Source organism: Oncorhynchus mykiss, chromosome 29 (assembly GCF_057628025.1).
Source record: "Oncorhynchus mykiss isolate SJ-2025 chromosome 29, ASM5762802v1, whole genome shotgun sequence".
Classification (NCBI taxonomy): domain Eukaryota; kingdom Metazoa; phylum Chordata; class Actinopteri; order Salmoniformes; family Salmonidae; genus Oncorhynchus; species Oncorhynchus mykiss.
This window is the reverse complement of record NC_143050.1, coordinates 28,942,809-29,067,901: the sequence shown is the minus strand read 5'-3', so window position 1 is coordinate 29,067,901 and position 125,093 is coordinate 28,942,809. Positions and strand designations below refer to the sequence as shown.

At 41.6% G+C, this 125,093-nt stretch overlaps 4 protein-coding genes across 5 annotated transcripts; 3 read left to right on the top strand and 1 right to left on the bottom strand.

Moving 5' to 3' along the window:
- The first annotated feature begins 49,009 nt into the window (after window positions 1–49,009).
- Window positions 49,010–50,783, top strand: LOC110509753 (uncharacterized). The gene is made up of 2 exons (XM_021590837.3): window positions 49,010–49,390; window positions 49,599–50,783. Exon 2 carries the CDS (start codon window positions 49,713–49,715, stop codon window positions 50,466–50,468), a length of 756 nt encoding a protein of 251 aa, XP_021446512.1. The 5' UTR covers window positions 49,010–49,390; window positions 49,599–49,712; the 3' UTR covers window positions 50,469–50,783.
- Window positions 50,784–64,614: 13,831 nt separating this feature from the next.
- LOC110509754 (5-hydroxytryptamine receptor 1A-beta-like) lies at window positions 64,615–66,720 on the bottom strand. The gene has a single exon (XM_021590838.3). It carries the CDS (start codon window positions 66,163–66,165, stop codon window positions 64,933–64,935), a length of 1,233 nt encoding a protein of 410 aa, XP_021446513.1. The 5' UTR covers window positions 66,166–66,720; the 3' UTR covers window positions 64,615–64,932.
- Window positions 66,721–80,815: 14,095 nt separating this feature from the next.
- LOC149970412 (regulator of G protein signaling 7-binding protein B-like) lies at window positions 80,816–91,111 on the top strand. Its single transcript, XM_090226963.1, has 6 exons — window positions 80,816–81,449; window positions 82,059–82,231; window positions 87,114–87,244; window positions 87,517–87,661; window positions 88,976–89,046; window positions 90,289–91,111. Exons 1-6 carry the CDS (start codon window positions 81,300–81,302, stop codon window positions 90,378–90,380), a joined length of 762 nt encoding a protein of 253 aa, XP_090083089.1. The 5' UTR covers window positions 80,816–81,299; the 3' UTR covers window positions 90,381–91,111.
- A 4,597-nt stretch (window positions 91,112–95,708) lies between these two features.
- On the top strand, window positions 95,709–116,324 carry c6.2 (complement C6, tandem duplicate 2). Of its 2 annotated transcripts, none has more exons than XM_090226197.1 (18): window positions 95,709–96,069; window positions 98,879–99,079; window positions 107,903–108,059; window positions 108,155–108,296; window positions 108,400–108,541; window positions 108,738–108,882; window positions 108,975–109,184; window positions 109,449–109,689; window positions 109,799–109,921; window positions 110,087–110,253; window positions 110,455–110,680; window positions 110,929–111,097; window positions 113,576–113,690; window positions 114,323–114,455; window positions 114,646–114,840; window positions 115,011–115,098; window positions 115,315–115,556; window positions 115,762–116,324. In XM_090226197.1, exons 2-18 carry the CDS (start codon window positions 98,934–98,936, stop codon window positions 115,944–115,946), a joined length of 2,826 nt encoding a protein of 941 aa, XP_090082323.1. In that variant the 5' UTR covers window positions 95,709–96,069; window positions 98,879–98,933; the 3' UTR covers window positions 115,947–116,324.
- The last annotated feature ends 8,769 nt before the right edge of the window (window positions 116,325–125,093 follow it).

Sequence of the window (125,093 nt, the reverse complement as noted above, 5' to 3'; positions counted from 1 at the left end):
TCATCTCATTGTTTGTATCATCTCATGGGTTTCTTATCTAATTGATTCCAAGTCTGACAGTAATTACTTAAAACATGCAGTTAAAAAGAGGCAGGTACTGTGGGGATACAGACCTAGAGGCTGTTGTGTGGGCAATGAGCACACACATAAATTGTGTATTTTTCAGTGTTTTAAATGCATTATTATCTCCACAGACCTGTAAAATGATTTAGGATTGCTAGTGAGTGTATAAAATTCCTCGAACACCCCTTAATTTCCATATCCCAAGCAGAGGAGAACTGTCAAGTGACTTGGGTGACTTTGAAAGGGAAGCGTGGAGAAAATGTCCTGTCCAAATGTATCTGGAGTACCCCCAAAAATCAGAATTAGACACACTGAATGTAAAAAGTACTAGATTCAAAGAAAGTTGGCCATTGTCCCCTCATCCTAGCAGTTGCCTGTCAGACAGACTCTGTCTACCACTGACCTTGGGTTTGGTTGACGCTTGACTGTACAGTTCCCAATGTCCCCATTCACTCTGCCTTGAGCCTGCTATATCTCTCTTTGTGTATCTCCATTCACTGAGTTAAGTGATTGTCTGTACTCTTTTCCTATCCTCATAGGCTGTATTAATTGCTTACATATCGAATGCGACTCAAATCCATTTGCAGTAATTAGTTAGGATATCACTATTGTTAAGTGCTCCATGATTGCTGACATATTTCAAGAAGGCAATTTCAACAGTATCTGCAGTATTCAACAGTATCAATACAACCCATTTGTGAGAGATTTCATTAGACTTTTAATATGGTCAATATTAGGAGCTGATGTTTCAAGGTGTCTGTCAGTCCAAGTCAAGGTGATCGACAATCTGCCTGGTGAGAACATTGGTCTGGGTGTTTGAACAGGTTCAGTCTGTTTTGACCACTACCACTGGGAAAGGAATATGAAAAGAGAATGCATTGTTTATAGATGTGTAAACCTGAGTATGATTAAGCAATGAGGCACAGGGGGGTGTGGTATATATACCACAAATCCCAGAGGTGCCTTATTGCTATAATAAACTGGTTACCAACATAATTAGAGCAGTAAAAATACTTTTTTTGTCATACCCGTGGTATGGTCATTTTATACCATGGCTGTCAGCCAATCAGCATCCAGGGCTCGAACCACCCAGTTCATAACAACAAACATTAGGAACACCTTCCTAATATTGAATGGTAACCCCTTTGCCGTCAGAATAGCCTCAGTTCGTCGGGACATGGACTCTACAATGTGTCAAAGGCGTTCCACAGGGATACTGGCCCATGTTGACTCCAGTGCATCCCACAGTTGTGTCAAGTTGGCTGGATGTCCTTTGGTTGGTGGACCATTCTTGATACACACGGGAAACTGTTTGAGAGTGAAAAACCCACCAGTGTTGCAGTTCTTGACACAAACAGCTGTGCCTGGAACCTGCTACCATACCCCGTTCAAACACACAATATTTGGTCTTGCCCATTTACTCTCTCAATGGCACACATACACAATCCATGTCTCAATTGTCTCAAGGCTTAAAAAAACTTATTTAACCTGTATCCTCCCCTTCATCTACACAGATTGAAGTGGATTTAACAAGTGAAATCAATAAGGGATCATAGCTTTCACCTGGATTCACCTGGTCAGTCTGTCATGGAAAGAGCAGGTGTTCTTAATGTTTTGTACACTCAGTGTATACTGTATATACCGATAGTTGCTTAGCAAAGCCACATTTTATTTTTTTATTTTAGTTTTCATTATGCACTCTGCTAACGATTGTAATATAATGCCGATCAAGTCTCTTCACATGTCAGATGAACATTTAACAGTGTCGAAGCTTTGCTAGTGCTTATGATCTTCTCCATGTTGACACCTCCTGATGCCAGAGACGTTTCTCACAATCTGCTCCGCTGCCAAGGGCATGTCACAACTTGTGTACACCATGATCCACTTTCAGTCAGCAGGCAAAGAGAATATTTTCCCAGCTCTACAGTGCCTTTCTAAAATAGAACAATGAGTCTGCATGCTTCCCCGTCTCTCTGTCTCTCACTTTCACAGAGATGAGAGTGGTGTGGACAAATAAAAACTCATTATTGGGTGAAAATGGAGCATGATGTTTTACACACTGATTTAATTGAGCTGACAGATTGGGGGTGTTATGTCCATTTACTCAATGATGAAGCTGTGAGGGATTGTTTTAAAATTTTATGAGTTTACAAAGCACACTCCCACCCCCCACCCCCCACCACTTTCTCTTACTCTTACACACACACACACTCACACACATTATCTCAGAACACTATCATTTCAGTATCTTCCAAGTAGACTCAATCAGTGTTGGCGAGCAGTAAATGGCCATAGCCAACACAACAATCAGTCTCTTCAGTCTCCTCTTCCTCCTTCTCCTGATTACAGCTATCATGCTGTGTGGTGTGTGGGTGAGCTCCCCGACTCTTATCTCCCAAATGAGCATTTACCTGGGTGTATCTGCTAAACGGAAACAGCTTTGCTCCTGTGTTTTGTTATAACATATCTGAAGATAAAAGCAATGAGAACAAGAATTAGACTGAACTTGTCCAAGTTTATGGTAGTAAAGTGTACAGAAAAGATAGTTGTCCGGAGAAGTCAGCGCTGGTTCAGTAGGGTTTTCAGGAGGGTTTTCAGTAGGGTTTTGAAGATGATGGCTGGCATGTGTCAGTGAGATGGACAGCCTGGGGGTGAGAGTTTAGTCTGAGGACAAAGGTGCTTTTGACAGTATCTCTTTGGTGGAGGAAGAGGAGGAAGAGTATACGGTGGAAGTGTGTGTGTTACAAGTGAACGCCTGCAGCTGCCAGCTGTGTTTTTGCAAAGTCACTGTGACTGTATACTACTGGGATATGTAGTGTTCATCATTTTAGAGAGATTAATAAAAGGCACAGCCTGATTCATGCAAATGTAATTTTTATGTTTTAAGAAAAAACTAATTTGAGGTGTGTGTGTGTGTGTAGATACAGGCGTTATGATTGTCAGTCTCAGATCAGTGACAGGAGCTGTCGGTTGTGATGGCAGCCTAATTATCAGGCAGTGTAATGATAAGAGTAGGTGAGTGCCTGTGGATGTTCCACCAGAAAAGCACTGCAATCAGATTCACGAGAATCACCAGTGGTCACTGTCCATTGTGGCTATCGCAGTCAACTGGCAGCCATTGCAGTCTGGCAGAGCTCACTGAAGCTTCAACAATTTGTATTACACCACAGTGAACGAGATATAAGTCATCATTCTCTTGTTGCTTTCTAAACTCAGCGAAAATGAGTTTCCCTTTCCTCACCAGGACACAGACAGCCTTTCACAATGATATCACTTTGTCTTTTTCAGCCACTTACAGAATATCACTCACTCAAAGTCATTCATGTTTTATTGTTTTTCTTTGGTCTGGGACATTTTCAGGTAGCTTATGGTAGTTAGGGGCATTTTGAAGTAGTTTGTGGTATTCTGTAGTGTTTTAGGGTATTTTTGGGGGTGTTTGGACTAATATCAAAAATTACCCCCATACTTGAGCTTGGAGTGTTAATTATACCAGCGCTAGAGGTGGTGAGATGGTATATCTCTGTCTTTCAGAAACATCTGCTGAATCTTCCCAGTCAAGACAAAGGAACAAAATGTTCCACCCTGTCATCTCCCAACATTAAGAAATATTATCTAGAAAACCACAAAATACACATGAGCCTCTGAATCCTGACTTTCAATGGAAAGTCTCTGTGGTATTACCAGGTATATACCAGTTTCAGTTAACATTTTCGTTGTACACTCTCCTTCCTCTATCATTTACAAAGAAAGATAGATCAATTGACAATATGGGGCCATACATTTTTGTTGTGCTGTCAATCCATCCTATAACAACGTGTTGATTTCATTGTATTGTTTTACGGAGTACTTTATGCTTTGCTCTGTGCTCTCCATAGCAATCGTTCTTCTGTCCTGATGATGAGACATTCATCTAGCCTTTCTTAATAAGGTGTCAAACCACCCTCTTGATTCCTCATAATCAACCTTCCTTTTTTATTTATTGAATTCATTTTTTTACCATCGTAATTTGCCTGTCTGTCGATTTGAAGGGTTCCAACAATTGATATGGTTTGAAGATAGTTTCAAACAAAACTACAGAGACTTGAATCCAAGTTCAGAATATTTTAAGGTCCAATGGAGCCATTTAACTCAACATCAAATCATTTCTGGGTAACAATTAAGTACCTTACTGTGATTGTTTTCAATTAAAATTGTTAAAAATAAACAAAAATTGCACCTTAGCAAAGAACGGTTTCTCAAAAAAAAAATTCTAAGGACTGTCTGGTAGTGGACTGAGTGTGGAGTGGAAAACACTGCACTCAGAGGTTTGGAACTCTCGTTCGTATTGGTTTATTAGGCAGGCCAAAACTCCATCCCTCCAAAACAGGCTGAAATTCCAGGTTGCCTTTTCAAACAGCTCTTACACTAAAAGGGCGTTATCATCATTTTCCCAATTTCCCAGTTTTACTCCAACCTCCATAGTGTGGGAATATATATACGTTGTTGACTGGGCCTTTAATAATGACCTGTCGTGGAAAAGAGCATTTACAAGCACAAGTTCAACTAGCCTTTGTCAGTACATTGTCTTAATATTTGTAGGATAGGCTCTCCCTCTTTGTCTAAACAGGAGCATAAATCACCCCAATATATACATTTACCAGACATTCCTTGTCTTATGTGTGGGGGGGGGGGGTATTGGACTAACAGGCTCCAATGGCAAAAAGGCCCCTCGCTTCCAGCGGGCCGACTGGAGTGCTTCCAAAAAACTGGACAACGCACAAGGACAGAAAGGCACAGAGGGTGCAATCTATATGGTAGACTATATGGTTAACATTCTACAGGGTTAAAACATACTATTTGCTTATAGCCCTACACAATGCATACTGATTTTCCTCTCTCCTTGCAGCCCAATATTCACGAGGAAAGCTAACTGAGGTCGTTAGATGAACGTACTACACTGAGAGATGTATAGTACAATGTGAGTGCTGTCTGTGGTGCTGAAGATTTACAGGTTAATTTGTAGGTTCTCTCCGTTACTCTCCTCATGGTTCACTAATTTACAGTGATCATTAACTGTGTGAATATTCTCCTGGTTGTCAGTAAATGTATGTCATCTAGTCTGCTCCAAGCCCACAGTGAATGCTGTGGGGCAGGATCCATCTTCCATCTCTAGGGGTTTTTCCAGCTGTTGCTCTTTACATCGCAGGGCACAATTGAATGCATCACACTCACTTGCACCGGATCCTTTTCTCCAGTGCTCTTGCTTCTCATAGTCTCCTTTCCATGTGAGACCACGGTACTTTACCTTGTTGTCACGGTAGCTATGGTAGCTCAGTACTGTGTTTATGTCTTCAGGCTGACTGTCTGGTCTTTTCATATTCATAACCACCTACAGCCCATCCTACGGTTAAATGCTCTTAAATGGCCTAATGACATTTCCAACATACTAGGGCGTTGGGGCCACCATGAGCCAGAACAGCTTCAATGCATCTTGGCATAGATTCTACAAGTGTCTGGATCTCTATTGGAGGGATGCAACACCATTCTTCCACGAGAAATTCCATCAATTGGTGTTTTGTTGATAGTGTTGGATAACGCTCACAGGCGCCACTGCAGAAACTGCCATAAGTGCTCAATTGGGTTGAGATCTGGTGACTGAGAAGGCCATGGCGTATGGTTTACATTGTGTTCTTGCTCATCAAACCATTCAGTGACCACTCGTGCCCTGTGGATGAGAGAATTGTCATCCTATGGGGGATAGCCATGGTAGCCAAAATAATGGCCTGCCCAGCATTTTATACATTTCCCTAAGCATGATGGGATGGTAATTGCTTAATTAACTCAGAAAGCACACCTGTGTGAAAGCACCTGCTTTCAATACACTTTGCATCCCTCATTTCCTCAAGTGTTTCCATTATTTTGTCAGTTACCTGTATGTTTACTTAGAACTACATATTACATATTACTGTATGTTTACTTAGAACTACATAGGGGCGGCAGGGTAGCCTAGTGGTTAGAGTGTTGGACTAGTAACCGGAAGGTTGCGAGTTCAAACCCCCGAGCTGACAAGGTACAAATCTGTCGTTCTGCCCCTGAACAGGCAGTTAACCCACTGTTCCCAGGCCGTCATTGAAAATAAGAATTTGTTCTTAACTGACTTGCCTGGTTAAATAAAGGTAAAATAAAAATAAAACATGTAATCTCATCCCAGTATTACTCTCTTCTCTCCCACTTAGCCTAGATTCTGAACGTTGCTTTTCATGTCTTTTAAGGACACATGTACCCTCCCTCCATTGTTTCCATGGTTACTCAAAGCCTATTTCACCCTGTCAGAAAATGTTCTGAATTTGCATGTCCAGGTTCTCACAGGGATGTGGCGGTGTTTAAGAATGAAAAGGATGTCAGGATGCAAATGTTAACGCTTCATTACCTGGGGTTTAAAGGCTAATCTGTTCCACTGAATACTGAGTACTAGCACTGCCAGGAGTTTTCCCATGTTGTGTGGGAAAGAGGGATCTGTCTTTATGAAATATGTAGTAATAATAATAATAATACATGGGACTTACTGAATATAGTGCTTTTCAAGGACCCAAAGGGGGTTAATAGCTGGTATCAGGTAAATAGTGCTGAGCTGTTAGTGCTTTTTGAGGTAGGTTCGGTTTCAGTTAGATTATTTAAAAAATGCCATTTCGGTTTCGCAAAACAAATAAACAATTGAATGCACTATGCATTATGTGGGTTGAATGCTGTAACAACACATAAGACAACCATTTAAAATGTCCCATGAAGGTATTGACTGCCATTACTGCTTCTCACTTATTAACCATAATTTATTCACATTATTCACAATAAATATTTCAGTTGTGTATATTACATTTGTTTTATTTGATGACTTTATTATTTCATTCCAAGTCATCATCTCATCTCTAAAGAGCTGCTGCCTATGCTGTCTGACAAAATCACTATTTTAGTAGTTCTTCAAAGTAAATAAGATATACTTTTATGACTGATGAATACCAACTATGAATCACTTAGATCATGTATTTTCAGGTAGAGATACCTCACGAAGCAACTGCTCTCTATCCCTCTCGCCCGCACATTCGGCTCTCTTTTACGTAGCAAGCGTAAAAGAAACACAGACCGGATGTGTAGGCACGCAATGGATTATGGTCATTGTAGTTAATTACCACGTTTTCTGTGCTCAACTATATAGAGTATTGACCTGTTGGAAACTACAACTCTAGTACATTGTACAGTTCGGGATTGATCTGATCTATCTCTTGAGAGAAACTGTGCAATGTGTGTATTGAGCTCAAAAAAAAAAAATACATTTCAGTTAATCACTCAGCACTACAGGTAAGTTATGTATATAACTTCATGCTCACTTGCTGTTTACAGAAGGCTACATAATAACGTTCAATTATCTAAGCATTTTCCTGCCACCCACCTCATTAGATATGGAAAAGATGAAATCCATACAGACAAACCTGCTCTAGCTGAATGAACCGGTTGTTTATCATTTGCAGCAATCCTCTGACAGACTAATAGGGTAAACTGGCATGTAAGCATGGATAATCTGGATAGCTCTTGCGTCTCCCGGGTATACTAGCGAGAGTTTGATCTTTTTAAGTTCTTGTTGGAATAGTCATGAGACTCGTGAATGTGGTGCTTCAAGGTCTGTTGCATGATTGTGTATGTGAAGTTAACAGCTGTTGACTATGACAGTGAGTACTGTATGTCATGGATCAGCTTAACGGTGATACCCTATAGAGAAGCATATGGACCAAACTGGCTGAACAGTTTCCTTCTGTTTTGGCTCGTCAGTAGATTGCCTGTCTCTCGTACTCCACACAGTCACTATGTCCAGATTTAGAGTTGCATGAATAGCTGCTGCTCATCTCTGCTACACTTCCTCACAGAGCCAGAGTTAAGCCATGAGGGGTGGTGACACATCCAATTTTACAGCCCGCCATTCTCCCAAATGCCGTTTTAAATCCATTCACCTTGTCAACTTAGAGAAGATCTTTCCCTGCTGCACAGATGCAGGTCTCTGTAAGCCATAAGATTAGTGTGTTCTGTGGCTGAAGCAGCCAGAAACCACTTTGTAAGGTAAAAGATGAGAGGTGTGTGTGGAAATGCTGTATTGTCTGGGAGATTTTCACAGAATAGCATGTGGTGAATTGATATCTTTGTTCCTCGTGTTGAAAATGTGGGTTGAGCTCCAGATGAATGTTTCACACCTGTCAACAGCTTCAGCCTCAGCCAATACCTCTCCCTGCAGAGGATGCCGTCACATCTTAGTCCATGAGTCAAATGTGGATAGAAGCTTGTGTTTTTTTCTCTTGAGCCAAAATGGCATCCAGGTTATGGAATGCACAATTAGCTTGTGTCCTTGAGGGATCATGTCTGTCAACTGCTTAGACTGCAAACATTGTTTGGCTTGACAGACAGACAGAAAACCTATAATACACAGCACACAACACAGACATGATATCTGAATACAAAAATAAACGGTGAGTTAATATAAAAATATAAGTGAAATAACAAATAATGAGTTATTCGTCATATGGTAGTGGTTGCATTGAGATAGAGGGCTATATTTTCAGCTGGCGGTAAGGAAGTGCTAGTGTCAAATGCACATTAGTTTGCATTTTCTTCATGTAAAAACTGGGGTACTGGCATTTTCAAGCCATAACGGCAGGTTCGGCAATGTACCTGATGAGGTAGAGGTGGCAATATTTGAATACAAGCACAAACGTCACAATTTTGTGCAGCACAACTAGGGATATTTAAAGATGTCTTTAGTACATACAAAATAGGAACCAGTTTTGGTTCAAGAGTGCATCTTTAAGATGGACCAAAAGCAGGCCTTAGTGGTAATACAGTGGTTCTGGCAAATTGACAAACCATTTTCACAGGCTACCTGCATTTATTGGCTTCTTAGATCATGATAAAGATCTAGCCAATGCCTATTTTGATCTTGCATGTAGGATGACTAGTCTATGGAGGTATGATTTCACTCTGCCTGCTGAACCATAATTAGGCGCTTGCTGTAACGAGTTAATTAACTCAGAATTTTAAGGTCAGCTGGAGGAGGGGTGTCAGCAACATTCCTTGCGACAGCCTGCTGACCCACAGATCCATGAACTAAAGCAGGTAAGCTGTGATGCTCCTCTTCATAAGTGATTAATTTTCTTTATTAGCCTACTCTAGGCCTGTACTGTTTTTCAAATAAATAATTAAATTGACTAAAAAGTACACCCTTACCTCTACAGCACAATGGAGTATGTGGAGACTGTGTTATACCCTCTGTCCTCTCTGAAGGGGTTAGTGTGGGGACTCTAGCCTGCTGCTTCCGATGCTGCTCCCTCTGATGAATAACGTCCCAAAAAACAGGACTCACACATTTTGAATGTGTGTGTCAGTTGTTTTATATTGCCCTACTCATAATACTGATTAAAGTGTGTTTTTTTTGCGAGCGATAAGAGTGTGTTGACTGTTCTATGAAGTTGATGTGTTCTCAGATGTTTGATTTAATCTTGTTCCCAGACACTTCCGCCCAATGTGAGGAGGCTGGTTGGGCCAACGCTTCAAACTGTGATCAGAAGGAGCTGGGGTTTCAGACGGCTGATGGCAGACTGTGAGAGTGGAAGTGGTGGAGGTGTTTGGGGGTCAGAGGACAGTTGACTCCGTGGAGGACATCCCAGACACTTGGCAGTGCTGGCACTGCTACTTCCTACCTGACGTGTAAAGTGGACATCACTTATACAATCATTCAATCAAGCAAAATTATATATGGCCTTTTTTTTTTTTTTTTTACATCAGCAGTTGTCACAAAGTGCTTTTACGGTAACCCGGCCTAGACCAGGGGAACCCGGGACATACAGGGGACCACTGCTCCTGCCATCTTTCTCCCTGTGTGATGTCATATTGTCACGGCCTGACCTTAGAGAGCCTTTTTATGTCTCTATTTGGTTTGGTCAGGGTGTGATTTGGGGTGGGCATTCAATTTTCTGTTTTCTAGGTTTGTGTATTTCTATGTTTTGGCCGGGTATGGTTCTCAATCAGGGACAGCTGTCTATTGTTGTCTCTGATTGGGAATCATACTTAGGCAGCCTTTTTTCCCTTGTATCATTGTGGGTAGTTGCCTTTGTTTGGGGTACTATAGCCCTTGTAAGCTTCACGGTCGTTTTTGTTATTTATTGTTTTGTTGGCGACATTTTACAAAATAAAAGAAAATCTCTCACCACGGTGCACCTTGGTTTTCCTTTAATGACGGCCTTGACACATCCTGTTTTGTGATAGTTTTTACTGTTTTATTTGTTTGAGATGCACTGAAACAAATTCCAATCAACTCCTTTGATATGGAAATCACAAGAGTTACATTGATGCCAGTAGGTGTGAATAAAATCTATTTCATGTATTATATATTTTCCATGCTTTTTTTGTGAAGAACTTTATCCCCGAGTGTGAAAGTCCTCGCGAAGACGTCACTCGGCTTTCGTAGTAACTCTCACAAAAAAACAACTTTTATGAGTAGGGCAGACTAAAACAACTGACACACACACACACAGGTTAGCGCCTTCAGATACATTTCAGCGTCATCCGTGTTAGGGTTTGGTAGGCCGTCATTGTATATAATAATTTGTTCTTAACTGACTTGCCAAGTAAAATAAAGGTTAAATAAATAAATTCTAACAGGGAAACACTCACTCTGCCTCCTTACCCCTTATACATACCACACAGACACATGCACAAATAGAGTGTAGTTTAAGGGCTATAGTACTGTACATACAAAGCCACTTGAACAATCCATCTTAAGTTCTTTCATCTCTCACATTATTAGGTGGAGGGAATGACCACTTATAGCTAGCTACCTACACCATGTAGACAATTGTTGATAATAAATGCATACTCACCTTATGGCAGAGAGAAGTTGATGGTCAAAACTTAGTACGTCAAGCCGTGTTAGCTGGGGCTGGACAGTCTTGAACAATCCTTTTACAGTGTACAGACAGACACACACACATCTGTTTGGGATGATTGCTAGCTAGCTTTAGCCGTACTAAGTTTTGACCATCAACTTCTCTCTGCCATAAGGTGAGTATGCATTTATTATCAACAATTGTCTACATGGTGTAGGTAGCTAGCTATAGGTGGTCATTCTCTCCACCTAATAATGTGAGAGATTAAAGAAATTAAGATGGATTGTTCAATTGTTCAATCAGTAAATTATTCTCAGTGACAATTGGTGAGTATAGGTGAGTATATCTGTAGAGAAATAGGTGGGAATACTGAGTATGTCTGTGTATGGCCATCACTACACCTGCATCACTGGGTGAGATTGAAGCTGGCAGTGTTGACAGTGGTACTACACTTCTGCCATTTCCTGCCTTACATGGTATGGCTTTGTATGTACAATACTATAGCCCTTAAACTACACTCTAGACCTCAAAGCCAGTTCCTCTGCATTTCTTCCTTGTTCCCATCTAATCAGGGACTCATTTAGGTGGGTGCAATTCATTTCCAGCAGGCTCCAGACCTAGTAGGGTAGGAGTTCAATACCCCTGTACTAGTGTATAATGACATAATTCTCTCTGTTTTTCTACAGGGACGGGGACCGTGTTTAATGTGCAATTAACTAAATTGACTTTATATTTGACTCTGTGTGTATACTCTTCATTCTCCATAGAGACACTGGATGCAGACTTACAGTCCTTACAATCCCTCACATCCTACAGAAAATCCATAGACATGGAGCTTCTGCAGCAGCTAGAACACTTCCTACATGTTACACACACACACAGGAATGGATGAGCACACACAGACACACTCATCATTTCTGTCATGTATTGTCATGTTGTGTCTTTCTGTCCTTTCCTTTCACCCTGTCTCCCTCTGCTGGTCGTATTAGGTTACCTTTTCTCCCCCGCTTTCCCCCAGCTGTTCCTTGTCTCCTCCTAACTACCCATTCACCCCGTTTCCCACCTGTTCCCTTTTTCCCTCTGATTAGGTCCCTATATCTCTCTCTGTTTTTGTTCCTGTCCTTGTCGGATTCTTGTTTGTTGTGTTTCATGCCTGAACCAGACTATCGTCATGTTTGCTGTAACCTTGTCCTGTCCTGTCGGAATCTGCCGGTCTGTCTGAACCTACCTATGTTTGGTTATTAAAGAAGCTCTGTTAAGTTAATTCGCTTTTGGGTCCTCATTCACTCACCGTGACAGAAGAATCCGACCAAGAATGGACCCAGCGACTTCGGATCCTCTCCACTCAGCCGTCGAGATCCAGGGAGCGATGCTAGGCAGACACGAGCAGGAATTGTCTGCTGCTCGACATGCCGTTGCAACCCTGGCCACCCAAGTCTCCAACCTCACAGAACAGGTTCACCATCTCCGCCTCGATCCACCGGCCACTTCCAGGGCTTTCGAATCTCCGGAGCCCAGAATCAATAACCCGCCGTGTTACTCTGGGGAGCCCACTGAATGCCGCTCGTTCCTCACCCAGTGTGATATTGTGTTTTCTCTCCAGCCCAACACTTACGCCAGGAGCACTGCTCGTGTCGCCTACGTCATATCTCTCCTTACTGGACGGGCTCGTGAGTGGGGCACGGCAATCTGGGAGGCAAGGGCTGAGTGTACTAACCAGTATCAGGACTTTAAGGAGGAGATGATACGGGTTTTTGATCGATCTGTTTTTGGGGAGGAGGCTTCCAGGGCCCTGTCTTCCCTATGTCAAGGCAATCGATCCATAACTGACTACTCTATTGAGTTTCGCACTCTTGCTGCCTCCAGTGGCTGGAACGAGCCGGCCTTGCTCGCTCGTCTTCTGGAGGGTCTCCGCGCAGAGGTAAAGGATGAGATTCTCTCCCGGGAGGTTCCTTCCAGCGTGGATTCCTTGATTGAACTCGCTATTCGCATTGAGCGACGGGTTGATCTTCGTCACCGAGCTCGTGGAAAGGAGCTCGCGCTCTCCGTTGCCCCCCTCTCCCTGTCACTACCATCTTCCTCTGCCGGCTCGGGAGCTGAGCCTATGCAGCTGGGAGGTATCCGCATCTCGACTAAGGAGAGGGAACGGAGAATCACCAACCGCCTCTGTCTCTATTGCGGTTCTGCTGGTCATTTTGTCACTTCATGTCCAGTAAAAGCCAGAGCTCATCAGTAAGCGGAGGGCTACTGGTGAGCGCTACTACTCCTGTCTCTCCTTCAAGATCCTGCACTACCTTGTCGGTCCATCTACGCTGGACCGGTTCGTCAGCTTCCTGCAGTGCCTTAATAGACTCTGGGGCGGAGGGCTGTTTTATGGACGAGACCTGGGCTCGGGAACATGACATTCCTCTCAGACAGTTAAGGGAGTCCACGGCCTTGTTCGCCCTGGATGGTAGTCCTCTCCCCAGGATTCAGCGTGAGACGCTACCTTTAACCCTCACTGTTTCTGGTAATCATAGCGAAACCATTTCTTTTTTAATTTTTCGTTCACCTTTTACACCTGTTGTTTTGGGCCATCCCTGGCTAGTTTGTCATAATCCTTCCATTAATTGGTCTAGTAATTCTATCCTCTCCTGGAACGTCTCTTGTCATGTGAAATGTTTAATGTCTGCTATCCCTCCTGTTTCCTCTGTCTCTTCTTCACAGGAGGAGCCTGGTGATTTGACAGGGGTGCCGGAGGAATATCACGATCTGCGCACGGTGTTCAGTCGGTCCAGGGCCACCTCTCTTCCTCCACACCGGTCGTATGATTGTAGTATTGATCTCCTTCCGGGAACCACTCCCCCCCGGGGTAGACTATACTCTCTGTCGGCTCCCGAACGTAAGGCTCTCAAGGATTATTTGTCTGTAGCTCTTGACGCCGGTACCATAGTCCCCTCCTCCTCTCCCGCCGGAGCGGGGGGTTTTTTTGTCAAGAAGGAGGACGGGTCTCTGCGCCCCTGCATAGATTATCGAGGGCTGAATGACATAACAGTGAAGAATCGTTATCCGCTTCCTCTTATGTCTTCAGCCTTCGAGATCCTGCAGGGAGCCAGGTTTTTCACTAAGTTGGACCTTCGTAACGCTTACCATCTCGTGCGCATCAGGGAGGGGGACGAGTGGAAGACGGCGTTTAACACTCCGTTAGGGCACTTTGAATACCGGGTTCTTCCTTTCGGCCTCGCTAACGCTCCAGCTGTCTTTCAGGCATTAGTCAATGATGTCCTGAGAGACATGCTGAACATCTTTGTTTTCGTTTACCTTGACGATATCCTGATTTTTTCACCGTCACTCCAGATTCATGTTCAGCACGTTCGACGTGTCCTCCAGCGCCTTTTAGAGAATTGTCTTTTTGTGAAGGCTGAGAAGTGCACTTTTCATGCCTCCTCCGTCACATTTCTCGGTTCTGTTATTTCCGCTGAAGGCATTAAGATGGATCCCGCTAAGGTCCAAGCTGTCATTGATTGGCCCGCCCCTAAGTCACGCATCGAGCTGCAGCGCTTTCTCGGCTTCGCGAACTTCTATCGTCGTTTCATCCGTAATTTCGGTCAGGTGGCAGCTCCTCTCACAGCCCTTACTTCTGTCAAGACGTGCTTTAAGTGGTCCGTTTCCGCCCAGGGAGCTTTTGATCTCCTCAAGAATCGTTTTACATCCGTTCCGTATTTCTCGGGTCATTAATCCTGTCGCAGTTCGACTTCTTCTTCCGCGATACCTTCGTCGCGTCCACCCGGTCTTCCATGTCTCCTGTATCAAGCCCGTTCTTCGCGCCCCCGCTCGTCTTCCCCCCCCCCCCATCCTTGTCGAGGGCGCACCCATCTACAGGGTCCGCAGGATTTTGGACATGCGTCCTCGGGGCCGTGGTCACCAGTACCTCGTAGATTGGGAGGGGTACGGTCCTGAGGAGAGGAGTTGGGTTCCCTCTCGGGACGTGCTGGACCGTGCGCTGATCGAGGATTTCCTCCGTTGCCGCCAGGTTTCCTCCTCGAGTGCGCCAGGAGGCGCTCGGTGAGTGGGGGGGTACTGTCATGTATTGTCATGTTGTGTCTTTCTGTCCTTTCCTTTCACCCTGTCTCCCTCTGCTGGTCGTATTAGGTTACCTTTTCTCCCCCGCTTTCCCCCAGCTGTTCCTTGTCTCCTCCTAACTACCCATTCACCCCGTTTCCCACCTGTTCCCTTTTTCCCTCTGATTAGGTCCCTATATCTCTCTCTGTTTTTGTTCCTGTCCTTGTCGGATTCTTGTTTGTTGTGTTTCATGCCTGAACCAGACTATCGTCATGTTTGCTGTAACCTTGTCCTGTCCTGTCGGAATCTGCCGGTCTGTCTGAACCTACCTATGTTTGGTTATTAAAGAAGCTCTGTTAAGTTAATTCGCTTTTGGGTCCTCATTCACTCACCGTGACAATTTCCACATAGAAAGGCTTGAAGTCCACACCAAGAATCTTATGAGATTTTTTTGCAACGCTCGCGCATGCGACGCGAGCGTTGTGGTCAGACTATTAGTTGTTGAAGAACGGATATTGATTGAACAAACCGTACACGGATCCCTAGGGTTTCAAGCTTTGGTTGATGTCGAATTTAATCTTCAAGTTATGTTGGTTCTCCATTTCAACCAAGTTGAAGTTTAAGATAAAGAATAGGACTAAATCAAATCACACTTTATTTAGAGTCCATTGAAAATTTTATTTGATTTAGTCTTATTCTTTAACTTTGAATTTTGGTTGAGATCGGTATGTTAATCCAACATATCAATTATTAATTTGTAGACAAACTGGAACTAAAGTCAGACTAAGTCAATGGCACAAAATAATGTATGCATCTCCTTCAAATTTTGATATTTGGTTACGTTGACAACCAAACCCAATCAATACCACTTTTGCAATACATTAAATAGCCTATTAACTTGTCGACAAGTTAACAAATTATATGTTGGATTCACGTCTCCTTTAAATGTGGATATTTGGTTGTGTTGTAAACCTTGCCCAATTCAATATAGCTTTTGTAATACAGTCCAATGTTCACGCTATTTATAATTATTTCAATTTTTGTACCTTTATTTAACTTGGCAAGTCAGTTAAGAAGACATTCTTATTTACAATGACGGCCTACCGGGGAACAGCAGGTTGAAACTTCTTGCGGATCAGTGGGACGCTACTGTCCCACCTGGCCAATATCTGGTGAAATTACAGAGCGCCAAATTCAAATCAAATTACTATAAATATTAAACTTTCATGAAATCACAAGTGCAATACATCAAAATAAAGCTTAACTTGTTGTTAATCCAGCCGCCATGTCAGATTTCAAAAAGGCTTTACGACAAAAGCAAACCATGCGATTATCTGAGGACAGCGCCCAGCACACAAATGCAGAACAAGTCATTTTCAAACAGGGAGTTGCGACACAAAAGTCAGAAATAGCGATATACTATATGCCTTACCTTTGAAGAGCTTCTTCTGTTGGCACTCGGTGCCAAAAGGTCCCAGTTACATTACAAATGGTCCTTTTGTTCGATAAACTCCTTCTTTATATCCATAAAAACTCAGTTTAGCTGGCGCGCTTCAGTCAATAATCCACTAGTTTTCCCTCCTTCAAAATGCACACAAAATGAATCCCAAACGTTACCAATTACTAATCCAAACAAGTCAATCAACTGTTATAATCTAACCTTAGGTACCCTAATACGCAAATAAATTATACAATTTAAGACGGGGAATCGTTATTGTCTTTACCGGAGAAAAATACCAAAGAACAAACTCTCATTCACTACAGCCAAAATGGGAGCCACCTAGAAAAACTACAATTTCTGTCTCTTTTTTCCAAAAACCAGGCTGAAACTCTTTCTAAAGACTGTTGACATCTACTGGAAGCCCTAGGAACTGCAATCGGGCACGATTTCGCCCTATTATAAAAGTGCCAGCCATTGAAATCAGTGGTAGGATGATTTATTTTTTGGGGGGAGGTTGTTTGTCATGGGGTTTCGCCTGGCATTTAAGTTATGTTATACTCACAGACATTATTTTGACAGTTTTAGAAACTTTAGAGTATTTTCTATCCAAATCTACCAATTATATGCATATCCTAGCTTCTGGGCCTGAGTAGAAGGCAGTTTACTTTGGGCTCGCTTTTCATCCGGATGTCAAAATACCACCCCCTATCCCAAAGAAGTTATTAACAGCGTTGTTTAGGGGCAGAACGACAGATTTTTTTTCAGTTACTGGCCCAACGCTCTAACAACCAGGCTACCTGCTGCCCCGCTATATTACAAACAAATGTAGCAGTTTTTATTCAAAGTAGGCCTAACACATCCGTGTCCACATTTCGGGTTACTGTAACTACAAAAGTCACATTATCTAATCATAGAAGCGTGCATGTTCAAGATACGGTAGCATGCAAAGGTTGCAGGTCTGTGGAGAAGTTCACAATATAAATATCTGTGCAGAATCTCAAACTACATTGATCACTTGCACTATGTACTTTTAATGTAATCTCTACTACATTCCAGATTATTTGGTTGTGCTATTAGATGAAGCAAAGTGAAAACACATTAAGTTGTCGTATAAATACAAAATATTTGACATTGCATTCCTATTTGAACTTTGCTGTGCTTTTGAATGGTTGATAGTTCAGTGATAACACATTTAGATGACAAAACCAAAAGTTTTCCATTGGAATTTGGTTGTGCTTTAAATGGTTGAAGGCATAGGAATAACATATTGGGAATTCAAGAGACTTCTGGTTGCCTTTTTAACATGGGTGAATAGAGGTTGAAATATCACTGATCAACATCTCAACCAAAAAGTACCCACATTTCCACATTGAACAAGATTGCTGCACCGGCGCAAGATGCCGCTACCGTAGGCCGCACTTCAGGACCTCAGACACCATTACATATCATAAGGCTTCACACAGTGGCCTGAAACTCATAGTTTACAGGCAACACCAGGCCTGCAAGTAGGGTTGCAAAATTCCACAAACTTTCCCCCAAAATGCTCCAGTAATCTTCCAACCAGGATATTTCGAAAAAGTACCAGAATTTTGCAACCCTAACTGTAAATCACATTATGCTGGCTTGTAACAGTTGACATTTGTATTCACCTGCAACCTGCATTCCTAATGACTGCCAGGGTAAAGAACAGTGGGAGGAAACTACCTAAGCCATTTAAACTGGAACAACCATTTCAGTAACGGGTGCAAAAATGTAATGACTGGATTGGTGTCCACATCAGCAACAAACCTGCATGGTCCAAACACACCAAGACAGTCGTGAAGAGGGCACGACAAAACCTATTCCCCCTCAGGAGACTGAAAATATTTGGCATGGGTCCTCAAAAGGTTCTACAGCTGCACCATCGAGAGCAACCTGACTGGTTGCATCACTGCCTGGTATGGCAACTGCTCGGCCTCTGACCGCAAGGCACTACAGAGGGTAGTGCGTATGGCCCATTACATCACTGGGGCCAAACTTCCTGTCAAACTTCCACCTCTATACCAGGCGGTGTCAGAGGAAGGCCCTAAAAATTGTCAGACTTCAGCCACCAACTGTCAGAGGACAAATCAACTGTTTTAGGAGCCTTGCACTATTGTTTTCACCATAAATTTTACCTCTTGGTGATGAAAAATAATGTTAACTTTTACTGCTATGCGGACAACACGCAGCTTTACATTTCGATGAAACATGGTTAAGCCCCAAAATTGCCCTCACTGGAAGCCTGTGTTTCAGACATAAGGAAGTGGATGGCAGCAAATGTTTTTCTTTTAAACTCGGACAAAACAGAGATGCTAGTTCTAGGTCCCAAGAAACTTACTCCTACCCTTCTTTCCGATTTGGCCCTTCCATACATACCTACACGTACGCTATGGTCACAAGACGCAGGCCTCCTTACTGTCCCTAGAATTTCAAAGCAAACAGCTGGAGGCAGGGCTTTCTCCTATAGAGCTCCATTTTTATGGAATGGCCTGCCTATCGATTTGAGAGACGCAGACTCGATCTCGACCTTTAAGTCTTTATTGAAGACTCATCTCTTCAGTAGGTCCTATGATTGAGTGTAGTCTGGCCCAGTAGTGTGAAGGTGCACGGAAAGTCACTGCAGCAACGAACCGCCCTTGCTGTCTCTGTCTGGCCAGTTCCCTTCTCTCCACTAGTATTCTCTGCCTCAAACCCTATTACAGGGCTGAGTCACTGGCTTACTGGTGCTCTTCCATGCCGTCCCTAGGAGGGGTGCGCCACTTGAGTGGGTTGAGTCACTTACGTGATCTTCCTGTCTGGGTTGGCGCACTCCCTTGGGTTTGTGCCAATTTTTCAGTTTTTGATTTGTTAAAAAACTTTGAAATATCCAATAAATGTCGTTCCACTTCATGATTGTGTCCCACTTGATGTGGATTCTTCACAAAAAAATACAGTTTTATATCTTTATGTTTGAAGCCTGAAATGTGGCAAAAGGTCGCAAAGTTCAAGGGGGCCAAATACTTTCGCAAGGCACTGTATGTAAATACTTTTTTTATTTTTTTATTTGTAAAATAAATATTAAATTAATTTCTGCTTTTTTATGATGGGATTGAGAGGGGGTCAATTTAATCAATTTTAGAATAAGGCTGTAATATAATGAAATTTGGAAAATGTCAAGGGGTCTGAATACTCATAAAGTATTGCTACATTTCATTTGCTCTGTTAAATCTACCCTTTGGAATTCGATAGCAACAATGAAGATGTGTAGTTATTAAAAGGTCTCAATAATCATTCTAACTAATCAAAGCACGTTTTATTTGTCACATGCACAAAATACAACTGGTGTAGACTTTATCATGAGGAATAAAATAAAATTCACAAGAATGGAGCTATATACTGTAAGTACTGGTACCAGATCAATGTGCAGTGGTATGAGGTGTTTGAGGTAGATGTGTACATTTGAAGTCGGAAGTTTACATACACTTAGGTTTGAGTCATTAAAACGTTCAACCACTCCACAAATTTCTTGTTAACAAACTAGAGTTTTGGCAAGTCAGTTAGGTCATCTACTTCATCATTTTTTCAATAATTGTTTACAGACAGATTAATTCACTTATAACTCACTGTATCACAATTCCAGTGGGTCAGAAGTTTACATACACTAAGTTGACTGTGCCTTTAAACAGCTTGGAAAATTCCAGAAAATTATGTCATGGCTTTAGAAGCTTCTGATAGGCTAATTGACATCATTTGAGTCAATTGGAGGTATACCTGTGAATGTATTTCAAGGCCTACCTTCAAACTCAGTGCCTCTTTGCTTGACATCATGGGAAACTCAAAAGAAATCAGCCAAGACCTCCACAAGTCTGGTTCATCCTTGGGAGCAATTTCCAAACGCCTGAAGGTACCACGGTCATCTGTACAAATAATAGTACGCAAGTATAAACACCATGGGACCACGCAGCCGTCAAACCGCTCAGGAAGGAGTCAGGAAGGAGTCTCCTAGAGATGAACGTACTTTGGTACGAAAAGGGCAAATCAATCCCAGAACAACAGCAAAGGACCCTGTGAAGATGCTGGAGGAAACAGGTACAAAAGTATCTATATCCACAGTAAAACAAGTCCTATGTCGACATAACCTGAAACGCCGCTCAGCAAGGAAGAAGCCACTGCTCCAAAACTACCATAAGAACGCCAGACTACAGTTTGGAACTGCACATGTGGACAAAGATCATACCTTGTGGAGAAATGTCCTCTGGTCTGATGAAACAAAAATAGAATTGTTTGGCCATAATGTCCATCGTTATGTTTGGAGGAAAAAGGGGGAGGCTTGCAAGCCGAAAAACATAATCCCAACCGTGAAGCGTGGGGGTGCTTTGCTGCAGGAGGGACTGGTGCACTCATAAAATAGATGGCATCATGAGGAAAGAAAATTATGTGGATTTATTGAAGCAACATCTCAAGACATCAGTCAGGAAGTTAAAGCTTGGTCACAAATGGGTCTTCCAAATGGACAATGACTTAAGGACAACAAAGTCAAGGTATTGGAGTGGCCATCACAAAGCCCTGACCTCAATCCTATAGAACATTTGTGGGCAGAACTGAAAAAACGTGTGCGAGCAAGGAGGCCTACAAACCTGACTCAGTTACACCAGCTCTGTCATGAGGAATGGGACAAAATTCACCCAACTTATTGTGGGAAGCTTGTGGAAGGCTGAAATAAATAATTCTCTCTATTATTATTCTGACATTTCACATTCTTAAAATAAAGTGGTGATCCTAACTGACCTAAAACATGGAATTTTTACTAGGATTAAATGTCAGGAATTGTGAAAAACTGAGTTTAAATGTATTTGGCTAAGGTGTTTGTAAACTTCCGACTTCAACTGTATGTATATGTGTTTGTGTTGTGTCGGTCTGTGTGTGTGTGTGTGTGTGTGTGTGTGTGTGTCATTTGTGTCATTTGTATGTGTGTTTATGTACTGTATGTGAATGTGTGTAGGTGTGTCAATGTACTGTGTATGAGTGAGTGTGCATATATTTGTTACTGTATATATAGTCTAATGATTATGTGTAGGGTCAGTGCAAGATAGAGTCATTGCAGATGGTTTGGGTAGATGGTAGCAGAGTGAACAGTCTATGGCTTGGATGGCTGGAGTTTTTGGCAATTTTTCGGGCCTTCCTCTTACACCGCCTGATATACAGACCCTGAATGGCAGAAAACTTGGCCCCTGTGATTTACTGGACTTTCCGCTCCACCCTCTGTAGCGCTTTGCGGTCAAGGCTGGTGTATTTGCCATACCAAGCGGTGATGCAGCCAGTCAAGATGCTCTTGATGGTGCAGCTGTATATCTTTTTAAAGCTTAAAAGTGCACATGCCAAATCTTTTCAGCCTGAGGGGGATGAGGCACTGACGTGTCCTCTTCCCGACTGTGCGGTATGTGGCCATGTTAGGTCCTTAATGATTTGGATGCAAAGAAACTTGAAGGACTCAAACCTCTCCACAACAGCCCCATCGATGTGGATGGGGGCATGCTCTCCTCTCTTTTGCCTATAGTCCACAATCAGCTCCTTGATCTTACTGACATTGAGGGAGAGGTTGTTGTCCTGGCACCACACTGCAAAGTCTCTGACCTCCTCCTTGTAGGCTGACTTATTGCCATCGGTGAGCAGGTCTATCAACATCGTGTCGTCGCAAACTTGATGATAGTGTTGGAGTCGTGTGTAGCCACGCAGTCGTGAGTGAACAGGGAGTACAGAAGGGGCTAAGCACGCACCCCTGAAGGGCCCACATGTTGAGGGTCAGCATGGCGGATGTTTTGTTGCCTACCCTCACCACCTAGGGCGCACCGTCAGAAAGTTCAGTGTCCATTTGCAGAGGGAGGTGTTTAATCCCGGTGTCCTTAGTTTAGTGGTGAGCTTTGAAGGCACTATGGTGTTGAACAGTGAGCTGTAGTCAATGAACAGCATTCTCACATACAATAGGTGTTCCTTTTGTCCAGGTGGGAAAGGACAGTGTGGAGTACAATAGAGATTGCATCATCTGTGGATCTGTTGGGGCAGTATGCGTATTGGAGTGGGTCCAGTGTGTCTGGGATGATGCTGTTGATGTGAGCCATGACCAGCCTTTCAAAGCATTTCATGGTTAAAGATGTGAGTCGGGCGATAGTCATTTAGACAGGTCACCATGGCGTTCTTGGGCATGGGGATTATGGTGGTTTGCTTGAAACATGTAGGTATTACAGACTGGGTCAGGGAGAGGTTGAACATGTCACTGTAGACACTTGCTAGCTGGTATGCTCTGAGTGTATGCTCTGAGTACTCATTCTGGTAATCCATCTGGCCCTGCAGCCTTGAGAATGTTAACCTGTTTAAAGGTCTTACTCACGTTGGCCACGGTGAGTATGATCACACAGTCATTTGAAACAGCTGGTGCTCTCATGCATGGTTCAGTGTTACTTGCCTTTTAGCGAGCACATAGAAGTCATCTCTTCTGTTAGGTTCTGGGAAGCTCGCAGCTGAGTTTCCCTTTTTTAATCCGTGATATTTTTCAAGCCCCGCCACATACGACGAGAGTCGGAGCCGGTGTAATAGGATTCCACCTTCCTCCTATACTGTCCTTTCAATTTGATGTCTCATCAGATGTGGTAGCGGGCTTTCTTACATGCGTCCATGTCCTTTTCCCATGTCCCTTTCCTTGTCAGCACAAACTCAACTGCTGACCTCCGTCTCAGCATCATGGATATTTATATCTTCTCCCATTTAGGAAGTTTATTAAATGGTTGCATGGCGGGTGTGGGGCAACTATTAGGCATTTCATTAGGGACTAATGAAAGGCTTTTGCCGACACCTCATCCTCATTCTCGGGCTTAACCCAACGCTGCCTCACACCGACTCTGACATGAAAAAAAATCCTCGCTCTAGCCTCCTAGGATTTCATATTCCAGTGTTTTCTTCTCTTTTAATGAATGCCTAGTTATACTGTATGGTTTAACTCTGACTCATTAGTGGAGAGAGCTTCACTATAGGTGCAGTATAGGAAATGTCCCCAAGGATATTAACTTCAGGATGTGGTGGAAACATAATGACTAGTTGAAAAGATGCTGAGATGATGTATGCTGTCTGGAGGGAGCTGTGTTTTAAGTAAGAGACTATTAGGAGAATATGCAATTGAATAAATTCCTTATTTCCTCTTGGAGGTATCGAATCTGATAATGTACGCACAGGCACGCACGCACGCACACAAAGACAGCTATGACTGAATTTTGCGGACTGTAACTACGGTGAGAGGGTACCCTTTCTCACTGATGAGATTCATGTGTGTGAGGGTGAGGAGGAGGAGGAGGAGAGGAGGAAGGGAGGAGAGTCAGCGAAGACAAGTCTCTGTGGACCCACTCCTCGACAAACACCCAGCCGTGCTGATGTCACAGGCATCATCTACGTGTGTGTGTGTGTGTGTGTGTGTGTGTGTGTGTGTGTGTGTGTGTGTGTGTGTGTGTGTGTGTGTGTAACTGAGAACTTGGTGGACTGTATATTCTTCAGGTTAGGTTTTATTTTATGAGTTCACTCCGTGTACAGAAGATTACAGGCGATTACAGGCGAGGTGGTTTAATGACACTGAAGGTTCACATTACGGGCACGGAACAACACAGTGTATGTAGTATGGATGGGCTAAGGCACTTAGTGGTATGGCATCTTGCCTCAACCAAACTTTGTTTGGTTCTGAAAAGGGAGGAAATAAAATTACAATAGTGAATGACATATACATCATACAATCTCCAATTCACATCTTTTATAAACAATATGCACGTCTAACATCTTATGCTATACATGACAATACAGTGCTAGGCTATACAAAGTCACTCCACTAATAAAGGATGAAAGGGGTCCCGTCGTGTACTACAAAGCTTTGCACCGCCATCTTCAGTACAGGGCTACAACTGCACAATGAACTTGAAATACCTCTACAAGGTTCACAATGAAATACACACATATTATCTATACAGTTATACAATTACAGGGCATGTAAAAAAGCACTGGGTGACAGGACACAATACGAATCCTAGGCTAAATGTCCAAAATAATTTGACAGGAGAGGCGGAGCTAGCAGGCTTAGCTAAAGTTGCTAGCTCGTGGTCGCTCGCGGTAGAAATGCCTAATTAGCATATCCATAAAATATGACAATATTGTCACCGAGTGCGTCTTTAAACATAAGCACCTGAAGGATATGAAATCTGTAGTTACATACTGTATCAACAAGGACGCACGCTGGCCTGGCTAACACAATGAAAAGCTAACTGGTGGAAAAACACAGGATGGCTGGAACTTTCTCTCACATGACTTCTCGCGAGCTGATCTTCTTCCATGAGCTGGAGATTGCCCAGCATGCTCTGCTCCACTTCACCAGTGGGTATATTCTACTATGATACCTACTATATCTCCACAGCCTTTTGTACAGTGTGAGTGCGTGCGAAGGTGGTACCATGAGTGCGTGAGTGTGTCTGCGTCTGCGTCTGCCTGTGTTCATTGGGCTCTAAAGTGCTCATCAGTCTTAGCTGATTGCCTCTAAATGTCTCAAATTGCACTCTCTTGTGTTCCTCTTGACTGTCAAGTGTCTATTCAATATTCTCTCCCTCCAGTGTCTGCCTCCATACTAGAATCAAAAGCTGATTATTCATTGAAGGTTTATCTCCACAGCTGAAATGACCTCCGTGGCTTCTCACCGCAGCCACCCTACCATGTTTATTTACAAATGTTTGAATACAGCTTTTTATGCTTGATTTCAAGCAGAGTTGGTCCACTCTGGAAAGTCACATGTTGTACAAGCTTTTGTAAAAGCCATTTTAATCTAGCTTCAATTGTCTTTTTTCATGACTGTGTTCTTGACTGAGTGTTACTGTTTAAAGCATGTCTGTCTGGATGGTTGCCCTCTTGTTTAGAGTTGTCAGGGATTGGGGGTTGGTGGGTGGTTTGCAGTGGATGGGTTGGTGGGGTGGCTAATATTATGGGGTGCGTGCCCTCGGCCAGTGAGCAGTCGATGACTGTGTGAGGATGTCTCCAGACAGCTGGGAGGCTGCGGGGCAGCCGTGGACATGGGCACTCCTCTTATGACCTTGCTGTCCAGGCTGTCTGTTCGCTGTCTGTCCGCTGTCTATAAAGCTGATCTGACAGCACTCTGCTTTGAGCACTGGGCCTACGTGTGAATGCACAGCCAGCAGGTCACAGACAGACAGACAGACAGACAGACAGACAGACAAGACAAGACGCTCCATTCACTCTTATGGTGTTCTGAGGATGATGACACTTGTCCTTCAGGATCAGTGTGAGATGTCACAATTTCAAGTAGATTTAAAAAATGTAATCTAGACAATAAGATCCAATAGGATCCAGGCTACTGAATGTGTGGGATATAGCATGCATGCACATGTAGCTGCCTTACCAGGCGATTAATGCTTCTAGACATTACCTGACTGTTAACCAAGGAAGTGATATTGTGAGAAATATTTACATTTTCACTTTAACCCCAAAAGCTCCAACAGAGGGAAATGTTGACCCAAATGGGTGGAAAGGTCATAATTTCAAAATCCTTTTTTTATCCTTCTGAAAATGTGGGACTTTGTCAAGCCACTAGTTGCAGACAAAAAAAACCTGCACGATTTACGATGATGTATGTGTTACTATGGAGGAATTAAAATCTCTCTGTTGTACTGTACACTAGTAGTGCATGGCTAATCTGGAAATGTTGACTCAATAGTGCACCAAATTTGGCACAGAGGTAGATTTATGTACCCGCCTTCAGAAAATATTCATACCCCTTGACTTAATCCACATTTTGTTGTGTTACAGCCTGAATTCAAAACGTGTAAAAATATATTTTTTTCTCACCCATCTACACACAATGCTCCATTATGACAAACTGAAAACAGGTTTTTAGAAATGTTTGCAAATGTATTGAAAATGCAATAGAGAAATATCTAATTGACATAAGTATTCACACCCCTGATTCAATACTTTCTTGAAGCACCTTTGGCAGCGTTTACAGCTGTGTATCTTTCTGGGTAAGCTCTTTCCAACATTTGCCTATTATTCTTTAAAATAATTCTTCACGCTTCTTTAAAAAATTCTTAAACCTCTGTCAAACTAGTTGTTGATCATTGGTAGACTACTACTTTCATGGCTTGCCATAGATTTTCAAGTATACTGAACAAAAATATAAACACAGCATGCAAACATGTCAACGATTTTACTGATTTACACTTCATATATGGAACTCAGTCAATCTAAATAAATTCCTTAGGCCCTAATCTATGGATTTCACATAACTGGGCAGGGGCACAGCCATGGTTGGGCTTGGGAGGGCATAGGCCCACCCACTTGGGAGCCAGGCCCACCCACTGGGAAACCAGGCCCAGCCAATCAAAGTTTTTTTTTTTTTCCACCACCGGTGGAAAAATAACCCAATTTTCATATCTGAGTAAAAGTAAAGATACCTTAAAAGAAAACAACTAAAGTAAAAGTCACCCAGTAAAATACTACTTGAGTAAAAGTCTAAAAGTAGTTGGTTTGAAAGTAAAAGTGTAAATTAGACAATTTTCCTGTCCTGCTAAGCATTCAAAATGTAACGAGTACTTTTGGGTGTCAGGGAAAATGTAAGGAGTAAAAAGTACATTATTTTCTTTAGGAATGTAGTGGAGTAAAATTAAAAGTTGTCAAAAATATAAATAGTAAAGTTAAGTACAGATACTCCCCAAAAATGACTTAAGTAGTACTTTACAGTATTTTTACTTAAGTACTTTACACCACTGTTTATTACAGACATAAATACTCCTCAGTTTATTCAGCTGTTCAGGTGAATGTCAGGTGAAGAAGCTGGATGTGGAGGTCCTGGGCTGGCGTGTGGTCATGTGGTCTGCGGTTGTGAGGCCGGTTGGACGTACTGCCAAATTCTCTAAAACGACATTGGAGGCGGCTTATGGTAGAGAAATTAACATTAAATTATCTGTCTACAGCTCTGGGGGACATACCTGCAGTCAGTATGCCAATTGCACGCTCCCTTAAAACTTGAGACATCTGTGGCATTGTGTTGTGTGATAAAACGGCACATTTTACTGGCCTTTTATTTTCCACGGCACAAGATGCACCTCTGTAATAATCATGCTGTTTAATCAGCTTCTTGATATGCCATACCTGTCAGGCGGATAGATTATCTTGGCAAAGGAGAGATGCTCACTAACAGGGATGTAAAGAGAGAAATAAGGTTAATGTGCATATGGAACATTTCTGGGATTTTTTATTTCATCTCATGAAACATGGGACCAACACTTTACATGTTGCGTTTTTATTTTTGTTCAGTATAGATTTAAGTCAAATCTGCAACTCGGTCACGCAGGAAATGGTGAAAAGCAGACTGTACCATGTTTTCCTCTAGGATTTTGCTAAACTCCATTCTGTTTATTTTTTTATTCTGAAAAACTTAACGAATTTAAGCATACCCAGAACATGATGCAGCCACCACTAAGCTTGAAAATATGGAGTTGTACTCAATGATATATTGTATTAGATTTGCCCCAAACATAACAGTTTGTATTGAGGACAAAAAGCTAATTGCTTTGCCACATTTTCTGCAGTATTACTAGTGCCTTTGCAAACAGGATGCACGTTTTGTAATATTTGTATTCTGTACAGGCTTCCTTCTTTTCCATTTGTTAATTAGATTGGTATAGTGGAGTAACTACTATGTTGTTGATCCATCCACAGCCATTAAAGTCTGTAACTGTTTTAAAGTCACGATTGGCCTCAGGGTGAAATCCCTGATCAGTTTTCTCCCTCTCTGGCAAATGTATCTTTGTACTGCCTAGGTGTGTTGATACGCCATCCACAGTGTAATTAATAACTTCATCATGCTGTAAGCAAAATTTGATGTCTGCTTTTTAAAATGTTTTACCCATCTCCCAATTGGTGCCCTTCTTTGCGATGCATCTCCCTGATCTTTTTGTTTGAATCTGTGTTTATTCAGTTCTCGACTGAGGGGCCTTATAGATAATTGTATCTGTGGGGTACAGAGATGAGATAGTCATTAGAAAATCATGTTAAAATAAACACTATTATTGCACACAGAGTGAGTCCGTGCAACTTATTATGTGACTTGTTAAGCACATTTTTACTGCTTAACTTATTTAAGCTTTCAAGACATTTCCGTTTTTCATTTTTAATCAACTTGTAAAAATGTTGATAAACATGATTCCACTTTGACATTATGGGGTATTTCATCCATTTTAAATACAGGCTGTAACACAGCAAAATGTGGAAAAAGACAAGGGGTGTGAATACTTGTGGCTCTGTAGATATGGAGCCACCCCTGATGTGGCCCAGGTGTGGGCCTCCCACTCCTATTTATTTTCTGGTTAGGGCCAGTTTGCACTGTTCTGTGAAGTTAGTAGTACACAGCGTTGTACGAGATCTTCAGTTACTTGGCAATTTCTCACATGGAATAGCCTTAATTTCTCAGAACAAGAATAGACTGACAAGTTTCAGAAGAAAGTTATTTGTTTCTGGACATTTTTAGCCTGTAATCGAACACACAAATGCTGATGCTCCAGATACTCAACTAGTCTATAGAAGGCCAGTTTTATTGCTTCTTTAATCTAATGATCAAATAGCCTTTTAATATGATAAACTTGGATTAGCTAACAATGTGCCATTGGAACACAGGAGTGAAGGTTGCTGATAATGGGCCTCTGTACGCCTTTGTTTCCAGATAGTCATTTATAGCATTAACAATGTATACACTGTATTTCTGATCAATTTGATGTTATTTTAATGGACAAAAAAATAGTTTTTCTTTAAAAAGCAAGGTCATTTCTAAGTGACCCCAATCTTTTGAACGGTGGTGTATGTGACCGAACGCTTCAATTCAGTCTTATGTAGCAACATTTTTACATTGGATAAAGAAGAGACTCAAAAATAGAGCTAAAAAATAGCATAGCATACACTGCAGTTGAGGAACGTAAAAGTAAGTCTGCTTTGAAAGGTGATAAACTTTTGAGAAAATGGACTTTGAATGTTTTTTTTTACACCTACAGGAGAACTCTTCTTTGTCTACACCCATTCAGCATCGTTCACACCCTCTTAAGAACATTTTTAAGCCTTAGCCCCACCCATCTCTTTAAGGGTGGACATGTGAGGCTATGTGGCAAATCTATGTTTATTTGTCACATGCACAGGATACAGAAGGCGAAAACGGTACTGTGAAGTTGTTATTTGCATGGTAGCAATATCAAAATATTTTATCAAATTTTTATCATTATTCAATGACTCTTACCCGACACACTTGTATAAATTGATGGGTCATGTAAAGGAAATTCTAGAACCACCCCCCAGCCACATCTACTAAGTGGATGGGTCACTATTGTCTAGACATGTACACATGTTCATGAAATACAATAGATGGCTGTAATCACCCGCAGACACCTGGCTAATTTGACGGGTCATGTAATAATCCTGCCGAAGTGGAGTCTTTTGCTTTGACATGTAGCTAGCTAAACTATGAACCAGCATAATCCCAACTCATACTACTACCAATACAAACATTGTCATAGCTGTAGTATGAATCTGCAGGTAGTTAAAGCTAACAAACGAGGTTCAATGTTAGCTAGCTAACATTAGGCTATAACTAGCAATGCAAATGGTTTCTGATTCAAATAATATTACTACACAGATCATACACATAACATTAGCTAGCGAGCCAGCAAGCTAACGTTTGCTAGCTAACTAACATTACGCTTTAACTTGCAATAAAAATGACTTTCTGACTAAATTTGAAACATATCTGAAAATGTTGCTAGACATGGATGAACGCTTCATGGCAGACTGTAACCATTTAATTCTGTTTTGTTTGTTTGGCCAGCGTTGTGTCAAGTCACTCCGGTTCATACTGACCATGGCGTGTTCAGAAAGTAGTCCATCACTTTTTCCAACTGACCTGTCGATAGTACCTGCTAAATTCAGTGCATCAATGTTGTTGAGAAAAGTAGTACAACTTTTGTAGTTCTCGATGGCTAATGCTATATCTTTCAAAAACAGTGCAGTAGAAAGGACTGACAACACATACTGAGCAGTTCTCGTTATAACGGAAGCATGCTATCTCCCGGCATGTCCAGTCCATCCATTATGTCAGCCAAGCATGGTTAGCGGGAACGTTCCTGTCTTTTCTGTGGCTAAACTAACTAGGCTCTTAATTAAAAATGTTATTCATATTTATGGATGTAGTACAAGTTTGTTATGAACCTTTCTGATTATAACCTTTTTCGGGCAAGACATATCTTCCATAGGTGGGGGAGTGGCAATCTTTACCAAGGATCACCTTTACCAAGGATCACCAAACAATTTGATTAGCTGGTTTGATTAGCATTTAACTTTCAAATAGCTCTTTGTTGACCGTTGCTGGGTGCTATCGTCCTCCATCAGGACCAGCCCGTACCCAGCCCGTACCCTACCTGCCCTAACGTCTCTCCTGGCCCCTTACAATGCCTGAATATGTCCTGCTAGGTGACCTAAACTGGGACATGCTTAAACCACCTGACCAAGTCCTAAAGCAATGGGACTCCCAAAATCTTTCTCAGATTATTAACAATCTCACAAGGTATGACTCCCAGAAAAGGCTACTCTCCTCAATGTTATCCTTTTTATTAGATTTTTTTTATTTCACCTTTATTTAACCAGGTAGGCTAGTTGAGAACAAGTTCTCATTTGCAACACCAACCTGGCCAAGATAAAGCTAAGCAGTGTGACACAGACAACAACACAGAGTTACACATGGAGTAAACAATAAACAAGCCAATAACATAATAAACAAGTCAATGACACAGTAGAAAAAAAGAAAGTCTATATACAGTGTGTGCAAAAGGCATGAGGAGGTAGGCACTAAATAGGCCATAGGAGCGAATAATGACAATTTAGCAGATTAACACTGGAGTGATAAATGAGCAGATGATGATGTGCAAGTAGAGATACTGGTGTGCAAAAGAGCAGAAAAGTAAATAAAATAAAAACAGTATGGGGATGAGGTAGGTAGATTGGGTGGGCTATTTACAGATGGACTATGTACAGCTGCAGTGATCGGTTAGCTGCTCAGATAGTTGATGTTTAAAGTTGGTGAGGGAAATAAAAGTCTCCAACTTCAGCGATTTTTTGCAATTCATTCCAGTCACTGGCAGCAGAGAACTGGAAGGAAAGACGGCCAAATTAGGTGTTGGCTTTGGGGATGATAAGTGAGATATACCTGCTGGAACGTGTGCTACGGGTGGGTGTTGTTATCGTGACAAGTGAACTGAGATAAGGCGGAGCTTTACCTAGCATAGACTTATAGTTGACCTGGAGCCAGTGGGTCTGGCAACGCATATGTAGCGAGGGCCAGCCGACTAGAGCATACAGGTCGCAGTGGTGGGTGGTATAAGGTGATTTGGTAACAAAACGGATGGCACTGTGATAGACTGCATTCAGTCTACATGCCCTTCGATTTGACACACTGAACTCTGTCTGCAAAGCAGTTGGTGAACCAGACAAGGCAGTCATTAGAAAAACCAGGGCTATTGAGTCTGCCGATAAGAATACGGTGTGAATTTGTGAATCATCACAAATGATCCTTATAGGTATCAGTCTGGTGTTTTCTGTTATGACCTTAGTGATCACTGTTTATAGCCTGTGTTCGTAATGGCTGCTCAGTGTAAAGACCTGTCCTGATTTGTCATAGACGCTTGCTAAAAAACTTTAATGAGCATGCCTTCCTGCATGAACTGACCTCTGTAAAATGGTATGGAATCAGCTTGATCCCCTCTGTCGAAGACACTTGGACCTTCTTTTTTTATATTTTCAGTGCTATTATTAACAAACATGCTCCATATAGAAAATAAGAATTAAAAACAGTTTCAGACCCTAGTTCGACTGTGATCTTGCAGAATTACTCCACCTCAAGAATTGCATGTGGTGAAAGGATCAGCACATGCATACTCAGGCTGACTGGCTCTCGTTCAGGCATATGAGAAATACTGTAAGTGCACTCAGGCTATCCAGATGGCCAAAGTTAGTGACTTTAAGGAGCAATTCTCTCTCTGTGGGTCTAACCCCAATAAGTTCTGTAAAACAGTTAAATACCTGAAGAATAAACCCTCCTCCTCACAGCTGCTCATGTCCCTTAATGTTGATGATGTGGTTGTTACTGGCAAGAAGCATATGGCTGAGCTCTCTAATCACCACTTCATTAAGTCAGAATTCCTATTTGACTCAGCCATGCCTCCTTGCCGTCCAATATTTCCTCATCTCCCACCCCTTCTAATGTGACTGTCCCCGATTCTTCTCCCTCTCTTTCCCCTGCCCCACTACAATGTTTCTCCTTTCAGGCCGTCACTGAGTCTGAGGTGTTAAAGGAGCTCCTGAAACTTAGACCCTTTCTTTTTTAAGGTTGCTGCCCCTATCATAGCCAAGCCTGTCTCTGACCTTTTGAACCTGTCTCTCCTTTCTGAGGAGTTTCCCATTGCTTGGAAGGCAGCCACGGTTCGTACTTTATTTTGCCCTGTTTATCAAAGTGTTGGAAAAACGTGTCAATAATCAACTGACTGGCGTTCTTGATGTTTATAGTATTCTCTCTGGTATGCAGTCTATTTTCCATTTTCCGGTTTTCTGTTATGTGTCACTGCAACCTTAAAGGTCTTCAATGATGTCACCATTGCCCTTGACTCTAATCAATGTTGTGCAGCTATTTTTATTGACTTGGCCAAAGCTTTTGATACGGTAGACCATTCCATTCTTGTGGGCAGGCCAAGAAGTATTGGTGTCTCTGAGGGGTCTATGGCCTGGTTTGCTAACTACTTCTCTCAAAGAGTGCAGTGTATAAAGTCAGAAAATCTGCTGTCTCAGACACTGCCTGTCACCAAGGGAGTGCCCCAAGGCTCAATCCTAGACGCCATGCTCTTCTCAATTTACATCAACAACATAGCTCAGGCAGTAGGAAGTGCTCTCATTCGTTTATATGCAGATGATACAGTCTTATACTCAGCTGGCCCCTCCCCGGATTTTGTGTTAAATGCTCTACAACAAAGCTTTCTTAGTGTACAACAAGCTTTCTCTTCCCTTAACCTTGTTCTGAACACCTCCAAAACAAAGGTAATGTGGTAAGAAGAATGCCCCTCTCCCCACAGGTGTGATTACTACCTCTGAGAGTTTAGAGCTTGATGTAGTCACCTCATACAAGTACTTGGGAGTATGGCTAGAAGGTACACTGTCCTTCTCTCAGCACATATCAAAGCTGCAGGCTAAAGTTAAATCTAGACTTGGTTTCATCTATCGTAGTTGCTCCTCTTTCACCCCAGCTGCTAAACTAACCCTGATTCAGATGACCATCCTACCCATGCTAGATTATGCAGATGTAATTTATAGATCAACAAGTAAGGGTGCTCTCGAGCAGCTAGATGTTCTTTACCATTCGGCCATCAGATTTGCCACCAATGCTCCTTTTAGGACACATCACTGCACTATATACTCCTCTGTAAACTGGTCATCTCTGTATACCCATCACAAGACCCACTGGTTGATGCTTGTTTATAAAATCCTCTTAGGCCTCACCTACCCCTATCTGAGATATCTACTGCAGCTCTCATCCTCCACATACAACACCTGTTCTGCCAGTCACATTCTGTTAAAAGTCCCCAAAGCACACACATCCCTGGGTCGCTCCTCTTTTCAGTTCGCTGCAACTAGCGACTGGAACGAGCTGCAACAAACACTCAAACTGGACAGTTTTATCTCAATCTCTTCATTCAATGACTCAATCATGGACACTCTTACTAACAGTTGTGGCTGCTTTGCATGATGTATTGTTGTCTCTACCTTCTTGCCCTTTGTGCTGTTGTCTGCACCCAACAATGTTTGTACCATGTTTTCTGCTGCTATCATGTTGTGTTGCCACCATGTTGTTGTCATGTTGTGTTGTCATTTGTTGCTGCCTTGCTATGTTGTTGTCTTAGGTCTCTCTTTATGTGGTGTCTCTCTTGTCTAGATATGTGTTTTGCCCTATGTTTATGTTTTATTTATTTATTTTTATTCCCAGCCCCCGTCCCCGCAGGAGTCCTTTTGCCTTTTGGTAGTAACTGACTTGTAACTGGTATCCAGTTACTTGCCTAGTTAAATAAACTTAAATATATATTTTTTTAATTAAAATGCAGGAGTGGCTTGTGGACAAGTCTATGAAAGTCCTTGAGTGTCCCAGCCAGAGCCCTGACTTGAAGCCGATCGAAAAACATTGGAGAGACCTGAAAATAGCTGTGCAGTGATGCTCCCCATCCATCCCGACAGAGCTTGAGAGGATCTGCAGAGAAAAATGGGACAAACTCCCCAAATACAAGTGTGCCAAGCTTGTAGTGTCATACCAAAAGAAGACTCAAGGCTTTAATAACTGCCAAAGGTGCTTCAACAAAGTGCTGAGTAAAGGGTCTGAATACCTTTGTAAAAATACATACTTCACAGAGGTTTAGATGGTACTATGATTCTCTACACTATACTTGCCTGTTTTGTCTCATAAACAAAAATTAGGTGAACTTTTCAAATTTTAGCAACCAGAACATGCCAGAACGATTTCTGCGTTGTGCATCTTTAAAAATGAAATAGAGTCACTGTTTTTATTGAAGTAATTCCAAAGGTTAGGTTTAACAGAGCAAATGAAATGTGACCATACTTTATCATTCGGAAAGTATTCCCTTGAATTTTCCCACATTTTGTTACGTTACAGCTTTATTCTAAAATGGATTCAATATTTTTTTCTTCTCATCAATCTACACAAAATACCCCATAATGACAAAGCAAAAACATGTTTTTATTTTTGGGGGCAGATTTATATATATATATTAAAAAAAGTGGAAATATCACGTTAAAAAAATGTACGATACGTATTGCAGCTGTAAGTGGATATTTCTCAACAATCATTCTCACGGCAGCACATTTGTAATATTCGGTGACAAATAACTAAGCAGGGCCGGGCTTAGTTAAAACCCTGGAAGGGAGACCAAAGGGTAGCTGTAAATAGATGACTTCTCCAGTAGGAGGTGCTACCCAGCCTATTGTTCTTTTTCTGATAGTGGATATAACGTTGAAGACGTTGATGATCCCATTATATCTTCATGGTAACCATATTTTAGCATATCACTCTCCTTTAAAAGTACAAATTCAACATATTTTATACAAGGTTTGTCTTTGCTAAAATATGGTTACCATGATGATATAATCCTGTGGTACAGTGCCTTGCGAAAGTATTCGGCCCCCTTGAACTTTGCGACCTTTTGCCACATTTCAGGCTTCAAACATAAAGATATAAAACTGTATTTTTTGTGAAGAATCAACAACAAGTGGGACACAATCATGAAGTGGAACGACATTTATTGGACATTTCAAACTTTTTTAACAAATCAAAAACTGAAAAATTGGGCGTGCAAAATATTCAGCCCCTTTACTTTCAGTGCAGCAAACTCTCTCCAGAAGTTCAGTGAGGATCTCTGAATGATCCAATGTTGACCTAAATGACTAATGATGATAAATACAATCCACTTGTGTGTAATCAAGTCTCCGTATAAATGCACCTGCACTGTGATAGTCTCAGAGGTCCGTTAAAAGCGCAGAGAGCATCATGAAGAACAAGGAACACACCAGGCAGGTCCGAGATACTGTTGTGAAGAAGTTTAAAGCCGGATTTGGATACAAAAATATTTCCCAAGCTTTAAACATCCCAAGGAGCACTGTGCAAGCGATAATATTGAAATGGAAGGAGTATCAGACCACTGCAAATCTACCAAGACCTGGCCGTCCCTCTAAACTTTCAGCTCATACAAGGAGAAAACTGATCAGAGATGCAACCAAGAGGCCCATGATCACTCTGGATGAACTGCAGAGATCTACAGCTGAGGTGGGAGACTCTGTCCATTGGACAACAATCAGTCGTATATTGCACAAATCTGGCCTTTATGGAAGAGTGTCAAGAAGAAAGCCATTTCCTAAAGATATCCATAAAAAGTGTTGTTTAAAGTTTGCCACAAGCCACCTGGGAGACACACCAAACATCTGGAAGAAGGTGCTCTGGTCAGATGAAACCAAAATTGAACTTTTTGGCAACAATGCAAAACGTTATGTTTGGCGTAAAAGCAACACAGCTCATCACACTGAACACACCATCCCCACTGTCAAACATGGTGGTGGCAGCATCATGGTTTGGGCCTGCTTTTCTTCAGCAGGGACAGGGAAGATGGTTAAAATTGATGGGAAGATGGATGGAGCCAAATACAGGACCATTCTGGAAGAAAACCTGATGGAGTCTGCAAAAGACCTGAGACTGGGACGGAGATTTGTCTTCCAACAAGACAATGATCCAAAACATAAAGCAAAATCTACAATGGAATGGTTCAAAAATAAACATATCCAGGTGTTAGAATGGTCAAGTCAAAGTCGAGACCTGAATCCAATCGAGAATCTGTGGAAAGAACTGAAAACTGCTGTTCACAAATGCTCTCCATCCAACCTCACTGAGCTTGAGCTGTTTTGCAAGGAGGAATGGGAAAAAATGTCAGTCTCTCGATGTGCAAAACTGATAGAGACATACCCCAAGCGACTTACAGCTGTAATCGCAGCAAAAGGTGGTGCTACAAAGTATTAACTTAAGGGGGCTGAATAATTTTGCACGCCCAATTTTTCAGTTTTTGATTTGTTAAAAAAGTTTGAAATATCCAATAAATGTTGTTCCACTTCATGATTGTGTCCCACTTGTTGTTGATTCTTCCCAAAAAAATACAGTTTTATATCTTTATGGTTGAAGCCTGAAATGTGGCAAAAGGTAGCAAAGTTCAAGGGGGCCGAATACTTTCGCAAGGCACTGTAGAAATTTCAACCTCATAACAACAGTTAATGACGTTTTTCAAACCCAATGTATTTGGTATGTAGATTCCCCATCACAATACGTTGACAAATTACGTTGGAACAACGTTGATTCAACCAGTTTTTGCCGAGTAGGAAATTACGTCCAAGCATCCTTTTCTCATTTATCTGTTTAATAACTTTCTTTCCCCACATGTAGGGGAAGAAATGCCACTCTAATCCCTAACACAATATCCTAGACATAGTGGACTTTTCAGAATCCAGATATAATAGAAGGAGGGAATGATATTAAAGAGATCTCTTATCGTGTAATTGTTGGTGGCAGGGGACTGTTTAGCACGAGGACTCGAGTGGAGGTTATTGCTGTCACATATATGGGCATTATATTGGCAACACACAGCCACAACAATAGCTATTTACAGACTAAAGGCCCAAGAAAAGACATGGCTAAAGAGCTTGATGGTATTTGTTCCCATTTTTGGTAATTCTAATATCAGATCTATTTATTGGCTGTATTTTATCTCCTATTATTGTGTAGAAATGTAGACATTTCAAAATGTCTTTATACTGTCAGAGTTAAAAACCTCTTAAGGATCGGGCACTTTTTTTCATACCCAAATCTAACTGCCTATAGCTTAGGACCGGAAGCAAGGATGTGCATATTCTTGACACCATTTGAAAGGAAATTTGTGGAAATGTGAAATTAATGTAAGAGAATATAACACATTAGATCTGGTAGAAGATAATACAAACAAAAAAAACATGCGTTTTCTAGATATTTTTTTCATCATCTTTGAAATGCAAGAGAAAGGCCATACATTCTGATAAGAGTCGAGGTGTAATCTGGATTTTGGCCAACAGATGGCCGCAGTTTGTGTGCAAAGTTTCAGACAGATCCAGTGAAGAATTACATGACTATACAATATTTTGTATCAAGTCTGCCAGGAGTTTCCTCAAATGTGCCGAATTGGTCAATTGATACATTTTCAAGTACATAACTATGGATAACATACAAAAATTCTATGGTAATAAAAAATGTAAGTTTACACACTCCCAGGAATGTCATACATGATGGATCATTAGCTTATTCACTAACTTTCACACATCTAGATGGCCGGGCAGGGTGGATGTGGAGCCAGAGACAGCAGTGGGATCGAACTGTAAACCTCAGTTCCTACATTTGACTATAAAAATAGATTTTATCAAACAAAACAATGCTAGATTTTATCTCTGTCACCCTCAGGATGAAAAAAATCAGAGCAAGATTACAGAATGTAAGTACATTATTAACCTTCAGAGGTGAACGCATCAAATCAGTTGCCGTGATAAAAGTGTTTTGTTGTTGTGCACTCTCCTCAAACAATAGCAAGGTATTTATTCACTGTAATAGCTACTGTTAATGGGACACTGCAGTTAGATTAACAAGAATTTAAGCTGTCTGCCCATATAGATGATGTCTATGTCCCGGAAAGTTGGCTGTTGTATACAACGTCATTCTAGTCACATTAGTGCACGTTAGCAACAAACGTCCCGGTTTAGGGACACCAATCCCGTAGTTAACCAGATAACTCAAGTAACTTTTTGTAACTTTTTTTTCTTTTGATTAATCGCATTGTCTGAAAGCGTTCAAAATACACTGAAAACATCCCAAATACATCATCTAAACAGCTAACAACAACAATGCAATGTAAAAGCAAGTTAACATTGAGGTAAAAAAAAAGTATGTTTTCTCAATTGACTTAATTTTGCTAACTGTTCATTTAGACAAAATCAAGACATAAATATTCTTGTTGTGTTTTTTGTATCTTAATTTGAACAAATTGAGAATTTGTGATAAATCGTGGTCACAGTAAATCCTGCAATAAACTCAATAAAAAATATATATTGTTTGACATCTGTCATTTATACAATGGGCGATTCATAAAACAATTGCCTTAATAGCTTTAAAGGTATCAATAGCATTGTAGTCTCTACTGTCATAATATGTGTTACCCATTCTGTTTTCTTCTTGAAAGTAGCAGCTTTCGCCTTATTACGAAGCACAGGAGCTGGAGGCCTCCATGAAGACTGGCTGTCAGGTGACAAGTGCCATTGTGCCAGCTCTGTCACCCCCTGTCCCCTCCTGCCACCATCACACCACACACACGTGTGCACACACCCTTCTCTTAGTCACATGTCAATTTAAAGCACAGTTTACCTTATAAGTATTCACCAGCTGCAACTGGTGTTTTGGTAGACATCCGAGGGGAACCATCAAATAGTCTCTTCCACTGGCTCTCACTGAGCCGGAGAGAGAGACACCGCCACTGCACACCACCAACAGTATTACCTTTATACTGCTTGAAATGCATAATCCCCAGTTGAAATTAAACTCATTCCCACAGAAAACACCCGGTCAGCAGGTTAAACACATCTCCCATGGCAGAGGCCAAAAGGGATTTCATTCCAGAGAAATTGACCATCATGGGAATTGACATGTTCTTTGGCTTGGGGGGTAAATCAGTGGGAAATATCATTCCATTGAAATTTACAATCAAAGATTGCGTCTGGGTATGCTTTAACCTGAAGTTTCATCATGACGGATACTGAAAATCCTTCAAGCAAGAAACACAGTCACTGCTCATGTACAGGGGAGAAAATAATGACATTCTACAGATGTAGGATCTTAATTTGATCACTCATTATTTTCTGAGAATTTTTCTCCCCAGCAGGAAATGCAAATGTGTAGTGTATTCAAGGTTTAGAAAGACTTCTAAAGTTTGTAGTTTCCACTTTAAAAAGTCAGGCTGGATTTGCCCTAATGAAAAATGTAGAAACCCCTATGAAAAATGTTGATTAATTATCATCAGTGGTGTAAAGTACTTAAGTAAAAATACTTTAAAGTACTACTTAATGAGTTTTTTGGGGTATATGTACTTTACTTTGTTATTTATATTTTTGACTACTTTTACTTTTACTTCACTATATTCCTTAATAAAATAATATACTTTTTAGTCAATACATTATCCCTGACACCCAAAAGTTACATTTTGCATGCATAGCAGGACAGGGAAATGGTTCACTTCACACACTTATCAAGAAAACCTCCCTGGTCATCCCTACTGCCTCTAATCTGGCAGACTCACTAAACACACATAGCTCGTTTCTAAATTATGAAATTCAAATTGTGCGGTCTGGTTTACTTAATGTAGGGAATTTGAAATGATTTATACTTATACTTTACATAATAATTCACATTTCCTGTGGCTGCAGGAGTATTTTCCTGCTGTAGCAAACTGGCTCAAATTAAGATCATACATCTGTGAAAACAAGGGAAAGGGAGAATAACGTTCTGGTAAATAATCCATCAATATAAATGTAGTACAGTTTTTTTCAATTGCTAACATGCATTGGTCAAAACTGAAGTCACATTGTCAAACCTCTTCACACAGTCAGCAAACCAGAAGTGTATGTAGACATAACTGTGAATCATTTTTCATTGCTTTCACACAAAATGCAGTCAATGACCACATTCTCCGAAATACATGAACTCTTTTCTCATTCATACTCCACCACCTGCAAAACTATATACGTATTCGCAGCACATGTTTTCAAAACTGTTAAAAACACATTCAAAACAGAATGATGGCAAATGTCGTGCATTTCTGCAGTAACTAGATTGAAACATATAGAACATCTCAGCAGAATATTTAATAATTCCAAACACAGCTGATTGCAATTTCAGCTGAAAGCCTACCCAAGTGTCCTGTTTTTAGTCTCATTACCAAACAGACAAAAGAGTACGGCTTAGGAAACATGGATCAAGGAAGAAAGGTTGGGAAAGAAGATTGGCAGGGAGAGGGAGAATGCATGGAGGACAAAGGAGAGGAAGACCAAGAGCGGGGGTCTCTGATGAGATAAGGGCCACAATTATTGACCGTGTTGTAAACCGTGGTCTCTCTTTGAGAGAGGCCGGTTAAAGGGTGCAACCAAATCTGCAGCATATTGATTGTTTTCTGTTTTTCAGTAGGATCCAAAGGTTGCCTCCCATAGGAGGGAGAGGCAGAAAATTATCAGATGTGCAGGAAAATGCCATTGTTGACATGGTAATTGGCAACAATGCAATATAACTGCGGGAAATTCGGGACAGAGTGCTGGCAGACAATATCACTTTTGGGAATGTGAATATGGTCAGCACAACGACAATTGCCAGGGTCCTAGAGAAACATAAAATTACATGAAACCCAAACCGGCTGCGCGCGTGCGCCATCGTGCATAAATTAATTTTGTCCCCCCACACCAAACGCGATCACGACACCCAGGCTAAAATATCAAAACAAACTCTGAACCAATTACATTCATTTGGGGACAGGTCGAAAAGCATTAAACATGTATGGCAATATAGCTAGCTAGCTTGCACTTGCTAGCTAATTTGCCTTATTTAGCTAGCTTGCTGTTGCTAGCTAATTTGTACTGGGATATAAACATTGAGTTGTTATTTTACCTGAAATGCTCAAGGTGCTCTACTCCGACAATTAATCCACACATAAAACGGTCAACTGAATCGTTTCTAGTCATCTCTCCTCCTTCCAGGCGTTTTCTTCTTTGAACTTATATGGTGATTGGCATCTAAACTTTAGTATTACCATGACGATAGACAACACAGTCTATCTTTCTATCACCCACATGGGTTTAACCAATGAGGAGATGGTACATGGGTATCTGCTTCTATAAACCAATGAGGAGATGGGAGAGGCAGGACTTGCGCCGCGATCTGCGTCACAAATAGAATTGACTTCGATTTTAGCCCTTGGCAACGCAGACGGTCGTTGACGCGCGCGAGCAGTGTGGGTGCAATAATTGAATAACATAGATTACTACATTTATTTTGCAACACTCGCGCACGTGACGCGAGTGGTGTAGTCAGGGTGTAAGGATGAAGCAGTTGTACACTGTACCCTTTGAGAGAAACGGTGAACGTGTGAAAGAACTCCGGTATCAATACAGTGGGGAGAACAAGTATTTGATACACTGCCAATTTTGCAGGTTTTCCTACTTACAAAGCATGTAGAGGTCTGTAATTTTATAATAGGTACACTTCAACTGTGAGAGACGGAATCTAAAACAAAAATCCATAAAATCACATTGTATGATTTTTAAGTAATTAATTTGCATTTTATTGCATGACATAAGTATTTGATCACCTACCAACCAGTAAGAATTCCGGCTCTCACAGACCTGTTAGTTTTTCTTTAAGAAGCCCTCCTGTTCTCCACTCATTACCTGTATTAACTGCACCTGTTTGAACTCATTACCTGTTTAAAAGTCACCTGTCCACACACTAAATCAAATCAAATCAAATGTATTTATATAGCCCTTCGTACATCAGCTGATATCTCAAAGTGCTGTACAGAAACCCAGCCTAAAACCCCAAACAGCAAGCAATGCAGGTGTAGAAGCACGGTGGCTAGGAAAAACTCCCTAGAAAGGCCAAAACCTAGGAAGAAACCTAGAGAGGAACCAGGCTATGTGGGGTGGCCAACCGCTCCACAATGGCCAAGACCAGAGAGCTGTGTAAGGACATCAGAGTCAAATTGTAGACCTGCACAAGGCTGGGATGGGCTACAGGACAATAGGCAAGCAGCTTGGTGAGAAGGCAACAACTGTTGGCGCAATTATTAGAAAATGGAAGAAGTTCAAGATGACGGTCAATCACCCTCGGTCTGGGGCTCCATGCAAGATCTCACCTCCTCAATGATCATGAGGAAGGTGAGGGATCAGCCCAGAACTACACGGCAGGACCTGGTCAATGACCTGAAGAGAGCTGGGACCACAGTCTCAAAGAAAACCATTAGTAACACACTACGCCGTCATGGATTAAAATCCTGCAGAGCACGCAAGGTCCAAGCCCATCTGAAGTTTGCCAATGACCATCTGGATGATCCAGAGGAGGAATGGGAGAAGGTCATGGGGTCTGATGAGACAGAAATATAGCTTTTTGGTCTCCTTCCTCAGTAAGAGCATTGAAGATGGGTCGTGGCTGGGTCTTCCAGCATGACAACAACCCGAAACACATAGGAGTGGCTCCGTAAGAAGCATCTCACGGTCCTGGAGTGGCCTAGCCAGTCTCCAGACCTGAACCCAATAGAAAATCTTTGGAGGGAGCTGAAAGTCCGTATTGCCCAGCGACAGCCCCGAAACCTGAAGGATCTGGAGAAGGTCTGTATGGAGGAGTGGTGCAGTGTGTGCAAACCTGGTCAAGAACTACAGGAAACGTATGATCTCTGTAATTGCAAACAAAGGTTTCTGTACCAAATATTAAGTTCTGCTTTTCTGATGTATCGAATACTTGCGATAAAATGCAAATTAATTACTTAAAAATCATACAATGTGATTTTCTGGATTTTTGTTTTAGATTCCGTCTCTCACAGTTGAAGTGTACCTATGATAAAAATGACAGACATGCTTTGTAAGTAGGAAAACCTGCAAAATCGGCAGTGTATCAAATACTTGTTCTCCCCACTGTATTTCCAGGTAAGATGTCTGTTCAATAACCAAACAGGGTACCTACACATAATGTAAAGTACTGTAAAACTGTGGATGTACTGTATTTTAGAGAGTAATGGAGATGGAAGCAAGGCAAACTGCACATACATTCATCTTTGTGGATGAACCTGGATTCAACCTGGCAAAAACACGCCGCAGGGGAAGAAATGTGACTGGACAGAGAGCAACCGTGGATGTCCCAGGCCAGAGTGGAGCAAACATCACAATGTGTGCAGCACTGTCCAATGATGGTTTGCTGTTACACAAACCACTCATTGGCCCCTACAATACAGAGAGGCTCATTTATTTTCTGGATGACCTACATAATTGACTTGTGCCAGCAGAAGAGAGAGAGGCAAGAATCTCCCCTACCTTCATTGTTGTGTGGGATAATGTGGCATTCCACCACTCTGCTGCAGTCACAGACTGGCTTTCTGCACATCCCAAGATGTCAGTACTATTCCTGCCTCCATACTCCCCCTTCCTAAACCCCATAGAGGAGTTTTTCTCTGCGTGGAGGTGGAAGGTTTATGACCACCATCCACATGATGTCCTTACTGGATGCCATGAATGCAGGGTGTGGAGACACTTCTGAAGACTGTCGGGGTTGGATTAGACATTCCAGAAGATACTTTCCAAGATGCTTCAGAGACGAGATAAGACGGTGGAAGTTGATGAGAACTTGTGGCCAAATGCAGGACGGAGAACTAGAACCCTCACAGTACTGTACAGTATGAGTGATTATACTATACATGTTGATGAGAACTAGAACCCTCACATTACTGTACAGTATGAGTGATTATACTATACATGTTGATGAGAACTAGAACGCTCACATTACTGTACAGTATGAGTGTAATACTATACATGTTGATAAGGACTAGAACCCTCACAGTACTGTACAGTATGAGTGATTATGCTATACATGTTGATGAAAACTAGAACCCTCACAGTACTGTACAGTATGAGTGATTATATTATACATGTTGATGAGAACTAGAACGCTCACATTACTGTACAGTATGAGTGTTATACTATACATGTTGATAAGGACTAGAACCCTCACAGTACTGTACAGTATGAGTGATTATACTATACATGTTGATGAGAACTAGAACCCTCACAGTACTGTACGGTATGCGTGATTATACTATACATGTTGATAAGGACTAGAACCCTCACAGTACTGCACAGTATGAGTGATTAGACTATACATGTTGATGAGAACTAGAACCCTCACATTACTGTACAGTATGAGTGATTATACTATACATGTTTATGAGAACTAGAACCCTCACATTACTGTACAGTATGAGTGATTATACTATACATGTTGATGAGAACTAGAACCCTCACAGTACTGTACAGTATGAGTGTTATACTATACATGTCGATAAGGACTAGAACCCTCACAGTACTGTACAGTATGAGTGTTTTTTTTGTAATTATTATTGCCGCCATGGAATTTCAGGATTTTTTTTTTAGTTTCAACTTCTTATTTTTCACAGATAAATTACTATATGCAAAGATATAGAACAAATAAAGGCTATTGAAGCAAATTGCTGTTTTTCTGATTCATTCTTGTTCCATATACTTTAGTACCGTCAATAACGCGAAAAGGTGTTATTCTTATTCTATAATGAAATGCTGATTTATGTGAAATCATTCAAACTTCAAAGAAAAGTCCATAATTTATGTAATGCTCCCTGTTTGTGTGTTTAAGTCAGTGTGTTATGAATGACAATGTATGCTTTCTGAGTAAGAATTGTTGCCAGTGTTATGGTTGAACAAGTTTATTTGGAGACCTGTATGAAGTGTTTTGGTGCTTTGAGTGAGATCAACTGTTTGGCCAGATGCATGTTGATAATGCAGACTCGGTATTGACTGATGCTTGTAAGCAATTGAAAAAAACGAATGAGTTTCTAGTGATGAATAACACAGATATTTTCCATCTGAGCATGTGCGCTGTGGCTCTGAGAGGCCTAGGGTAATTGGGAGGCTGAAGTAGACTTGTTGATTGCTTTATTTCCTGTGTGTGTCTGAAGGTGGCTCCACAGTTAACACCAACCATCTAGACACTGGTGGTGTGCTGTGGTCTCTCTCTCTCTCTCTCTCTCTCTCTCTCTCTCTCTCTCTCTCTCTCTCTCTCTCTCTCTCTCTCTCTCTCTCTCTCTCTCTCTCTCACTGAGTTTCCCTCAGCTGTACTGTGTGTGTGTGTGTGTGTGTGTGTGTGTGTGTGTGTGTGTGTGTGTGGTGTACACTCTCAGAAAAAAGGGTACGGTTAGGGTACAGTGTTCCTTGGGGTACAAAAATAAAATATACTCTACACATAATTTACCTTCAGAGGTACACTTATGATCTCACATGGTACTGTTATGTAGGCCAGAGATCACGTTAGTCATTTTATGTGTGGGAGTGAGCTTGGGCGATGTCAGATTTTTTTTAAGCAGCGCACCTTTTGGTAACACTATACTTTAACGTTTCATGCGTTCCAAGACTCCCAAATAGCAACACACACAAGCAGATGTTTTCTTGTTTTCATTTTGTGGTGAAAGCTAAGAAGAATCAAGTTCTTGTCGTCTTCCCTTGCTAGCTAGTTGAGGGGTATACTCCAAAGCAGGAAAAATTTGTTAGCCAGCTAACTTGCCTAAATATTCTGAAACAACTGTTTTATTCTTCAGCAAGATATGCTTGAGATGGGAATAGTCTAATTGAGTCAACAACCAAAAACGCATATCAAAGTTTAGCTTTCTTCATGAACCTGAAATTCTGTAGTTTTTTTGTTTTGTTATCAAAGTTAGCTGGCTTACTCAATGTTACTTGTTGTTTATCAAAGTTAGCTGGCCTATTCAATGTTACTGATTCGTAGTATAGGCTATCCCTCTGGATAAACATAGCCTGCAAGCTAGCCTTTTAGCTTCCCACATCTCCATGTGAAATAATCAGATTGATAATGAAATTATTTGCCCTGGCAAATATTCTTATACTTCCAAGTGTAACCTACATTATCCCAGTTTGATATGCTGCTTGAATGTATTCGCTCCCATAACAGCTAAAAATAGATTGCAATGATTTTTCCTGGCAGAGAAAAAAGCACATGGCTACAACTGTTTTTACTTTTTCAAAATAGCCTAGAATCATCACTTCTTAACAAGATACCTTTTGGGAGATTCTAATAAGGCTACAATGTTGTTTGGTTTGTTGTTTGAACAGTTGCTGAGATTATATCTGGTTATAAATGCAAAATAGGCTGATTTATTTGATGCAGTAGTCGAATGCCGACAGCGGCAGACTGGGACCAAAAGTCAGCCCTGGCATTTCTAATGTACCAACCAACTTTTTTCCTTGAGGCTCGCATACCGAACCATTTCTTTCCTTGAGGCCCGCATACCGAACCATTTCTTTCCTTGAGGCCCGCATACCGAACCATTTCTTTCCTTGAGGCCCGCATACCGAACCATTTCTTTCCTTGAGGCCCGAACACCGAACCATTTCTGTCCTTGAGGCCCCCGCACCAGACCATTATTTTCTTTGAGGCCCCATTATTAGCCAGATAATGATCCATTTGTGCAACAGAAAAAACAAGTTAGACAGGTCCACTGGGCTAAAAGTGGCCAATCCACTCCTGAATGCCAAGCTAAACCAAGACAGGGCAATCTTGAAGTTGTGATTTTTAAGTTGATTGGTGACAACAACATAATTGACATGTGTGACTCGTTTCAGGAAACTAGGCGTATGTCACACTTCACTAGTTCACAGGAGAGGCATTTGAATGTAAACATTTATTTATTGATCAAAATGCGTTTTTTGGCAGAAATACCTTCTGGAACATGAGAACATTCATGTGCCTTAACATCAGTATTCAAAACACTCTTCCTTAACCACGTCTCAGTAATGACCAACACATCTGGATTGGAGGTGTGAACCCACACTTTCAATTTATTCATTTTAGGTAATAAGCTTCTTGTGTTAACGTGCAGAAAACCCTGGCTTTTACTACAGCAGAAATCAGTGAAGCAGATAGTGTACCAGTCAGAATTGGGGCTAGCAACAGTAGATGGGCTAGGGTGTACATGCACATTTCCAGATATCATCAACAGTAATACAATCAAGGCATCTGAATGTGCATCAGATGGCAACAAGATCATATTATACTGCAATTTCATCAGGTAGCATGAATACAAAGCCGGCAAGAGGTGGTTAGGGTCGTTGTCCTGTTGGAAGGTGAATGGTGCCAGGTTCCTCCAGACGTGACACTTGGCCTTCAGGCCAAAGAGTTCAATCTTGGTTTCATCAGAGAATCTTGTTTCTCATGTTCTTTAGGTGCCTTTTGGCAAACTTCAAGCGGACTGTCATGTGCCTTTTTGAGTGTGGCTTCCGTCAGGTCACTCTACCATAAAGGCCTGATTGGTGGAGTGCTGCAGAGAAGGTTGACAGAGTTCCACTCCTATCAGTTAAAAACATGCAGAAGCATCTCCAGTGGGCACGTGATCACCAACACTGGACAATATATAGTCTGTAGAGAATTTACAGATGGACTATCCAAATAAAGTGTTACCTTATTTTATACTTATCCCCCAGCCTCCCCACCCATTCTTCACTTGACTTGTCTCCGCTTTTGACTTTGCCCACATTAATCACTGTTATGACTACTGATAAGAGGCTTTTCTTCAGAGGGAGCATATGTTTAAAGTAATGGTTCAATTCATTATGATATGTTATTGTCTCACCTAGCTATTTTAAGATTAATGCACTAATTGTAAGTCACTCTGGTTAAGAGTGTCTGCTGAATTACTTAAATGTCAAATGTAATGTTCATAAGTGGGATTAGTGTTGGCTTGAATGGTCCACTGAACAATAGCTCATTCTTTTTTTTTTTCATTAGATGAAATGAAGGTCTCTGCTAAGTTATTAAGCTTAGTGTGTGTGTGTGTGTGTGTGAGAGAGAGAGACTAAAGTGCTCTGACCTTCTCCCCATTTACACATTTTCTCAGGCTCCCAGTGACATCCTTTACCAGTTTCCTGTATCCATGGTGACGGGGAGATTTGTCCAATCAACAGTCAGTATTGTGTTGTGGGGAAATGCAGTGTTTCCTGTTTTTCCCACCATCTTCTTCCCATTGGTGTAGGGTGGATTTCTTTGTTTGTGACCTGGAAAGCTACAGAGAGTTCTTACAGAGCGTCACATATCTAGGATAATCCATTGCTTATACATTTTTTCATTTAACTCTAAGATGTAAATATTGTGTTTTGTCTGTTCCTGGAGGCTGTTGCCATAGCGATAACCAAAATATACTTTTTTTTTACTAGTTTCCTGTATCCATGGTGACGGGGAGTTTGGTCCAATCGACTGTTGGTATTGTGTGGTGGGGAAATGCAGTGTTTCCTGCTTTTCAAAAGGGTTTCCTTCCATTGGTACAGGGTGGAATTCTTTGTTTGTGTCCTGGAAAGCTACAGTGTCCTTACGGTCTTATGGAGTATCTTTGGCCAGAACCTTAAATAAGAAGTAAGTAACATTTTCCTGATTAACACACTTTTTTGGGGTGAATCCAAGCTTTTAACGCTGCACAGTTGACTCAGTTCGGCTGAATGTTAGATTTTTTATTTGAGTCTGTTGGTCAGTTGTATGCAATGTATACTTTTTAATTTTGGCATTTGAAATTCTGTTTTTTTAACTTAAAAATTGCTAAATCCTTCATCTTTGTGTTTTAAAGTTTGAGACAACATGAAGCCTTTTCAAGCAAACTGCTTTGACGCTCAGTGCTGCCTCCATCCGTCACTACCAACAGTCCTTGAGTAACAGACATTACACCACCCCTCTGGTGACCATGCAGAGGCCACAGGTTACTGGTGGCACCCCGCTACAGATCCCACCACAGCCTGTACCCAAGAACAGGCACCCCATCCTCCTGTACTCCATCCAACCCTTACTGAGGGAGACAGTTATCAGTAAGGAAGGCCACCCCCATCCCCAGCCTGACTCCCCCCAGACCTGTGGCACTCAAGGCGCAGGCCAGAGCTGCTGGAGCCTGGATGTGAGAGTGGCCGTGCTGCTGGTGATCGTGGCTGGAGCTCTGATACTGATCCTGCTCTACAGACTCCTCCAGCTGAGGCACAGACTGAGGCTGGCCCAGGCTCGACATGCCCTGGAGTACTACAGTTTCTACCACACCGCTACCTACACCCTCAAGGACCCCAGGCTGCCCCGGATACTGCCCACGAATGGAGATGCTATAGAGGTCACCCCTGTGGCCAACCCTGTGGCCCCTATTGTTGTCACCCCAGTACCACCTCCACCGGTCTCCCCACCACCCACTCTTCCCCTCCCTCCACCCCCCATCTTGTCTCTACCCCCTCGCCTACCTCCCCCTCCTCTACTGCCTCCACCCCTTCTCCCACTCTCTTCCTCACTCTCTCTCCCTCTGCCCCTGCCCATCATCCACACCACCCCACCCAGCCCTCACCAGTCCTGGGGCGCCAGCTCGGATGCAGAGGTGTACTCTCGGATCGGAGCGTTCAGACCATCCAGGCTGTCCAGCCTCAGCCACTCACAGGTCATCCTGTTTGAACATTCCTCTCTCTGACATCTTCTCTGGATATTCCACATTAAGAGCATTCCGCTTTGTGGCTGCTTCTATCACTGCTGTGAGAATTCTATAACCTATTTTAATGTTCTGAATTTCAGATTTGTGTGTGGGTGTTCTCCCTTGTGATGAGTTCTTCGAGGATCATGAAAGGGATTCTTTTGAGTTCACTGTTTTATTATCCACTCACTGTTGAGTGCATAGGCTTTGAAATTTCCTGTAGCTGAATTGCAAATGTCCATTTTATGGTCCTATTAAAGTCACAAAGAATTTAAAATGGTTGCCCTGATAAAATACATTTTTCCTAATCTAAAACCATGTTTATTATGTTGTTTGTCTTGAGACATATCCCATTTCTCCCACAATCACAATAACTGACCTCACTGTTTCCTTTGATTGGCGGAAGACATTTCCTCTGGCGCTTTTCCATCACTGGGTCTCTCCCTATCTCACTCGCTCCCTATGTTTCCTCCCCCTCTCCATAATACTTACTGTACTCTCTCTCTCTCTCTCTCTCTCTCTCTCTCTCTCCCTCTCTCTCTCTCTCTCTCCTTGCAGTCTGAAGGCATGATTGTTTAATGAAATGTTTTATTTTATTGTAATTGTAAGAAAAAGTGTATATTTTAAAGCAGAACAGCTTAACAGTATATATTGCCAACATAATACATGTTTATGTCTGTTAAGTAATGTAAATAGATTAGATCTGTTCATCACCCTCTATAGAGGATTTATGACCTTGTTGACAGACTTCTGCTCTTGGTTCTTACAAAGGTTTTTTGTAAGTTTCCACCATGCCTGAAGATTTATTCACCTTCAATAATTAATAACATTTTATTTCCCCAACTGGTCCTTCATGCATAGTTGATTCATGGGTTGTTATTTGTTTAATAAAGTAGAAGAGCAGGGTGAAACCTAAGACCTCATTTGATCCAATCCCGTGGGTGACTGTTTATCCCTGGCCATCTCTAACTTTGTTTGCAGGACTGTTATCTGACTTGTCTACTTGCTGAAAGCATGTTAACACACTACACACATGGGCAGCGTCATAACCAGTCAATGGGTTCTGTGTGGAATGAGATTGATACTGTTATAGAATCTGGACATTGGGCACAGTCAACCACATACCAGATGAGTGAGAAGCGAGGCCTTTCTGAAAAGGGATTCAATTGTAAATGTCCTTGATCATTGTGTGGATCCCTGCTTCTGCACTGCATTACCTACATATCAAAATAATCCCATTCAGATAACTTTTTTCTAGTTATGGTTCTCCTTTTCACAGAGTTTCGATGAAAGTAGCTCAGGTTCAGTAAAGGTCAGGTGCTTTTATTGTAAAACTAGCCACCATGCTGTATATGTATCCTTTGCTGTCCAATGTATGACTTTCTGCCACCAAAACCCTTGAGTTAGGAATGCTGCGTACTTGCTTCTGTCTCTGCTTGGCATTTTGCCAAATTTGTGAACATTTGTGAAGAAATCGTGTTATTAATATTGCCCTCAGAGCCTCAGTGTCCAAAAGAGTCCTCAAACCAGGCAATTAATATTGGTCAGTTTTTAACAAAGTCCCTCTAGAGATTAAAACAACCACAAAATGAATAAAAGGAAGCGTAATATTTGGTTGTGCAAAACATGCTCCGTGATGGGAGTAAACTCAGTGGGCCAAACAATGTCTTATAAACAGACGGACAGCATACTGTATGAGTATGCACAATTAATTACTATTCACCATTATTTTACCAGGTAAGTTGACTGAGAACACATTCTCATTTACAGCAACAATCTGAGGAATCGTTACAGGGGAGAGGAGGGGGGATGAATGAGCCAATGTAAACTGTGGATGATTAGGTGGCTATGATGGTATGAGGGCCAGATTGGGAATTTAGCCAGGACACCAGGGTTAACACCCCTACTCTTACGATTAATTAATTGGGGAGGACGGGCTTGTGTTAATGACTGTAGCGGAATCAATGGAATGGTACTAAATACATCAAACACATGCTTTCCAGGTGTTTAATGCCATTCCATTTGCTTAGTTCCAGCCATTATTATGAGCAAAGGGCACGCTTTGGTTCGGCTGGCGCTGAGCCTACCTCGTGTGCTTGCATACTCTAATAAAGTGTACCTGCTTACTCCCTTAAAATACCTTCGCTTGAAAATCAGGAAAAAGCAGCAATAGTATTGTTTGTCCATCTTGAAATGCTGTAGCTAGTATACTGCCTCAAAATAGTCTAAATTAATCTAAAATAACTCATTAATGTTGACGTTTTTGCCAAGGAGATCTTAGTCGCATAAAATCTAACTAAGCAGCCTGGTCTCATAGAGTAGACGTAACATAGTAAACGTCAATCCGGAACAGTCAAGCTAGTGTGATATTTTACATTTGGTAAGGTTACACAAGACAGAAGGTTACTTAAAACCTCTTAGGGATCCCTAAACGCCCACTCCCGCTTGAATCCCGGTAACGGGATTGATTTGACAACATCCAGTGAAATTGCAGCGAGCCAAATTCAAAAACAGAAATACTCATAATAAGAATTCACAGAACATACAAGTGTTAAACATCAAAATAAATCTTAACTTCTTGTTAACTTCTTAACCTCTTGAAACTAGGGGGCACTATTTTCATTTTTGGAAAAATAACGTTCCCAAAGTAAACAGGCTATTTTTCAGGACCAGATGCTAGAATATGCATATAATTGACAGCTTAGGATAGAAAACACTCTAAAGTTTCCAAAACTGTAAAAATATTGTCTGTGAGGATAACAGAACTGATATTGCAGGCGAAAGCCTGAGAAATCGAATCAGGAAGTGACTCTTATTTAGAAACCTCTGCGTTCCTATGCGTCCTTATTGAGCAGTGAAAGGGATGTCAACCAGATTCCTTTTTCTATGGCTTCCCTAATGTGTCTAGTGTCACAAGACATAGTTTCAGTTTCACTTTCACTTTTAAGTTTCAGTTTCACTTTTATTTTGAAAAATGAGCGTGAGCGACAACATTGCGTCAGTGGTCAGCTGGTGGATCTCAGAGTGATGTGTGCGTAATAGACAAATGCGGCCATTGTTTCTCTCGCTCCTACTAAGAAGCCAACTGACCCGGTTGATATATTATCAAATAGATATTTGAAAAACACCTTGAGGATTGATTATATAAAAATGTTTGCCAAGTTTCTATCGATATTATGGATCTAATTTGGAATATTTTTCGGCGTTGTCGTGACCGGAAATTTCCGGTCGATTTCTCAGCCAAACGTGAAGAACAAACGGAGCTATTTCGGCTACAAAAATAATCTTTATGGAAAAAAGGAACATTTTCTATCTAACTGGGAGTCTCGTGAGTGAAAACATCCGAAGCTCAAAGGTAAACGATATAATTTGATTGCTTTTCTGATTTGTGACCAAGCTGCCTGCTGCTAGCTAGGCATAATGCTATGATGATAGCAGAACAGTAAACAAAGAGAGTAGCATATTTCAACCCTGCAGGCGCTACACAAAACGCAGAAATAAAATATAAAACATGCCTTACCTTTGACAAGCTTCTTTTGTTGGCACTCCAATATGTCCCATAATCATCACAATTGGTCCTTTTGTTCGATTAATTCCATCCATATATATCCAAAATGTCCATTTATTTGGCGCGTTTGATCCAGAAAAAAACAGCTTCCAATTGCGCAACGTCACTACAAAACATCTCAAAAGTTGCCTGTAAACTTTGCCCAAACACTTCAAACTACTTTTGTAATACAACTTTAGGTATTTTTAAACGTTAATAATCGATCAAATTGAAGACGGGTCTATCTGTGTTCAATACAGGAAGACAACAAACCAAGCTACTTTTCAAGTCTTGCGCAACTCTCAACAGTGTTACACAGTTCCTAGATGGCCGTACTTCTTCATTGCACAAAGGAATAACCTCAACCAAATTCCAAAGACTGGTGACATCCAGTAGAAGCGGTAGGAACTGAAAACAAGTGCCTAAGAAATATCGTTTCCCAATGAGAACTCTACTGAACAAACAGAGACCTCAAAAAAAGAACCATCTGAACGGTTAGTTCTCAGGGTTTTGCCTGCTACATAAGTTCTGTTATACTCACAGACATGATTCAAGCGGTTTTAGAAACTTCAGAGTGTTTTCTATCCAAATCTACTAATAATATGCATATCTTATGTTCTCGGCATGAGTAGCAGGAAGTTGAATTTGGACACGCTATTTATCTAAAAGTGAAAATGCTGCACCCTATACCTTAAGAAGTTAATCCAGCCACTGTGTCAGATTTCAAAAAGGCTTTACGGCAAAAGCAGACAATGCGATTATCTGAGGACTGCACCCCGCATACAAACACATGAAAATCAGATTCAACAAGGCAGGTGCGTGACAAAAGTCAGAAATAGCAATATAATTAATGCCTTACCTTGAAGATCTTCTTCTGTTGGCACTCCAAAATGTCCCAGAAACATCACAAATGGTCCTTTTGTTCGATAATGTCCTTCATTATGTCCCAAAAATGTCCATTCATTTGGCTCATTTGATTCAGAAATACACCGGTTTCATCTCGTCCAACATGCCTACAAAGTATCTAATAATTTACCTGTAAACTTGGTCCAAACATTTCAAACAATGTTCCTAATCCAACCTAAGGTATCCTAAAACGTAAATAATTGATCCAATTTAAGAAGGGATATACTGTGTTCAATACCGGATAAAAACAACGTGAAGCGCATTCCAGGTCACGCACAACAAAAGACTTCATCTGAGTGACACATGGAAAGAACAGGACTACTTCTTCATTTCTCAAAATAAAAACATCAACCAAATTCTAAAGACTGTTGACTGATAGTGGAAGCCATAGGAACTGCAACCAGATTCCTATTAAAAAGGGTTTCCCATAGAAAACTAATGGAAAACACATTGACCTCCAAAATTGGATGGATTGTGCTCGGGGTTTCGCCTGCAAAATCAGTTCTGTTATACTCACAGACGTTATTCAAACAGTTTTAGAAACTGTAATAATAATATGCATATCCTAGCTTCTGTGCCTGGGTAGTAGGCAGCTTACTTTGGGCACGCTTTTCATCCGGACGTGAAAATACTTTGGTCTGGGTATCTGGGCGGATGTCAAATGTAAATGTCTTTCAACCCAAAGGTTGTGTGTTCAAATCTCATCACAGAGAATTTGAGCTAATTAGCAACTTACTACTTTTTAGCTACTTTACAACTACTTAGCATGTTAGCTAACCTTTCCCTTAGCCCTAACCGTAACCCTTTTAGCTAACCCTTCCGCTAAACCTAAACTTAACCCTTTAACCTAACTCCTAACCTTAACCCTAACCCTTAACCCCTAATCCTAACCCCTAGCCTAGCTAACTTTAACCAGCTATCTAACGTTAGCCAGCTATCTAACGTTAGCCAGCTATCTAACGTTAGTGTTAGCCACCTAGCTAACTTTAGCCACAACAAATTGGATTTTTTTACATATATGTTTTGCAAATTTGTAACATATTCTACATTTTGAAAATTCGTAACATATCATACAAATTGTAATTTGTAACATATACAAAATGGAGGATGGACATCCAAAAATGAATACATACCTTACAAAACGTAACATACACAATATATACAAAAGTATGTGGACACCCATTCAAATGAGTAGATTCGGCTATTTCAGCCACACATGTTGCTGACAGGTGTATAAAATTGAGCGCACAGCCTTGCAATCTCCATAGGAAAACATTGGCAGTAGAAATGCATTACTGAAGAGCTGAGTTACTTGTGTTTGAGAGTGTGAATTGGAAGGAGACGTTACACACAAACTGTTCCGAATTGTTTCACTTGTGGCGGAAGGGTAGCCTAGTGGTTAGAGCGCTGGACTAGTAACCGGAAGGTTGCAAATTCAAACCCCTGAGCTGACAAGAAAACTTGTCACCCTCTGTCGTTCTGCCCCTGAACAGGCAGTTAACCTAGGCCGTCATTGAAAATAAGAATTTGTTCTTAACTGACTTACCTAGTAAAACAAATGGGAAGCATTAACTTAACTCTCAGGTCCTCAACGGTAGCACTATTAATAGTACAAATTCAATCAGAAACAGTGCTTGCTGCCTGCTCATGGACCTTAGTCATCAGCTCAGGTATATGCTGTGACATCACCAGTGTTAGCTCTCTCTTGTTATCGTCTCTCCCTTTCCCAGAACATGCACTTAAATCCCCTAAGAGATTTCACTCTGCACCTTAAGTAAAAAAAAATTACACTGATTTATTTGACAACCTGGGTTCCCATGGTGACAGGTTTTTTCTGGGCTTCGAGACAGGTCCAACATTATTTCCAGGCTTGACAAAGAGGAGCAAAAAATGCTGTATAAAATAGATAATACAAATACTGAGCTGCTACCCCCCCCCCCCCCCCACCCCCTTTTTTTTAAATAACTACTAGGCTGCAATGCCTTCAGAAGGTCCGATCAACAGGCCCTCCGATTTGACACACTGAACTCTATCTGAGAAATAGTTGGTGAACCATGCCAGGCAGTCATTTGAGAAGCCAAGGCTATTGAGTCTGCCGATAAGAATGCGGTGATTAACAGAGTTGAAAGCCTTGGCCTGGTCGATGAAGACAGCTGCACAGTACTGTCTTTTATCAATGGCGGTTATGATATCGTTTAGGACCTTGAGCGTGGCTGAGGTGCACCCATGACCAGCTCGGAAACCAGATTGCATAGTGGAGAAGGTATGGTGGGATTCAAAATGATCGGTGATCTGTTAATTAACTTGGCTTTTTAAAGATTTTAGAAAGGCAGGGCAGGATGGAAATAGGTCTATAACAGTTTGGGTCTAGAGTATCTCCCCCTTTGAAGAGGGCGATGACTGCGGCAGCTTTCCAATCTTTGGGGATCTCAGATGACACGAAAGAGAGGTTGAATAGGCTAGTAATTGGGGTTGCAACAATTTTGGTGGATATCTGGACCCTGGAGAGCTGGACCCCAGCTGATTTGTTGGGATCCAGATTTTGCAAAAGAACATCAGCTGTCTGTATTTGGGTGAAGGAGAAGCGGAGGGGGAGTCAAGTTGCTGCAAGGGGTGCTGAGATGTTGGCCAGGGTAGGGATAGCCAGGTGGAAAGCATGGCCAGCCGTGGAAAAATGCTTTTTGAAATGATCAATTATCGTAGAGTTATCGGTGGTGACAGTGTTGTGTTGGGGGTGTTTTTCAGCGGCAGGGACTGGGACACTAGTCAGGTTTGAGTGACTGATGAACAGAGTAAAGTACAGAGAGATCCTTGATGAAAACTTGCTCAAGAGTGCTCAGGGCCTCAGACTGATATGATGGTTCACCTTCCAACAGAACAATTACCCTAAACAAGACAAGGCAGGAGTAGCTTCGGGACAAGTCTCTGAATGTCCTTGAGTGACACAGCCAGAGCCCGGACTTGAACGGGATCTAACATCTCTGGAGAGACCTGAAAATAGCTGTGCAGCAACGCTCCCCATCCAACCTGACAGAGCTTCAGATGTTCTTTAGAGAAGAATTGGAGAAACTCCCCAAATCAGGTGTACCATCCTGCAAAGCTGTCATCAAGGCAAAGGGTGGCTACTTTGAAGAATTTAAAATATGTTTTGATTTGTTTAACACCTTTTTGGTTACTACATGATTCCACATGTGTGATATCATAATTTTGATGTCTTCACTATTATTCTACAATGTAGAAAAACCCTTGAATTTGTAGGTGTCCAAACATTTGACTGGTACTGAATATGTTTTTGTACTCGTTGCCTGATTTATGAAGAAAAAAAAAATATTTTCATTTGTGAGTTCTTTGCCTTTTCCCGTGTTGATGGATGACAAAGGGATGTGTTACCTAATTTTTATACCCCAGTAAAACAGGAAGCCATGGAAGGCCACAATACAGTTCCTTAAACTGAGATTCATTTTCAAAAGTAGAATGATGTAACTTAGTTTGTTTTGGTTTTTTTAGGGGTGCCAACAATTTTGACACCTATCTTTTTGAGAGAAAAAAGTATTAATTGTTAAACAAAATCTATCTCTGAACAATTGTATTAGTATAATTTGTACTATCTATTTATACATTATTTTTTTCAAATTTTTTATCAAGGGTGCAAATAATTTTGGACCTGACTGTAGGAGCAGAGGAGCAATTTACTAAGAGAGAGAATTAGCTCAGGCCTTTGCTGCTTCCATGCGAAAGGGAATTGTTTTAATTGTTTCACATATTAATAAGAGCCAAAGTCCTTTTGTGTGGAGATGTGGAGCGCTAAACCAGTTTTCATGGCTGGAGTCACATTCATTAAGATTCTGTTTGATCCTCATTCCAGGGGTTCGCTGTTGGTGCTGAAATATTAAAGTGACAAGAATGAGTTGACACAGCGTCATTTAAAAAGTAGCAACAGAGCAGGAAACCATGTGTATGGTTTGTATGTGCTTAGGTGCTAAACATGTCTTCTCAGTATAGTATGTGATCTCTAATGAGGTAGCAATTCACCTTAATTACTTTTGTTAAGAAACTGTCTTTGCGTACTTAGGTTCCTTTTTTGTTTTCGTTAGTCTTTCTGACTAAATGCTTATGGGAAATCAGTTGATCCCTGCACTTACTCACTATAGTTACAATAATTACTATACTGTTGCTTACCCTTAGTTTGAAGTTCTAGTATGTACAGTAACCATCTGTACTAGAACTTAAAATGAAGGGTAAACTATTGAGAGTTTTCCCCCCAATGTATTGCAACACATGAGAGTGACAGTACACAGCGGGGAGACAGTGGGTTAGTGTTTGTACTATACTGTACGTGGGCAGCATTCCCTCAGTGCTGTTCATACAGTAGGTGAGAATCTTTTAAACTTCTCCTTTTCAGAGGAACAGAGGTTTTTAATCTTTCACCTGTAAGCCACAGGAAAGCCTCTGCTCTGCTCTCTGCTTAGATAATGACTGAAGCTCCACCAATTTGTCCCTGAGTCTCTCAAACAGTGACACATCAGCGTTTATCTCCACCTCTCCTTATTAAAATACTCTTTGAATATATTTTACTGTCTTGTGTACTTTAAGGATGTGTTCACATTATTGTTAAATTCAGTACTGTAGGTGTGGAGTCAGATTTGGAGTAGTTTGTCCTATTTTGGTTCAACAGTGAGCGATCTTTGTTTAGTCCCATGGGAAGCAGTGTGATACACCTTTCAGCTTAGTTTTCAGTGTCTGTGGGTTTACTTTCATAAGCATTGGTCTTTATAAGTGGGCTTATCCACAGTGAGGAAATGTTTCCTTATGAATCATTGAGTCCAGACTGTAGGATTTGAGAGGGTGGCGCAGAATGCCACAGACTGACAGGCTAGATCCCTCTCTAATAATGGCTTTAGGAGGATCTTAAGGTATATTCCAACAATCAACACACATCCTTCTGCTCTATGTTATTCTATAGACCATTGATCCTTTATATATCCTATAGGCAAAGCCATATCTGTATGTGCATTTCATATAGTCCATGAGCCAGACTATTAGTTTCTTCCTTGTGAAAGGGCAAGGACAGAGTACAAGGGAATGTTTGTCATTAGTGAGGACTGGCTTGGCTAACTCTGTGTTGGGCTTTTCCTGTTGATCTTTTACAAGCAGCAGTGTCCGCTTCAGAGACTTACAAGCTTTTTGTTTATATACCATTGGATCGTGGACATAAAGGGGTCTGCCTAGCTTATTCGGGAAGCCGGTAGAATGTCATAGACAAGCTGTTATGATCCCTTCCTTATTGTGACTGGAAACTGGGGGGCGAGGGGAGGGTAACAAATGAGCAGGTTGATGTTTATTGGCATGAATATTTCCCTGGAGGCAGAACTGAGCGTTTTCTGTCAGGTGGGCCAGCTGCAAAGTAAAAAAAAAATGCTTTTTGGTCTTAAATTAGGGTTAGGCATTAGGGTAGTAGTGTGGTTAGGTTTAAAAATCTGATTTCATGACTTTGTGGCTTTGCCAGCTAATGACCACTGCAGAGCTGCCTCCACAGCGAGATTCATGATAGAGTGTGTTGGCACATTACTTATCAGAGTGTGTTGGCACATTACTTATCAATCTGATTAATTGATAGATGGAAAGTCCACTTATGTGTCTATCCGTCTGACCATATGTCTGTTGTGCGTTTGAATATACATGTGTCTCATTGTGCATCAGAATCATCTTTCTCCTTCTGTTCAGTCAGTTGGATGTCAATGTTGGCTGTCAGTGTCAAGCTGGGGAGGAACAGGTAATGGCTTTGAGGAGAGGATTGCTCATGTTCTCTCATTCTGCACCTTTGCCTTTTTCACCACTCTTTTGTGCTTTCGCTGTTTCCCCCCAACCCTGTTCACGTTGTCCCACCTTACCTTATCATCCCTTTTCTAATCCCTTTCCAGCACCTTCCCTGCCTCAGGTGGTCAGACAGAGACAGAAATTGAAAGAGGAAAGATGAGAACAGTAGATGTGCCTTTTGGCTGATGGCGGGGAAACAGCCCGCGTTGTTTTATGTGCTTGTAGTCAATTCCCTCGTTGAATTTCCTCAGTGTTTCTAAAGAGATGACAAACCCCTTGTGAATAGTACCCATAACCATAATATGCCAATGTGAATTGTCTTAAGACCTGTATCAAATAAATCAAATAACACAGACTTTTTTTTTTACACCTGTTTGTGTGCGTATGTGTGCCCTCTTCTTCTCTGATGTATGTGTCGTCAACTTTAATCTTCCTGTCCCATTGTTCTCTATAGACCGCAGGTGAGTGGGAGCAGCCCCTGCAGAATGCTGAATGACAGCACCTGCCGAAGGTACAAACAGCAACACTACAAACAATGAGCTTCTGTTTAATGTCAAGTGTTCATCTGTTTCCTGCTACTACAAATTGCATCACTGGTGTTTGCTTTAATCAGGGGTGGGAGGTGACATAGAGAGAGAGTAGAGAAAGAATGATGGACAGAAATGGATATATGCTGTATGTATTTCTCTTTTTCATCTATTCATATGACGAGTAACTAACTCAGGAGTACCTCATTTCATCATGTACTTATATATTTTCATATACTGTAAGCTATTATGTAAGGACTAGCAAGCAGAGACCAAAACGGAAACCAATTCTTCTTCTGCCATGGGTTTATAGGTTTAGTTGAAGGACTGGAACCTAATGCTACTGACAGAAGAACACCGGGGGCTGTTCTTCACTGCCACGGAGGAAGCATAACTGAGCAGCTCAAGTGCACATGGATGATGTTCTCATATTCTCCAATCCACACAGTGATTTAGTCAGGAGTGCACGGGAGATTGCAAAGGAATCTGAATGACAGCTTTGTGATTCATTCTCCATCATGGTTCTGTCTGTCTGAAATGATCTCTGGCTATTTGCACCCCAAGTAGACCCTTAGACAAACACTGTGCTTTGTTGGAGAATAAGAGGAGAGTGGATGAGATGGGACAAATGTAGGTGGATGGTTGTTGTGAGGAGTGTGCCTTGGATATGGTTATAGGGCCAGGAGATTTCCTTATTTTTCCAATCAGTGCAGGAACAACTTTGGGCCCAAGTTGTAGTCTTTAACAATGTTTTTAATTCCCCAACTGTGGTACTCAGGGCTGTGAAAACAAAATGGGGCTCCTCAGGAAGGTGGTGTCTGGCCAGCTGTGGGGCCCCACGTGGGCCCTCTGTATTCCTGTTTTCTAGATGTCCTTTGATCAGATAATTGCCCCTCAAACCCAGAGTTTGAAGGCCCTGAGAGTCGCTATGGCGACGCGGCTCTCCATCCTCTTTTTCCATTGAGTAGTCTTTAGTGGGTCTAGCTTGTGTGGGAAGGATTGCCTGGGTTGCAGAAGGAATCAGCATGCCATGCTCCATGGGGCACACTGGCCAGTTATATTGTATCCTTTTGAAAACCAACACAAAAGAGCATTTTACATGTAATGCCAGTGTTAAATGAATCAGGTTCATGGTGAAAGTTAGGTCTGTATATGATTAGAATACAGTTTTACATTTAAAATGTAAGATAAAAATGTAAGACCCTTTGCATGGGTGGACTCCTTCACCCTCCTGAGATTTGCTGAAAATCACACAGAGGGACATGTGTGTGGGTCTGTTGGTGAGTGTTTTGCACAGAGAAAAGCCCTGTGCTGAGTTGAATTGGTCTCCTACGCTGTGCAAATAGCCCATCTTTGTTGCTATGCTAATGCCCCACTACAGACCATACAATGGCTTCCAGATGCATAATGGCACAATCAATCAAGCTAGCATCTTGTTTTATAGCAGTGATCAGATCACAAACACTCCAACATACACATCGCACCATCCTCTCTCTCTCTCTCTCTCTCTCTCTCTTCTTCTCATCATTTCTGTTCAGTGCACACACACTCTCTCTCTTACTCTCTCGTTCTTTCTTTCTGACTCTCTCTAATGAACCCACAGAGTGCAGGTGTAATTAAAAAATATACATACACTACAATTAATGTTGTATATGACTATTGTAGCTGGAAACGGATGATTGTACGCCTATGTAGATTTCCATAAACAGAGGCCCATTATCAGCAACCATTACTCCCGTGTTCCAATGGCACGTTGTGTTAGCTAATCCAAGTTTATCATTTTAAAAGGCTAAATGATCGTTAGAAAACCCTTTTGCCATTATGTTAGCACACCTGAAAACTGTTATCCTGATTAAAGAAGCAATTAAAACTAGCCTTCTTTAGACTAGTTGAGTATCTGGAGCATCAGCATTTGTGTTCGATTACAGGCTCAAAATGGCCAGAAAAAAATACTTTCTTCTGAAACTTGTCAGTCTATTCTTGTTCTGAGAAATGAAGGCTATTCCATGTGAGAAATTGCCAAGAAACTGAAGATCTCGTACAACGCTATGCACTACTCTCTTCACAGAACAGCGCAAACTGGCCCTAACCAGAATAGAAGTGGAGCGAGAGTGGGATGCCCCGGTGCACAACTGAGCAATAGGACAAGTACATTAGAGTGTCTAGTTTGAGAAACAGACGCCTCATAAATCCTCAACTGGCAGCTTCATGAAATAATACCTGCAAAACACCAGTCTCAATGTCAACAGTGAAGAGGTGACTCTGGGATGCTGGCCTTCTAGGAAGAGTTGCAAAGAAAAAGTCATATTTCAGACTGGCCAATAAAAAAAAAAGATTAAGATGGGCAAAATGACACAGACACTGGACAGATGAACTCTGCCTGGAAGGCCGGTAGCCCGTTGTCGCCTCTTCACTGTTGACGTTCACTGAGACTGGTGATTTGCGGGTTTATTTAATGAAGCTGCCAGTTGAAGTCTGTTTCAATTTTATGTTATTTTGATGGACAAAAACTGTGATTTTCTTTCAAAAACAAGGACATTTCTAAGTGACCGCAAACCTTTGAATGGTAGTGTATGTCCCCCATTCATATAAGCACACACACACACACACACACACACACACACACACACACACACACACACACACACACACACACACACACACACACACACACACACACACACACACACACACACACACACACACACACACACACACACACACACACACACACACACACACACACACACACACACACACACATTATAGTAGGGGAGTGTCATCGGCTTACTAGGTTCTTGGTTTATAAAGCTTGTTATTGTGGAGCTTTCAACTTTGACTTGCTGTCACTAGTTTTGAATTCCATTGCATTCTCTTTTTTATATATCCCTGTGACATGCCTCAATTGCAAAATACAATTTGAACTTCCTGAAATTATTCATACTAGGATAGACAATTAGCACGTCAGTGATGGATATCAACATTACGCATTAGATTTTGTTCTTATTTTGATATCTGATCATGTTGCCTATAACATTTTTTTTGTGTGTGTAAGTAGTTCAGGGATGTTACTGGTGATGTCTGTGATTAGCTCAACCACCAGTCTGTTGTGAAAAAAAGTGATTATTTGCTGTGGGCTGATTTGGGTATATCTCTATACACAATTATTCCTACAAGAAAAACTAAATGATGCTTATACTTCCATAATGCTTTCTATTGCTGATAGACTTGTAAATGTAGGTGAATCAACACAAATAACTATTTCCCCATAAAATACTATGACAAATGCCTAAGAGATTATACGAAGCTCCAAGTAAGCATACAAATCAACACAGAAGTACAGAAGATCCTGAAATAGGACATGGTTTATTGAACACTACAAAGCATGCTTGACATGGGCATGAGTGATCAGCTCTGACATCCTGCAAACCTGTTTATACAGCTTCGTAAAAAAAAAACTCCTGGTATAATAATAATATTAATAATAATACAATTAGTTTAATTAAACAACATTACTGTCAACTGTCAACATTACTGTCAACCTTTCAGTAGACCCATGTTTGACTGACTAATGCTACTGAAATGGTTGTAAGATTTGTCTTCTGCAGACATCAGTCCCAACTCTGCAGTCAACCGTTTTACATCATAAACGGATTATGTAATATGCTTATGTTTTGCAGTAGTGACATTTTATTATTTTCTTAAAGGCACTTTGGAAGTCTTTGTTGAAATATGCGTAAATTATTGGGTTCAGTAGAGAGTTGGAGTACCCGAGCCAGTTAATGACGTCCTCGAGCCACTTTGGCATTTGGCACGACTGGCAAAAGGGCATTACCAGGGCGACAATAAAGAAAGGCAACCAGCAAAAGATAAAAGTGCCCATAATTATACCCAGCGTCTTCACAGTCTTGCGCTCTCTGGCCATGGCCATCTTTCTCTTTGCCTCCATGTTCTTATCTTGTCTGCTCTCAAAGAGCGGCTCGGAATTGGGGTTGTTGGGGAGTGGCAGGTTGTTTTTTGAGTTGCTGTGAACCTCGATAACCTCCAACAAATCGCCGTGCTTGACCGCACCGTTTACGCATGGGGTTGGTTTGGGCTCCACGCTCCTCTTCCAGCTTTTACTCGGGTCCCCGTTGGTCCTCTTGTGGAAAAGAGCAGGGGACAGTGCCAAACAAGAATCAGACACTTTCTTTTTCTCTGTTTTACGCACAGTTCTCATGATTCTAAACCTGGCAGCTTTGAATATCCGTCCATATAAGACCAACATGAGTATCAACGGAATGTAGAACGCGCCGAATGTCGAGTAGATTGTGTACCAGGGGTCTCGACTTATCATGCACTGCTCGGGATTAGCTATGTCCTCCGCTTTACTACTCGGCTGGGAACGCATGATCAACATGGGTGGAACAGAGATGGAAAACCCGACAAACCAGGTGACACTGATCAGAACCGCCGCTCTTCTGGGCGTCCTCTTCTTCATATACTCTATAGGTTCGGTAATGGCCCAGTACCTGTCCAAGGCGATGGCGCAAAGGTGCAGTATAGATGATGTACAACATAACACATCTAAAGAGATGAAAATGTCACATGGTACCTGTCCGAGAGTCCACCTGTTTAAGACTTGGTAAAGGGCCGCCATGGGCAACACCAGAACCGATACCATCAGATCAGTCACAGCCAGAGACCCAATCAGATAGTTCCCTACATTCTGAAGATTTCTCTCCAGGGCGATGGCTGCAACCACACACGCGTTCCCAAATACGGCACAGAGGATAAGTACGGCAAGAAGAAAGGACGTGAAGATTTGGGAACTTAGTTTCATCTCTGCATCAGCTGTCGAGGTTTCGTTATGAAAATCAAATGGAAACCATGCGGCCGTAGTGTTGTTTCTTTCCTCCATGGTGATGAAAAAGGAAGCGCTCCTCAGTTACTACGTGTCAGTTCCAGTGCGCAACAGAGCTCCATCCTTGGAGAGCATTTGGTGATCTGAGCTGGATTCTTTGCGTCCTTCGCATAGCATTGCATACACTCCCTGTGCCGGGGGGTGAAGACTGACGAAACTGTATATTTATACCAGTGATGGAAAATACGTCAGTTGCCTGTGAGGTTGAAATAACGATTTTCTCTGCGCACCAACAGTTGGGCTCTCTCTGAGAGAGTGCGGGCAGTGAGATGCAGGCGCTATCATCACTAGGACATTACCAACAGGTTTTGATAGAACAGCAATGACAGTGAATTTGCATGGAATATCCCCCCTCGTCCAAACACACACACACACACACACATTTTAAAGGTTTATGTATTTATTATTCACCACGTTTTGTCAAGAGCAAGAGCAATTATTCTCGAAAACCACAGCTTGAACGGAAACAGTAGGCTACATATGCCTATCCTTTCTCAATGCTGAAAATAATAAAAACGAATCTGCCATTGCTGATCTTGCTTCAAAATAAAGATGCTGAATGTATGTATATATGTTTCCCTCGGATCAGAGAGAGGAAACTTCTGTACACCTCGATGTGAGCAGCAGGGCCGACGCTGCCACCTGGCGTAGGCCTAGATGGCAGCGTGGATGTAGGATGGTGCATATTTTTTTGTTAGTATGGCGCATCTGACTGCGTAACTACAAGCAATGACGTAATTGTCCTCTAACTTTCTGTTGTCCACCAAATTCTTCTTAAATTAAAATATAAATTCCTCGTTTTGAGGGAATGCAAAGGAATTTGGAAATTCCAGGTAGGATATTTTATGTCTTAAGTATGGCCATTGTTTGAAATACCATCGTCATAAACATTTGCATAGAAATTATTTGGCTAAATTTACAATGTTGGGCTATCAACTCAATCGCCGACCGAGACTAACGCCAGGGGTATTTTGTTGTTGTTTTGGGTTTGCTTGCTCGATTTAACATTAGCTCAAACTGGATCGTTTTGGCATTGGCTATCCCTATAAAATAAATAGTACGCCAAATTCATATTAATACACATTTACGAATATCCAAATGTAAATGTTAGTTTTAATATCATGAATTTGCCATACTATTTATAGCGCTATAGGATCATGGCCATGCACGCTCTGAGTCATTGAACTGCATCATCATCATCGTTAAATAGAGTAGATGGGCTACTGTTTCTTCATTTAAGTTTAGTCACTTATGCTAAAATGTAGGCTATTGTGTATACGAATATAGCTAGCTATCTACACATAACAGTAAAGCGTTTTTCAGTAAACAAAGTCTCAGGAGTCATCACATGGATCATATATTGTGATTTAGCCTTTTGAGGTTCACCTCCTGACAGTATGTTCATTGTAAAACAAAAAAGTTCCCAATAGGCTTATCACCTGTGCTGAATTGCAGTCACATGTTCTGGTATCCTTTCCTTAGGAGGAAAGAGATGCTCCGTGCCTGTGTGTGTGCCTGTAGCCTACCGTGCCCTCTTTTTCATTGCTGTTCTCACCTGCCACAGAATCAGACATCGGTCTCCATGGTCAAACCAGGGAAGGTGGCTATTTTCTGCTGCAGGAGGTTTCGTAGGCTTTGTACACGGAACATGCATGCATCCGGTGGGTGAGAGTGGGTTACTTTTCCAGTTAGCATTGTGTATGGAAAGCACACAGGACATTATTCTAGTTATGACTCCCAAGGCAATTGTTCAGAGGCCGTATATATCAAACATCTCAGAGTAGGAGTGCTGATCTAGGATCAGTTCCCCCCTGTCCATGTACTCTTATTCGTTGTGAACTAAAATGCTAAACTGATCCTAAATCAGCACCCATACTCTGAGATGTTTACTCTGCCTTAGACTGCAAAAACATCCAAGTAATGTTGGGTGTAGGGAAATTCCACGTTAATGTTTGTAAAGAAAGTAAATGCAAAACAAACACTATATAGCCTCAAAACATGGTTAAAACTGTAATTTTGATATCATGGAAGGTCAGTCCTTCCGGTGCCGACAGAGATGGCCGCCTCGCTTCGCGTTCCTAGGAAACTATGCAGTGTTTTGTTTTTTTACGTGTTATTTCTTACATTAGTACACCAGGTCATCTTAGGTTTCATTACATACAGTCGAGAAGAACTACTGAATATAAGATCAGCGTCAACTCACCATCAGTACGACCAAGAATATGTTTTTCGCGACGCGGATTCTGTGTTCTGCCTTTCACCCAGGACAACGGAATGGATCCCATGCAGCGACCCAAAAAAACGACTCCGAAAAAGAGGGAAACGAGGCGGTCTTCTGGTCAGACTCCGGAGACGGGCACATCGTGCACCACTCCCGAGCATTCTTCTCGCCAATGTCCAGTCTCTTGACAACAAGGTTGATGAAATCTGAGCAAGGGTAGCATTCCAGAGGGACATCAGAGACTAACGTTCTTTGCTTCACGGAAACATGGCTCACTGGAGAGACGCTATCGGAGGCGGTGCAGCCAGCGGGTTTCTCCACGCATCGCGCCGACAGAAACAAACATCTTTCTGGTAAGAAGAGGGGCGGGGGCGTATGCCTTATGGCTAACGTGACATGGTGTGATGAAAGAAACATACAGGAACTCAAATCCTTCTGTTCACCTGATTTAGAATTCCTCACAATCAAATGTAGACCGCATTATCTACCAAGAGAATTCTCTTCGATTATAATCACAGCCGTATATATCCCCCCCCAAGCAGACACATCGATGGCTCTGAACAAACTTTATTTGACTCTTTGCAAACTGGAATCCATTTATCCGGAGGCTGCATTCATTGTAGCTGGGGATTTTAACAAAGCTAATCTGAAAACAAGACTCCCTAAATTTTATCAGCATATCGATTGCGCAACCAGGGGTGGAAAAACCTTGGATCATTGTTACTCTAACTTCCGTGACGCACATAAGGCCCTGCCCCGCCCTCCTTTCGGAAAAGCTGACCACGACTCCATTTTGTTGATCCCTGCCTACAGACAGAAACTAAAACAAGAGGCTCCAACGCTGAGGTCTGCCCAACGCTGGTCCGACCAAGCTGACTCCACACTCCAAGACTGCTTCCATCACGTGGACTGGGACATGTTTCGTATTGCGTCAGATAACAATATTGACGAATACGCTGATTCGGTGTGCGAGTTCATTAGAACGTGCGTTGAAGATGTCGTTCCCATAGCAACGATTAAAACATTCCCTAACCAGAAACCGTGGATTGATGGCAGCATTCGCGTGAAACTGAAAGCGCGAACCACTGCTTTTAATCAAGGCAAGGTGATTGGTAACATGACCGAATACAAACAGTGCAGCTATTCCCTCCGCAAGGCTATCAAACAAGCTAAGCGTCAGTACAGAGACAAAGTAGAATCTCAATTCAACGGCTCAGACACAAGAGGCATGTGGCAGGGTCTACAGTCAATCACGGACTACAAGAAGAAATCCAGCCCAGTCACGGACCAGGATGTCCTGCTCCCAGGCAGACTAAATAACTTTTTTGCCCGCTTTGAGGACAATACAGTGCCACTGACACGGCCTGCAACGAAAACATGTGGACTCTCCTTCACTGCAGCCGAGGTGAGTAAGACATTTAAACGTGTTAACCCTCGCAAGGCTGCAGGCCCAGACGGCATCCCCAGCCGCGCCCTCAGAGCATGCGCAGACCAGCTGGTCGGTGTGTTTACGGACATATTCAATCAATCCCTATACCAGTCTGCTGTTCCCACATGCTTCAAGAGGGCCACCATTGTTCCTGTTCCCAAGAAAGCTAAGGTAACTGAGCTAAACGACTACCGCCCCGTAGCACTCACTTCCGTCATCATGAAGTGCTTTGAGAGACTAGTCAAGGACCATATCACCTCCACCCTACCCGACACCCTAGACCCACTCCAATTTGCTTACCGCCCAAATAGTTCCACAGACGATGCAATCTCAACCACACTGCACACTGCCCTAACCCATCTGGACAAGAGGAATACCTATGTGAGAATGCTGTTCATCGACTACAGCTCGGCATTCAACACCATAGTACCCTCCAAGCTCGTCATCAAGCTCGAGACCCTGGGTCTCGACCCCGCCCTGTGCAACTGGGTACTGGACTTCCTGACGGGCCGCCCCCAGGTGGTGAGGGTAGGCAACAACATCTCCTCCCCGCTGATCCTCAACACTGGGGCCCCACAAGGGTGCGTTCTGAGCCCTCTCCTGTACTCCCTGTTCACCCACGACTGCGTGGCCACGCACGCCTCCAACTCAATCATCAAGTTTGCGGACGACACAACAGTGGTAGGCTTGATTACCAACAACGACGAGACGGCCTACAGGGAGGAGGTGAGGTCCCTCGGAGTGTGGTGTCAGGAAAATAACCTCACACTCAACGTCAACAAAACTAAGGAGATGATTGTGGACTTCAGGAAACAGCAGAGGGAACACCCCCCTATCCACATCGATGGAACAGTAGTGGAGAGGGTAGCAAGTTTTAAGTTCCTCGGCATACACATCACAGACAAACTGAATTGGTCCACTCACACAGACAGCATCGTGAAGAAGGCGCAGCAGCGCCTCTTCAACCTCAGGAGGCTGAAGAAATTTGGTTTGTCACCAAAAGCACTCACAAACTTCTACAGATGCACAATCGAGAGCATCCTGGCGGGCTGTATCACCGCCTGGTACGGCAACTGCTCCGCCCACAACCGTAAGGCTCTCCAGAGGGTAGTGAGGTCTGCACAACGCATCACCGGGGGCAAACTACCTGCCCTCCAGGACACCTACACCACCCGATGTTACAGGAAGGCCATAAAGATCATCAAGGACATCAACCACCCGAGCCACCGCCTGTTCACCCCGCTATCATCCAGAAGGCGAGGTCAGTACAGGTGCATCAAAGCTGGGACCGAGAGACTGAAAAACAGCTTCTATCTCAAGGCCATCAGACTGTTAAACAGCCACCACTAACATTGAGTGGCTGCTGCCAACACACTGCCACTGACACTGACTCAACTCCAGCCACTTTAATAATGGGAATTGATGGGAAATGATGTAAATATATCACTAGCCACTTTAAACAATGCTACCTTATATAATGTTACTTACCCTACATTATTAATCTCATATGCATACGTATATACTGTACTCTATATCATCGACTGCATCCTTATGTAATACATGTATCACTAGCCACTTTAACTATGCCACTTTGTTTACATACTCACCTCATGTACAGTGCCTTGCGAAAGTATTCGGCCCCCTTGAACTTTGCGACCTTTTGCCACATTTCAGGCTTCAAACATAAAGATATAAAACTGTATTTTTTTGTGAAGAATCAACAACAAGTGGGACACAATCATGAAGTGGAACGACATTTATTGGATATTTCAACAAATCAAAAACTGAAAAATTGGGCGTGCAAAATTATTCAGCCCCTTTACTTTCAGTGCAGCAAACTCTCTCCAGAAGTTCAGTGAGGATCTCTGAATGATCCAATGTTGACCTAAATGACTAATGATGATAAATACAATCCACCTGTGTGTAATCAAGTCTCCGTATAAATGCACCTGCACTGTGATAGTCTCAGAGGTCCGTTAAAAGCGCAGAGAGCATCATGAAGAACAAGGAACACACCAGGCAGGTCCGAGATACTGTTGTGAAGAAGTTTAAAGCTGGATTTGGATACAAAAAGATGTCCCAAGCTTTAAACATCCCAAGGAGCACTGTGCAAGCGATAATATTGAAATGGGAGGAGTATCAGACCACTGCAAATCTACCAAGACCTGGCCGTCCCTCTAAACTTTCAGCTCATACAAGGAGAAGACTGATCAGAGATGCAGCCAAGACGCCCATGATCACTCTGGATGAACTGCAGAGATCTACAGCTGAGGTGGGAGACTCTGTCCATAGGACAACAATCAGTCGTATATTGCACAAATCTGGCCTTTATGGAAGAGTGGCAAGAAGAAAGCCATTTCTTAAAGATATCCATAAAAAGTGTCGTTTAAAGTTTGCCACATGCCACCTGGGAGACACACCAAACATGTGGAAGAAGGTGCTCTGGTCAGATGAAACCAAAATTGAACTTTTTGGCAACAATGCAAAACGTTATGTTTGGCGTAAAAGCAACACAGCTGAACACACCATCCCCACTGTCAAACATGGTGGTGGCAGCATCATGGTTTGGGCCTGCTTTTCTTCAGCAGGGACAGGGAAGATGGTTAAAATTGATGGGAAGATGGATGGAGCCAAATACAGGACCATTCTGGAAGAAAACCTGATGGAGTCTGCAAAAGACCTGAGACTGGGACGGAGATTTGTCTTCCAACAAGACAATGATCCAAAACATAAAGCAAAATCTACAATGGAATGGTTCAAAAATAAACATATCCAGGTGTTAGAATGGCCAAGTCAAAGTCCAGACCTGAATCCAATCGAGAATCTGTGGAAAGAACTGAAAACTGCTGTTCACAAATGCTCTCCATCCAACCTCACTGAGCTCGAGCTGTTTTGCAAGGAGGAATGGGAAAAAATGTCAGTCTCTCGATGTGCAAAACTGATAGAGACATACCCCAAGCGACTTACAGCTGTAATCGCAGCAAAAGGTGGCGCTACAAAGTATTAACTTAAGGGGGCTGAATAATTTTGCACGCCCAATTTTTCAGTTTTTGATTTGTTAAAAAAGTTTGAAATATCCAATAAATGTCGTTCCGCTTCATGATTGTGTCCCACTTGTTGTTGATTCTTCACAAAAAATACAGTTTTATATCTTTATGTTTGAAGCCTGAAATGTGGCAAAAGGTCGCAAAGTTCAAGGGGGCCGGATACTTTCGCAAGGCACTGTACCAAATTACTTTTACAGACGGCAAATTGTTCCCCCAAAACTAAATATAAGCGTTGATATTAGTTGGCAGGGGTCTTTAACTCAACATGATTGTGTTTTCATGTGTTTTTCATACCCTTTAATTTTATGTTAGATGTTTTCTAAGACCCCTTTTCCATCCGTTTCACCAGAAATCAAAGCCTTTCCTTAATCCACATTTTTAAGATGGAAAATTGTAAAACATTTATACCTACGCTTTCATTTCCCAAAAATATAGGCTCATAGCTTTCATTTGACTTCCAATTTGATATGCTCCTATGAACTTCACACATTGGTCCTCATGGGGCCTTTTACATGGAAATGACCTGTATTAAAGGTCAGTAGCTTCAGTCCAAATAATCCTGTCAATCCCTTGTAAAGTTCATGAATACAGGGACGAGAAGGAGGTAGGCTAGGGATGACGATGATGTTGACAACGACGATGGTAATGTGTTGTTGATGATTTTGTTAGCACATTGTTATGTTGTTGACGAGATGATCTAAAAATGCACAGAGCACTTTACTTATTAGGCAACTTTGGCTTGCTATACTTTTGTGCTGCTGCTAATGTTGGTCACTAGTAGGTCCACTGTATATATTTGTATTGATGGCTGTCAGCCCTATGACATGATGTACTTGCTCAAACAATCTTAAGGAAGTTTGTTCTGAAGTGTCTGTCCTCTATCTGAGAAATATAAGAAGGATCAGGAAACATTTATTTTAAATGAATTTAACCCCTTATTTTTGGAACTAAACCGTCTCCATATACGGTACCAGTCAAAAGTTTGGACACACCTACTCATTTATTTTTATTTTTTTACTATTTTCTACATTTTAGTATAATAGTGAAGACATCAAAACTATGAAATAACACATATGGAATCAAATTATATTTATTTTTGAGATTCTTCAAAGTAGCCACCCTTTGTCTTGATGACAGCTGTGCATCGTTTCTTCCATTCTTCTCTGCAGATCCTCTCAAGCTCTGTCAAGTTGGATGGGGAGCGTCGCTGCACAGCTATTTTCAGGTCTCTCCAGAGATATTTGATCGGGTTCAAGTCCGGGCTCTGGCTGGGCCAATCAAGGACATTCAGAGACTTGTCCCAAAGCTACTCCTGTGTTGTCTTGGCTGTGTGCTTAGGGTCATTGTCCTGTTGGAAGGTGAACCTTTGCCCCCGTCTGAGGTCCTGCGCTCTCTGGAGCAGGTTTTCATCAAGGATCTCTCTGTACTTTGCTCTGTTCATCTTTCCCTCAATCCTGACTAGTCTCCCAGTCCCTGAAAAACATCCCCACAGCATGATGCTGCCACCACCATGCTTCACCGTAGGGATGGTGCCAGGTTTCCTCCAGACGTGATGCTTGGAATTCAGGCCAAAGAGTTCAATCTGGGTTTAATCAGACCCTAGAATCTTGTTTCGCATGGTCTGAGAGTCCTTTAGGTGCCTTTTGACAAACTCCAAGCGGGCTGTCCAGCCTTTTCCTGAGGAGTGGCTTCCGTCTGGACACTCTACCATAAAGGCCTGATTGGTGGAGTCCTGCAGAGATAGATGTCCTTCTGGAAAGTTCTCCCATCTCTACAGAGGAACTCTGGAGCTCTGTCAGAGCTACTATCGGTTTCTTGGTCACCTCCCTGACCAAGGCCCTTCTCCCCTGATTGCTCAGTTTGGCTGGGCGGCCAGCTCTAGGAAGAGTCTTGGTGGTTCCAAACTTCTACTATTTAAGAATAATGGAGGCCACTGTGTTCTTGGGGACCTTCAATGCTGCAGACATTTTTTGGTACCCTTCCCTGGATCTGTGCCTCGACACAATCATGTCTCTGAGCTATACAGACAATTCCTTCGACCTCACGGCTTGGTTTTTGCTCTGACATGCACTGTCAACTGTGGGACCTTATGTAGACAGGTGTGTGCCTTTCCAAATCATGTCTAATCAATTGAATGTACCACAGGTGACTCCAATCAAGTTGTAGAAACATCTCAAGGATGATTAATGGAAACAGGATGCACCTGAGCTCAATTGACTCTCATAACAAAGGGTCTGAATACTTATGTAAATAAGGTATTTACATATATTTTTTTATAAATTTGCAAAAATGTCTCACTTCGTCATTATGGGGTATTGTGTGTAGATTGACGATAACTTCATTTTATTTAATCCGTTTTCGAATAAGGTTGTAACGTAACAAAATTTTGGAAAGGGAAGGGTTCTGAATACTTTCCGACTGCACTGTATTTCCATATAATTTTTTCAACTGGTATCGGGGGACCTTAAGGCAAGTCTTGTGAGGCCTGTGGGCAACAACCGACATGTACGTGTTTGTGAGAGTCTCCCCTTTTCACAGAGATGTGTAGAAAGGAAGAACACCATCGTGTTTGTGAGAGTCTCATCTTTACATACAGGGGTCATAATAATTTGTAGCCTACTACAGACGATTTTGTGAGAATACCGATTTTCGGGATGTCTCATGGTCTGACAAACATCGCTCCAGGTCTGTAACCTTTCACCGCAGTGCGTCATCAGCGGATGTGGTGGTTTGAGACGCATCCAATGCAGCTCTCTCTAGCTTAAACTGACAGATTTTTATGGGGAGGTAGCATTACCTTTAATTGTTTAACTTGGGTCAAATGTTTCGGGTAGCCTTCCACAAGCTTCCCACAATAAGTTGGGGGAATTTTGTCCCATTACTCCTGACAGCTGGTGTAACTGAGTCAGGTTTGTAGGCCTCCTTGCTCGCACACGCTTTTTCAGTTCTACCCACACATTTTCTATGGGATTGAGATCAGGGCTTTGTGATGGCCTCTCCAATACCTTGACTTTGTTGTTCTTAAGCCATTTTGCCACAACTTTGGAAGTTTGCTTGGGGTCATTGTCCATTTGGAAGACCCATTTGCGACCAAGCATTCACTTCCTGACTGATGTCTTGAGATGTTGCTTCAATATATCCACATAATTTTCTTTCCTCATGATGCCATCTATTTTGTGAAGTGTACCAGTCCCTCCTACAGCAAAGCACCCCCACAACTTGATGCTGACACCCCCGTGCTTCACGGTTGGGATGGTGTTCTTCGGCATGCAAGCCTCCCCCTTTTTACTCCAAACATAGCGATGTTCATTATAGCCAAACAGTTCTATTTTTGTTTCATCAGACCAGAGGACATTTCTCCAAAAAGTACAATCTGTGTCCTCATGTGCAGCTGCAAACTGTAGTCTGGCTTTTTTATGGTGGTTTTGGAGCCGTGGTTTCTTCCTTGCTGAGTGGCCTTTCAGGTAATGTCGATATAGTACTCGTTTTACAGATACTTCTGTACCTGTTTCCTCCAGCATCTTCACAAGGTCCTTTGCTGTTGTTATGGGATTGATTTGCACATTTCACACAAAAATACGTTAATCTTTAGGACACCAAACGCGTCTCCTTCCTGAGCAGTATGACAGCTCCATGGGCCCATGGTGTTTATAGTTGCTTACTATTGTTTGTACAAATGAACGTGGTACCTTCAGGCGTTTGGAAATTGCTCCCAAGGATGAACCAGACCTGTGGAGGTCTAAAGAAATAAATCTGAGGTCTTGGCTGATTGCTTTTGATTTTCCCAAGCAAAGAGGCACTGATTTTGAAGGTAGGCCTTAAAGTACATCCACAAGGTACACCTCCAATTGACTGAAATTATGTCAATTAGCCTATCAGAAGCTTCTAAAGCCATGACATAATTTCCTGGAATTTTCCAAGCTGTTTAAAGGCACAGTCAACTTAGTGTATGTAAACTTCTGACCCACTGGAATTGTGATACAGTGAATTATGAGTGAAATAATCTGTCTGTAAACAATTGTTGTAAAAATTACTTGTGTCATGCACAAAGTAGATGTCCTAACCGACTTGCCAAAACTATAGTTTGTTAACAAGACATTTGTGGAGTGGTTGAAAAACGAGTTTTAATGACTCCAACCTAAGTGGATGTAAACTTCCGACTTCAACTGTGACAGGCTGACTACACCGCTCGCATTGCGTGCGCGAGAGTTGCAAAATAAATGTAGAAATCTATGTTATTCAATTATTGCACCCACACTGCTCGCGCGCGCCAACGACCGTCTGCATTGCCAAAGGCTAAAATAGAAATCAGTTCTATTTCTGACGCAGATCGCGCTGCAAGTCCAGCCTCTCCCATCTCCTCATTGGTTTTTAGAAGCAGGTACCCACTTGCCATCTCCTCATTGGTTATACCCATGTGGGTGACTGAAAGACGAATGAGGTCTGTGGTGTTAATGCACCTAATTTATGAAAGTTGCCAATCGCAATATAAAGTCAAGAGAAGAAAAGGCCTGGAAGGAAGAGAGATGACTAGAAACGATTCGGTTGACCGTTTTATGTGTGGATAAATTGGCGGAGTAGAGGACCTTGTGCATTTCATGTAAAATAACAACTCAATGTTTATATCCCAGGACAAATTAGCCAGCAAGAGCAAGATAGCTAAATAGGACAAATTAGCTAGCAAGTGCAAGCTAACTAGCTAAATTTCCATAAATGTTTAATGCTTTTCGACCTGTCTCCAAATTAATATAATTGGTTCAGAGTTTGTTTGATATTTTAACCTGCGTGTCGTGATCGCGTTTGGTGTGGGGTGACAAAATAGATGTATGTGCGATGGCGCACGCGCGCAGCCGGTTTGGTTCCGTGTAAGTGCCGGTAAGAAAGACAGAATAATGGTGTTATGTGTGTGTAATGGTAAATTAAACATTCATACAGGTTAGTTTGTTTAGTATTTTGCACTTTTGTGAGGTTATTTTTGACCATTTTGTTGAGCTGACTAGAAGACCACAGTGGAGTCCTTTTTTTGGACACTGTTTACAACAAGCACACATTTCCTGACTTTGCTTTGACCGTGTCTGGAAAGGGGCAAAGTTACACATTCGTCTTTGATAATGTCGCCCATCAGCTAAGCGTGTAACAATGGCCAATGTGGACCTACATTTACGTAACATTTTAGTCATTCTTATCCAGAGCGACTTACAGTAGAGTGCATACATTTTCTTCTCCATTTTTTTTTTTCATACTGGTCCCCCGTGGGAATCAAACCCACAACCCTGACATTGCAAGCACCATGCTCTACCAACTGAGCCACACAGGAGCTATAGTGTTATCCATTGAGAGACACTTACACTACTGTACAGTGTGGTCTACAGGTACTACTCTGGTTCTAGTCTGACTGACCCGTAGAAAAGAGCAACGCCTTCTCTTGTGGAGGTACCCAGGTTCAAGTCATCATACGTGGCTGCTGTAAGGCTCTTCAGCCGGTGGCCGTGAAGGGTTTCTTCTGAGGTTTGTCTCACTGCTTTATTGGTGCACTGTATTTGGTGCTCATTTATAATCTGTAGTATAAATGTGCCCTGCTATGGTGCGCGATACACACACTTGCACTGCACATACCAATGAAAAACATGTTAAGCAACGGTAAGGGTCTGTACTAGCGGTTGATTTTTGTGTTTTGATAAAGTCGCTATTCTTGTTCCAAGAGGAGTTCAATTTGTTTTGGTTGATTGCTGTTAAACTCAAGCCCTTCCACAAACCACTCTCTTCATGGTTTGCAGACTGTCTCTGTGATATTGGTATTTTAATTGGGGGGCCTAGTGCATGTCAAAAAGCCCTCAGTTCTGCCCAAAACGAAAGACTCTCTATTGCCTCTGAGTGTTCTCTCACAATGACACTCGACAGACTGATTGGAGTGCTCTCATATCTTACGTGAACATCATGTGCAAAGGGAACAAAGAGATGTTAATGTCCCCTCCCCTTCCAAAATTAAAACGATGCGAGCACCTGCGAAATCATTATTTGTCCAAATGATCAGTGACAACATATAAGAGTACCTAGATGTCTACTTAAGTACCTAAAGTACCTAGATGTCTACTTAAGTACCTAAAGTACCTAGATGTCTACTTAAGTACCTAAGGTACCTAGATGTCTACTTAAGTACCTAAGGTACCTAGAAGGCTACTTAAGCCCCTATAGCTGCAACCCCCACATCTTCTGTAAGTCCTGCCTCCACATGCTGGCCAAGAACAGGCCTGCCAACACCACATGTCCCTTATCCCGCACCCTCATCCCACACACACTTTTCCAGAGAAGTGGGCTACGGTGTGAATTTATGGTGCATACTCCTCCCAATGGTTCACTTATTGATAATGACTAGCTGTTTTATCCATACTTGTAAATGGTATAGATGCTCTTTGATGAGAGTTTTAACAAAAATGTGTTTAAATTGCCTTTTGCTTTCAGAGCTTAACCAGTCAGCTAAGACTTTCTTCCCAAAGGTCTACCAATCACGGAAGCACAACTTTTAAAAAGCTAACTGTGCTAAATGTCCTCTTACCAACTGCCGAAAACATTTCAGCATATTTTGGGGTGAGGTATATTGTGTATTGCTTGCAGTCAGTGGTGTAAAGTATTTATGTATTTTTTTTAGGTATCAGTATTCTACTATTTCTATTTTTGACAAATTTTTACTTCACTACATTCTTCATTTTGGCTCCCGAGTGGCACAGTGGTCTAAGGCACTGCATCTCAGTGTAAGAGTCCCTGGATCGAATCTATGCTGCATCACATCCGGACGTGATTGGGAGTCACATAGAGTGGCGCACAATTGGCCCAGCGTCGTCCGGGCTTGGCCGGGGTAGGCCGTCATTGTAAATAAGAATTTGTTAAATAAAGGTTCAATTTAAATAGAAAATAATGTAATTTTTACTCCGTACATTTTCCCTGACACACAAAAGTACTTGCTACATTTTGAGTGCTTAGCAGGACAGAAAATGGTCCAATACACATTCTTATCAAGAGAACAACTCTGGTCATCCCTACTGCCTCTGATCTGGCGGACTGACTAAACACAAATGCTTCATTTGTAAATCATGTCTGAGTGTTGGAGTGTACCCCTGGCTATCCGTAAAATTGGAAAAACAATTTTAAAAAATGCGGTATGCTTTGCATAATATAAGTCATTTGAAATTATTCATACTTTTACTTTTGATACTTAAGTATATTTTAGCAATTTCATTTACTTTTGATACTTAAGTATATTTTACTGAGTGACTTTTACTTGAGTCATTTTCTATTACGGTATCTTTACTTTTACCAAAGTATGACAATTGGGTACTTTCTGGGTGATGTAGTATTCTACATTGTGTTTATTAGTGCCTACTGCCAGGTAACTCCCCTGTCACCATATGTTACTGGAATCAAGAGCACGCCTGAAATGTGTTTCTATTCTTTTTTTGGGATGCATTTCTATAGGACATATTTAAAAAGTTCTCACATGAAGCATTTGTGTAGATAGGCCTATTTTATATTTTGTGACAGTTGAGCATGTTTTAACATCAATCTTTTCACTGTCAAATCCACAATTGTTTTATGAGGGATAGAAGTGCGATAGAAGTGTTATAGAAGTGAATGTGAAATAACAAAAACTATGATTGTTCAAAAAAATCTGGTTGAGAAATAGCTTTGCACCGAGCCATAATAGGCAAATTGTAAGTGCTTTAGTATTTTTTGCAATTTTGTGTGTTCCAGGAACTCATTGTAAATATTGTGTCATTCAGTGTATTACCAGACATATTATACCAATTTTACATAACAAATTGCCAAATCTCTGGCAAGTTACCTGTCAAGTTTACAGTTTTCATTGGTTTGCATTTGTGGTGACAATAATATTTTGGTTTGCTTGTAAAGTAGCCTAGGCCTATATATTTATAATCATCCACATGTAGGCCTATCGATCTCAGACATCAGTCGGGGAGGCTTCGATGTGCATGTAAACTCATGAGAGCCTACTTTGAGCATATTACTACTGGCCTTTGAGTGTGCTCTTACTCCTGCCAGATACGAGTAATATTTTGAGGTATTTACGTCTACTCACGTTTTCCTGTGACAGACTCGCATGTTTTGGAGTCGTCGATGCCTCCAATGACGGAGCAGTGACGAATGGCAGGCTCCGAGTGTATTCGCCTCTCACGCACAACGGAAGACCACATTCAGCCACAGTTGGCCTTCTGCAGGGTGAAGGTGACTCGTCTAGCCGCTGAGGGGAGAGCTGCAGAGAGGGAGCTGCGAGAAGCCGTCCGCTACTCGCACTCATCCTGCAAGCTGAACATTTTAGACCCTGTAGGAACATCGACAAGAGCCTCCACCTCAGCTGCGACCTCGGGGGATATTATAGATAGGCTGTCCGCTGGGTTTTATCAGTGGCTGTGTATGCATGTGTTCTGCTCCGAACGGGCGCAAGAACCGCCCCAGATCCGCAGCGAACATTTTTCAGCTCAGCAAACCACTGCAGAGGGACCCCGAACGCCGGGAGAGCACCGAGAGCACGCGGAAAGCCCAGCGGGCCGTAGGCGAATGTAGGATGGTAAGTTATGATCTATCGTTCCCTCGTTAGTCGTAATAACTATGGAGTCATCGCTGGCATACTAGTATAACAGCAGACACATTGTAACCTATATATTTCCCCCATGAAAATCACGTGTTCTATTAAACCACAAAGACAAATTAAAATGCGCAGAGACACATTTCTTACCAAGCTACATTTTTCTGCCAACTAAGTCGTAAATGTGAGTCCAGGTACCATAAAGCGATTTATATAAGACTGTCCTTTGTGTTTTAGCGCTTTAAGGTGTGATACACAAAATAATGTCTGTTGCACTCACAAGGGCATGCCACAAGGAGAGCTGGTGTAATATTACACCAATGTGCCTCAATTAGGAAGCCTATATATAGTCTATATGAATAGGCTATATTATGTAGCGCAATATTGTTATTATTCAAGTATAGGCTATATTATGATTAGTGAGGTGCAATTGGCTATGTGGCCTATACGGGTCGGGTGGCAGTCATAACATTGATCTACTGCGTGTCCACTTGCGTATGCAATAATCTTGTAGCTCCAATCTCCCTTGAAAATGTATGGTGCTATGCGTTGACTTGCTGAAAGGGGTTATTTGTCCATGTTGCTTCTCAGACAGTCCAAGATTTCAACACTCTCGTGGCGCTGTACCGAGAACAGGTCATCACTATTGGGGAGATTTCGGCCGATTGTCCCTCTTTACGCGAGGCGCTGCACCGCACCAGGACCAAAGGATGTACCATGGCCCAAGCTGCCCATCAGAACCTCACCGTGATATCTGGATCTGGGTAAGGAATCTACGATATACGGATACAGTTTCATCAATTCAATTGTCACTGGAACTGTCCATGGTGCTAGTGTATGTCATTTTAAGGCGCGCTATTCGAGATAACAGCTTGCTACATGGTATGAAAGTCCCGCCTACTTCCTGGATCATCTCCCACACTGTTTTGAATGGCCTTCAATACCCCTATTATATAATTAAATTCATTAAAACGCGTCATTTATGATATTATGTAAAATTATATATTCGTATTAGTGGATTAATTTACTTTTACCCGATGCCTTGGAAAAATATTTTGGGGGTGATTTCTGCTATATCATAAAAATCAGTCACAGTTCAACAGTTAATTACCCGGAAATTAATGTTGACATTTCCATGTATAGGAATATAAATTTAACTTTCAACATTATTTTCCAATGGTATTGTAGGCTAATTAATCAGGTAATAAAAAAATCGTGCTATGATTTATTCATTTTGATGATATATGAGAAATCACCAAAACGGGTTTGCCCTCCCTAATTTAAGATACATGTAAAACGTATCGTATTCGTGGATTAATTTTCTTCTAATCAGTAGCGGTGCGTGTATAAAATCACTGGGGAAGCAAAAAAAAAGAAGCAATATTACAACCTAGTATGCGTTGTGATAATTGCGTTGTTTGCTCTATAACCTGTTAGTTCATATGCATTGCGACCGAGATATATAAGAGGCCGAGACAATAAGAATACACAGTACCAGGATAAATTCACACACACCTTTGTTTTACCACAAAACCGGATAGCAACCTCTGTTACATGACCTATAGCATGGTTAAGCAAGTTCATGTTTCCGATATTTTTGAATCACTAAACTATTGATTTAGAAACACAGAGTTACCGCAAGTCATTTCAACTTAAACATTTCAACATCATCAAATCACCTCTGCTTAGTCTAATAAAGTGACAACTACAAGATACGATCATAGATACAATTTGGCTACATGGGCCTACAAACATTTACAATGAATAGCAAAATCACAGTGATCACAAGAATGGCTTCAGATCAAAGTCTACGTTGATACCGAACGGGGCAAAAGTATTTAAATTAAAGATCCAAGCAGCTTCTCGTTTTAAGAATATATTGTCAAGGTCACCCCGTCTCCTAGGGAGGGTGATGTGTTCGATGCCGATATAACTTAGGGACAAAATAGAGTGGTTCGCTTGCACCTACAATTCTCTGACATTCATACTTTTAATTCGCGCTTCGTATTACCCACATCATTTTTACCACAAGGACAAGTTATAAGATAAATAACTGCCCTAGTGGAGCACGTGATAACAGCTTTGATGATCTGTTTCCCTGTTAGGGGGTGTTTGAAGGATCTACATTTGTAAGTGTCATTGCATTGAGCACAGCCATTACACTTATAGTTTCCATCCGGTAAAGGTGCAACTAGACGTTGTGCAGCGGTATTTTGGGGTGGTAAATCGGAGTTGACCAATTGATCTGAGATTCCCGCCCCGCTAGAATACGACCATGGGAGGGTCGGAAAACATTACCGATACTGTCATCGGATCTTTGAACGTGCCAATTTTTGAACGATTCCCTTAATTTGTTCAGAGAACTTTGAATAGTGGGCAGTAAGAACACAATAATGCTTCTTTTTGCGAGACTGTCCTTGAAAGAGATCATGTCTCGATTTGTTTAGCATTTTCTCAATGGCAGTATTAATCTGACAATTTTTTACCCCCTCTCCTTGAATTTTCTTTGCAAATTATTTTGATTCGAAAGAATTAGTTGTAGGGCAAACTGTTTTTCAAGGGAAGCGGGTGACAACTATCAGCCCTCAGCAAACTGTTACGATCAGTAGGTTTCCTGTAAAGATCAGTGTATAGAACATTATCCACACACAAAATCAGAAGATTAAGGAAAATGATTTGAGGTGTGTCAGATTGCATAGTAAATCTCAGGTGCTCAGAACAAGAGTTAAGAAAAGCATGTAATGCCTTGAGCTGTTTTGCATCACTCCTCCATAGAACAAAAATATCATCAATGTACCGTTTCTAAATAATATAGTTAGGCAATATTTTTTTTTTGAGAGGATTGAGAATTTACTGTTTATCCATGTAACCCACATACAAATGAGCATAGTTAGGATCCATAAGGGATCCCATAGCAGTACCCTTCGTCTGAATCTGAATAAATAAATACTTTAGAAACATGAAATAGTTGTGTGTGAGTACCATTTCAGCCAATGTTATAATGCATGGACTGGTAGGTAGTTCAGTAGGGTCACGTTGCAGAAGAAAATGTTCTATGGCCTCAATACCGCCCTCGTGTGGAATATTAGTGTATAATGACTCAACATCAAAGTAACTATCAAAGTATTCTCAGGGAGAGGATCAAGAGATTCAATAATAGAGATCATACTGCTGGTGTCCTTTACAAAGGAGTGGAGCTGTACTATGAGCGGTCTAATAAAATAGTCCATAAAGGGGCTGTTACTGCATCAATGCCCGCTAAAGGGAGCCCTGGAGGTTTTGTAACATTTTAGTGTAATTTTGGCAAAGTATAGAAAGTGGCAATTTTAGGGTGTTGAATAGCCAAACAGATACTTTTTTGGTTATCTGACCAGAACTTAAATACCCACCTAGGACAGTAAAGATAGTGTTCTGAAATTGGGAAGAGGGGTCACTTCTGAGTTCCTTGTAGATGGGTTGTCAAGCGGATGCTTTCTCATAGGTAGTCTGAAAAAGTGTTTAGCACTTCTTTAAGTCACTACATGACTCCATGTGTGTTATTTCTTAGTTTTGATGTCTTCACTATTATTCTACAATGTAGATAATAGTCAAAAATAAAGAAAAACCCTTGAATGAGTAGGTGTCTCCAAATATTTGACTGGTACTGTATATATATGTATACACTACCGATCAAAAGTTTGGGGCACTTAGAAACGTCCTTGTTTTTGAAAGAAAAGTTGTTTTTGGTCCATTAAAATAACATCAACTTAATCAGAAATAGAGTGTAGACATTGTTCATGTTGTAAATGACTATTGTAGCTGGAAATGGCAGATTTTTAATGGAATCTCTACGTAGACGTACAGAGGCCCATTATCAGCAACCATCACTCCTGTGTTCCAATGGCACGTTGTGTTAGCTAATTCTAATTTTATCATTTTAAAAGGCTAATTGATCATTAGAAAACCCTTTTGCAATTATGTTAGCACAGCTGAAAACTGTTGTGCTGATTTAAAGAAGCAATAAAACTAGCCTTCTTTAGATTAGTTGAGTATCTGGAGCATCAACATTTCTGGGTTCGATTACAGGCTCAAAACGGCCAGAAACAAACAACTTTCTTCTGAAACACGTCAGTCTATTCTTGTTCTGAGAAATGAAGGCTATTCCATGCGAGAAATTGCCAAGAAACTGAAGATCTCATACAGCGCTGTGTACTACTCCCTTCACAGAAAAGCGCAAACTGGCTCCAACCAGAACAGAAATAGGAGTGGGAGGCCCCTGTGCACAACTGAGCAAGAGGACAAGTACATTAGTTTCTAGTTTGAGAAACAGACGCCTCACAAGTCCTCAACTGGCAACTTCATTAAATAGTACCCGCAAAATACCGGTCTCGACGTCAACAGTGAAGATGCGACTTCTAGATAGTGGCCTTGCTGGAGATGCTGGAGGTGTAATGGTGTGGGGGTGCATTGCTGTTGAAAACACACTTAACCAGCATGGCAACCACAACATTTTGCAGCGATAAGCCATCCTGTTTGGTTTGCGCTTAGTGGGATAATAATTGTTTTTTCAACAGGACAATGACCCAAAACACACCACCAGGCTGTGTAAGGGCTATTTGACCAAGGAGAGTGATGGAGTAATGCATCAGATGACCTGGCCTCCACAATCACCCAACCTCAACCTAATTGAGATGGTTTGGGATGAGTTGGACCGCAGAGTGAAGGAAAAGCATCCAAACAAGTGCTCAGCATATGTGGGAACTCCTTCAAGACTGTTGGAAAAGCATTCCTCACGAAGCTGGTTGAGAGAATGCCAAGAGTTTGCAAAACTGTCATCGAGGCAACGGGAGGCTACTTTGAAGAATATAAAATATATTTGGATTTGTTTCAAATCAAATAAAATGTATTAATATAGCCCTTCGTACATCAGCTGATAACTCAAAGTGCTGTACAGAAACCCAGCCTAAAACCCCAAACAGCAAGCAATGCTGGTGTAGAAGCACGGTGGCTAGGAAAAACTCCCTAGAAAGGCCAAAACCTAGGAGGAAACCTAGAGAGGAACCAGGCTATGAGGGGTGGCCAGTCCTCTTATGGCTGTGCCGGGTGGAGATTATAACAGAACATGGCCAAGATGTTCAAATGTTCATAAACTACCAGCATGGTCAAAAAAAAAAAATAATCACAGACAGAACAGTTGAAACTGGAGCAGCAGCACGGCCAGGTGGACTGGGGACAGCAAGGAGTCATCATGCCTGGTAGTCCTGAGGCATGGTCCTAGGGCATGGTCCTAGGTTTAACACTTATTTGGTTACTACATGATGTCATGTGTTATTTCATAGTTTTGATGTCATCACTATTATTCTACAATGTAGAAAATAGTAATAATAAATAAAAACCCTTGACTAAGTATGTGTGTCCAAACTATTGGCTGGTACTGTGTGTGTGTAGGTGTGTGTGTGTGTGTGTATGTATATAAATATATAAATATATAGTATTTATTTTCTAAAAACTTTGGGGGGACAAAATAATTAACTCGCGGGCTGGTGTTGGCAGTGAGCCACCTATTTCCGGCCCCTGCTTTAAAGCCAGATTCAAGAAGGGCCAAGCTTAGGAGACAGTGATCAGATTTGAAACTGTCTATTCTCCAACTGTGTATATGTCCTTTAGGCCAGAGGATGGGGAGATCCACCCAGAGATCTGCCGGCTCTTCATTCAGCTGCAGTGCTGCCTGGAGATGTTCATCACGGAGATGCTCAAGTCCATGTGTCTACTGGGAGTGCTGCAGCTCCACAGGAAAGGTGCTATACCAATCTCAACCAGCAGAGGGCAGGGTAGTCCATAGTAAAATGTTCAGTGTCATACCAAGATAAAGAGCAGTGTATCTTCTCACAATGAAATAAGATGTAGCTACTGTAGTATGGCACACATGAAGACATCAAAGCCAAATTCCATAGTTTTCTTATATCTCAGACAAAGCATTTGAACATTTAGACATGCAGTTCAGACATTCACAAGCTATTCACAGGTTACCCAGTGTTATATGTTGATCATATGTAAATCCCTCTCACAGGAAAAGATTCATACCCAGAGCCCAGGTTGGACTTCAAGATGGATGAGAGCTCTGATGTGCCCATTCTGGAGGAGCACTCCTCCTCACCTGTAGACTACCAACATGAGTCCTGGCTGGTGTGCACCGATATTGAAAACATAGAGAGGTACAGTATAATGCAAAATGCTAATACACTCATGGTCTCTCGTAGTGAGAATGCCCAGGTCACATGAGTATAGGCCATACATAAAGAGGATTATCAACAGATTGGACATCATAGTCAACATTATATCATTGATGAGCTTTAGTCTGTGATGCTTTTGCAAAAAGATGTGCGCTATTGATGCATAATGCATTCAATGTGATAAAAAAAATTGGTGATAAACCTGCAATGGGTAAATTGGTGAAAGACTCAGACAGACACAGACGCAGGCAGGCAAACTCTAATCTCAACCCACAGGATTATGGTTAGGGTGGTCACGTTTTCCAAACGGCCTCCAACCGCAAGGCCTCCAACCGCACCGCAAATGTGTACGGCCCAGTACATCACTGCGGCCAAGATTCCTGCCTAATCATAGACTGTTGTCTCAGCTACCACACAGCAAACGGTACAGGAGCGCCAAGTCTAGGTCCAAAAGGCTTCTTTACAGCTTCTACCCCCAAGCCGTAAGACTCCCGAACAGGCCCCCTCCCCACACACGCACACATTTTTACGCTGCTGCTACTCTCTGTTTATTATCCATGCATTGTCACTTTACCTCTACCTACATGTACATATTACCTCAATTACCTTGACTAACCGGTGCCCCCGCACATTGACTCTGTACCGGTACCCCCTGTATATAGCCTCGCTACTGTTATTTTATTGTTGCCCCTTAATTATGTTATTTTTCAATTTTTCTTATTTATTTTTTTGTATTTATTTTTGTATTTTATTTTTTCTTCAGTTTATTTTAGTAAATACTTTCTTAACACTTTTTTTTTCTTGAAACAACATTGTTGATTAAGGGCTTGTAAGTAAGCCTTTCACTGTAAGGTCTACACATTTTGTATTCGGCGCATGTGACAAATACAATTTGATTTGATTTTGAATATCATCAAGGATCTCAGCCACCCGAGCCACAGCCTGTTCACCCCACTACCATCTAAAAGGCAAAGACGGTACAGGCGCATCAAAGATGGGAGTGAGAGCCTGAAAAACAGCTTCTATCTCCAGGCCATCAGACTCTTAAACAGTCACCACTAGCCGGCCTCCGCCCAGTACCCTGCCCTGAACCTTAGTCACTGTTCTAGCCAGCTACCACCCGGTACTCTACCCTGCACCTTAGAGACTACTGGCCTATAGAGTCATTGAACACTGGTGACTTTAATAATGTTTATCAGCAGGTAGCTTGACAGTTAAGAGTGTTGTTCCCCATTAGCTCAACATACCCCACTCTCCCCTAAATGGATTTAACCATGATTCCCCCTGTCTCCCTAGGGACATGCGAGAGATGAGAAACCTACTCAGCAAACTCAGGGAGACCATGCCTTTACCACTGAAAACCCAAGGTAAGTAGCATTTATACGGTATGAGTATCACGACTCAGGATAAGACCCAGATGCAGACACAGGAGGCGGATAGTACTATTCTCAGAATATTTATTATAACAAAAAGGGACAGGCAAAAGCCAGGTCGAGGGCAGGCAGTGGTTCGTAAAGCAGGTCCGAGTCAGGCAGGTACAGGACGGCAGGCAGTGGTTCGTAAAGCAGGTTAGAGTCAGGCAGGTACAGGATGGCAGGCAGTGGTTCGTAAAGCAGGTCCGAGTCAGGCAGGTACAGGACGGCAGGCAGTGGTTCGTAAAGCAGGTACAGGATGGCAGGCAGTGGTTCGTAAAGCAGGTACAGGATGGCAGGCAGTGGTTCGTAAAGCAGGTCCGAGTCAGGCAGGTACAGGACGGCAGGCAGTGGATCGTAAAGCAGGTACAGGATGGCAGGCAGTGGTTCGTAAAGCAGGTACAGGACGGCAGGCAGTGGTTCGTAAAGCAGGTCCGAGTCAGGCAGGTACAGGACGGCAGGCAGTGGTCCGTAAAGCAGGTACGAGTCAGGCAGGTACAGGACGGCAGGCAGTGGTTCGTAAAGCAGGTCCGAGTCAGGCAGGTACAGGATGGCAGGCAGTGGTTCGTAAAGCAGGTTCGAGTCAGGCAGGTACAGGACGGCAGGCAGTGGATCGTAAAGCAGGTACGAGTCAGGCAGGTACAGGACGGCAGGCAGTGGTTCGTAAGGCAGGTCCGAGTCAGGCAGGTACAGGACGGCAGGCAGTGGTTCGTAAAGCAGGTTAGAGTCAGGCAGGTACAGGACGGCAGGCAGTGGTTCGTAAAGCAGGTCCAAGTCAGGCAGGTACAGGACGGCAGGCAGTGGTTCGTAAAGCAGGTCCGAGTCAGGCAGGTACAGGACGGCAGGCAGTGGATCGTAAAGCAGGTACGAGTCAGGCAGGTACAGGACGGCAGGCAGGCTCAGGGTCAGGACAGGCAGAAAGGTCAGAACTGGGAAGACTAGAAGACTAAAACTTGAGAACAGGGAAAACGGGAAACATGCTGGTATGACCTAACAAGACGAGACGAACAGACAAACAGAAATACGTAGCGGATAATGGGGAAAATGGGAGACACCTGGTGTGGGGTGGAGACAACCACAAGGCCGGTGAAACAGATAAGGGTGTGACAATGAGTGGGTTAAATCATAAAAAAATACACAATATTGAAGGCGCTGCACTGCACTGTGCTCAGGTTTCACTGTCTGTGTTCTGTCTAGATGACAGCAGTCTGCTGAATCTCACTCCATATCCGCTGGTCAGGCAGAGGAAGAGGCGCTTCTCTGGGTTCTGCTGCCTGGTGTCCAGCTGAGTGCCTGATAGGTCCTGCAGGCAGCAGCAAGGGGAACACACCAACCCTACCCAACATCTTACATATTTTCCAACTTATTACTGCCATTTAGGAAATTATCTTTTTTTTTTAAAAATCTTATGCTGATCAGTCACTTTACTTTTGAATAGGATTCTCTGTAGAAAAAGCTATTCAAAGGATAACGATGTTATGCATATTTTGCTATTATGTTATTCAAGCCATCTCCCTTTGTAGAAAAGGAGAACCTTTATAGGTCTATAGGCAAGCCCAAACAGATGTGCCAAGCTGATGACATAAGAGATTCAGTATGTTGGTAGACGGCTTCGCCTAAACTCTGCCTTCAGACCTTCGTCAGAATGTCATTGTATTTATTTCACTGTGCAATGCTTCTTTTGCAGTCTTCAATGAACAGGAAATCGGTCTCCAACGTACATTTTCCATCAGAAGGGCTTTGCAATGTTACTCCTAAAAGCCATTTGTCAATGAATGTAATTAAAATATATAAACAATGGTCAAAATTCTGTTTTGTATGAAACTTTCTTTGAATCATTTTTTATTTAGATGATCTGAAGATCTATTTATTTTGTATGTCTTGGCAGAAAGAGTACAGCATGAATATTGCTCAAAGTAGTGTTTGTAGTGTATAGATGTTGCGCTATAGATTATTCTATGAATGATAGTATGTATAGGCCATTTTATAATGTGAATAAACTTTTTGTATAGAAATAAGAGTTTTTGTCTGGTTTATACAGTGGCTCTGATAGTAGTGTCTTGATGTTTGGATTCAGAGCCAATACTTGATGCCCACTGAGAGGATACACCAATCTAAAAAAATACTGTAGAATACTATGGTTTACAGTGTCTTCAGAAAGTATTCACACCCCTTGACAGCCTGAATTTAAAATTGATTCAATTGAGATGTTATGTCACTGGCCTAGACACAATACCCCATAAGGTCAAAGTAGAATCTTGTGAACATTGTTGACAAAAAAAAATGACAAATCGATTTTTATCCCATTTTGTAACAACAAAATGTGGAAAAAGTTGAGGGGTGTGAATACTTTCTGAAGGTACTGTAAATAGTATATTATTTACTGTAGCATTTTTGAGGACTTTATTGTACTCTTCAGTGTAGTGTTTTTGTGGACAAAAGTCCGCAAAAACACTACAGTGAATACTGTAGTGTTTACTGTAGTTTACTGTAGTATACTGTAGTATTTATAAATACTGTTGTAAAAGAAAACTGTAGTATATACTATAATTCATGTACTATTTTTCCAGATAGTAGTATACTGTTGTATTTGGGTCTTTCGATAAATAAAGTGGCCAATGTGTAACATCAGGGTCAACATTTCAAAATGGTTTGATATACGTATATTTAAATATGATTTTCTTGCAGCTTCACATGTGTGGTTACAGGAAAAAGAGTCTAGGTAGGCACAATGAGACCATAACTGCTAGCAACAGCAACACATCGGTGTCATTCAAAATGTCACATGAAACATGTATTCTGCTTGTTTCTTTGTCATGCCAGGTCTGTTTGTGCTTTAGTCAACTTATCTATAATTTATAGCCATGCTAAACATTCCAGAATAATTAAACAACAGCATTTCTATATTTTTTAATAGTTGATATAATAATTTAATACAATAATATAATACAATGGGTTCTGTCAACAAAAACGTTGACAATAATAATAACAAAATCATTATAATTAGTAAACTCTTCAAGCAGTGTGTGTGTGAGTGAGTGAGTGAGTGAGTGAGTGAGTCTGTCCTTCATTCCTTTGTCCTCTAGAATGTCAGAGTGGAGCGACCTCTGACCTCATCCAATTAATTTTGAGAAGGAGACGAGGAGAGAGAATGCAACGAATCAAGGAAATTAAATTGAGATTCTCCCAAGGACAGAGGAAGCAAGTATTTGACAGCTACAGTATTAAACATGTTTGACAGTGCCAGGCTGACTGACTGAGCTACCATAATACCCATGGCCTGTCGAGAAACAACCCCTAATCCCTACTGCCCAGTCTAGACACTTGCGGAGATCTGAGAGAGATTGATGGGTGGTGACATGGTGAGAGCTCCACCTTACCCTCTGATAGGCTTGATGGAATTTTGGTGGTATTGCTTACACTTGTCCAATTCTCTCAGATCTCCACAAGTGTCTAGGGCTAGGGGCTTTGGTTTTATATAATGTTTAGATTTCTATTCAACAAGGAACAAACAGGTCGTTTTCACGTTCCCGATTGTTCCGTTTTAACTCGGAAAACATTCGATCAAAATGTACACGAACCGTAATCTTACCTCAGGATTCTTGAGTTAACGTTGACATGATGTAGGCTAATTATCTTGACCACCGTAACAACATGGACACCAAAATGTTCTGTCAATCTTCGAGATCAACATTCATTCCCACACTTTGGCTGTTGTTAAATTGTGGGCGGTATCACACAAGCTCTTTATCCTTTAGTGAATCAGCTGATGTTGAGGGAAAATGTCCCCATGTAGCTGAACAGCTAGACATCAAATGCGCATCGAACAACTATCATCCAGTAATTATTGAAGAACCCCTTTAATTAAAGACAGTATTGATTTTTGTTTTATTAATCATGTTAAAGCTCCTCTTTATGTTAGAAGCATTGGATTTTGCAATCACATACAGTACATTATTTTGGATATGTCTGCCCATAAAAACTGTTTTCACACCGTAGCATAGAGAAATAGAAAATGTTACGAGGTTACAGTACACTTCCGAGATCTCCAGACAAAAAAAATAATCTGACAGCAAAATCCAGAAATTTCATAGGATCAAGTTGAATGTGTAATTCATTTGTTAAATGCTTAGTATATGATGTAACATCAAACAACAGTATCATAAATGTAAGGAAAGAAAGGTAGTGTTTTATGTCACATGATTTTTGCCAAGACTCCAAGCATGAGAGGATTTAAACATAGGTTTGGATTCAAAGCATGAATTATATTGAATGTACTGTTGAAGTCGGAAGTTTACATACACCTTAGCCAAATACATTAAAACTACGTTTTACACAATTCCTGACATGTAATCCTACTAAAAATTCCATGTCTTAGGTCAGTTAGGATCACCACTTTATTTTAAGAATGTGAAATGTCAGAATAATAGTAGACAAAATTATTGTTTTCAGCTTTAATTTCTTTCATCACATTCACAGTGGGTCAGAAGTTTACATACACTAAATTAGTATTTGGTAGCATTGCCTATACATTTTTTAACTTGGGTCAAACGTTGGGTGAATTTTGGTCCGTTAATCCTGACAGAGCTGGTGTAACTGAGTCAGTTTTGTAGGCCTCCTTGCTCTCACACCCTTTTTCAGTTCTGCCCACAAATTTTCTATGGGATTGAGGTCAGGACTTTGTGATGGCCACTCCTATAACTTGACTTTGTTGTCCTTAAGCCATTTTCCACAACTTTGGCAGTATGCTTGGGGTCATTGTCCATTTGGAAGACCCATTTGCGACCAAGCTTTAACTTCCTGACTGAGGTCTTGAGATGTTGCTTCAATATATCCACATAATTTTCTTTCCTCATGATGCCATCTATTTTATGAGTACATTAGTCCCCCCTGCAGCAAAGCACCCCCACAACATGATGCTGCCACCGCTGTGCTTCACGGTTGGGATGGTGTTCCCCTTTTTCCTCCAAACATAACAATGGGCATTATGGCTAAACTGTTCTATTTTTGTTTCATCAGACCAGAGGACATTTCTCCAAAAAGTATGAGCTTTGTCCACATGTGCAGTTGCAAACCGTAGTCTGGCTTTTTTATAATAATTTTGCACGCCCAATTTTTCAGTTTTTGATTTGTTAAAAAAGTTTGAAATATCCAATAAATGTCTTTCCACTTCATGATTGTGTCCCACTTGTTGTTGATTCTTCACAAAAAAATACAGTTTTATATCTTTATGTTTGAAGCCTGAAATGTGGCAAAAGGTCGCAAAGTTCAAGGGGGGCGAATACTTTCGCAAGGCACTGTACTTGCGTACTATTGTTTCTACAGATGAACGTGGTACCTTCAGGCGTTTGGAAATTGCTCCCAAGGATGAATCAGACTTGTGGAGGTCTAAAACCTCTGACTTCAACTCTATCTATGTTTCCCTTTTGTATGTTAGTATATTCACATGACAAAAATTGCAAATGATTAATTAATGACTTTGTAACAGTTCCAAACAGTTGTCCACTACAATAAACGCTCACCCTTACCCTAGTTTCTAGAAAGATCCATTTACTGTAGTGTTTTTGCGTACTTTAGTATACTGTAGTATTTACTGCAGTGTTTTTGCAGACTGTAATATACTGTAGTATTTTCTGTGTTGGTTTTGCAAACAGTAGTATACTGCAGTATTTACTGTAGTGTTTTTGAGGACTGTACTGTAGCGTACTGCAGTATTTACTGTAGAGCTTTTGCAGACATTTCTATAGTATTTACTATAGTAATATTGTTTTAATATATTTGACATAGAAGTGGAGGCTTTCTCTTTGATTAAAACTACTGGAGAAATACTAAAAGAGCTAATTTTCGATAACCTGTAGGTAGGCTGGACTGGGGTCTGAATGGATAGTTCAGAGCTTCTGCTCTTTCTATAACCTGTAGGGAACACAGTATACAGTATGGTCTATACTTGGCACATAGATTTCTTACTTATGGGTGGCACAAATTGGGATATGGTGGACGGAAATGGGCAGGTATATGCAAATTAAATACTGTTGTATATACTATAGTTTAAAAAAAAAACAGTTTACTTCAGTGTTTTTTGTGTGGATAATACTAGTATTTACTATAGTATTCTACAGTATACTACAAAATGCGTAATAAGTACTACACATTATCAAGGGATACTACAGTGTGTATACAGTGTGTATAGTGTTCTACAGTATATTCTACAGTACTGTAGTATTCTATAGTAAGGTGTTGTATTTTTCCTGTGGGCAATGATGGAGAGAAATTGTGGATACTTACAGAGCTATGAAAATCATCACAGCATGAAACCCTTTTCATTTGTATCAGTGTTACAGGAATGCAGTGTCTGATTCATGACCTCTCTCTTTCGACACTCTTTCTAGGACTATGTTAAAGGGTGGGGTGTCAACAGGGGGAGAGTTAACCTTTTGCTGCAGTGGGCTAAATCAGTCTCACACAAAGTGATTGATGGTAGTCTTAAACAAATCTACATTGAAACAAAAGTACACGCATGGTTATGGGCTTAAAGATATATAGAGAGTTAAATGTATTCAATTTTGAGGTTGCATTCCAATACTACACTTCATATACATCACAGAACACTGAAATATATCAAAACTGTTTGACATAGAAACACTAGATTTTTGTCAACAAAAAAATGTGATCCTTAAGGGGGTTTTAATAACATTCACCCATGAGGCGAACGAGGGCGCTTGAAGTCATTGACTGCAGGAAAGGGTTACAAGGAGTTGTAGAGAGGACTTACAGCTGGTACATATTACCGGAATCTGACATTTCCAGACACTTTTTCCAGTAACAGGACAGGATGGAGAGTTGCGAAAGGATGGTTTGGAAGACTTGAGATACAGAACTTTGAACTTTGTGTTGAAATTGCTTAGCCTTCAGTCTTTTCGGTGCATATTCTAGGCTGGGTTCGTGGCTGTTACAGGAAGGGGGTTTCCTGGTTAAGAGGTAGGCAAGTCAAATAACCAATCGTTTTCACAGTCCGATTCCCTTGGGAGATCATTTAGGGGGGTATATGAAGTAGTTCCCCTCAAGCTATTGAACATAAACATACTCACATGCACACACACTCTTGCAGAGCTCAGGATCTAGTGGCCGAGGAGTCAACACTGTGGTGAGTCAGAATTAGTTTGAATTGTATGGACAATCTGTTTGTTATCTGGAAGGGAACAGTATCTAGACCTCGTAGTTTTGCAAAACTATGGATTATATATGAGGAGGAATTTAACCCTTGATGCCTACATTCTAATTTACTATCAAGCAGATGCGGACTCGAGCCATATGACTTGGACTAGTGCTGAGCAATTAACCAACATTTCTGTTATTTTCGTTTTTTAATGAACGAATTGACTAAATGATTTGAATTCCAAGTTGTTGTTTTTTTCTTCTGTGAGCCTGGATGCACAGTTTCTGTAGAGATAAATCAGACCAAGCCCCGAACTCTGCGATGCAATAGGGAGTTTTATTTTACAACAGGCCAATATTGTACATAGTTTAGTGCAGAAAACGTGGCAATTAACAATAATGAGCATAATCCACTGCGTGCCAGTTTACTTGTCTGGTCATTGTGGAGCAGACATGCAGACGGATAGAAGAGAGAACTTGCAATCAAGAGGGATAGAAAGCAATTGCTTCGCTAGTTATCACTACCTGAAAATACATGATATAAGCGATTGATAGTTGGTATTCAGCAGTCATAAAAGTATGCCTTATTTACTTTGAAGAACTACTAAAGTAGTGATTTTGTCAGACAGCACAGGCAGCAGCTCTATGAGATGATGACTTGGAAAGAAATAATGAAGTCATCAAACTAAACAAATATTTTATTAAAATAAAAGAATGTGAATAAATGATGATTAACATCAGCATTCAACCCACATAATGCAAAAAAAAAAAAGTATTGAAAACGAAAACGGATCATTTTTTAATCATCTAAACGAAACCAAACCAACCTCAAAAAGCACTAATCGCTCAGCACTAACTTGGACTCACAAATTTGTCGACTTGGGACTCGACTTGACAGAACATAAAATAACTTGAGACTTGACTTGGACTTGGAGCCTCAAGACTCAAGATTATCTGGCCTGGTATTGTAACGTTTTGCCACTCATTTTGTGGCACAGAGTTTCTGTGGATTACTCTACAAGCAGCCAGAGACAATAGCCGCAGCATCGCCCTTGCAACAAAAAAACTGCAACAGACTGTCTTGTGAAATGTACACAGCCCTCTTATTTGACCCCCCGGGGGTTGGGGAGGGGGCTGGGGTATGCAGATTTTAAAAAATGTCCACGCTACATACATGAATATTAAAGGCCCAGTGCACTACTTTTGTAAAACATAAAAATAAAATAAAATGGGGGGGGGGGTTCACAGCACCCTCAGCAGCCCTACTTCCCACAGCTATGCCATGTTCTGTTTATTGTAACACTTAGACATTTCTGTTTCATGTTTGATACTATACATTTTTATTTAAAAATGTTCTCTGACTGGGCTTGATGTTTATTGTGCACATGAAGGTTCGCAAGACTCATGAGCTAGAAGTTCTGTTTATTTAATTCATTGTATGGTTTCCTCATAGATTGAACCCTCATCTTTATATCTGTGCCACTATAGCATCTGTGACAGCACCATTGAAGCTCAAACCAACAGGAATCCCTACCAAATTTACTACTTAGACTACTTTAAAATGGCGGAAGAAGGGTGGAAGCCCTCAATGGCACCGGCCATGCTAAAGCGGCTTTTTGGCCACTAGTGGCCCCTATCATTCTCTATGGGTTTTCTTTGTTCATATTTCCCAGGTTATGTCGGAATTCCACGTGTCTGTGTCCTATGTCTCTGTCATTCTGGTTATGCTAATAGGAGCGTGTGTGCCTCAGTCCATATAGAAATAGGCTAGTATGTTGAATAAGAGAAAATTGTTGTTCCAAGCATGAATTGTGATGAAATGTCATTAATAATAATGAAGTCTAATGTACCAATGTAACAATGGATGTGGAAATTGCCTTTTACATTGTAGAACCAGTTTAATGGTTGTAATTGCCAATTGGGTAATTGTATGGTCCTGGGAGGGGCTAAGTGCTTATACCTGTGCTTATACCTCATACCTGTTTGAGCTCCTGTTAGACACGTTCAATTTGGTTTCTCAAGGGGAGACTGTGCAGTCTTGCCCTCTACCTGTGCCTGTTCAGATAGGACAGGTTAAGCTTGATACAGAGGCTATTTCTTTTGGGCCCATGTATATTTGGTAAATCTACTTGTATATTTTGTATGATATGAAGCTTTCACCATTGGATCACTAAGACATGTAAATAAATATACACTCTGAGCACGTCAACCTGCCTCGCCTTCTGCTGATGTCACGCACTTGCGACTGCTACAAGGAACCTATTTTACAATTACATCATCAATTACATTTTGTAGACAAAATAATGAAAAGGGTTGTCTGGTAGCCTCAATAAATAGACAACGATTTGTAGTTGAACAAGTCATTGCATGTATAGATCATTTTTACTTGTGACTCGACTCAGCTTGCTGTTAGAATGCACGACTTGCACTTGACTCGAGACTCTACTTGGGACTCGACTTGAGACTCTGACCTTGTGACTTGAGACTTGCTTGTGACTCGAATAATAGTTACTTGGTCCCACCTCTGGTATCATGTGGGATGAAGTGCAATGGATTTCATTGAGTGTGCCTGGATGTAAATCCTGCTCAACAATCTATTTCCTCCTCCACCTCCTTATCTTTCTCCATCCAGTTCTTTCAGAAGTGTCCTGACCAGAGTGTGAGCTGTTCCTGGACCATCCTTCTCCATGGACCGTACCAACAGTCTCCTGGTACTGCTGCATGTCCTGGGTTCAGTTACGGTCAGCCTGGGCTGCTTCTGTGACCACTACGCCTGGAGCTCATGGTCCACCTGCACCAGAACCTGCAACTACGGGACCCAGGAGCGCCGCAGGTAAAATACACAACTTAGTATGAGCAGAGCGATAGCACAGAACTAAATGGTAACTTTACATGAAGTAAAGTTGTGGGGCTTGCTTTATCTCTGTCCAAGTATTTTTATGGTAGTGGAAGAAGCTGAAATGTTTTACTGTACTATTTAAAGTAAAGTAGTTGCATACTGTATAGTCAAAGTAACGTTTTGTAAAATGATTGGTCTGATTACTTTGATATACTACTATATAAACCTTATTACTTTGGATTGTTGGGAACTTAGATCACAAAAATGCATAAACTACAGTTGATGCGTTTGAACACTGAAAGAAGACATACAGATGCAGGATCTTAATTTGAGCCAGTTTGCTACAGCAGGAAAATAATTGTGCAGCAACAGCAAATGTGAATTATTCTGTGGTTTCTAATTAATGGGCATTTTTTGTAGGGGTTGATACATTTTTCATTGAGGCAAATTATTACATTTTAAGTGGAAATTACAAACTTTAGTGATCCTTTTTAAACCTTGAATACAATGCAAGTTTGCTTTTCTGCCGTGCAGGAAAATTTTCTGCAACAAAAGAATAATCAAATTAAGATCCTACATCTATCTGTATGACAATGCGATCTTCTGTCAGAAGATGGGAATAATAGGCAGGATTGTGTGCACAACACTCTTAGCAAAGCAACTCTGAATCATTAATGCTGTGGGTTTCAGATAAATAGATGCATGATTTACTTTTGTAAAACGTTCAGTGTAAATTAAGTTTAATTTTAGTTCAAATCAAATCAAATCAACATTTATTTGTCACATACACATGGTTAGCAGATGTTAATGCGAGTGTAGCAAAATGCTTGTGCTTCTAGTTCCGACAATGCAGTAATATCCAACGAGTAATCTAACCTAACAACGGTTGAATGACGATGTAATGATTATAAAGTTTTAGGCTATTTGGGGAGAGAAATATGATGTTGCATCTAGTGATTACAGCTTTTTAAAAGTATTTTTGTGGTAGTTGAAGAACTGTGTACAATGGGTTTGTATGTAGACCTACTGATAGTTAGTTGTAGTTCTATCTAATAAATAAACTCTTTAGACTAACAGTGATAAGTACATTTCCTGAAGAAAATGTGGTGTGCTTGCTAGCTTATGTTAAAGTATGTATGGTTTTGAAATGGTATAGTAGTGTTAGTGTCTGCAAGAGTAATGGTGGTGACTGTTTTTATTTTTTTATTTAACCTTTATTTAACTAGGCAAGTCAGTTAAGAACAAACTATTATTTTACAATGACGGCCTACCGTGGCCAACCCCTCCCCACTGCGTCACTCGGGAACCCAATAGTTGAAAAAGTAAGTTGACTAAAATATTGATTGATTGATTGATTGATTGGTTGGTTGGTTGAGATCAATGGGCAGCCTGAACATGTGAAAGTTAGTTTGGTGTCTCTTGCTTGAACGGTTCAAGAGTTACAATTATTGTTGGTGGGTATTACAGTATATGCATGTGTATGCACACTGTCATGATGTTGGCTTGATGGGGGAGGTTTTATGACCCCCATAAATACCTTTCCACTTTTCTCTCTCTCTCTACTTTATAGAGTTGACTCTTGTAAAGCCTTTGTTAACATAGAAAGAGAGAGTCTGGTGACATCAAAAGGTGGGAAACTGAACCATATTTCGGTAATCCAACCAGTTGAAAATATACGTTGGTACTTAATGAATAGGATGTCAGATCAGTTGATGTCTGAGACGTGATTACTGATGACAGGACAACATAAACTGTATCTTGGAAAATCAGATTCACATGGAATTGTTGTGCAATTTAAATGTTTAAATATGAATCTATTTGTGAAAAGAAGAAATGTAATTTTAGCTTCTGAAATGAGAGAACGGTTTGACACTCTGCTCACTCAGAGGCCTCGTCCAAGTGAACAGACATGGGTTGTAAACTATGAAACACGCCCTTCTTTCACCACTATATAAACCCGTTGATGAAAATTCAACTTCCTGTTCCAAGGACGTGCGGACTTGCGGTCCCCACGTTGAAAAAACAAAGATCACATACAGAACTAAGTCAACCTCAGCGTGAGCTCTGGTTGAACGACAAGAACCTAACGAAATTAGCATCGAATTTCAACGTGAAGATGACGATCAACACGCCGAAAGGATGAATTTAAACTATACCAGCCAGAATATAGCATGAGCTTAAAAGTATAGCAACTTGGTATGAACTTTGAACTCCTATTCACTAAAGAAGTGATACCCTCTCCGCCCGTTAAACGTGGGCTAGGAGAGGACGGACAGAGTATCCATTCTACCACGCTCCAGTTCACCACTAGACATTCTTCAGAGAACAAGAGATCCATGCTGGACCACCCGGCCTTCCATCTACGAACAACCGATCGAAGCGCAGCTCAGAGAAAACGTTTATTGCATTTTCCTTTTTCAAATGGGCGGTTATTTAGAATGCATAAGATACTGTATTTATGATAGCATAGCTGCCTACGTCCCGATAGAGACACAAAACCTTTTTTCTCCTCAGTCATCCCGCTCTTTCACTCAAACCCAACTCCCTTTCTTAGTGTAACCAGCCTTCATATCTGTTCCGTCCGCTAGGGACGTTTTCCTTTGTGACATAAATTGTAATCAATGTATAATACATTCTGTGTATATGTAATTCTGTGTGATTATTTAGGTATTTAGTAAATAAATGATGAAACCAAATTTTGTATTGCTGATTCAACTTGTTAGCCAGGGTTCGTGAAGATAACCAAGAATTTACAACTTTCAGATGAGACTGAATAAAGTGACGATTAAATATTGACTGCTACTGATGTAAAAGATTACTAGGTCTTTAAGAGTTTATTCGGAAGATAACAGCTCTATAAACATTCTTTCATTGTGCCCCGACTTTCTAGTTAATTACATTTACATGATAAGCTTAATCAGGTAATATTAATTACAGAGAAATGATTTTATAGAATAGCATGTCATATCACTTAATCCGGCATAGCCAAAGACACGACAACATTTAAGAAGTTATAAATTATAGTGCAGACAAGAGCTAGACCAGAGCTAGCTAGCTACACCCAGGACCAGAACTGAATCTGCTAGCTTGTGACATGACTTACTGCATCTGTAATGAAAGCAGTTGATGGGTTACTAAAACAGCTTTACCTCTTGATTAGTAGAAGCGATTCCTGATATTTTCTCAGATTTGAAATGCAGAAAAGTTCAGGAAGAATTCATATGCTACACATTTTTGTCTGTCTTGTTGGGGGAGTGGTCAAAACTGCAGTTGTTTGGAAAAAGTTAGGAAACCATTTTTTTAATGCAGTTACTAAAACAGATGTATGGTTAGATTGGTAGCAGATATTTTTGTTCTGACGAAAGGTTTTAATAGCAGAGAAGGAGACATATCCTTTAACGTTTTGTCTAACTTGTTGTGAAATTGGTCAACATTTCAGTTGTCTATAAAAAGTTACAGAAAATGTTGCTGATGCAGTTATTAAAACTGCTGTAACATTTGATCCATTCCAGATAATTCTGTTCTTATTTCAGATTGGAATAGCAGTGAAGGAGACCAAGATGTCATATCCTCAAACCTTTTGCCTAAGTTTTTGGCAAAGTGGTAAAAGTAGCTGATTTGTATCAAAAGTTAAATTTTTGCATTTACAGTGAATGGAATGTTGGAAGAGATGATGTCACAATGGGACCTTTAGAATGTTGAGGGAATCCCATGAAAGTGGATGGACAAAAATAAAGATTAAAAAAATTCTGACTTAAAAGGTATAAAAGATATCAAAATGTTGTATGTCTGCACACTGGTCCAGACCAGTCTACACATTTTAAAGTTAAACAGCGTTTCTAGCTTAACCCTTGTGTAGTCTTAACATTCTGTATACTCACCTTGTCATAAGGGTAAAAAATGACCCGCCCTCACTAAACCCTAAAATATAGCAGCTTAATTTAATTGTAAACCCCAAATCTATTTTGCATGAAGAAACAACCTGTCATTCATCAAAACTTTGTGAATATCTGGGTTTTCCCTCTTCACAATGCAGACTGCATTTAATCAGTGAACACCACTCGTTTTTATTACAACACACCTGTCATAATTGTTTTCTTTACTAAAGTAGAGGTTTATTATTATTATAGCTAAAGGTACTGCATAGGTGTAAAAAAAAAAAATTGTGCCAAAGATAGCACTTGTATGGCCTAAGAAAGTAGAAGAAATGTGCAGAAAGTAGTTTTGAATGCCTTTTATTGAAGGTAAACAATAACAGTCTTGAACTTTTTTGGCAACATAGTGATATATACTTATTGTACATACTGTACAATGAGGAATTCATCTGCAAAGTACTAGTCTTAATTTTTTAAACCATTGCTCCCTCCCACCCACAAGTGGTGTAAACAACAACAATAAATAAGAATAAAATAAGATAATTGATGCAAAACAAAAATGTGAAGAACATAAATCAATCAGCTCTAATTAGCACATGTAGGACAGTATGCAAGTGTGTGTGCATGGACTTTTCAGATGTATTTCTCACATGTTCAGCACATAGTATTTGTTATACAGTCCTTCTTTTGGGGGGAAGAATTGGCATCTCCTCCTCTTGCTTGCCCCAGCTGCAACCTCAGGTGGATCAGGACAATATTCATCCCCCTGAACAGCTTTCACAAGTGCTGCAGAGGCTGCTGTGTGGGGGAGGCACTCCCTTCTTTGAATGTACAAGTGCCTTTCCCAGCTGCTCCAGGAACACCATCCTCTTGTTCTGCTTATCAGGCATCCAGGTAGGGTTGATTTTGTTCCATATCACGAAGGCATTGTATGAGGACACATCAATGAGGTTATGGAAGATGACCACGGGCCAGCTGGCAGTCATCCTCCTGCAGCTGTAAGATCCAATCACCTTGTCCAGGTTGTCCACGCCTCGTTTGTTGTGGTTACAGTCCAGGTTGATGGCTGGCTTCCTGTCCTCACGATCACTGATCTCAGCCATTTTGTGCAGTGTGCTCAGGAGGACCACATTCTTGTTCCTCTTTGGGAGATAAGACACTAGAGTGGTGGTGGGGTGAAGGCAAAATTTGATGAAAAGGCCTCTCTCCCCCTTGTTGCGAGCAGTGCAGGGGGAGCTTAGGCTTGTTCTTTCTAACTGTGCCAACCATGGTTATCTTCCTCTTCAGGAGCTGCTGGCTGAGTTCAATCAGTAGCACACATAATCTCAATTTCTCATTGTGTGTGTGTATTTGTGGTTGTTGTGGTGTGTAAATGATTTTATAACTGCCTGGTCAAAAATACAATCTGTGTGCCCTGGTGGTGTACAGCTTTCATGGAAATATGAACAAAGGCGATGTTTCACTTTTTCTAATGTTGGGGTCGTTCTAGGAAAAGTCATCAAATTTCAAGTTGAAGAAAGATAATTTAGGGGTTTTTCTCTTCTGTTAAACACAGTGGCGAGGGAGGGGGGGAGAGAGGGAGGGAGGGAGAGTCATTTTTGACTCTTAAGACAAGAGGAGTAGCGTATTAAATAACAACAATAATAATAATAATATTTATAAAAAAATCAGAGTATGATGAAGATTTACAGTTTAGCATGTCCCATCTAATAACACATTCAGAGTTAGCCTACAATTATAAGACTTTTGTATTTGATTTTAAATAGCCTAGTAATTGGGCTTTTAAAATATATTTTCATGATTAACAGGCTGACACATTGCCTTTAGCTACAGGATATCCCACCACCATGTATTTCCAGATCCTCCCCTCTCTCCTTCATTCCTTTCTCCAGAAAGCAGAGAGAGGGGCTGTCAAACGTTTTAATTAAATATGTTTTGCTGTGAAAATATGTTACTGTCGATGTTCACAAACAGATTTCATTTTGTTTCCCAAATTAAGCAGTGGGTAGTTGCAGGAACAGGGTTGGAGGGACCATAGGCGGAATATCACCTCACATCTGCAAAATAACCGAAGTAGCCTACCAACATGCCGGATGAACATGAGTGAAACGAACCCTGCGGGAAAGTGGCCTCCGTTGCAAAAGGATGACGTATTTTTTCTCTTGCTCCCTTTCCAGTACATTTGCTAATGGGCCATTCTAAATCTAAACAAATTGTACATATTAGTAAAGACAAGATTCAATTTAAATTGAGAATAGTCTGATGGATGAAAATATGATCACTTGAGGAGAGAACAACGTGTGCAGCAAGGAACAAAGCACAAGCTGTTTTTTTCCGACTTTCTCAAATCATCGATAGCTTAGTCATAATGCAGCCCATATATCTTAATTTATAAGGCATTCTATGGTTTGCAACATTTCACAACTTAAGTTGCCAAATAACTCTAAATCTAGCATATTGATAGATCCTGTTTCAAATGATCACTTTCACGCTCAGGGAATGGAAAAAAAATATTATTTATATTTTATTCAGCTAAATTCATTTAAATTATTGCTACTATAAAATCATATAATGTAAAATAATGTCAAAGGCACTTATAAGCATTTCTTGTCTGCTAAACAAGCCTATAGCATGGTGCATAGCCAGATAACATTCAGTGCATTCGGAAAGTATTCAGACCCCTTGACTGTGTCCACATTTGTTACATTACAGCCCTATTTTAAAATTGATGAAATAAAAAAATCCTCATCAATCTACGCACAATATCCTATAATGACAAAAGCGAAAACGGGTTTTTCGACATTTTTGCAAATGTGTTAAAAATAAAAAAACAAAGAAAACTGAAGTATTCAGAACATTTGCTATGAGACTCGACATTGAGCTCAGCTGCATCCTGTTTCCATTGATCAACCTTGAGATGTTTCTACAACTTGATTGGAATCTACCTGTGGTGAATGTAATTGTTTTGACATGATTTGGAAAGGCACACACCTGTCTATATATACAGTTGAAATCGGAAGTTTACATACACTTAGGTTGGAGTCATTAAAACTAGTTTTTAACCACTCCACAAATTTCTTTGTTAACAAGCTATGGTTTTGGCAAGTCAGTTAGGACATCTACAAGTAATTTTTCCAACAATTGTTTACAGACAGATTATTTCACTTATAATTCACTGTATCACATTTCCAGTGGGTTAGAAGTTTACATACACTAAGTTGACTGTGTCTTTAAACAGCTTGGAAAATTCCAGAAAATTATGTCATGGCTTTAGAAGCTTCTGATAGGCTAATTGACATAATTTGAGTTCATTTGAGGTGTACCTGTGGATGTATTTCAAGGCCTACCTTCAACCTCAGTGCCTCTTTGCATGACATCATGGGAAAATCAAAAGAAATCAGCCAAGACCTCAGTAAAAAAATTGTAGACCTCCACGTCTGGTTCATCCTTGGGAGCAATTTCTTGCTTGAAGGTACCACGTTCATCTGTACAAACAATAGTATGCAAGTATAAACACCATGGGACCACGCAGCTGTCAAACCGCTCAGTAAGGAGACACATTCTGTGTCCTAGAGAAAAACATACTATGGTGCGAAAAGTGCAAATCAATCCCATAACAACAGCAAAGGACCTTGTGAAGATGCGGGAGGAAACCGATACAAAAGTATCTGTATCCACAGTAAAACGAGTCCTATATCGACATAACCTGAGAGGCCACTCAGCAAGGCAGAAGCCACTGCTCCAAAACCGCCATAAAAAAGCCAGACTACAGTTTGCAACTGCACATTGGGACAAAGATTGTACTTTTTGTAGAAATGTCTTATTGTCTGATGAAACAAAAATATAACTGTTTGGCCATAATGACCATCGTTATGTTTGGAGGAAAAAGGGGGAGGCTTGCAAGCCGAAAAACACCATCCCAACCGTGAAGCACGGGGGTGGCAGCATCATGTTGTGGGGGTGCTTTGCTGCAGGAGGGACTGGTGCACTTCTCAAAATAGATGGCTTCATGAGGAAAGAAAATTATTTGGATTTATTAAAGCAAAATCTCAAGCTCAAGCTCTGTCAGGATTAATGGGCCAAAATTCACCCAATTTATTGTGGGAAGCTTGTGGAAGGCTACCCGAAACGTTTGACCAAAGTTTTTTTTTTAAGTATAGGCAATGCTACCAAATACTAATTGAGTGTGTGTAAACTTCTGACCTATTAGGAATGTGATGAAATAAATAAAAACTGGAAAAAATCATTCTATCTACTATTATTCTGACATTTCACATTCTTAAAATAAAGTGGTGACCCTAACTGACCTAAGACAGGGAATTGTTAGTAAGATTAAATGTCAGGAATTGTGAAAAACTGAGTTTAAATGTATTTGGCTAAGGTGTATGTAAACTTCCGACTTCAACTGTACGCGTTCGTGAGAGACTCAAGTTTCCACCGAGGGGTTAAGTTAGTGTGTAGCCCAAACGGTTCAGACGCTACAGACAGAAGTTGGTAGATCAGATGTACCGACTTCAGACGAGTCCTGCAGATCCGGACGGGCGACATCAGGGGATGTAGTGGATTGAGACGCAGCCCATGCAAAGAACCAGATATCTCTAGCTTAATTAAAGTGATTCATTTTTATGGGGATTTTGGTATTATGTTAACTAGATTTCCGCGGGGCCGCAGACATTGACTATTGTTATTGTTTTACTATAATAAGAAGTATGTCAAATATTTAAAGTGGGATTTTTGCTTCACAAGCCCCATAAATGACATAAAGGAAGGATATTTTACTGTAAGTGATTTATGATTAATGTGTATAATTTTGAGGTCAGTTGGCCAAAAGCTCCTTTTGCGTTTGTTCAGCGTTTCCATGACCATCTCAGTTTTAAACAAACCACGTTTGAAATACAATAGAATACGACTTTCTGTGTTTTCACAATTCCCTCCTCTGCAGGAGTATCCGATATGATGACTATTACTGGAAGAATAGCTGTGAGCAGCTGTGTCAAAAGCATGAGAGTCGGGCATGTAACGTCCAGGCCTGCTTCATCCACTGTCAACTCACTGATTGGGCCAACTGGTCCGGGTGCTCCCCGTGTGCCAAAAAACAGGCAAGTGAAAGAATATACACACACAGAGACACACAGACAGAAATACACGCACACACTTCCACCGTCTGTCTCTGACCAGTTTTCTGATGTTGTAGTTAAGGACTCGGTCACTGCTAAGGCCTTCCCAGTTTGGAGGCGTGGAGTGCGATGCTGTTCTGACAGAAGACAGAGCGTGTTACCCATCAACAGAGTGCAAGATGGAAACACTCAACTGCAAAGAGTTTCAGTGTGGCAATGGTGAACAGTCACATATTCACCTACTACATATACAGTATGGACAAAATACTGCATGTGCACATTTAAACAAAACTCTGCTCATGTACATTTCCCCTTGTCGCAGGTCGCTGTATCAGCTCCAAACTAACATGCAATAAACAGAACGACTGTGGGGACAACTCAGATGAGAAGAACTGTGATGAATTCAAAATAGTGTGTCCTGTTGAGAAGAGAGTGGTCCCTGGAGCTGACCTCATAGGAAACGGGTAGGTTAAAGGTCAAAGGCCAGCATAAGACATTGCCTGGAGCAGTGGTCAATGTCATAGTAGATGTTTAGCAGTAGTCAGTGAATACAGAGCAGGACTGCTTCATGTAATTTCTTGATACGTATCCTGTGATTTTAAGAAAAGTAACGTAACTTCAGGGTTAATGCTGCTGGCTTCTGTTACTTTCCTGTTTTAGGTTTGATGCCATGGCAGAGGCTATGAGGGGTGCGGTACTGGATAACATGTTCATGGGGGACACCTGCAACCTTAACAGGAGCAGAGGCAGCAGCTACAGGCTGTACTACCGCGTCCCAGCCAATGTAGAAAGCTTTGAGATCAAGGTACAGTACTAATGCATATAGATCTCATCTTATTCTATTCCCCATGTTTGACTGGTCTGGGATCAGATCTAGCTGTGGTTCTGCTTCCACAGGTCGAGATCCCAGATGACTTTAAACAGGAACCCCAGCCAGTCTACAGTGAGACCGTCAACCTGGCCTCCCCACCAGTCTCTACCAGAAGTGATTCCTCCAGTGGTGACTCTAGTTCAATCTGGGTCCCGATCTTCTTCGTTGGTTCCAGACGCCACCACCAATCCAACACAGACACATTCAAGCAGGCTATTTCAGCTTCAAAGAAGACGGCAAGCTGCATCTACAGTATATGCACTCTCACATATTCACAATCACACACACAAAAATAAACACCCTGATCACAGTATTGCAACGTAGTGGTAGACCTTGAAGTAGAGGTTTCCCTCAATCACAGATCTAAGATCACATTACCATACCCTCTATCCAAGCAGTAGGACTGGCATTTACTGTGAGGCAGGCATACAATCACTGCGTTTCAAAGCTGGGAAGGTAACACTGACGTTATGATTACGTAATCTCACCCTATTCTGCAGGACTCCCAGTTCTTCCGAGTGCACCAGGTGTTACCTGTATCCAGATTCAGGGTGAAGGATTCAGACCTGTACCTGACAGAGCCCTTCTTACAGTTTCTGACCAGCCTGCCCCTGGAGTACAACTACGCCCTCTACAGGGAGATCTTCAAGCACTTTGGGACCCACTACTTCGCCTCCGGAACCTTAGGGGGACACTATGATCTGCTTTACCAATACAGCAGACTGGAGCTTAAGAACAGTGGTACGAGAGCACAGCCTTGTAGTCAAAAGGAGGCACAATACCCACTGCTAGTGCATTGTTCTCTCTGATTTCATAAATTGTTCATTTTTTTTGTGTTTCATTGTCACAGGTTTAACAGAAGAGCATACCAAAGGATGCCTAAAGTCTGAGTCGAGCATGTTTATAATAATATACTCGCAAAGTTCAAATGTTGTAAGATGCTCCGACAATACAATGACTCAAAAACATGAAGGTTGGTTTTTCTAATTACCGTTACACACAAATTGAACATTCAAGATAGACCACCTTGCTCTAGTCGTCTTGACTTTTCACTTGTTCGGTTTCATTAAGTATCTCTCTCAATAGTTTTGTTGAGAACTGGCTCTTCACCCTTTACTGTTACTTCTGTGTTGGTCAGGGTCTTTCGTGCAGTCGTCAGAGAAGTCTTTCTCCATGGTGCGTGGAGGCCGGACCGGAGAGGCTGCAGCCCTGGCCTGGGAGCAGAAAGGGGCTGCCCCTGACAGCACCACTTATAAGAACTGGGCCAAATCACTCATAGACAACCCTGCTGTTGTGGAATATGAGGTCAGAACTCCCTCCGTGGAATATAATGAAATAGGATGGAAACAATGAATCCAGTTAATTCATTGATTGTGTATGATTGGCTGTGATATAGTGAATCCAAACCATCTTTTTGAGATACTTTTGGTTTATAACAGCTCTTTCCTAAGACATAAAACATGTCACTTCCTGTGAGAAATCGGTCTCCTTCCTATCTGTCTCCAGCTGTTGCCCATCATCAATCTGGTCAAGGGGATCCCATGTGCTGCCACTAAAAGAAGGCACCTGACCAGAGCTCTGGTGGAGTACCTGGAGGACTTTGACTCCTGCAAGTGTGCCCCCTGCCCTAACAATGCCCGTGCCGTCCTTTCTGGCACAGACTGTCAGTGCATCTGCCAGACGGGCACCTATGGGCCCAACTGTGAGCAACGGGCGCAAGACTACACCTCAGGTACACAGCAGCACCCACTCACTCACTGATATACACATTTTTATACAGGATGAGGATTATGTATAGTCCCTGTTGTGTATTGCACAGTCATTTGACAGTGCTCAGTATGTTTGACTGACACCAGACACTGCTGAATGTGGTTTGACTCCTGGTGATTAGTACACACCAAACAGTGCTGAATGTGGTTTGGCTTCTGGTCTGTAAACACCAGGCAGATCTGAGTGTGGTTTGCTGTGTGGTTTCCTCAGAGGCAGTAGATGGTTACTGGAGCTGCTGGGGGACATGGAGTGCCTGTGATGCATCCATGAAGAGACATCGTACCAGAGAGTGCAACAACCCCGCTCCCCTGAGGGGGGGAAAACTCTGCCAGGGACCGGCCAGACAGGAGGAGGGATGCTTCATCTCCATTTTCCAAGAGTAAGAGAGACTGACATGTTTAAGCCTTGAGACAATTGAGATATGGATTGTGTATTTGTGGCATTCAGAGGGAGAATGGGCAAGACAAAATATTTAAGTTCCTTTGAACGGGGTATGGACGCGAGCTGCACAGTGACGCGAACCTACCAGACGAGCTAAATGCCTTTTAAGCTCACTTAGAGGCAAGCAACACTGAAGCATGCACGAGAGCTGGATGACTGTGTGATAACGCTCATGGTAGCCAATATGGACACTCTTGGAAGCCGATGTGAACAAAACCTTTAAACAAGTCAACATTCACAAAGGCTATGGGCCAGACGGATTACCAGGACATGTACTCAAAGCATGCCCGGACCAACTGTCAGGTGTCTTCCCTGACATTTTCAATCTCTCCCTGACCGAGTCTGTAATACCTACATGTTTCAAGCAGACCACCATAGTCCCTGTGTCAAAGGAAGCGAAGGTAACCTGCCTAAATGAATACCGCCCCGTGGCACTCACGTCGTTAGCCATGAAGTGCTTTGAAAGACTGGTCATGGCTCACATCAACAGCCTCCTCCCGGACACCCTAGACCCACTCCAATTTGCATACTGCCCCAACAGATCCACAGATGATGCAATCTCAATCGCACTCCACACTGCCCTTTCACACCTGGACAAAAGGAACACCTATGTGAGAATGCTGTTCATTGACTACAGCTCAGCTTTCAACACCATAGTGCCCACGAAGCTCATCACTAAGCTATGGACTCTGGGACTAAACACCTCCCTCTGCAACTGGATTATGTTCTTCCTGATGGGCTGCCCCCAGGTAGTAAGAGTATGCAACAACACATCTGCCACGCTGATCCTTAACACTGGGGCTTCTCAGGGGTGTGTACTTAGTCCCCTCCTGTATTCCCTGTTCACCCACAACTGCGTGGCCAAACACGACTCCAAACCATCATTAAGTTTTCTGACGACACAACAGTGGTAGGCCTGATCCCCGACAACAATGAGACGGCCTATAGGGAGAAGGTCAGAGAACTGGCAGTGTTGTGCCAGGACAACAACCTCTCACTCAATGTGAGCAAGACAAAGGAGCTGATTGTGGACTACAGGAAAAGGCGGGCCGAACAGGCCTCCATTAACATCGACGGGGCTGGAGTGGAGCGGGTCAAGAGTTTCAAGTTCCTTGGTGTCCACTTCACCAATCAACTATCATGGTCCAAACATACCAAGACAGTCATGAAGAGGGCACAACAAAACAATTTACCCATCAGGAGACTGAAAAGATTTGGCATGGGTGCCCAGATCCTCAAAAGGTTCTACAGCTGCATCATCGAGAGTAAACACCAGGCAGGTCTGAGTGTGGTTGCATCACTGACTGGTTGCATCACCGCCTGGTATGAGAACTGCTCGGCATCTGACCGGTAGGAGCTACAGAGGGTAGTGCAAACGGCCCAATACATCACTGGGGCCAAGCTTCCTGCCATCCAGGACCTATATAATAGGCAGTGTCAGAGGAAAGCCCATAAAATTGTCAGAGACTCCAGTCACCCAAGTTATAGACCTGTTTTCTCTGCTACTGCACGGCAAGCGGTACCGGAGCACAAAGTCTAGGACCAAAAGGCTCCTCAACAGCTTTTACCCCCAAGTCATATGACTGCTGAACAATTCATAAAATCGCCACCAGACAATTTACATTGACCCCCCCCCCCCCACCCCCCTCCCTTTTGTACACTCACTGTTTGTTTGTTACAGTACCTATGCATAGTCACTTCGCCCCCACCTACATGTACAGATAACCTCAACTAGCCTCTACCCCTGCACACTGACTCTGTACCAGTACCCCCTGTAGATAGCCTCGTTATTGTTATTCTTATTGTGTTACTTTTATTAGTACTTTTTATTTTAGTCTACTTGGTAAATATGTTATTCTTGAACTGCACTGTTAGTTAAGGGTTTGTAAGTAAGCATTTCACGGTAAAGTCTAGTTGTTGGATTTGGTAGTTGTTGCCAGGCGCACCGGTTTGTGTCAAGAACTGCAACGCTGCTGGGTATTTCACGCTCAACAGTTTCCCGTGTGTATCAAAATTATCCACCACCCAAAGGACATCCAGCCAACTTGACACCTGTGGGAAGCATTGGAGTCAACGTGGACCAGCATCCCCGTGGAATGCTTTCGACAACTTGTAGAATCCATGCCCCGGCGAATTGAGGCCGTTTTGAGGGAAAAAAGGCAGGGTGCAACTCAATATTAGAAAGGTGTTCCTAATGTTTGGTATACCCAGTGTATATTGAAAGCAGGTGTGGTTCCAGTGTTCATTAATACACTTTATGTTAGTGTTTCCTTTATTTTGACAGTTACCTGTACATACCACTCCAGTAAAATAGAATCGATCAGGAAGAGTGTTGGTCTTCTAGATAAAAACGTACTGTTGATTTATATACCTGAGTGCATTTCTGATTTTCTGTTGGTCTGTCTTTTCTCCGCAGGCAAAATGTATGTGTTAATGATGAGGACTTTGCCACAGAGGGGCGGGCGGAGGGCTTGCCTCCCGGCGTGGAGGGCTGTCCAAGACCCAAGCGTCCTGCCAACAGTCACCTCAGGGTAGACACAAGCTAACAACACTAGCTGCTAACAAAGCTAACAGAGACAGAACTCACTAAAGATCTCTGAAAGAGTGATATTTCCAAAGACTCTGGGCCAGCTCTCAGTGATGTCACAGTCTTAGTGACCTTTACCTGTTTATACCCTTATTAGCATCTTATTTTTCTTTATTTAGTCTCTCTCTCTCTCAGGGGTTTTATTGGCATGATAAAGAATTACATTGCCAAAGAAAGTGAAATAAACTATCATAAATAAACAATAAGCATTACACACACAAACATTTTCAAAGAAACGTTTGACATGTCAGATTGTTAACTACAGTGTTGTAACAATGTGCAAATAGCTTTTCTTTTCTGGGGGGGTCAGTCACAGTGGTCAGATATTCTTCCACTGTGTACTCTCTGTTTAGGGACAGATGGCATTCCAATGTTTTCAGTTTTTGGAATTAATAATTATTTCCCTCATGATTTGGTTGGGTCTAATTATCCTGGGGCTCTGTGGTATCTGTTTGGATTTTTTAACAGAGCCCCAGAACCAGCTGGCTGAGGGGCCTCTTCTCTAGGTTCATCTCTCTGCAGGTTAGGGCTTTATGATGGAAGGTTTGGTCTCTCTCTCTGTCTTCTCAATGTCAGAAAGATAAGCGTTACTATGAGTTTGGCGACATGGAGGAGTTCCTGTGCTTCACAGGGTTTGAAATGGAAGGTTACCAGTTCATCAACTGTCGCCCTGACGGGACCTGGACCCCTCCCACAGGGATGTGCATCAGTAAGTCTGTCCTCTTAGGAACAATCCCTGCATAGAATGCAGACAGAAGGCATAACACTCTGTCCACACCAAACCTCTTTTGTATGGAAAGACTTTGGAATCCATGTTTTGCCAATAATATAATACTTTTTTTTATTTTTTATGTTTTAATGTCAAACCAGTCTTGTTGAGTATTTGTCCTCCATCTTAGGGAAGGTGTGCTCCCCGCCTGCCGTGCCTGAGGGTATGACTCTGTACCCCTCCAAGAAGGAGTACAAGGTGGACCACTCCGTGGGACTTGAATGCACGGAGAGAGGCATGGTTCCGTCAGAACAGGGCTTCTACACCTGTGCCAAGAGTCTAACCTGGGAGCCTCCACTTCCTAAAGACCTGCACTGCAAAATAGGTAGTCTGTCTCAAATGGACTTTGAAGAAACATTAGAGGGATGTTGGTGGAAAGTTGGCATCCTTTTAAAGACCTCATAGAGTTTTTCGACAATTAAGTGGAGATCACATGATTGACAATATAATTAAATTACGTAATTAGATGTTTGTCCTGTCAATGTGTCTGTCCAGATAAGCCATTTGTTCCTGACAATCAATGTGGGAGAGGAGAGAGGCACGTTGGATCCAAATGTATCTGTGTGGCACGTGAGACATGCCTGTGAGCACTTTTACCTATCAATCATAATTAAGTCATGAACAATTCAATATTAATGGATTTTGAATTGCCTTTTAACATTAGCTAAACACATGCATCTGAAGGCCACCATAATAATTTGGTTCCCGAATCAGTCTGTTCATCTAGATTTGTCCTCTTCTTGGACTGACTAATGATTTCCATGTCTGTGTGTGCTCCACCTGTGTGTGTGTATTGCAGCCCATACAAAACTGAGTTCTGCATCTTCAATGCTGAAGTTGGCAGTGGTGTGATGATGTCTTACTGTGGTTTCCACTCGGGCCGTTGCCATGGTGACCAGCTCTTCTTCATGAATGTGGGCCCGTGTGACGAGGATGTGGTCAGCCTGGACTGGGCCAAGTTCAGGGTCAGCATGGCTGCCAAGAGCTCAGTCCAGGAGCCCTGCGACTCTGACACCTGCTATGAGTGGGAGAGCTGCACTGGTATGACTGACTGACCACAGATTCCCTCTCAGATTTAGATAGCACTTGACCACTTCATCTGAAATAACCTAATCTGCAAAGAGTTAACTAGTTTACATACAATACAATTAATTATGTTTCAAGGATGAATGTGTCGATAGGGTTTCAACATAGCAAAATCATTTCATATACCTGTGCTCTTTCCCTTTTGTCTTTGTGCAATCAGAGTCCAAACAGTGTCTGTGTAAAGTTCCCCGGGACTGTCCTAAGGAGGGAGAACACATGTTCTGTGTGAAGCTGCTGAAGACCCAGAGCAAGAGGAGTGTGAATCTGTGTTTCATGGCTGCCATCAAGTGTAGAAAGATGGAGTTTGAGATTCTCAACGAAGGCCTGTGTGAAGAGTCCACATAACCAGGTCCCAGTGTAGCTTTCCTCTTCCTGTATTCTATCACTCTCTCCCTCTCCATTATATCATACAGCACAACTGTAAAGATGGACGTTCTGAAGGAGCTGATTTTTGTCCCGTTTGAATTGCAGCTTTGTTCAACTTAATTTGTTTTACAATCTAGCTTGAAGTGAATTTCTTTGCATGTTATTTTGTGCTTGTATGTCTTTTTTATATCCTTTTATGACTATTTTCTTGTGTTGTTATGAAATCAAATATATTTTGGCAAAAGGTGGTGTTTAAATTAAATTAACAAAAACAAATATGTTTGTATCCAATATTTTATTTACAACAACTTGCAACTACATATAACTGCCAAAAATAAAGGAAACACCAACATAGTGTCTTAATAGTGTCACGTGTGTTCCCTCTCAGGCCTCTAGGTCACCAGGCTGCTCGTTAGGGCGCACACCTTTCACCAGCATTGCATGCATAATGACACTAACCTGGACTCCATCACCTCCTTGATTACCTGCCCTTTATATGTCACTCCCTTTGGTTTCTTCCCCAGTCGTCATTGTTGCTGTTTCATGTCGGTGCGCTGTTTGTGGTTCTTGTTTTGTTCATTTATTTATTTATTTATTAAATGTATTCACTCCCTGAACTTGCTTCCCGACTCTCAGCATACATCGTTACCAATAGAGTGTCGGGTCACCAGAATAGCTTCAATGCGCATTAACATAGGTTATGGAACTCTATTGGAGGGACACCCTTCTTCAATGAGAAATTCCATTATTTTGTGTTTTGTAGATGGTGGTGGAAAGCCCTGCCTCAGGGACCGCGGCAGAATCTCCGTAAAATGGGCATGATACACGAGCACAGGATGCGGTGCGGTGAAACACTGCTTGCCTTCCATTGCAATGAATGGGAAGCAATGAGAAGAGGGGAGCTGTGGGCGGTGCGGTGAAAAATATACACTTTTCCCAACTTTATGCAAATCACAAGCGGCGACCGCTGGGCGATGACCAATCATATCGAGTGGTTCCCATGAGAAATTTGACCCTATGTGACCCAAGGTTGGAGACTTTCTTCATCAAAGATGGCTGACAAAAATACTAGGATGGAAGCAAATGTAAGTGATTATAATGTCATAATGAATCATATGAGAAATGTACAGTTGACAGGAATATGTTAATGTAGAGACAAACGATTATGCATTTTTTTTTTTTTATCATGAAGTTAAATTGACGAAAATCGCGATTTAGCAAGCTAGCTGACTTGCTAACATTAGCTAGCTGGCTAGCTTTATGGGTGTTGTTTTAGGGAATCCTGAAACAACCAGCAAACAAGGCTTCATCTTGTGACATTGGAGGTATAGAATCTAGCTAGCTAAAGCATTTACTGCAAATTGAATGTACAATTTTGTAAGCTTGCCTTGCTGATATTTGCCATGCAATGCAGATAGATGAAATAACGTAGCTTGCTATGTTCTTGCTTATTGTGCAGTGCAGGATAAAAATGCCTGTATGCCTATGGATGTGTAGCTATCTGGTATACGCATTAGTTCAGAACCTAGCAATGAACCTCAGCTTTCATAGCCAGATGTATCAACTTCAAAACAGTCTGAATGACATTAATGAAGCCTATGGATTGAGTAGAATATAATATAACTTTGTGAAATGATGCAAGTCGCATATACATGTAGTTATTACCATGCATGAGATCTGCACATTGTAGCCTGTACATTTAATATATTCACTGATAATGTACTCTACCTTGGCAAATAAAGGTGCAGTTCAGGTATGAATGTCTTTGAGCTTTGAGCTTATTTTTCAGTCAATACCAGGAGTATCACATTCCAGTCTTTGAATGATGCTGTATCTGCATGTACAGTTGAAGTCATAAGTTTACATACACCATAGCCAAATACATTTAAACTCAGTTTTTCACAATTGCTAACATTTAATCCTAGTAACAAATTCCCTGTCTTAGGTCAGTTAGGATCACCACTTTATTTTAAGAATGTGAAATGTCAGCATAATAGTAGAGAGATTTACTTCAGCTTTTATTTCATTCATCACATTCCCAGTGGGTCAGAAGTTTACATACTAATTGAGTGTATTTTGTAGCATTGCCTATAAATAATTTAACTTGGGTCAAACATTTCGGATAGCCTTCCACAAGCTTCCCACAATAAGTTGGGTGAATTTTGGCTCATTCCTCCTGACAGAGCTGGTGTAACGGAGTCAGGTTTGTAGGCATCCTTGCTCGCACACGCTTTTTCAGTTCTGCCCACAAATTTTCTATAGGATTGAGGTCAGGGCTTTGTGATGGCCACTCCAATACCTTGAATTTGTTGTCCTTACGCCATTTTGCACACATCTTTGGAGTATGCTTGGGGTAATTTGCAACCAAGCTTTAACTTCCTTACTGATGTCTTGAGATGTTGCTTCAATATATCCACAAAATAATTGTCCTTCCCCATGGTGCCATTTTGTGAAGTGCACCAGTCCCTCCTGCAGCAAAGCACCCCCATAACATGATGCTGCCACCCCTGTGCTTCACGTTTGGGATGGTGTTCTTTGGCTTGCAAGCTTCCCCCTTTATCCTCCAAACGTAACAATGGTCATTATGGCCAAACAGTTCTATTTCTGTTTCATCAGACCAGAGGACATTTCTACAAAAAGTACGATCTTTGTCCCCATGTGCAGTTGCAAACTGTAGTCTGTCTTTTTTTATGGCGGTTTTGGAGCAGTGGCTTCTTCCTTGCTGAGTGGCCTTTCAGGTTATGTCGATATAGGCCTCGTTTTACTGTGGACACAGATACTTTTGTACCTGTTTCTTCCAGCATCTTCAGAAGGTCCTTTGCTGTTGTTCTGGGATTGATTTGCACTTTTCGCACCAAAGTACGTTTATCTCTTGGATCAGAACGCATCTCCTTCCTGAGCGGTATGACGGCTGCGTGGTCCCATGGTGTTTATACTTGGGAACTATTGTTTGTACATATGAATGTGGTACCTTCAGGCATTTGGAAATGTCTCCCAAGGATGAACCAGCCTTGAGGGCTACAATTTTTTTTCTGAGGTCTTGGCTGATTTCTTTTGATTTTCCCATGATGTCAAGCAAAGAGGCACTGAGTTTGAAGGTAGGCTTTGAAATACATCCACAGGTACACCTCCAATTGACTCAAATGATGTCAATTAGCCTATCAGAAGCTTCTAAAGCCATGATGCCATGTTCTGGAATTTTCCAAGCTGTTTAAAGGCACAGTCAACTAAGTGTATGCAAACATCTGACCCACTAGAATTGTGATACAGTGAATTATAAGTGAAATAATGTCTGTAAACAATTGTTGGAAAAATGACTTGTGTCATGCACAAAGTAGATGTCCTAACCGACTTGCCAAAACTATAGTTACTTAACAAGAAATTTGTGGAGTGGTTGAAAAACTAGTTTAATGACTCCAACCTAAGTGCATGTAAACTTCCAACTTCAACTGTATTTATTACAATTCCACACTTCAACAATGTTTACCAATCTTGGTCCTGGGACATCAATGATTACACATTGCAACTAATAGACTAGAAACAGGACTTAACTAGTTAAGTGAACATTTACTCCTGAACCTATTTAGGATAGATATAACAAAGGGGTTAAACTCGTATTGACTCAAGACATTTCAGCTTAAAAAAAAAAAATAGTTATTTGAAAAAAAATCTAAAAACAATATTCCACTTTGACATTATGGGGTATTGTGTGAAGATCAGTGACACTGACACTCCATTTAAATTTCAGGATGTAACACAAAATGTGGAAAAAGTCAAGGGGTGTGAATACTTTCTGAAGGTACTGTCCATAGAATACCATTTTTCTTTGGTATCACCTTCGATTAAAAAAGGATCAAATAAATTCTCACATCAGACACATTTAATCCAGTCAGTCCATGTTGCATACACATAAAAACAGAGGACTCTAATACATTCACTCACAACCGACCGCTGTCCCAAGATCATAGGAAATCCCAGAACGTGGTGTCTATAATACTGTAATAAACTCACAGTTGCTGTCAAACTCCAACCGCCCCACAGTTGTCACTGACTAGTTAGATATTAATTTCCCAGTGACCATACAATTTCTGCACTTACAGCATTTATATAAAATCATTTCAGGTTTTGCTTTGAATTACCTTATTTTTTCCATTGACATTTGTCAATAAAACTAATGAATGCAACTATATATGTCAAATAGTTTTCTATTCTGCTTGTAGCCCTGGAACGAAAAACTGTGAAACACTTCATTGTCAGGATAAATACGGGCTGGACATGCAGATAAATTAGTCAGTTCACGGCTTGAGCGGAGAGAGCTGGTCAAATGGTATATATATATTAACAATGACAAAAAAGGTTAGAATGATAGGAGGTGGATGCTCGTTGGATGTGGCAGGACTTGCAAACCATTACAGACTACAAAAGGGAAGCACAGCTGAGAGCTGCCCAGTGACACGAGCCAACCAGATGAGCTAAACTACTTCTATGCTCGCTTCGAGGCAAATAACACTAACATGCATGAGAGCACCAGCTGTTCCGGAAGACTGTGTGATCACGCTCTCTGCAGCCGATGTGAGTAAGACCTTCAAACAGGTTAACATTCACAAGGCTGCAGGATCAGATGGATTACCAGGAGGTGTACTGCGAGCCTGCGCTGACCAACTGGAAAGTGTCTCCACTGACATTTTCAATCTCTCCCTGTCTGAGTCTGTAATACCAACATATTTTAAGCAGACAACCATAGTCCCTGTGCCCAAGAACACTAAGGTAACCTGCCTAAACGTCTACCGACCCGTAGCACTCACATCTGTAGCCATGAAATGCTTTGAAAGGCTGGTCATGGCTCACATCAACACCATTACCTCAGAAACCCTAGACACACTCCAATTTACATACTGCCCCAACAGATCCACAGATGATGCAATCTCTATTGCACTCCACACTGCCCTTTCCCACCTCGACAAAAGGAACACCTATTTTGAGAATGCTATTAATTGACTACAGCTCAGCGTTCAACACCATAGTGCCCTCAAAGCTCATCAATAAGCTGAGGTCCCTGGGACTAAACACCTCCCTCTCTAACTGGATCCTGGACTTCCTGACGTGCCGCCCCCAGGTGGTAAGGGTAGGTAACAACATCCGCCACACTGATCCTCAACACAGGAGCCCTCAGGGGTGCATGCTCAGTCCCCTCCTGTACTCCCTGTTCACTCATGACTGCACGGCCAGGCACGACTCTAACACCGTCATTAAATTTGCGATGACACAACAGTGGTAGGCCTGATCACCGGCAACGACGAGACGGCTTATAGGGAGGAGGTCAGAGACCTGGACGTGTGGTGCCAGGACAACAACAGCTCCCTCAAGGTGAACAAGACAAAGGAGATTATTGTGGACTCCAGGAAAGAGGCCCGAGCACTCCCCCATTCTCATCGACGGGGCTGCAGTGAAGCAGGTTGAGAGCCTCCAGTTCCTTGGTGTCCACATCACCAACAAACTAACATGGTCCAAGCGCACCAAGACAGTATTGAAGAGGGCACGACAAAACCTATTCCCCCTCAGGAGACTGAAAAGATTTGGCATGGGTCCTCAGATCCTCAAAAGGTTCTACAGCTGCACCGTCTGGTTGCATCACTGCCTGGTATGGCAACTGCTCGGCCTCCGACCGCAAGGCACTACAGCGGGTAGTGCGAACGGCCCAGTAGATCACTAGGGCCTAGCTTCCTGCGATCCAGGACCTCTATACCAGGCCGTGTCAGAGGAAGGACCTAAAAATTGTCAAAGATTCCAGCCACCCTAGTCATAGACTGTTCTCTCTGCTACCGCACGGCAAGCAGTACCGGAGTGCCAAGTCTCGGTCCAAGAGGCTTCTAAACAGCTTCTACCCCAAGCCATAAGACTCCTGAACACCTGCATGTACATACTACCTCAAATAACCGGTGCCCCCGCACTGTGACTCTGTATCGGTACCCCCCTGTATCGGTACCCCCCTGTATATAGGTCTCGCTATTGTTATTTCACTTCTACTCTTTAAATTACTTGTTAATTTTATCTCTTATCTGTATTTTTTTAAACTGCATTGATGGTTAGGGGCTATTAAGTTAGTGAAATGCTAAGGTCTACACCTGTTGTATTCGGAGCATGTGACCAATAAAATGTTATTTGATTATGCTACTTTCATGTTGATGACCCAAGGGAAGTACTTGACAGAGCAGAACCACTGGTCTGTCCATTGGCCTCTGGGTCCTCCAGGTCCAGGACACTCTGACCAGCTATGGAGGACGTGTCTCCACCGATGACATAGGTCTTAACTTCTTGGTGACAGGGGGGCAGTATTGAGGAGCTTGGATGAATAAGGTGCACAGAGTAAACTGCCTGCTACTCTGTCCCAGATGCTAATATATGCATATTATTATTAGTATTGGATAGAAAACTCTGAAGTTTCTAAAACTGTTTGAATGATGTCTGTGAGTATAACAGAACTCATGTGGCAGGCGAAAGCCTGAGAAAAATCCAACCAGGAAGTGGGAAATCTGAGGTTTGTAGTTTTTCAACTCTTTACCATTCCAATATACAGTGTAAATGGGGTCATATTGCACTTCCTAAGGCTTCCACTAGATGTCAACAGTCTTTAGAACTTTGTTTCAGGCTTCTACTATGAAGGGGGAGAGAATGAGAGAGGATTGAGCCAGGTGTCTGGCAGAGTGCCACAGGCTCGTGAGGCGTGGTCACGAGAGAGTTCGCTCTCGTTCCATTGCTTTTCTATAGACAATGGAATTCTCCAGTTGGAACATTATTGAAGATTTATGATAAAAACATCCTACAGATTGATTCTATACTTAGTTTGACAAGTTTCTACGACCTGTAATATAACTCTTTGAACTTTTCGTCCGACGTTCGACTGGACCTGAACGCGCGTTTGGATTTGTTTACCAAACGCCCTAACAAAAGAAGCTATTTGGACATAAATTATGAACTTTATCGAACAAACATTTATTGTGGAACTGGGATTCCTGGGAGTGCATTCTGATGAAGATCATCAAAGGTAAGTGAATATTTATAATGTTATTTCTGACTTCTGTTGACTACACAATATGGCGGATATCTTTTTGGCTGCTTTGTTGTCTGAACGCTGAACTCAGATTATTGCATGGTTTTCTTTTTCTGCAACATTTCTTTGAAATCTGACACAGCAGTTGCATTAAGGAGTATATCTCGAATTCCATGTATAACACTTGTATTTTCATCAACATTTATGAGTATTTCTGTAAATATATGTGGCTCTCTGCACAATCACCGCAAGTTTTAGAACTACTGAACGTAACGCGCCAATGTAAAATTATAAATATGCACTTTAGCGAACAAAACATACATGTATTGTGTAACATGAAGTCCTATGAGTGTCATCTGATGAAGATCATCAAAGGTTAGTGATTAATTTAATCTCTTTGTGCTTTTTGTGACTCCTCTCTTTGGCTGGAAAAATGGCTGTGTTTTTCTGTGACTTGGTGGTGATCTAACATAATCGTTTGTGGTGCTTTCGCTCTAAAGCCTTTTTGAAATCAGACACTGTGGCTGGATTAATGAGAATTCGGGCAGTTGTTGTTGCCATCCTGTACCTGTCCCGCAGGTGTGATGTTGGGATGTACTAATTCTGTGCAGGTGTTGTTACACGTGGTCTGCCGCTGCGAGGACGATCAGCTGTCCATACTGTCTCCTTGTAGCGCTGTCTTAGGCATCTCACAGTACGGACATTGTAATATATTGCCCTGGCCACATCTGCAGTCCTCATTCCTCCTTGCAGCATGCCTAAGGCATGTTCATGCAGATGAGCAGGGACCTTGGGCATCTTTCTTTTGGTGTTTTTCCAGAGTCAGTAGAAAGGCCTCTTTAGTTTTCATAACTGTGACCTTAATTGCTTTCAGTCTGTAAGCTGTTAGTGTCTTAACGATGAATTGTTTATGGTTCATTGAACAAGCATGGGAAACAGTGTTTAAACACTTTACAATGAAGATCTGTGAAGTTAATTTGTAAAAATCAAAATGTCTTTGAAAGACAGGGTCCTGAAAAAGGGATGTTTCTTTTTTTGCTGAGTTATAAATATTAGATAGAGATAGATATATATCTATATATATATATATCACGATCACAAGGCATATGAACTAACAGGTTATAGAGTAAAACAATGTAACTATCACAACACATAGGGTGTAATGAAGCTTTTATTCTGACTTGGCTTCTCCAGTGATTTTACCCACGCACCACTACTGCTCAGTACATACTGAATGTGAGGGAGACAGAAGAGTAACTGAATCAGACAGGACAGAGTCACATCCAAGTTCAACTTGGAGAAATAATGACATTAACACAGTCAGAGTGATAGTAATGTATGCTGTTGAGAGTATATAGTAACGTTTACTGTATAGGTCAGCTCCTTCCCTTCATGAGGCACATGACAGAGACAGACAGGTGTTTTCAACTGGCCCGTCTCATATAGCCAGTAAGGAGAGAGAACTCAATAGCACTCCGAGTGCTCTCCTTGATACCCGCAACAAACAAATTTTGAATATTGATATCCATTTTGCCATTAGCTTTTATTCATTTCTAGTAAAAGTATTGGTGGTGTGTTGAAGACCACTCCTCTGCAGATTAACTAATTGGTTCAGGCCACACCCCTTCCCTCTACAAGTGTTCCCACATCTGTTGTCAATCCCAAATCACCACTCCTCAGCCTTTTTTCTCACACCTCACCTTGCCATAAAACACCCTTTCCACTCCTGAACACAGCATATCCTTTCATGGCATTGTTTCACACACAAAAGGGAAGGAAATAAACTATCAGTAAGTGCCTTGTTATATTAGCAGAATGTTTATATGGAAGTGCTATTGCTAAATATATATTATTAGGCTTTCTGAAGGATTCGGCACTTTCAAATTGTGTTAATCTGTTCATTTTTTTTAAACGTAGATGCAGGGAGTCAGGAAGCAAGTGCAGTTAGAGTTTAATGACTAAGAACATTGAACTATACAAAACTAGAATGGTGTCTAAGCATGGAAGCAAACTAAATTTGCCTGGTGGGAGATAACAATAGAGTGCTATATAAAGAGGAAGTAATCGGGGAGGTC

Excerpts from the sequence above, each read along its gene's own strand:
- LOC110509753 (XM_021590837.3), top strand. The coding sequence starts at position 49,713 with ATGCAGAGGCCACAGGTTACTGGTGGCACCCCGCTACAGATCCCACCA.
- c6.2 (XM_090226197.1), top strand. The coding sequence starts at position 98,934 with ATGGACCGTACCAACAGTCTCCTGGTACTGCTGCATGTCCTGGGTTCA. Across the intron at positions 109,185-109,448 it reads TTTCAGCTTCAAAGAAGACG|GACTCCCAGTTCTTCCGAGT; the intron begins GCAAGCTGCATC and ends CCTATTCTGCAG. Across the intron at positions 110,254-110,454 it reads CTGCTGTTGTGGAATATGAG|CTGTTGCCCATCATCAATCT; the intron begins GTCAGAACTCCC and ends ATCTGTCTCCAG.
- LOC149970412 (XM_090226963.1), top strand. The coding sequence starts at position 81,300 with ATGTGTTCTGCTCCGAACGGGCGCAAGAACCGCCCCAGATCCGCAGCG. Across the intron at positions 81,450-82,058 it reads CCGTAGGCGAATGTAGGATG|ACAGTCCAAGATTTCAACAC; the intron begins GTAAGTTATGAT and ends GTTGCTTCTCAG. Across the intron at positions 89,047-90,288 it reads TTTACCACTGAAAACCCAAG|ATGACAGCAGTCTGCTGAAT; the intron begins GTAAGTAGCATT and ends TGTTCTGTCTAG.
- LOC110509754 (XM_021590838.3), bottom strand. The coding sequence starts at position 66,165 with ATGGAGGAAAGAAACAACACTACGGCCGCATGGTTTCCATTTGATTTT.